This window comes from Caretta caretta, chromosome 4 (assembly GCF_965140235.1).
Source record: "Caretta caretta isolate rCarCar2 chromosome 4, rCarCar1.hap1, whole genome shotgun sequence".
Taxonomy (NCBI): Eukaryota; Metazoa; Chordata; order Testudines; family Cheloniidae; genus Caretta; species Caretta caretta.
Window position 1 is genome coordinate 90,494,756 of NC_134209.1, and position 114,696 is coordinate 90,609,451.

General features: G+C 42.6%; 1 protein-coding gene across 2 annotated transcripts; it reads right to left on the minus strand.

Annotated features, from left to right (window-relative positions):
* Nucleotides 1-2,395: 2,395 nt before the first annotated feature.
* Nucleotides 2,396-76,416, minus strand: ENPP6 (ectonucleotide pyrophosphatase/phosphodiesterase 6). 2 transcript variants are annotated; one of them, XM_048847913.2, is made up of 8 exons: nt 76,284-76,416; nt 42,118-42,297; nt 29,688-29,799; nt 20,064-20,205; nt 18,163-18,342; nt 14,056-14,193; nt 8,656-8,779; nt 2,396-7,313 (listed from the first exon to the last, which is right to left on the minus strand). In XM_048847913.2, exons 2-8 carry the CDS (start codon nt 42,272-42,274, stop codon nt 7,108-7,110), a joined length of 1,059 nt encoding a protein of 352 aa, XP_048703870.1. In that variant the 5' UTR covers nt 42,275-42,297; nt 76,284-76,416; the 3' UTR covers nt 2,396-7,107. The 2 variants fall into 2 exon arrangements, with proteins under 2 accessions (XP_048703870.1, XP_048703869.1); XM_048847912.2 differs by lacking the exon at nt 76,284-76,416 and adding an exon at nt 60,675-61,019.
* Between the last annotated feature and the right edge of the window lie 38,280 nt (nt 76,417-114,696).

Here is a 114,696-nt window from a genome sequence, read left to right on the forward strand (position 1 = left end):
CTGCCTCCCCCAAGCTTGGCAGTGGTTTCTACTCATTCACCTGCACATCTACCAATGTGATATATGCCATCATGTGCCAGCAATGCCCCTCTGCCATGCACATTGGCCAAACCGGACAGTCCCTACGTAAAAGAATAAATGGACACAAATCAGATGTCAAGAATTATAACGTTCAAAAACCAGTCGGAGAACACTTCAATCTCTTTGGTCACTTGATTACAGACCTAAAAGTGGCAATTCTTCAACAAAAAAAACTTCAGAAACAGACTCCAACAAGAGACTGCTGACTTGGAATTAATTTGCAAACTGGATACAATTAACTTAGGCTTGAATAAAGACTGGGAGTGGATGGGTCATTACACAAAGTAAAACTATTTCCCCATGTTTATTCCCGCCCACCACTGTTCCTCAGACGTTCTTGTCAACTGCTGGAAATGGCCCACGTTGATTATCACTACAAAAGGTTTCCCCCCCCGCCACCCCCCCCCGCCACCCCCGCTCTCCTGCTGGTAATAACTCACCTTACCTGATCACTCTCGTTACAGTGTGTATGGTAACACCCATTGTTTCATGTTCTCTATGTATATAAATCTCCCCACTGTATTTTCCACTGAATGCATCCGATGAAGTGAGCTGTAGCTCATGAAAGCTTATGCTCAAATAAATTTGTTAGTCTCTAAGGTGCCACAAGTACTCCTTTTCTTTTTACAGGCACAATATAACCCTGCATCTCAGTCATTAATTTGCTGACTTTTAGTTTCTATGTTCACTGCTTCAGTGCCTTGAAAAGCAATGTGTGAAAAGAGGACCGCACCCTCTTTCCCCAATTACTCCTGTCACCCTGGAAAGAGCACATGGTGCTAGGAGCATTCTGTGCTACAGTTCTTGGACAGGTAGAGGAGTTCTGACTGAAGTGAGAGTGGTAGTGTTTCATTTCCTTCTGTTTCTGTGGGGTTTAAAAATCACTTTATTTATTTTAACAATCTTTGTGTGAATTTACTGCTCATGAGAGGCACCAGGCTAGTATCCCTAGAGGTGGCAGCTCTGTATTTATCTACAGATCAGAGGCAACATTGCAGACTGCCCTACTTTCTCCATTAGGCCTCAATTTTGCTCTGCTCTGACCATTTCTAGGGTTGAAAGGGTCATTCTGCCTTTTCTAAAGGGTGCTAATAAATACAGTGCCAGTTGTGATGGTGTATGTGATGTGTGCATCTGTCCACTGGTAAATGAACCCTAACATCTTACTTTATATGGGCCGCATAAGAGTGGTAATAAATTCTGGTCTCTACTACAGATGCTTTCATCTGGGTTGACAGAATTGCTCCATGTCAACTTTCAGCCTGCAGCAGAATTGTTTGCAAGGTAGTTAGTGGGACTACTCATGGTAGTCAGCACTACATCCATTATTATTATTATTTATTATTTGTCTCACTGTAGGAGCTAGGTGCCCCAGTCAAGGACCAGGGCCCCATATGATGGGTGTTTACCTCACACTAGCCCTGAAGGTGTTAAGGTAGTCTAGATGGGCCAATTAACGAGAGAGGCTGCATCTGGAAGGGAGCCAGGGATCAATAACTCTTAATTAAGGATGATGCTAACCTGGACAGGAACAGGCAGGGTTTCTATAAGGCTAAGAAGCTGAGACCAGAAGGGAACTGCAGGGGGAAGTCGTCTGCAATCACTCCCTTACAGGAGGGAGGTGTGTTGGAGATTACCGGGTCTGGCGAGAAGCCATAGGGGGAAGTAGCTCTGGGAAGTGGAGGAAGCTTGGATAGTTGGTAAACCCAGAGGATAGAAGGAAGGAGTAGAACAGAGCCCAGAGAAGTAGCAAACAGGTCTGGGAGTAAGTAGCCCATAGTTGCGGCACACAGGGTCCTTGGGTTGGAACCCTGGAGTAGAGGCTGGGCCCAGGTTTCCTACCAGCCACTGGGGAAGTGGCACATTCCTGGACAGACAATGGAGGACTTCCTGGAACAGCAGAGGTGCACCTTGTCCAGAGAGACTTTGAGAGACTCCAAAAGGGGAGGACTATAGTGATTGGCCAGAGGGCCAAGTCACAAAGAAGATTACTCAGAGTTCTGGAAGGTGAGATTGAGATGACGGGTTGAACGGCCACAGGAAGGGGGATCCAACCAGTGGCGAGCTAATCCCCAGATGAGCCACAAGGAGGCATACCAGTGGTGAGTAGCAAAATCTGTTGCACCTCATTGTGCTAGGTGCTGTACAGATACAAAACAAAAAGACATTCCTGCCCCACAGGGAATTTACAAATTGAATTAGAAATGTTTACAGATATGTCCCTAGTTGATGTAGAGATACCAATGCTGTTGGACAGTGCTGTTGTTTAATATTGCTATGTTTATACATGCAGTTAGAAGGGAAAAAAACCAAACAGATTCAAAAGGTTAACTTTATTATAATACCCCTGGAAAAATTATCCAACATGCAAGCCACATTATCTTGTGCAATTTATTTAATATCTAATTTACATGCATATTTTGAGGACTTTACCATTTTTAAACAATGTTATCATTCATCCCACTGGTGATTAGTCAGTATAAGCTTCAAACACTGTTTACACTGCAGTATCTCTATTTTTGTAAGTGAGAAGTGGACCAACGTGACTACACTTTGATATAACAATCAACCAGGAAAGACAAGGTGTTCTAGGATTTTTTTTTAAATCTTACATTATTTACAAAAATGTATACCATTTTTAACAGAAATCATGCAGTGTTCTTATAATTATTCACCCATTCACAATCAATCATTGTTGGAAAGCATCACTTAGAACCATGGTTTTAAAAATACATTCACCTCAGTTATTTGTTACACAGATAAGGACGCTACAGGCAAAATGCTCTGATTTTTGAACCAGAGCATGAATCAATATAGTGGTACAAAAATACCAAAAAAGCAAGATGCACTTCTAAAACATACCCGATTCTCAGTTCTCTTGGAGATGACCAACTTGATATTAATCTATTACAGAATTTTCCTTTCACAGATTGAACACATTTTGAAGTGCTTTATCATAGGATGTTTTCATTAAACCCCATGAGATTCTCATACATTTTGAAAATGTACTTTGCAATATTTGCAAACACTCAGAATTTCTGAATATGGACACTTACTTTTCTAACTGTTCCTCACATGCAGTAGTGGGGCAATGTTGATCTCATTTACTGATCTAAATGTGGAATAACTCAATTGAACAGTTATTCCTGATTTACACTAGTGTAATTGAAATCAGAATCTGGCCCTGTGCTGCCTTTGAGCTCTTTTTTTCTCTGTAAGAGAATATTGAAACCTTTTTATTATAGGATTTAAGACTCCAGAATGTCAAGGGATTAGTGTGTGTTTTATATATCCTGTTGGTTTTCAAACAAAACTGTGTAATTTAGTCATTTGGTTATCTTTTATACTGATAATTCTCTCACTTTTAAAAAAAATGTGCTCCAATGAATTCATTGAGCCTGGTCCATTAAAGAGCAACGGGGAACTTTGAACAATAGATGCTTGTTTCACAGCCACTGCAAATGCTTAGAAAGCCCTAAATTGCCTTTTATACTCAACAGCCTGATAACAAAGGCTGATTTTCTTTTTTTCCCCCCCAATTGATTTGATGGTTCACTTGACCTTTAAAAAGACATTACATAAATCTTTACCGCTATTACAGAAGTCTTTTGTCAAGTTTAATTTGATTTTTTTCATGCTGTAATCATTTATCCTTAAATTAACTGTACCAAACCAACCCAAAATGTGCTTTACTCTGGGTTTGTATGCTCATTAATTTTTAGAGGTTTATTTTATCTAGGAAGGACCCTAATCTTTCCACAGGAGTTCATACTGAGAATGTGCTGAGCCTCTCCTTTGAGGTAAAGCTGAGTGCCCTGTACTCCCATCAGCATTGCGAGGAGTTAAGTGTTCTTGGGGTCCTTGCAGGACCAAACCCTAAATGTCTCTTTTCTAGATATGGTGGGTTTTTTTTACAGTGAAAACATTTAAAAAATAAAATTATGTAAAGATGTGTAAATCTCTTATTACTAACATTTTAAAATGCATGTAGATCCCCCATATTTAACATCAAGCAGTATAGCAGCAAAATGTTTTAACAACTAAGCAAAATTAATCTTCTGAAATAAATAAAATAGCTATTGGTTGAGGGCCAGATTCTACCATTTTATGTTGACTAGAACCTCAATCTAGAGATATAGTTTCAATGTAAAATTGGCATAATCAGGTTCTTAGTTGGGATTTGCTATCTCTGCCTCCCTGTTTTTGTTCTGGTTTACCTTAATCTTGGGACTTTAACCTCCGAGATGGATTACCATCCAGGGTATGTCTGCACTCTAGCTGAAGGTGTAATTTCCATCTGGGGTTGTCACACCCTGCTGGCTCTGATCAACCTAGAGTGCTAAAACTAGCCGCATACTGCGACTACAGGGGCAGGAGGATGGGCTATCTGTTCTGAATTCAATCCTATCTGAGACCCTAAGTATGCACTCAGCTAGCCCATCCCACTGTCCATGTAGCCACGACTATTTTTGGCATGCTGTATCGAGCATTTCCAACCTGGAAATTACGCCTTTCAGCTCCAGTGTAGATATGAAACCGCAAGAGTCTATCCCTATCTAACTTTACCAATACAATTTAGGACTGGGTTTGAGGTCCCTGTGATGAAATATTCATTCAGTATAATTTTTTGTCCTCATCCTGTCATCCTTCTGTGAGAAATGGCTTTGAATATCAAACCTGGATATCTCCTGTGAGCTCCTCCTCTCACTACTATAGCACTGGTTAAAGGATAAAAAGTCTTTTGAAAGTCCACCAGTATAAACATGTCTCCCTGCTGCAGAAATCACCTTCTGAAGGGAAAAGAGCCACGTGTATTGCACGCTCCATTGCTTGAACTGGAATCACTTAAAACCATGCTCTTCACTGATGCTGCTGGTAGAAAAGCAATAGATGCTGAAAACTCTCAAGAGTTCAGCTGATGTATTGGACCACCGAGACCATATGGTGTTATGTTTCGCTACTTCATCCGGAAAGGCACAGAGAAGAGGCCAGTTGTGTTCCAAACTGTTTTATTATACTTGTCACTGGCATATTTTGAGTTATGGCTAAGGCCCTCTGCAGCATGGTTACACCTCATTTCTTCACTTGTGCACTTTGAATTTATTGTGTTTCTATCTTTCTCTTTCGCCTTCTTTGTTGAGTGCATGTGATTGAGTAGTACAAATGCCATTCCATGGAGTTAGAAGGGCCAGGCCTTCCTGTTAGTCATACAAGTATTCAGATACCCCACTGCTGGGTGCAGAATAAGATTTTAGACTTCTGACAGTGACACGTCATCAGAGCTAATTGCCATTAAAATCATTTCAGATTTTGAGTGCCTCAGCATGGGAGGGATGGCCTAGCTGACCTCTTGAGGTCCCTTCCAGCCTTACATTTCTATGATAGACAGAAACCTGGTAGAATTTTGGCATATGGAAATGAGTTTTCTCCTTGAAGATTTATAGACAAGACCTCCATAAGCTGGGCCTCAATTAGAAAGGCCCTGTATTCTGCGGCAGACTGGAAATGTGGTGGCCAGTTCATTTAGATGTAACTGGGAGGTTTTTAATGAATTAAGCAGAAAATGAAGATTGCAATTACCAGAATAGTCCCTGTGTTGTTTATTCTGATATGAAATGCAGTTTATTTTCTGTCATCCCTCTGCTTTCAGTTGTCAACATCCATGGAAGTTTTTGCATTGACAGTGCGTGCTGGCATCACGGAACTTGTGGGAAGGCTGGAAGTTTTGGCAGCTGGGACAATTGGGGCTCTTGCCACAGTGTGGCCTTTTGGGGCTAAAACATATTTGGCTGGATTTTTCTCCTAAAATGATAAGCAGTGAAATAGTTCATATTTAAACTGTCATCTTTTGGTTTCAGAGTCAATGTCCTAGTAAGAAGAACAAGACAGTTCATATCTCCCAGGGCTACTGTATCAGTAGACGCTTGATTCACATTTTCAAGGTTTTATTCTCAAGCTTAAAGGCTAAAAATGTTCTGTTTTTGTTTTTTTTTTTCCTAATGAATCTTAGATTCTGAGGTAAAAATATGGGTAGCAAATTTGGTGGCCTTAGAATTGTGAAATAAATGGTGCCCTCTGTATAGGCAGGTGGGACGTTAAATTTAAAAATCACCAATGGGCTGTTCTAATAAACTGCCACATGGATGACCTGAGTTCAGGTTTGGCCTCATTGTGGAACTCTCACTCTCCGCTTGCTCTCAAACTCATTCAAGTCCATGGTAAAACTCTTCTGACTTGAATGGGTGCAGGAATGGCCTCTATATTCGATGGTTGAGAAACAAATAATCCTGCCTCTTGGCAGAGGATTAGACTTATATGACCCTTGTGGTCCCTTCTAACCCTAGGTTTCTATGGTTCTATGAGCTAATGGAGTACTGAGGGGGCTGATGCTCTTAAGGGAGAAGGAAAGACAAAGTATGGGGAAAGAAGGATGCTATGGTTCTTGAATGCTCCCATGCCTACTTTTTCTTAGGGTTGTGTTTATTGTAGCTTAGTGGAGAGAGGCTGTTTTTTCCTGTTTACAGCAATGGGGCAGTGCATACCATGCATGTAACTGCTTTGTGAGGAGAGGGCAGGGCTGTAGCAGAGAGAAAGAAATAATCCAGAACAAAACAATCCGGTAAAATTACAAAGGACTATATCCAGTCTTGAGCCCCTAACTAAGCAGAGGTGAAAGCATCTCTTTAGTTAGATATGGTAGTATGAGGGGGAATTCATTCTCTATCTCCTGGAGTAACTAACTCACTCACTCTCACAATGAGCCACATTCTGCTCTCATTGACACTGCTGTATAGATTTACAACAGTGTAAATGAAAGCAATATTTGGCTTTGCATTTGTTATAACCACAGTGATTTATCCCCTGTGTAACTCGAGGGATGAATTTGGGTGAATAGGTGCAATTTACCCAGACAGTATTCTGTTACTGAAGCCATTATTCAGATAAAGAATTCTACCCAAACAAACAAAAATCAAGTTACTGGTCACAGTGATCAATATTGTTTTGGGGCCAGAGTAACGAGATCTGTTATGCAAACAATAAAAGTAGAATTAATGCCAGCACACAGCTGCTCCACTGGAATAACTGTGCCAAACTGGCATTATTTTTTAGCATACACTCCACTCTGGACCAGGATCCATTGTTCGATAGTGGCTTTATTCCTGCAATATTGCACATGATGTTGTAAACATCGACCGATCTGATTGGAGGCGCCCTGAAGTTAGATTTGAAATCTGAAACAAAGAAATGCAAAGATATGTTTTGGTGTCTGAATGGCAAGGAGGATTTAACGTTGGATAATTTCTTTTGCTTGAGGCTTTGAATTGCAGGAGCATCCAATAAACAAGGAATCAGGTGGGATGGGGACCTTATGTCTTTCCAGAGACTAATAGAAAGTCTTGTGAGTAGGATACAAAATTATCTGTTAAAATTAATGGGGCAAATAAGAAAAGAGAATGGAACTATTAAACACAGGAGCTATTTAAATGTTTAAGTGTTTGTGCATTTAAACATTGCTCTGCTGCCTTTTCAGCAGACAGTTTTGCTTTGCAATGACTGTGTGAAAGATTTTGATTCTATTTTTTCCCCCCTCATCTGTGAAGAGCATGCACTATTCAATATTTAAAGGGTCTGACAAACTGGGACACAGAAATTCTCTATGTAATGATGCAGCAGTTGTACGATATAAGTAATAACCACATGGATGCTATCAAAGGGGCTACTCTGCCTTCATGAGCCCTTTGCCAAGACTAAAAAAAGGATACCTATATTTCATATAGAGTTAAGAGCTCAAGCCTAGCTGAGAACAGCAATGTTCAATGGATTGGAAACTGTTTTGAGAATTAGGAGATTTCCTGTGTAGCCCTGGGCAAATCACTTGATGTCTCTGTGCTTAGTTTCCCCATCTGTAAAATGGGGATAATGGTACACACCTCCAGAGTGTGTTCAGATCTGCAGATGAAGTCCTGTGCACCCTGTATATTTGTAGTAGTATAGAAATAGCATAATATACATCACACAGAGATCAGGGTCTGAGACTCCATTTCACCCCAGATAATTACAGGTTGGTTGGGAAGTCCATGATAGTGTGCATGTCATGGAAGTGTACATAGCAATACATCATGAGAGGCCAATGTGCCAAAGAACACTGAAGGATTTAAACAACTGAGGATCCCAAACAATACAGGACCTATTGATGTGCCCATGTGTGAGCCTTGGAGTACATTAACAGGAAGGGGTACTCAATGCTGATCCAAGGCTTGGGCGATCATAGTGGTAGGTTCCTGCACACCTACATTAGGCAGCCATACAAAGTGCATGATGTCTGAACGGCAAAGCAAATGTAATCATTGTTTCTTCCCCAGTTTCACATAAGATCTAGAGGCTAAAAGGAGAGCAAGCTTGCTCTACTTTCATATGGGCTGTGATGGACAGGCTCCATGTCCAGAATTAACTTCTACATCAACGCTCCACCCAAAACAGTGCAGCACTGTGGATCTGCCTTCTCTCTGAAGCTATTGTAGAGGCGGGGTGGGGCAGGGAGTTTGTGGTTATCTGATCATTCATTTGGCCTACCTGGCCCATATGCGAGGAAGAATCCCCTCATGTTCATGAGCTCATTGTCATATCCATGCCACCCATTTTGCCAGGCCTCCTTTTTCCCTGTGCCATTCTCCCAAAATGGAAGTTTCTCTTTGCTCTGGGGAAGAAAAACAAAACACAAGTTAACATATAAATGCCATAAGAGGGAGCCTTTAAATAATGAAAGAACTGGGTAATTAATAATGTATCGTAACCTTTATTTTATAATGGAGTTTATGTTCTGCCGCCATAGTCATAGGATCATAGTAGTCAGAGAGGGAAAAGACTTATTAGATCATCAAGTCCAGCCCCTGAAAGGGCAGGATATAGTCACCAATAGGGGACATAGCAAGTATACTGAAATGGCACTTGATTTATTACAATAGAATACAGATGTAAAACGAAGGCACATAAGAATATTCTTATATTTTTATTACCTTCAGTTGTATACAATGCCACAACTTCAGGCCCTGAGCCTGAGGGTAGCTAACAGGGAAGATAACCTTTCCAGTTTCTATTCCCTTCTTCTCTGAATGTTTCTGGTAGGTGAATATAGATACAGAGCTAGTCCATAACACTGAGTTCTTCTATGGCTGCTTCCTAGCAATGCCACTTTCTGACCAATTTCTGTTGTTCAATTCAGTGGAATAATTTACATGTAATTTTGTCCTTTGCCCTCATTACCAATGTCATAAAAGCCAGAAAAGGAAAAGATCTATTAAATAAGTTGGTCCATTTCATCCAGTCAATCCAATCAACACAGGACTCTTCCCTACAACAAATTCTCAAATATTTTGTCTTGTTTGCTTGTTTTATTATTGAAGCAATGAGGCTTCCTTTAGGAGACTATTCCATAGACCTGATTTAGGAAGTTTTTGCTGGGGACATTCTTCAGACGCTTGTACACAGTCATCGTATCTCCAGTTTGTTTTCACTTAACCATGTTACACAGAAATAGTACTTTTAAACATTTCTCTGGAATCAGTCTCTCCAGCTCCACAGTAACTAATACTTAGGAAAAATTCATAGTAGTATTTGTAATCTAGGAGGCTCCTAGAGGTCTTAACAAACTGACATACAAACAATATTGGAGGGTTATTTCCTCCATCACTGGATTGCATCCTCCCTGGAATGAAATGTTGCAGCTGTTGAACACCACACAAATATTTTAGGGCATGAAATAAAGAAGACAACATAGTTGTGTCTGAAACTGCAGAGGGAATTTATGAAGGCCATAATGTAATTATCAGAGTTGGAATTTTGCCAGAACCCTGGAGTTAACACACCTACTGTTTGTAAAAGGACCATGAGTCCTGAATGAACACAAGTGGTCAGGAATCAGGATCTCACTTTTACATCCAAAAATGGCATGTTTAGCAGTGCCTACTAACACCAGACCCGGGCATTGGATCAGGACTAGAGCTGGGTGATCAGTGAGAAATAATTGTAATCTCTTCAGTGACTTCTAAATAGTATTTCACTTCATCAACTAATATGTTAAAATTCTCCTGACTGATGAGTGACAGTGGCACTGAGTGGCCAGGCCAAAGACTAGAGAGACAGCGTGTGCACTTTGTATCCATAGCTCCTGTAAACTCAGATCAGTGATGAGACAGACTGAGTTAAGATCCATTTCCATGTTGTTTATATTTATTATCTGATTTTATTCTCTCTTCTTCCCTCCCCCTCCCCCAAACAATTGACCATGGATAGAAACTGTATATAAAATTTTATTATAAAGAGTAGATCTTTAGACTGCTAACTGCAGGAAGCCCTTGGGTATCCGTGCATTTCTTTGTATATAACAGTCAGCAGATGTACAAGATAATTGAACAGTTCTAGTTGACAAATTAAATCTGTTGCCTTGTCTCCATCGATTTCACTGACAGCACTCAGAGCAAGCAGAAGAGAAAATGGAGTCAGTCTGCTTTTTTGTATGGTCTCCCACTATAGTGCCTGCCTACACCGCTATTCTGCTTTATGGAGTTCTAGGAAACTAATGGGCTGCTCACCATAGAACAAGTTGTACAGCATTTGTAGGCATCCACGCAAGTCATGCCAAGTCTTATCTAAGTTGCAAAGTTTCTTTGGAGATATCATGATGACGTGGCTGAAGTTAATCCCCTTAAAAACACTGCCAGATGTTATGGACTCAGCTGTTTCCCGAGTAATGCCATACTCACGAAACAGAATGCCCTTCGATCACCAGCCCAAGAGTACAAAGAGAATAGTACCTTACTGCTGCTGTGAAATGAAGTCAGAAACATAGCAACTTTTAGCTCATTTGCTGGTATTTGGGTCAGAAAACCTGTTACTTTCTTTTACATTGGCAAATAGTTGCATAGGGTCATTAATAGCACTGGCTTCAGGCAAGCAGAGTATGGGCACGTGCTATGCCAGCTTCCCAACATAGTGTTCCCAGGACACCACACTCCTAACTCACAACCCAGTCCTGGGCTTCTGCTGAGAAGAGAGTACCAGTCACTCAGAACTGTGCCAGCATGTGCGGTGATTTTGTGATATGCACAAATGGGAGGAAGGATGAGATTTGACAAACCTGTTTCTCATGTCTAACTTAAACCAAGACTGAACATTGATCTCGAATGGTGAACCACTAATGTACAAGACCACGCAATTCCCTAACCCTCTTGACATTCTAAAGTTCTCCTACATACTTCTGTTTGCCTGTAACTACAAATTCAGCTTGTTTAAACTGCAGAAAGTACAGCAGTAGAGGTACATAACATATATACAGGCCAGCAAGCAAAGCATTAAGTATAGAGGTACTGAAGCACAAATATTTTATATGGAAAATTAAATTGAGGTAAAGAATGAGTAAAGGTTCAGGAGGAACAAAATAATATCAACACCCAAACCAACAGAACTAAAAAAAAAAGGTGGGGAGGGGGAGTATTGAGCTTTGGATACTGAAATGCAAAAGTGAAATCTGGAACATATGGAGAGGGTAGAAAATTCCAGAGACATTCCCCCTTTCTGCTCAAAAATAGTGCCAGTAGTGCTCAGAGAATACTACTAACAATGGAAAGTATTTAAAAAAAAATGTAAAAGGTGAACACAATAGGAAAGAGCTTGGCAAACTCTTTTCAGTGGTTTGGGCAGAAAAATAATTGAAATCTCAATTATTACTTCAAAAATATGACACAGCTTCTTTTTCAAATCTGAGTCTCTGGTAATGAAAATACACCCGGGCTGTGGAAGAATTGAGTGAATGCATGAGAGGGCATTCTTGAAAATCAGAAACAATAGGGAGGAATGGGCAAAAAGGCAGAAATAATTTTGTAGTAAGCAATGTTTGCTCGACTGTTATGAAGGGATTGTCAAATTTCCATTATTTAAATTTTTTTCAGTATACATAAGTGTTCTGAATGTTAAGCTGGTACTGTACAAAGGGTTTTAGTTACAACCTTTTTTCTAAAATCAATTAAAGAAAATGGTTTCAGATACTTTTTTATATACTCTTGAAACTCAACAGTGGCATTTAGATTTTTAAACTGAAAATGTGCAGCTCGCCATCCGTATTCAAGAATGATTTTTTTAAAGGAGGCATTGAAACTCCCCATCACAAACTAGAGGTGTTATGTTGGAAATGTGGCAGTCAGATAACGATATGACAAGCATAAAAGGAGCTGTTCTGTTTAGCTATGTTAATTTGTGAGGCAAGTGTGGTATAATTATTAGAAAGACTGGGAGCCAGTACTCCTAGGTTCTATTTCCAACTCTGTTACTGACTTATGTCACTACTAAGTGACTTTGGACAAATCACTTACCATAGTGGTGTCTTCATTTACCCCTCTATAAAATGTGTACAACCATAGTTACCTAGCCTCAGCATTGTGAGGCTTAAATAACATTTGTTGTTAAAGCTGCTCAAGAATTTTTTGAGGAAAATTTTTTCGCCAAAAAGTTATTTGTGGGAAGAGTTTTGATGAATTTCCCAACTTAAAAAAAAAGTTGGAAAAGAAGTTTTGAAAAATGTTGAAATGTCACCTTTTGACATTTTTGAAACCAAAAAGTTTTGGATTTTTGGTTCAAAACTCTTTTAGTTTCAAATTTTTTTTCAGGATTTTGATTTTTTTTGTCCCAATTTGAGATGGGAAAACTTTTCAAAATCTTGAAAATTATCACGGGATGGGAAAACTATTTCCTGACCAACCCTATATGCAATGCACTTTGAAAGACTTGAATGAAATATAAATACTAAATACTAGGAGTAATATTTTATAATAATGAAGAACTTGTATGAAAATATAACAAATTCCACTATTTTTAAAAAAAAGCTTCGATGTTAAACGCTGTATACTAACTGAGTTCTGTAATATTTAATTAACAGTTTGCCTACTAAAATTCATCCTTGCAGTTTCAATTAGATAAGGTATTCTTCATTTCCTGTCTTCAGACTGTGGTTGCGTCTGTATGCACTGCAAGATGAGTGCCTCCCATGGGCATTTAACACCTTTGTGGAAGGCACTCTGAAATAGCAGTTGTATTCCACCCCAGAAGTGATTGCATTTCAGTGGTGGTTTAACTGAGTCCTATGCATAGAAATCAGTGCTCTTGATTATGCATGCATGCATAATCCATGCATATACACACACATGCTTCATTAACATAGTTGTGCTTATGGCAGATAACAAAATGCTCATCTTCAACCACTTGTAATCATTCACTTACATACACCTAAAACAGTTACTTTCTTGAGTAAATGCTGTATTTTGTATCACCTTTGGGCATGGGTTCCTTATGAATAAGTTTTTTTTTTCTATAACAAAAAAGCCCACCCCCTTTGAATTAAATAGAGGGTGGGGAAATTACCAGAAGCAAAGGAATTATTGAAAATTGTAGTAATGTAGAGCTTAGTGGTGGGGAGATGGTAGTAAATAATTGGAAATGAGGGGAAGTCAAGAGAGCAGATAGTATTTTTAAGGGACAATATGATGTCAGAAAAGTACCCGGGGAACCAAGTTGAGGGTACTGTGGTGGAGGAAATATTGTCATACATTAGGATAATCTTAGTTTGCAAAAGAAAGTAATCCCTGAACCTAACCAGAGGAAGGCTGAAAGGAAAGGGTAAACTGGATGAAGAGGAAAAATAATTATATGCAAAAGGGAATAAGTTTCAACTCTTATTATTCCACAACAGGACAAAGGACTAATCTTAACTTAGATTCAATGTAGTTGTCACACCATTAGTTTCATTTAAACGTACATTTCTAGTATTTAAATGTGAGGCAGTAGTATTTATCCCAGCTAAACTCTGAGTCAATAGTATAACTCACCATTAATCTTATAGTTTTCCATCTTTTTTCTTATTCATTTTATATATTATATTTTTTAACCAGACTGGTAAATCAATAATTTGTTCATATGGTTTACCTCTGCTATGAACCATCCTTCCTCAGCCACAAGAGTTAAAGGAGACACAAATTTCCCTTTTTTGTAATAGAATCTGTCTGGAATTTCCTCTGTGCTATAAACATTCATGTGTTGCACAGCTTTCAGTTTATTATGCACCTGTAAAAGAAACAAACATTATAAAACCATCTGCCTGTAAAAATTGCATAGAATCATAGAATCATAGAATCATAGAATATCAGGGTTGGAAGGGACCCCAGAAGGTCATCTAGTCCAACCCCCTGCTTGAAGCAGGACCAATTCCCAGTTAAATCATCCCAGCCAGGGCTTTGTCAAGCCTGACCTTAAAAACCTCTAAGGAAGGAGATTCTACCACCTCCCTAGGTAACGCATTCCAGTGTTTCACAGCATCTGCATCTGTTGGTGAGGAGAAACTTCTGCATTTTTAAACCAGATAGCTTATCTTTATAAGTGTCCAGTTGTGTGCACAAATATTCATTAATGCATGCAAATATGAGACTCTGCAGGTGCAAATGGGTGTTTATGCAAATTTGGTAGGTGTATTTTAGGAGGCTCCTTTGAAAATTTGCCACACACGCAAACACAATTTGTGTGTATACACACATGTGCACAGATGCACACTGAGCTACAGCACTGGAAACAATTATGGAGACACTGAATTAAACAGTGAAAACAAGTGTGCTCTAGTAGGCAGAGCAACCTGGGCCTGGGGTGGGGAGGGAGAGGATTTGAGGGGCAGTTGCCTTGGGCCCCTGTTTGAGGTAATAGCACTCATCGGTCTCATAACGATGCTGTGATATTAATTCATCAGTGTTTTATTGGAGCTTTGAAGACGCTCAGCACTATGTAAGTTCAATTAGCTTATTAATATTATCCTATTGTCTAGAATTTCTGCATAAAAATGTAACCCAAATTATTCAGCAGAAATACTTAGAGAACATATTGTTGAGAAGGGTCATTTTTAAACTTAAGGGTATAAATCTCTCTTCCCCAACAGTTTTCATTGTTATAACCTACATGGAAGGATAGATGCATTAATTGTGTGGTAATGTTCCCAGCCTTTAAGTGAAGTGAGGCCAATGGCCTGAATATTTAAGTGATAGTTTCAGATGCGTGCAGGATGGATTTGCTTTTTTTAACTTCTTCCCCGGCCAAATATACACCTCACATGGAAACGCTCCACAATTACAGCCACCATCAAGAAACAATGCACCAGAGTCTAATAACTGGACTCACTGGGTCAAATCCTGCCACTCTTATGTTGAGTTGAACCTTAATTCATAAATAGTCCTGTTGTTTTAAAATTGAATTGGACTACTCAAAAGTATCGTGCTGGGAATACTTCACATGAGTTAAGAGTGGGAGAGTCTGGCTTGCAGGAAAAAGGCTGAACTTCCTGGAGTCTGTCCACACTGATAGCTTTGAGATGGTTACTGCTGGTGCTGTTACAGTAACTGCCTCCTAGGGCTGTCTACACTTAAAATGCTACAGTGGCAGAGCTACAGTACTGCAGCTGCACCTCTGTAGGGCTTCAGTGTGTATGCTCACTACAGTGACAGGAAGAGTTGGCCCATCACTCTAGATAATCCTACAGGTGGTAGCTAGGTTGATGGAAGACTACTTCCATTTACCTAACACTGTCTACACTGGGGGTTAGGTCAGCTTAACTAAGTCTCGGGGGGGGGCATGGGGGATTTCCACACCCCCTGAGAGACGTGGCTATTCTGATGTAACTTTTCAGTATAGACTAGCCCTAAATGATCAGCTGCAAACTCAAATGCACTCTTGAGGACTTGGCCACACTTGCTGATGTAGAGAGCCGGGAGTTAAACCGCCTTTGGAGACAGCAGCAGGGAAAGCGCTGTTGTGTGTTCACACTGTCAGCTGCAAGCGCAGTGGTGTGGCCACATTAGCAGCTCTTGCAAGGCCACAGAGAGCAGTGCATTGTGGTAGCTATCCCAGTGTGCAAGTGGCTGCAGCTGCTTTTCAAATGGGAGGGGAGTGTGACAGGGAGTGTGTTGTGTGTATGTGGGGGAGAGACAGTGTGTTTTGGGGACAGAGTGTGTGTCAGCATGCTGTCTTGTAAGTTCAGGCAGCAGCAGACCCCCCTCCCCACTGCCTGTCCCTCTCACACACTCACCGCATTCCACAGAGCAGATAAGCAGCCGGCTGTCAGAAACGGAGCTTTGAAAGGGGATATCCGCATACCTGCAGCTGAGTTCAAAACAATGACCAGAGTGGCCACTTGACGTCAGGGGATTATGGGATGTTTCCAGAGACCAATCACAGCGCAGTAATGCAACACGTCGTCCACACTGACACCCGCGCGTTTCAGCCAGAGCGCAGCAAGCTTTATGCTTCTCATGGAGGTGGATCACCAGGAGCGCTCCAGCTTCAGAGTCCAGGCGCTCTAAGTCCCTTGCCAGTGTGGACACCTCAAGAGTTAGGCGCCTGGGGCTGATTTAATGAGCTCCAACTTGCAAGTGTACCCAAGCCCTTAGATAATGGGAAGGTTAGGGAGGACAGCCCACTCTGGGCAGTAGCATTCCTAGGGAAAGATGATAAATTTCATTTCCTTAAAAAAAGCCCCAAAAACTCCCATTAGGGAAGTGAAATGGGTACTACTGATTACTCTGTGCTCTGGAGTCCTGAAGAAAAATCCATCAGAAAAACGTCCCCATGCTGCAACACCCTGCATTCCATCACTATCCAGGGATATAGAGCCATTTAATGGAAGTTAAGCAGGTGCTTTGTTGAATGGGGGCATGAGCTCTGTCAATGTGAGCAGCAAGCATTACAGGTGGCTGGTGGTTTCCAGATCCAGCCAAAAAATATAGAGGCCTCTGATATGAGACTGAGGCAGGTCAGCCTCCAGAAAGAGGGCATTATGAGTATTTTAATAACTGTGCGAGCCCTATATGAAAGCTCTGGCATTCCTTTGAGACCACTTTAAACCCTGGCACTGGCTTCAAATGGTCAGACCATCAAGTCAGTACAATACCAGCTCTGTTTCCTAAACTGGCTGTTTTTGTGCAGAAATCTACAGACTTTGCCCTCTCCTATAATCATTTAATCTACAATGTACAAGTGAGTTATGAAACTGCAACCAACAGAAAATGAACTGTAGGAAACAATTTTGCACTGGCAGGTACCTGGACTGTAGATCACTTAATATGTCTACTTTCTCTGATTCTATGGAAAACAGTAATAGTTTTTCAAGAGTGTGTTTTTTGGTTAACTGTCAATGGGGCATTCTTATTTGTTAACCATATTGCACTTTAAGAAAATTAGTCTAGAACTTCACTTGGTTTCCATAATTTTATTTCCAACAGTCTCAAAACCAGCAGTTTTCGGCTTTTATCATTTATTGAATCAAAAATGCTAATGCTTCAAAATTGTTGTAAAGAGATTGCCATTGTTGTGTAAAAAAAAAAATGCCAGAATTTTCAAATGAGCCTAATTAAGTTAGATGCCCAAATGCTATTGAAATTCAGTGGAATTAGGGCACTTAACTCCCTTAAACTTCTTTGAAAATCCCAGCCTGGATGCTGAAAGTTAGGGTTCTATATAGGTGCCTAAAAATGGATGTAGAACTGACTTGATTTTGAGACATGCTGTGCTCCTCTTGATCTCAGTGGAAGCTGGGGGTGCTTAGGTCCCCTTGAACATTTATTTATGGATTAATGTTAGCCTAATTAAGTCTAGTGTCAGGCACCAGGTTAGAAAATGTTGGCATAGTGTTTTATAGTATTAAAAAAAGTAGAAAACAAGTCTACCTCTCTGCCTAAAGCAAATAGATGTTGCTAATATGGGACGTGTGTGTGTGTGTGTGTATTTGCATAAAGAATATAATGCAGAGAAAAATTATAGTTTTTGATTTGCATGATTTGACTTTTACTCAAAAATGTTTTGCACTTTATCATCCATCATTAGGTGAAACTGGAATCACAGGACCAAATTCTGCCTTCTGATATGCAACTCCTGTTGACTTCAGTAGGACCTGTACATGCATATCTGAGGGCAGAATTGGACTCCTGGGATTCAGACTAAAGCTGAGAAATGATTGGTATAAAACAGAAGAAATAACAAGGTGATTCTTTTGCTTGCCTCAGTCTGCTTCTCCTTAGTTGGCCACAGGCTCACAACAGGGCCTCGGTCCTTTACTTGGATAATATCAGTCATATTGATATAGTTCTTCAACTCAATCACTTTGTCCAACCAGGAAATGTCAGTCATCCCATGATCCGAGAAAAAAATGACATTCAGGTCATTCTGAAGGCCCTTGTCCTGTCAAATTAGTGAAGACAGCAATTACAGTTTGAAAAGAATACAGTGTGTTCCTGAGTCAAAGTTCTGTGCTAGGCGGCTGAATTCATTCTTGCCTAAGTTCTGCTGCAATCAGTGGAATTACAGTGGGGATGGGTTTTGCCTGGGATACTTTACAGTAAATAACAACAACAAAAAGTTTGGTCTTGGTCTGTTCAGACAGATCTCATGAGATTTTCCATTATTTTGGCCTGAGATTTTTCAAATGCTGGTCACAAGAATTTGGCACTATCTCATTTGAATCCAAATCTTACTATTGATTCAAATTTAAACCTGACCATCAAACCCTATCTCGGTCCTAATCCTCCTCTGGATAAGTGCCATCAAACTTCCTGGCACTGTCTCTAGTTATAGGTAGTATTTCAGTTCTATGCATTTGTTGTTAATGAACATTTCATACAAACGGCTATGCACCAAATCCCCATCTCATCTAAGTGAATGGGAGTTCACTGAGACCAGGATCTGACCTAATCTCTTTTTCTGTTTAGTCCAAATAGACTGAGAAAAACTTTCCCATTTCCATCTGTGTGGGTCAGTCATTTCCCTCAAATATAAAACTGATGCTCTTACAGTTTATTGAGATATTTTTCACTCCCTTCCTCATATTACTCATTGCTGAGGAAATTAATACCTAAAGGTGTATTTACCATTGTGGACAGTTACCAATAGCACTTCATGCTTCCTGGTAGCAGAGAAATTCACAGAACTGGCTTTTACACAGCAGCCTGATGTGCTCATTCCCTGCTATAAAATCAGCTGGATAATTTTTAAAGCAAAGTTGCAAGATACAGAGACACCATAAATCTGCCATAAAAGGTAATTGTCTGATTCTACAGCCCTTATAAAAATGAGTAGTCTTTACTCATCTCCCTAGTGTAAATTCCAGTTGACAACTCTGTTTCTGAAAAGAGCAATGTCCCTGCTGGTTTACAGCTTCCTGGGGCTAGTGATATTGCCATGCAAACCACCGGAGACCAATACAGGGTGTCTACTGAAATTAAATGAAGGGCAGCAGTATCATGCCTTAAGTTCCCAGCAAAATCAATAAGCTCTGTTATTGCAGAAATGCAACCTTAACTGCCATTGTATGGGTATGAACAGGACTTAAATTCTCAAAGAGTAATTCCCAGAGGCCCCCTTGGAAGCACTGGGGTTTGGGGCATCAGCCCTGTGGATTTAAAAATATTTACCGGAACTCCGCTCTGGACAACTCCGGCGCAATTTAACCCCTGAGTATGAATATGCATAACATCCTCCATAATGTCTTGCAGAGCCATTTTTTAACCTCCTCAAACAACATTGTTTTATGGTCTCAGTTAAATGCTGTTTCAGAAATCTCTCTTTAGCAACATTTGTTGCAACAGTGGAGTTATTTTAAGGTGGAAGGGGTAACTCATTATAACATTGAACTGACTCATTCAGCTAAGTACTATGTTCAAGAAAGTAGGCAGATCATAACTATAAACACCAGGTATAAAAAGGAACCTTTCACTACCAAGCAGTTGTCCAATGCAGGAAGGAAACTTTACAAAGGGAGAGGTACTAATAGCTTGGAGCCTTTGAAATGCCACATGCATATTAACCAGTGAATTGTTGCAAAGGAGCTTTAATGGTAACAAGGATCAGGGTAGAAAGAAAAATGAAGAATACCAAAGCACTCAATCTTTTGTCACATCACTGACCTTGATTAGTTTGGTCATGTTGTTCAATACTTTGTCCAGTGCCTTCAAAGCGTTCTTCCTCTGAACAGATGAAGGACCAAAATGGTGGCCTTCCACATCAATGCGTTCATAATACACTGCTGCCATTTCTGCACTGCCATTTCTGGGGTTGCAACATAGCAAAAAAGACAGGTTCCAACATGTACCTTGTTTTACTTTTTCAGGGGCCAATACTACTCATTCTTATTCATGTGAACATTGAATTAAACCTTAACTTGCCTCGTATATATCAAGGATATGTTATCAACAGTATATACCATCATCTGCATTAGGATCACAGCAACAAGATTTTGTGTGTGTTTCTTAGACCTGGCTTCCTTTATTAAAATAGTATTCTACAGTAATGGTCCAAAACACTGCAGTTTACATTAATGCTAATACAATGTTTTGACCCATTAATGTAGAATACTGTATTTATTTTAATTAGTTTTCCTTTTTACTCATGGACTTCAGCCAGTTTTGGAGACAGATCCCAAGATAATCTGAAATTCACATCTTTTGTTGGGCACACCAGTCAAAATAAAGGGGGTGGTGTGGGGGAAATCATGGAAGTTAGAGATTGGAAGAATGTGTTAGGTCAGGGATTCTCAACCTGTGAGTTGCGAACAGGGGTTGGGGTTGTGACCACCTAGTCCTTCCAAAATTGCTAAATGGAAAAGACTGTTTTAGCTGGATGGGAGGGAGATCCCAGTGCAGAAAATGAGGTCCTGACATGGAAAAGGTTGAGAACCGCTGTGTTAGCCCTGGTCGACACCAGGAGTCGAGGTCAAATTTAGCAGCGTTAAATCGATTTAACCCTGCACCCATCCACATGGCAAAGCCCTTTTTTTTTTACTTAAAGGGCTCTTAAAATCAATTTCCTTACTCCACCCCTGCCAAGGGGATTAGCGCTGAAATCGGCCTTGCTGGGTTGAATTTGGGGTACTGTGGATGCAATTAGATGGTATTGGCCTCCAGGAGCTATCCCAGAGTGCTCCATTGTGACTGCTCTGGACAGCACTCTCAACTCAGATGCACTGGCCAGGTAGACAAGAAAAGGCCCGCGTACTTTTGAATTTCAATTTCCTGTTTGGCCAGCATGGCAAGCTGCAGGTGAGTGCAGAGCTCATCAGCCGAGGTGACCATGATGGAGTCCCAGAATCGCAAAAGAGCTCCAGCATGGACCGAACGGGACGTACGGGATCTGATCGCTGTATGGGGAGAGGAATCCATGCTATCAGAACTCCGTTCCAGTTTTTGAAATGCCAAAACCTTTGTCAAAATCTCCCAGGGCATGAAGGACAGAGGCCATAACAGGGATCCGAAGCAGTGCCGCATGAAACTTAAGCCTACCAGAAAACCAGAGAGGTAAACAGCTGCTCTGGGTCAGAGCCCCAAACTTGCCGCTTCTATGATGAGCTGCATGCCATTTTAGGGGGTTCAGCCACCACTATTTGTTATTTGACTCCTTCAATGGAGATGGAGGCAACATAGAAGCAGGTTTTGGGGACGAGGAAGATGATAGCTCACAGCAAGCAAGCAGAGAAACCAGTTTTCCTGACAGCCAGGAACTGTTTCTCACCCTGGACCCACCCAAGGCTGCCTTCTGGACCCGCCAGGTGGAGAAGGGACCTCTGGTGAGTGTACCTTTCAAAATACTATACATGTTTTAAAAGCAAGCATGTTTAATGATTAATTTGCCCTGGCATTTGCGGCTCTCCTGGATGTACTCCCAAAGCCTTTGCAAAAGGTTTCTGGGGAGGCAGCATTATTCCATCCACCATGGTAGGACACTTTACCACACCAGGCCAGTAGCACGTACTCGGGAATCATTGTACAACAAAGCATTGTAGTGTATGTTTGCTGGCTTTGAAACAACATCCGTTCTTTATCTCTCTGTGTTATCCTCAGGAGAGTGATATCATTCATGGTCACCTGGTTGAAATAGGGTGCTTTTCTTAAGGGGACATTCAGAGGTGCCCATTCCTGCTGGGCTGTTTGCCTGTGGCTGAACAGAAATGTTCCCCGCTGTTAGCCACGGGGAGGGGGGAGGGACTAGCCATGTGGTGCGGGGAGGCAAAATGCAACTTTGGACAGAAAGCACATGTGCTATGTATGTAATGTTAACAGCAAGGTTTACCGTGAAAGAGTGTACCCATTGTTCTATAAAATGTGTCTTTTTAAATACCACTGTCCCTTTTTTTCCCCCACCAGCTGCATGTGTTTCAAGGATCACAGGATCTTCTCCTTCCCAGAGGCTAGTGAAGATTAGAAGCGAAAAAAACGCACTCGTGATGAAATGTTCTCTGAGCTCATACTGTCCTCCCACACTGACAGAGCACAGACGAATGCGTGGAGGCAGACAATGTCAGAGTGCAGGAAAGCACAAAATGACCAGGAGGAGAGGTGGAAGGCTGATGAGAGTAAGTGGCGGGCTGAAGAGAGAGCTGAAGCTGAAAGGTGGCAGCAGCATGATGAGAGGAGGCAGGATTCAGTGCTGAGGCTGCTGGAGGATCAAACTAATATGCACCAGCATATGCTTGAGCTGCAGGAAAGGCAGCTGGAGCACAGACCGCCGCTACAGCCCCTGTGTAACCAACCGCCCTCCTCCCCAAGTTCCATAGCCTCCTCACCCAGACACCCAAGAACGCAGTGGGGGGGCCTCCGGCCATCCAGCCACTCCACCCCAGAGGATTGCCCAAGCAACAGAAGGCTGGCATTCAATAAGTTTTAAACTTTTAAAGTGCTGAGTGGCCTTGTCCATCCCTCCTCCACCACCCTTCCTAGTGCTTCTCTCCTCCACCACCCCTCCCGGGGTACCTTGGCAGTTATCCCCCTATTTGGGTGATGAATTAATAAAGAATGCATGAATGTGAAGCAACAATGACTTTATTGCCTCTGCAAGCGGTGATCGAAGGGAGGATGGGAGGGTGGTTAGCTTACAGGGAAGTAAAGTGAACCAAGGGGCAGGGGGTTTCATCAAGTAGAAACAAACAGAACTTTCACACCGTAGCCTGGCCAGTCATGAAACTGGTTTTCAAAGCTTCTCTGATGCGCACCGCGCCCTCCTGTGCTCTTCTAAACGCCCTGGTGTCTGGCTGCGCGTAACCAGCAGCCAGGCAATTTGCCTCAACCTCCCACCCCACCATAAACGTCTCCCCCTTACTCTCACAGATATTGTGGAGCACACAGCAAGCAGTAATAACCAGTGGGAATATTGGTTTCACTGAGGTCTAACCGAGTCAGTAAACTGCGCCAGCGTGCTTTTAAATGTCCAAATGCACATTCTACCACCATTCTGCACTTGCTCAGCCTGTAGTTGAACAGCTCTTGACTTCTGTCCAGGCTGCCTGTGTACAGCTTCATGAGCCATGGCATTAAGGGGTAGGCTGGGTCCCCAAGGATAACTATAGGCATTTCAACATCCCCAACGGTTATTTTCTGGTCTGGGAATAAAGTCCCTTCCTGCAGCTTTTGAAACAGTCCAGAGTTCCTGAAGATGCGAGCATCATGTACCTTTCCTGGCCATCCCACGTTGATGTTGGTGAAACATCCCTTGTGATCCACCAGTGCTTGCAGCACTATTGAAAAGTACCCCTTGCGGTTTGTGTACTTGCTGGCTTGGTGCTCTGGTGCCAAGATAGGGGTATGGGTTCCATAGAATATCAGGGTTGGAAGGGACCTCAGGAGGTCATTTAGTCCAACCCCCTGCTCAAAGGAGGACCAATCCCCAACTAAATCATCCCAGCCAGGGCTTTGTCAAGCTTGACCTTAAAAACTTCTAAGGAAGGAGATTCCACCACCTCCCTAGGTAACGCATTCCAGTGCTTTACCATCCTCCTAGTGCAAAAGTTTTTCCTAATATCCAACCTAAACATCCCCCACTGCAACTTGAGACCATTACTCCTTGTTCTGTCATCAGCTACCACTGAGAACAGTCTAGATCCATCCTCTTTGGAACCCCCTTTCAGGTAGTTGAAAGCAGCTATCAAATCCCCCCCTCATTCTTCTCTTCCGCAGACTAAACAATCCCAGTTCCCTCAGCCTCTCCTCATAAGTCATGTCTTCCAGTCCCCTAATCATTTTTATTGCCCTCTGCTGGACTCTTTCCAATTTTTCCACATCCTTCTTGCAGTGTGGGGCCCAAAACTGGACACAGTACTCCAGATGAGGCCTCACTCAATGTTGAATAGAGAGGAACGATCACGTCCCTCGATCTGCTGGCAATGCCCCTACATATACATCCCAAAATGCCATTGACCTTCTTGGCAACAAGGGCACACTGTTGACTCATATCCAGCTTCTTGTTCACTGTAACCCGTAGGTCCTTTTCTTCAGAACTGCTGCCGAGCCATTCGGTCTCGAGTCTGTAGCGGTGCACGGGATTCTTCCATCCTAAGTGCAGGACTCTGCACTTGTTGAACCTCATCAGATTTCTTTTGGCCTAATCCTCTAATTTGTCTAGGGCCCCCTGTATCCTATCCCTTCCCTCCAGCGTATCTACCTCTCCTCCCAGTTTAGTGTCATCTCCAAACTTGCTGAGAGTGCAGTCCACACCACTCTCCAGATCATTTATGAAGATATTGAACAAAACCGGCCCCAGGACTGACCGTTGGGGCACTCCACTTGATACCGGCTGCCAACTAGACATGGAGCCATTGATCACTACCCATTGAGCCCGACAATCTAGCCAACTTTCTATCCACCTTATTGTCCATTCATCCAGCCCATACTACTTTAACTTGCTGGCAAGAATACTGTGGGAGACTGTGTCAAAAGCTTTGCTAAAGTCAAGGAACAACACGTCCACCGCTTTCCCCTCATCCACAGAGCCAGTTATCTCATCATAGAAGGCAATTAGATTAGTCAGGCATGACTTGCCCTTGGTGAATCCATGCTGACTGTTCCTGATCACTTTCCTCTCCTCCATCTATCGCCCCACCACAGTTAGGGAATCCCATTGCAGCAAAGCCATCCACTATGACCTGCACATTTCCCAGGGTCACTACCCTTGATATCAGCAGATCTTTGATTGCGTTGGCTACTTAAATCACAGCAGCCCCCACAGTAGATCTGCCAGCACCCAGGAGACATAAGGTGACAGTGAGCTGAGTGGGCTCCATGCTTGCTGTGGTATGGCGTCTGCACAGGTAACTCAGGAAAAAAGGTGCGAAATGATTGTCTGCCGTTGCTTTCAAAGAGGGAGGGAAGGAGGAAGGGCCTGATGACATGTACCCAGAACCACTCCCGACAATGTTTTTTGCCCCATCAGGCATTGGGATCTCTACTCAGAATTCCAGTGGGCAGCAGAGACTGCGGGAACTGTGGGATAGCTATCCACAGTGCAACACTCCGGAAGTCAACGCTTGCCTCGGTGCTGTGGAAGCACTCCGCTGAGTTAGTGCACTTAATGCTCTTAGAGCATTTTGTGTGGGGACAGACAGAATCGACTATCTAAAAATGATTTCTAAAAAAAGACTTCTATAAATTCAACCTAATTTCATAGTGTAGACATACCCTTAGGCAATCCAGCCTATCTCTGTTACTTATTCAGTACAAAACATTTTCTCATTCTTTGTCTACTCTAATTTAAAATATTTGAAGTGAAGGTGCCTTTATTTCATCCCTCTGGAGACAATCACAGTTTAACAGATCTCATTGTTAACAATATTTCCCCACTATTCAGTTTAAATTAATTTTTCTTAAATTCATCTGATTACTTCTACTACAGATGTACCTTTTGAACCTCTCTCTGAATAGTTCTCTTCTTTTTTGATGTTTACAGCCTTCAAATACTTTTATCTGAGGTGTGTTTTCTCTCCTCACCCATTCCCAAATCATCATTTAGTTCAATATAAAAGCCGTATAGAATCTAAGTATTACTTATTCTTCATCGTATGAGATGAATGGACTTATTTAGACTGAGGTATGAAATTTCTTAGTAAAGGCTCAATCCTGTAGGATAAATGCTTAACTTCAAGCATGTGATTTTTATGGGACAAATCACATGCCTAAAGTTAAGCACATACATAAGAGGTTTGCAGGATCCAAGCGGGAGTGGCCAGAACCTTACAAGACTGAGCTCTTGTAAGCGATCATTTTTTCCATAAAGAATGCTGAAAACAGCAGAGTATATGGTATAACCAAGAAATATTTTACATTTTCAAAGTACTGCACAAACATGACCTTATCTTCATGACACCATTTTACAGGAAAATGAGACACAGATTTTGGCCTACACAGATTTTCAAATGTGTATATGTAAAATTTGGCTTCTAAATATGGACACGGGAGCTTAACGTTGGGCATGTAGTTTTGAAAATGTTGGCTAAAGTGACTTTCTCAAGGGGCTTGATTCAAAGAAATGGGAAATCTTCCTGAAACAATCTTTCCTTTGACATCAACAGGAGTTGGACTGGGCCCAAAGCAAGTCAGTGGACACTCCAGATGTGAAATCTTGTTCCCATTGAAGTCAGTGACAAAACTCCCTTCAATGGATCCAGGATTTCACTACAAGATTAGACTCAGGAGTTCCTGTTTCCAGACCCAAGACTTATCCCTACACCATGCCGGCACTCATAAAAGGCCCTATCCTGCTTTCACTGACATCAGTTCAGGTTTTGCTATTGACTTTAGTGAGAGCAGGTGTGGACCCAATACATTAACTTCTAATGACTGCCTCACAGCTAAAATGCACATTTGGGGGATTTTAATTTCAGGCTTTTCTAACTGCAGCTTCAAATATTAACCAACTGACTGACAACCTGGTGTGTAACACTTGGCATTCTTGTCTTTATGTGGGAGGATGACCTTGCCACGGGCCGTTTTCCCACATGTAGTTCATTTCAGCCATAGGTTAGCTGGTTTAAAATGTATTTAGTGTGTGGAAAGGAGGCATTTTACAATTAGGAATGGATCTATTTATCTGCCTTTTACAGCGCCAAGAACCAGAAGCTCTCCTGGCCATGTGTAATAATAATGGAAATGACTAATGGCAGTGTCTTTTACCCTGAGATTGAGGGCACAAATTTACACATCTAAAATAACTATATTTCAAGCTTTACATCTAGCACAACAGTACAGTAAAACAATCCATTGTTTCTTAAAGTAGTGAAAATGGATGACGGGGATAGAAAAAAGAAATGAGAGAGAAAATGAGGAATAAGGGGAAGATATTTTATAAATCTTAATCCCCTCTTCTCTCCTTGCTTTCCCCTTCCTTCCCTATCCCCCTTTTCTGTAAGTAACTGTCATATTAATACTTAAGACTAATTTTATTTTCTATCACTCCCACTCTCCATCAATCTTCCCTTGCTGTGTGTATGCAGATAGGTAGCAGCTACATGGATGCAGGTTTAAAGAAATGGAACTCAGTCCCTCCGGCTGAAGTTAAAGAGGGACTCGGAGAGGAACTTCTTGAAATGGAAATAGGAAATTAGAGGTGGTTGTAGCTCTCCAGGTCCAACTGCATCGGCAGTGTTTTGGCTCCTCACATGGCTGCAGGTGGTGTTTACTGTAGATATTACAGTACCACCAGCTTGCTCTGTTAATTGAAATCACCAGCTCTCTCCCCTGGTGAGCTGTGAAACTGACTCTCTCATATTCTTGCCCTTTTTTTTTTTTTAACTGAAGGCACCAGCTAGCAGCCTTGTGTGTCTGAGGGAATGAGCAATGGAGATCTTTCCAGTGGGCTTCAGCTTTCCAAAAGAACAGCTTGAGGGACTAGATCTTTCACGGCTCAGTCATTACTTCATCAAACTTTAATAATGTTCAAAATCCACCAAGTCCAAGACTAGACTCTCTCCAAACCCTCTTATGCCCCTTGCCTCACAGAAACCAACCAGGAAGCAGCAAACATGCCTGCTCCCAGCCTGATACGCTATCCCTACAATGAGGATTTCAATGACCATTTTCAGTTCTTTCTCATCACTCAATAAGCTGAATGCTGATGTTTAAGGAATTCTTAACAAATAAAGTCTACCAGGTGAATTGCCTCACATCTGTCCGTCCATCCATCTATCCATCCCTCCATCCACCCAAAAATCACACAAACAGGGAAACCATTTAATGTCAGGTTTCCAGTCACCTCATAAACCGCATGAGTAAGAAGAACCCTGCACTGAATTATTGGATTGATTCCTCAGCTGTGTGGCAGCAGTGCTCAGGATACCTGAAAGCCACAAAGGTGGTGCTCAGCTGCTTGTCTTATCTGAATGTGAAGGACACCTTTCACACCAGGCAAGACATTTTTCAGATACTTTATTTGCATATGTTCCACTCAAAGCAGGTTAAGTTTAAAATTTTGAATGTGGATTTAAGATTGACTTTCAGTGAAACTTAGGCTCCTATATCACTTAAGAACTTTTGAAAATTTAACCCTGTCCTACAACACTTTACTCAAGCAAATAATGTTTACACATGCAAATAATCCCATTGATTTCAAAGGGCCTGTTTAGGTGAGTAAGTACTATTAATGGTTTGCATGACTGGATTTTCAATCCTCACTGAAGACTTGTACATTTGACAAGTTTAAAGGAATTTGGTTTAGATACAACAAAGTTTTATATAGCTTGAAAATTGCAATTGTGTAATGGAAGAAGTTTGTTTTCCTTAACTTTCAAAATGCACTCTGAAGTATGAGACTCCAGATTCTGCCTAAAAGGTAATTTTCATGATATACTTATGCAAGACTAAGGGGTGGTTTGAACCTGAGGTTCCTTTAGTTTTATATACAAGAGCAAGTTTATACACACTCTTAAGATTTGGAAACTTATATTCAAGTTGAACACTGTTCCACACCCATTTTTTTGCAATGATAATCTTTCTAGACTTATACAGCACTTATACAGTCTACAACATTTGAAAGGTAATGATACAACAATTCAAATGATATAATAGATTAAGTATTTAATAGAGTAAGTGTATCCTGGAAATGACTACATTATAGTTAAAAGAGAAAGTTACTAATGAAGAGGTTTGGTCCATGGGGCCTCGAGAATGGGGCCATGTTGGTCTTGAATACCCCAGATCTTACCTGGTTTTAAAAGCTAAGCAGGACTCTCCCTGATTAACATTTGATTGTGAAATGGCTGAACCAAAAGCTTGGATCTGAACAAACTTCCACTTGAGGTTGCTCAAATCCAGATCTGAATTGTATAGGTTGGGCCCATCTGTGTATGGAAAGTTTGTATATGGAATCTAGCATTCAGCTTCTAAATAGGTGGCCTGACTTAAATCTCAAAAGAGCTGAACATTCAATAACTCCAGTTGCCTTTCAATGATTAAAGTCTTTTTGTGGCTAAATGAGTTGATTCTATCAGTCTGATATATAAATGGATTGAGCCTCATTTCTCTACTAATAGCCAGGATATGGAAAATAATTAATCATTATGGCACATGCGTGCCATATCATAAGCAAGAAGAAAGTTATTGAAAATACATATTTTTCTGTGTCCATGGTATAACAGCAGAACCAAACTTGGCTTCATCAGGTCCTTCAAGATGGTCACTAATCCTCAAGAAAGTGCCTTAAGACAAAGCTATTGCTGCTCAAATACTAATGTTTGAGAAAATAAATACTGTGATGAAGAATTTTGGGTGACTTACCTCAATGACTCCAGAGCATCACTGACAGCATCAGAGAAATTGGAGTCTGTTGGGACACTGAAATATGGTCGACAAAAACTAGGTCTGACACCAAGGATTTCAACCTCGCAGCCTAAAAAGACAAGACAAATATTGTATGTTTTGTTTTCGATTATAAGTGACAAGCACTGGGGAGCATGGGAAGGTGAACGTTTCTTGTATTTCTGGCCATATCTGCTGGAGATTTTGAAGACTGTCAGAGCCAAAATGACATCTGTCATTCATTTCACATTCTTAATTAATGAAAGATGGCACAGCATTTGTATGTATGGAGAGTATTTGATGGAGGTCCTCTGTAATCCATTAATTTTATCCTTTTCCTCTTCTAAAAGGGCCATGTTGGTATGACCTTCCCTGATTCCTGTGTGGCATGTCTTCGCCATTTAGACCACCAAGTTGGCTCCTTTTGTAACAGTTTTCAAGAATACAATCACTTTCCTTCATTCCCAAGTATCCAGTGTAACAGAGGTCTAGATTATTATTCCTAAAGTAGATTTTCCAATTAAACACAACACCTACCATAAAAATACCCTCCATAAAATACATTTTAACATATGAGACTGGAACTGAACTGTTAGATCTCATTCTTAGCGGTTCTTAGTAAAACTGTTTAAGTCAATTAATTCTCTTAGTAACCTGCAGCCTTTCCTAGCAAAATACAATGTGTTTTGTGGCACAGCAACTTCTGGCAACATATCCTGCAGGAGAACATGGGCTTTTAATGCAGGAGAACAAGTTTTTTTATGTCTGATTACTGCACTACTGGGTGACATTAATATTTATAACTGTATAGCTCAGCAACACAAAATTCATGCAATTTAGCTTTAAACACCCAGGAACCCTCAAATCACAGTAATATACACTTCCTGGGATATTCCCAGGACACAGAGAGAGAGAGAGAGAGCTTTTACAAAATGGCTTCATGGCATAGAATCATAGGACTGGAAGGAACCTTGAGAGGTCATCTAGTCCAGTCCCCTGCACTCAGGCAGGACTAAGTATTATCTAGCCCATCCCTAACAGGTATTTGTCGAACCTGCTCTTAAAAATCTCCAATGATGGTGATTCCACAACCTCCCTAGGCAATTTATTCCAGTGCTTAACCACCCCGACAGTTTTTCCTAATGTCCAATCTAAACCTCCCTTGCTGGAATTTAAACCGATTGCTTCTTGTCCTAGCCTCAGAGGTTAAGAACAATTCTTCTCCCTCCTCCTTGTAACAACCGTTTCTGTACTTGAAAACAGTTACCATGTCCCCTCTCAGTCTTCTCTTCTCCAGACTAATATGTAGTAAAATATTTTGAGGTGTTGCTAGGTCAACAAGAGAGATTTTTTTTTCTACCCTAAAGTGGTGTTATCAGCTCTCTGAAACTGTCACAATTTGGGCCACTTTGCTAAACCTTTGGGATTAAAGAACTATGCTTTAAGCAATGCTGGGAGCTAGATTCTGTTGGAGGAGGAAATAAGGTTACACAACACCATAGATGCTGAGTTTTTAATCTGCCGGGGGGGGCTCCAACCAGGGCCCGCCCCCACTCCATCCCTTCCCCCAAGGCCCCACCCCACCCTGCCTTTTTTCCACTCCTGCTCCGCCCCCTCCCTGCCTCTTCTCTGCCCCGCCCTTTCCACACCCAGTCCTCCCCTGAGCAGACTGCGCCCTCCCTCCTCCCCTCCAGCACCTCTTGATACCATGAAACAGCTGATCCGTAGCAGGCAGTAGGTGCTGGGAGGAAGAGGGAGGCACTGATTGGTGGGGCCTGCTGGTGGCCAGGAGGCACTGGGCAGATGGGGAGGCTCTGGTAGAGTGGCTGCTGGTGGGTGCTCAGCACTCACCATTTTTTCCCCGGGGGTGCTCCAGCCCCAGTGCACCCATGGAGTCAACACCTATGCACAGCGCTGTTTTATGTTGCTGTGATGCTGAGCCAGCGAGGGTTGTGTAACCAGCAGGCTATGTGACCTGAAAACAACCCTTAAGGATCCTTAATATTAGAAGAATATTGAAATGGTAAAAAGGCCCATTCCTTATCGATAGATAGTAAAACCATATTAAATAGGTGAGAATCCTTGAAATGTAGGCCTGTACTGTTAGAGAATTAAGAATAGACACTATTTGTATTTGTCTGTGTTTATCTGTATCTTGTAGGTAAACTTGTAGGTGCTAATTATCTTATAAATACTAAACTTCTGTTCCTGTCTATACTATTTCATTACTGTGTTCTATTGCTTCAAAAATCGAAATGGGATATTATTATTTAGATGGGACTTGAGGTGTAATAATATTATTGTCTTCATTCCTCTTTGAAATTTTTAGTAGACTACATGTGAATTGTTTTGTTAATTGCTTTATGCTAATGAATACAACAATACACATTACCTATTCTTCAGCCAAGGAAGCCCTGCTGTGACCACAGCTTGTTTCAGCTGTAAAGGAAGTCAGGCCTGATCCTGTTTTATCTCAGATCCACTTAACTTTATCAGGGAAAATCTAAGTCGCAAGACTAAGGTTTCCAGATCTACTCTGGATTATCCCTGCAGATTGGTGAAATCTAATTATAGAATAAACCACCAGTTTTGGGGATCATCTGCCCTATTCTTTTCAGTTTGCCCTGGTTAAGCAATCTGAGTGTGGCCTCTCCAGCGACCACAGTCACAATTGCTTAATAGGACTCTCAAAAAAAGCCATTTGTCAGTTTTCTGCATCTCAACCTTGTTGAGCTCATATTGCCAACTCACAATGCAAGGAAAAATAAAAAATACCCAAATAAAGCAGGCTATACTGACACATTGATGCTTCTCCATAGCTGCAGATATGAATCCTTTGGCACTGCGGCCCGCATACAAGTACATACAAGGTTGTTACAAGGAAGAGAGAGAAAAATTGTTCTCCTTTATCTCTGAGGATAGGACAAGAAGCAATGGCCTTAAATTGCAGCAAGGGAGGTTTAGGTTGGACATTAGGAAAAACCTTCTAACTGTCAGGGTGGTTAAGCACTGGAATACCTTGCTTAGGGAGGTTGTGGAATCTCCACCACTGGAGATTTTTAAGAACAGGTTAGACAAACACCTGTCAGGGATGGTCTAGATAATACTTAGTCCTGCCACGAGTGCAGGGGACTGGACTAGATGACCTCTTGAGGGCCCTTTCAGACCTATAATTCTATGATATCACTTCAAGATCAGTATACTGAATTTAATACTTTGACATATTGTGATCTATCTACTCAGACCAAGATTTCCAAAAGTGGTTGCCTAAAGTTAGTCTCCTAAATTCTTATTTAAGTGCATATGTAAAGAAGCTGAAAAGTGCTCAGCCCCTAGCAGCTCCCACTGAACTCAAATGATATTGGTTAGTGCTCACATTTTGAAAATCAAGCAACTCATTTACATGCTTCAGTATGGATTTAAAAGCCTAGTTTTAAACAACCACTCTTGAAAAAATTGGCCTTAATCTAAGGCATTTCTGATGCACTCCTCACTGTAGTGTATTTATCACATGGAATTATGAACATTTCACTGACCCATATGAGTTGAATGCATGGCCATCAACCAAGTAAATGTGCTGTGTGGCCACCATATGCCTCATTGTACACTTATTTAGAATTGATGAGTGGCAAAATCCATACAACTGGCTGTAGATTCAATCTCTGTTTTAAATAGCCTTCCATAGCAGTAGCACAGAGATGTGCTGCAGGAAGTCTGGGTAGTCAATAAAGCTGGACAAAATTTTTTGACTGAAACATTTTTTCAGCAAAAAAATGCAGATCAGTGACCCCAAAATCTTTTTCAAGTTCATGTTAGTTTTGCCAAATTAATCCTCTTGAACCTCCCCCACTCCCTCCCCCGCCCCCAAAAAACACAAACATTTTAGTTAGACATTATGTAAATGAAACACTTTGATTTTTTTTCTGTTTAAAACTACTTTTTTGGTTCACAATTTCCTAGAATTTAATGTAAATCATTCAAGATGGCTACAAAGGCTCAAAATCTAAGTAGAACTTTGTTCTTTCCCCAGTTCTTTGAAATTGCCAAGCAAGCAAAAAAATCAGTATTTGCCCGGCCGTCATAGTAAGTCCCTGCTGCTGTTTGGCCCTGTGTTACTTAGGTGGTTTTAAGGCTGCTGGCCTATAGTAAATAGAGTAATTAAAAGTTTGGCTTAGCAGTCTACACACTTCCAAGACGAGGGCTGAATCCCTTTACTCTTTATTAGCAAGAGCTTTTTTCTCCATTTTTGTCTATTCTACCTGTAACTGGATTTAATGTATACATAAATATTGGGCCCATAATACAGCCACTAAGCATATTCACATAGCAATTAAAATACTGAATGCTACATGTAACTGAGATTAACAGTGAACAGCCCCCATTATTATCCATGCCAAAACATTAATAGAAGACACCCAATTCCTATCTAACCCAACCTCAAGCAAATGCTTGAGCAAACAAGGGAGTCTCACCTCATGCACTGAAGGCTGACAAACTTGAACTCTGGCTCACCAAGGGACAGAATGAATTCTAGAGCTCACAGTGCTTCACTGAAAGCTTCTTGCCTCCAGTAGATACTGGCGGAAGAGCACTGGGCTGCAGCTGATCTCAAATATCATGATGGAGCATAGCATCTCTCTATGTTTGGGCATGTGTTATTAGTGTTATACAGAGACAGGCCTGAACTGGAACTTTTGATCCAACTTCTCCTCTGCACCTTGCATTTAGGAGAAGTCTGGATCCAAAACCAGACCAGAATTTTGTGGTTTGGCCCTATCTCTGTAATGAGCCTGATCTAGAACTACAGATCCAAACAGGCTCAAATTTGGATCAGATATACTTCTGAGTGTTTTAAGTAGGATGACTAATTATGCATAAAAATATAATCAATTTGATTAATTTAGCCTCTTTTTCTGTTCACATATTGTCTTCAGGCAGGTTGCAGTTTTCTCAAATGTAGTTTTTCAGAGTTATTTTCTAAACTTTTGTTTATAGTATTAACCTCCTTGGGCTGAGGGTAACTTAGTTGCTCAGATATCTCTCTCTCTTAGCTGTTTCTAGACTGCCAAGTGATCAGCATGATATGGTAGTTACAGATAGAAATAATTTCTGGTACTACTTCTTGGTCTGTATGTGGGCAGTTCATTGAGAGTATTAAATATTTGAAATTCAGGCTTCTTCGATGAGATACCAAAGTCACATGATATGTATTTATTCCCTCTTTCTTGAACATAATTTAAAATCAGGCTGCTTCTTACAAAATCATAATTTTCTTGCTATGAACATTCAGTAATAATTACTTAAAATTCACTGTGTCAGCGATCATAACTCCTGGTAAATTTGTTCACTATATCATCAATGAAAAGCAAACATAAGACGTGTGCAAAACTAGGTAAAGTGACTGTGTTTTAAAATTCAACTGATTGTGAAAAAATGTTTTTGCATTGTATGCACAGCTCTAATATCAGATATTTTTGTTGCACCATTTTGCACAGCACTGACCTATTTTATTGTTTTAAAATACTAAACTTCTGGGATTGGGGCAGGAATGAGGACCCCTTTCACAATGATATAGATTCCGTTCTGCATCTTTCTTTATTTGACACAGAGACTTGAACCTCTGTCATTTCTAACTTGAATTTCTAAATATTTATTTAACAGTTGGGCTTTAAGTGTCATAACACAAAGTTCTGAAAACATTCCAGGCCTGCACAAAGGTCTGGAACATATCTTATTTAAATGAAAAATGGTGTTTTTTGTTTTGTTTTTTCTCTTTTTCACATTTAAAATAGAGGCCTCTATACTTAAAGGAAACCTGGCTATATAGTTGAAAAATTGGGCAGCTACAGGGTTATTGGTTAAAGTCCACCTTATAACTCACTGAGAAAAGAAGAAAGAGAACTTTAATCCTTTTACTGCCGTGCTTCTGTTACAGCTAAAATGCAATAGCAATCCTCCGAACCCCATGGTCCACTGGAACATCAGTGCTTCAAAGTGAATTAGTGAGTACATAGGGCCATACATTTCACTTCAGATACAGTACAATTTGCTGTACATTACTTAGCAGCAAATCGTTTAAAGGATAACTGATATTTCACCCATGGATAAAGACTGTGAGAACGGAAACTGCTTCATAAATTATGTTTGCTCATCCCTGAAACAGGCCTCTTTGTGCAGTGATTAGGAAGGAGCAAATGTTCCATAAAACCAAATGCTTAGAACACTGATGTTTTAACACAGACAGCACTTAGGAACTATTGGTGGGGATACTTTTGCTTTTATGTTTCCACTCAGATAAACTCTGCCTGCATTTTAGCTTTGTTATGTTTTGCATCTCACAGATAAAGTGATAGATAATTATTCACAACAGAGGCCTTTCCTGCTTTCTATGTTCTTAATTACTAACTTTTTAGATTAGCTTCTCTTGAACACCGAACTTCATACATAACTTCAGCATCCTCCCTTTCATATTTCCATATGTTTTAGACCCCAAATTCATGTCTCAAAACCGTCTGATTCTTATGAGGAAAGTGTAGTCCCACTTGTTAGCTAGATGGCACTTGTTTTGTGTATGAATGTCTGTTTGGATTAATCTTTATTATTGATCAGAAGGCAAATTGTACCTCCCAGCACCAAGCACAATGAATCTGGCCTACCTCTCTGTGACTGTTAGAGCATCCCAAATTCTTCCTGATGAGAACCTGCAACAAATTTCCAAGTTGCCCCATATTATACGCAAACAAAAATCAAATGTTGGGAGGTCACACAATCCTGAGTGTAAAAACTGTATGGAACGTGCACCCTTAGTAGTTTTATACCATCACTTCTGGTTTGCCGCCTTTCTGTATCTGTCTGTCCCGACCCTTCTTTCTTCTTTCTGGATAATTCACCTTACGGAAAAATCTTGTAGAAATTAATAGAGAATTATACCTTTTTAATAGGGCTGTCTATTAATCTCAGTTAACTCATACAATTAACTCAACAAAGTTAATTGCAATTAAAAAAACTAATCATGCTGTTAAACAATAAAATACTAATTGAAATTTATTAAATAGTTTTGAATGTTTTTCTACATTTTCAAATATATTGATTTCATTTACAACACAGAACACAGTGTCCAGTGCTCACTTTATATTATTTTTTATTACAAATATTTGCACTGTAAAAATGATAGACAAAAGAAATAGTATTTTTCAATTCCCCTCATACAAGTACAGTAGTGCAATCTCTTTATTGTGATAGCGTAATTTACAAATGTAGATTTTTTTCTGTTGTTTAACTGCACTCAAAAGCAAAACAATGTCAAACTTTAGAGCCTACAAGTCCACTCAGTCCCACTTCTTGTTCAGCCAATCGCTAAGACAAACAAGTTTGTTTACATTTGTTGGGGACACTGGGCACTACACTAGGTAACTCGGGAGGGTGGAAGAACACAAGTGTCGAGGAAGCCCTCCTGCTCTAGGCCTGGATAAACCAAGGCCCCTTTGCTCCTTGAACCCTCTGTGATCCTGCATAACTCTGAGGAAGCTAGCACACAAACAGACAGGTTTGCACACGGCTCGCCAGCTAAGGCCAGCTTCGGCCTGGAAAACCGATAGATAAGGCAGAAATGTTTAGCAAAAACCAGTAACAAATAGGACCATATAAGGCAAGGCTCGGGCAATGCTACTGAGGAAGAACACAACTGGCTGCTTTAGCTGATTGGCTACGGTATTGTACGGGGCAACAGGTAATTGGTTGCATAAGCTTGTGTAATGAAGTAGGCAAAGGTATAAAATGTATACTGGAATCTGCTGCACTGCTGCAGGATTTGAGACAGCTCAGTCTCCCTGTGCCCTATTTGGAGCTCCAAATAAATCTCTCTGCTTCTCCACCCCGTTGTGGTCATTGGCGCGACGCACACCGGGCAATGAACCCAGCTGTTGCTTGCCTCGGGCAGTCTGTGCCGGCAACACATTTACGGGAGATACTGCTGCCTCCTTCTTATTTACAATGTCACCTGAAAGTGAGAACAGGCGTTCACATGGCACTTTTGTAGCCAGCATTGTAAGGTATTTACCTGCCAGATATGCTAAATATTTGTATGCCCCTTCCATGCTTCGGCCACCGTTCCAGAGAACATGCTTCCATGCTGATGATGCTTGTTTAAAAAAAAAATGTGTTAATTAAATTTGTGACTGAACTCCTGGAGGGAGAACTGTATGTCTCCTGTTCTGTTTTACCCTCCTTCTGCCATATATTTCATGTTATAGCAATCTTGGATGATGACCCAGCACATGTTCGTTTTAAGAACACTTTCACAGCAGATTTGACAAAATGAAAAGAAGGTACCAACGTGAGGTTTCTAAAAATAGCTATAGCACTCGACCCAAGGTTTAAGAATCTGAAGTGCCTTCCAAAATCTGAGAGGGACAAGGTTTGGAGCATGCTTTCAGAAGTCTTAAAAGAACAACACTCAGATGCGGAAACTATAGAACCTGAACCAACAAGAAAGAAAATCAACTTTCTGCTGGTGGCATCTGACTTAGATGATCAAGGGTGCAAGTAGGGTGGTACCCTCCAATACGCAGTACCGGCAAGAGATTTTTAGCGGGTATGGGGTACCAGAAAGACTTGGGGCTAGCCACCCCCTCTGGAAGGGGGGAGGGGTCTGCACTCTGCTCCTTAAAGGAGCAGAACACGGCTAGGGAGAACATTCATTCTTTATATGGCTTTATCCACACAATACATATGCTAATAAGCTTAAACAAAGGCTTTGTTTAAGTTTGTTAGCATATGTATTGTGCTGTTACATTGGTCAGGAGTCCTCAAGTGGTGGGGACAAAAGGTGTTTAAACAGTGTTTTTGATTCTGTTTCTCCCCATTGGTCTGAATTATCCATGACATCCATACTGCATCACATCAAGTCCAAATCATTATTGGAATGTCTCTGCTTGCACTGACCAGACGATGTTTGGATTCTGTCAGCCCAGTTCTGATGGGAATCAGCTGTTGTCCCCAGTCTACACAGAATTCTTCTTTGCAGTCAAACTAGTCTAACATGCATTTTATTAACTGGAAGTGGAGCAGCAAAAAAAGAAAACAAATGCCTCATTTTCCAGCTTTGTGTGTGAGAGAACTATAAGTGAAGATTATAATACCGGACACTGACAACCTTAAACCAGCCAGCTGCCTCAGGAATCTGCCAAGAACTTTGCTGAAAATATGTTCCTCATCTTAGCAGTGGAGCTAAGGCTTATCACACATCTGCCCACTTTTATTCAAATGAAGCTCCTTCTGATCTGACAGCTCAGGCATTGTCAGTTTCATCCAGAACAATTTACAAACTTGGAACCTAATCCTGTAAACCCTTAATCATTTGATCAGTCCCATTGAAGACAATGGGACTGTCTGCATGACTATGGACCACTTTTGTGGGCTGGTAAAAGTTTCAAGAGTCTGTTCCTATAAAGGAAGTTGAATCCGCCATTGAAATGCAATGTTTGGGTGCAATATTATAAAGTAGTTTAGGATACAGTTCTATTTAAAATTTGTCTTTTAATAATTCATAAGTATGCTGAAATGGCTCCTCATCCAACTCCCATATTCCATATAAACAGACTGAATACTACATATTTTGGGGGAAAGTGAATAGACAAGCATGTTGATGTTTATATATACAAAGGGGGGTATCAGAGGGGATGGGGAGAGTGTGGGGGCCCTGGGCTGGGGGTGGGGATGGGAGGAGTCACATGGAGGGTCACATGGGGAGGTCATGTGCCCCGCCGTATGTCCCTCCCATGCGTGCAGTACTGGCAAGAAATGATTTTTACTTGCACCACTGCAGATGATGAAAATGAACATGTGTTGGTCCACAGTGCTTTGGATCATTATTGAGCAGAAACTGTGCTAGGCATCATGTCCTCTGGAATGGTAGTTGAAGCATGAAGGGACATATGAATCTTTAGCGCAACTGGCACCTAAATATCTTGCGACGCCGGCTACAACAATGCCATGTGAACGCCTGTTCTCACTTTCAGGTGACCTTGTAAACAAGAAGCAGGCAGCATTATCTCCTGTCAATGTAACCAAACTTGTCTGTCTGAGCGATTGGCTGAAGTAGGACTGAGTGGACTTGTAGGCTCTAAAGTTTGACATTGTTTTATTTTTGAGTGCAATTATTTTTTGTACATAATTCTACATTTGTAGTTTATCTTTCATGATAAAGAAGCACTACAGTACCTGTATTAGGTGAATTGAAAAATACTATTTCTTTTGTTTTTTACAGTGCAAATATTTGTAAAGAAAAATAATAATATAAAGTGAGCACTGTACACTTTGTATTCTTTGTTGTAGTTGAAATCAATATATTAGAAAATGTAGAAAACATCCAAAAATCTTTAAAGAAATGGTATTCTATTATTGTTTAACAATGCGATTAATCATGATTAATTTTTTAATCGCATGATTAATTGTGATTAATTTTTAATTGCTTGGCAGCCCTAATTTTTAATGTTAACAGCTCCATAGAATTTAAAAGCGCATTCTATACCCTGCTAAGGAATTCTATAAAATGGTTCAAAAAATCTCATTCTTTATTATATTCTATTGTATTTGGAGTGAATTCTATAGAACCCTATTACTTTTCTATAGAATCCTATTAGCTGAAGGGTCACCTTGTCCCCTCCATTAAAGCAGATGTTTCCATTGGGACTATTCACATGCTTACAATTAAGCATCTGCTTAAGTGCTTTGCCATAATAACTCCAGCTAAGATGCCTGCTGTAAGGGCTATAGATAATGGAAATCTGGCAATCCTAATCTGAGAGTGAAATCCTGGCACTACTGAAGTCAATACAAAACTCCCCATGATTTCAATGGGGACAGGATTTCATTCACAGTACCTAGCAGCAGGTGCCACAGGTAATACACATCAGTAGATGCACTAACAACTCTCCAGCAGGCAGCACGATCAATGGAAAAAAGTAGGTATATGCCAAAATCCATTAGTTTTCTGCTGGGCACACTATATATGTCCCCCATACTCATCTCTTCCTCAGAGAACTTTACTCAAAAACAACCACGCGCTCACCATAGAGTGAAAGAGATGGTAGAGGTCTCCCTTAGGGAAAAGTCCTGTGGCATGCAATAGCAAACAATAGGATTTCTATAGGGTTTTTTAACCTTCCTATAGAATTTAAGAGAATTATATCCATGCTATAAAATTCTATAGGAGGTTTAAAAAAATAAAAGCCTTTAAAAATTATTAAATTCTATAGGTTTTAGAGCAATTTCTATCGATGACTATTACATTTCTACAGAAGCTTATTGGTTTCATATCTGTTAAATTCCACAGTGCATTTCCATAAAAATAGGCTTTGGTTTTGGGTGCTCAGAAAGTAGGCATGCTGCTGGTAGCAAGTATTTGTGTAATTGGGCCCATGGAGCAATGTTTCAATACAAAGTCTCCTGCTTTATTCAGTAACATAGCAATGATTTGGCTAATTTCTCTGACTGTAAGCGTGTGGAACATAAACCATCTTGTGTTGCCATTTCTGTCTGTTCCTGTGAGCTGTTGTCCTTTCTCTTGAATGTTGTTATGCAGCATTGTGCTAGGAGGACGTGACTGGGCACATGTGTGGTGTAAGGGGATGAGATGAAGTGGCAGGGAGCCTGAACAATTGGGTCAGCTTCTTCTGCTGTGCCCACCGATCCTGGAGATTTCCAACTCTGTGATTCTGATATGTGACCCTCTAGTCAATTATATGTATATAAAAGTATGTTAATGCAATGCTTGGACTACAGTGTTAAAATGACAAAAAGTCAAGAAGTGAAAAGCTAAGTGCCTTGCATATGTGTATTTGTAACTTGTCCATGGTGCATATATGTAACATTTCCATCTGATAGAGATGATGTTTGCAGTGGTGTTGTAGCTGTGTAGGTCCCAGGATATGAGACACACAATGTGGGGGAGGTAATATCTTTTATTAGACCAACTTCCGTTGGGGGAAGAGACAAGCTTTTGAGCTTCACAGCGCTCTTCTTCAGGTCTGGAAAAGATAACCTGAGTGTCAATGCTGGGAGACCATGAAAAGTGCTTGTTCTTACTCTATACACCACATGTGTTTCTTAGCCAGACTGAGCATTTCCTATTAAAAGTAAAGGTTCAGTTATTGCCTGTCATTTTTGTAAGCTAAAGCTTTAATAAATAGTTATTTTAATATAATCTATAGCATGTGCATATTTCAATCAAAATTCTTAAAAAATTAAATAGAATTGCCATGTGTGAGTGTTAAAAAACATACTTGCAATTGTTGTTTCTATTTCATACCTGCAAGATATTCGAGAATCATCCTACATAGCTGTCCATAATTTTTAAACATGCAACATTAGATGGTGGTTTTGAGGAACTGCATTTAGAGATACTAACCAGGCCAGTAATACATATTAACTTTCTTCTTTGCTTTCGTCATGGTGACCCACAAAGGCTCCGATCCATTCCACCAAAGAGGTAACAGGCTCTCTCTATTCACACCAATGTCAAAAGATGTATTTGTACTTGGGTCCCACATGTAGTTTCCAGTCATCTGATGGACTTCACAGTGGCGACCTAAAAAGGAAAAGAGTGTGTTTAGCTTCCACTCTTATCACTTATCTGTCACTTTCTATTTCCAAAGTACTGGAAAAACAATAGCTAATGAATCCTCACAATGCCCTGGTGAATTAGGCAAGATAATAATTATTCTTCCCATTTTACAGATGGGTAAATCGAGGCAGAGAGGTTAAAACTCTTGAAAATGATGGCTTCTAATGCTGGGTGCCTCAGTTTTTGGGTCCCTAACATTTATACACATAGGGCCTGGGCTTTCAGAGATACTGTGAACCAGCAGCTCCCTTTGACCTTATTTGGAGCTATGGATATTCAACCTTTCTGAAAATCTAATCCTAGTGATCAGGGACACTGAGGCTTCTTTACATTGAGGGCCTTTTACATTTACCCATTTTAAGGCTCCCTTACACTGCCAGAACGGAGTAAAGGGGCCTAAGTATAAATGAGAATGAGGTTCTACAGTTGGGCACATAAAGTCGAGGCATCCACAATTAGAAGCCAGTTTAAAAATATCTGGCCCCACGACTTACCTAAGGCAACGTGGTCAGTCAGCAGCGGAGCCAGGATTAAAACTCAAGAGCTTTCTTCCAGTTGGGATTGATTCCAATCCCAAACTCAGTCCTCTAAACCATGGTACCCCGTTCCTGGATCATCTCTGTCCTCATGTCTATAATGTACCCCCTGCACTACTTAGCCCAGACAAACCACTCACTGTGGCTTTAGCAAACATGGATGCCAGATTTTGACTAGTTTGAGTCCTTCTGAAGTTGAGACCTCTGCCAAGTCTGAGACCTTTTTAAAGACACACGCAGTCCAAATTCCCCAGAATGCAAGGTGAAGGCAGTGAAGCGGTTTGAGAACCGCAGATCATTAAAGTATTATTTAAAAAATAAAAATAAACAAAGGGCAGTTTGTGGAAAATTATATTTTCCCTGTGTTTGCTCTTGTGTGCAGAATCAGTGACATTCTCTCCAGTACAATATTTAAAGCATCATGGTTTGTTCAACTGTTTAGAATAAGGTCTACAGCTGGAAAAACAAAAAAGACAACCTCAGGCCTGGTCTATGCTGCGGGGGGAGAATCGATCTAAGATACTCAACTTCAGCTATGAGAATAGCGTAGCTGAAGTCAACGTATCTTAGATCGACTTAGAATCACTTACTTCGCGTCCTCGCAGCGCGGGATCGATGGCCACCGCTCCCCCGTCGACTCTGATTCCGCCTCTCGCCCTGGTGGAGTTCCAGAGTCGACAGCAGAGCGATCGGGGATCAATTTATTGCGTCTACACTAGACACGATAAATCGATCTCCGATAGATTGATCACTACCCGCCAATCCAGCGGGTAGTGTAAATGTGGCCTCAGTGACAGTAAGAAGAAAGGCTTCAAGTTTGGTATTTATTCTCCAATACAGGGCTGCATTCTGCCACCCTTACTCAGCCTGAGTAGTGCCTTGCTATATAAACAGCTCTGATAAGCTCACTGGGACTACTCTGGTAGCAAGGTACTACTCAGCGTGCACAAAGATAGCAGAATCAGAACCATTATTATATATTCCATAAGAGTAAACAGTGCTTTACCAACATAGGGGAAGAATGGGTCCCTGCCTTGGCTCAAAAGCCCTTGCAATCTAATTGAGAGAGAGAGAGAGAGAGAGAGATAATATGATACAGACCATAGGTGCTGGAACTATGAGTGCTGGGGGAGCTGCTGCACCCTCTGGCTTGAAGTGGTTTCCATCATATTCAGGGTTTACAGTTTGGTTCAATGGCTTTTAGCACCCCCACTATACAAATTGCTCCAGCACCCTAATATAGACATACGAATAGGCACGGTGAGCCCTGAAAAGGGGAAAGAGTGGGAGCCACATTTTTACAGGGGTCTCAGTCCAGCTTTCTGTCTTCCTAGCCACAATCTTAGAGGTCATTTTGAAAAATTTGGCACCTGAAGACTAACTGGAAGAAGTGAGTTTTAAGAGAGAATTTGAGGGAGGTTGCTTGGTGTGTGATTGGCCAGAAGCTGTTTTGATGTTAAGAATAGTTTTTTGGTTCCTGGGAGATTTTTCAATGTCCATGTTTATCTACAGATAATGGTTGAGTTTACACTTCTCTTGTGTCTTGCAAAGTTACCCTTTGCAGCAATACTGAATGAGACTCTTAACACCTATTGACAGTAATATGTAATTTTTCCATTATTAATTATATTGACACCTCAGTTGATGCCAGCACTGATATTAAAAATCATGTTTACTGCATATATAATTCTCTGCTTAGACCTAAATTGTAGCCACACCAAGGTCAAAGGAGCATATGAAATACTGGTGTTAAATCTGTACAGAGCGATACAGTTACATAGGGCCCTTATGAATGTGGCTTGCACTTCAGTGGAATGATGTCATGGAGCCTGCACTTCTGTTTGTCCTACACATCTCTCCTGTATTTGCTGGGTGTTTGTAATATTTGCACACGGAGGAGACTCACAGATATTAAAGTCAGAAGGGACCATTATGATCATCTAGTCTGACCTCCTGCACAATGCAGGCCACAGAATCTCACCCACCCACTCCTGCAATAAACCTTTCACCTATGTCTGAGCTATTGAAGTCCTCAAATCATGGTTTAAAGACTTCAAGGAGCAGAGAATCCTCCAGCAAGTGACCCGTGCCCCATGCTACAGAGGAAGGTGAAAACCCCCCAGCGCCTCTTCCAATCTGCCCTGGAGGAAAATTCCTTCCCGACAATGGGGCCCACGTCCTTATTACACATGCATATCCACCGGAAGCTTTGTGCACCTTTAAGACAAACTGCCTTGTACGAAGACTGCCAGTTACAGCCTCAGTTCCATGGAAGTCAGGAGATGAAGTTGGCTTTCAGTTGATTTCTAACATATAAGATGCAGTGAGATGTTCAGAACCCTTTAACACAGAAAATACATTCCTTGCACATGATTAACAAGACACATGTTTCGACAAAATCCCTCCCAATGGGGAAGTGTTGCTTGATGGATGGTGCAAAAGCAAAGCAAAAATAATGGGATTTAACAGTCACAGAGATGTTCAAATCAGCATCCCTTCACCTGAAGTCTTTATGACACAGTTTGACGAGCATCCACTGGAGAGCAGTTTACAGTGTTTTGCCAGACAAGCTCAGTATCGGTTTTGACAGAAGTTTGTTGTAAATTTAACATACAACAAAAGAAACTAGTTTCATCTATTTCTTGATGGGGTCTGTAATTTCCATGCATTACCAGAAGATAGCATCGTGTACTTTAAGAGTTAATCATGAGCTTGGCTTTTTTAAAAGGCAATGTTCAAGATTAAGTTGCTCTGAAAGTTCATGATTTACGCAGCTTAAAAAAACAACTGATGTACGTGTGAGACACTTTCATCATTAGCCTGTGAGTCAGAGAGATGGCGAGGACCAAGATAACAGGTTTTGATTATTGTGAGAACAAGTGTAGCAGTTTCAACTAAAATAACCTCAACATTATTTTTAAAATGAGATCTTTTTTGAGTGGAGGACTTCATTTTATTTGAGTATATATGGTCTTGAGAAGGGTTTTTTAATCACTTTCTCGGCTATACATTGATTGAATTAATGACACAAGCTATTTCTCCCCCAACCTGAACCCTGCACTTCTCCCCCACCCCTACCCCGCCCCAAGTGGAAAAGTAGCATGTGGTTTATTTTTAATTTTAAGAATTTTTTAATTTCAAAAAATTCCTCTTTTGAAGAAATACCTGCTGGAACTCCCAAACGGTTGCACACCCAGCGTGATACAGAATAGTTGCACTGCAGTGTCTTGTCTCTGGAAGAGTTATTCTGGGACTAGCAACACAGGCACAGCCATGGAATGGGCTTAGTCCGGTGAGCTGCTGCATGAAGTGGCAATATTTCAATAGCATTTCAATATTTCAATAGCATTTCAAAGTGTCATAGCTGTGACATGAGGCACCCCTGGATGAATGCTTTGTTCCACATACATCCAGTAGTGTGCAACTGGTTAAATGATTTATGGCATCCTTCCATTCTATCCCCTTTTAATGCACCTTTTGCCCGACCTCTGACCTCTCCTGCTGTGCATAGAGCCAAAGTACTGTTGCCTTTCTTATGGCCTGAGTGGTCAGCCCATCTTTAGAGCTCGATGGGTTGTTTCCGTTAGGAACTGAAATTGATTATAGTCATTTCTTGGGTGTAATCCTGTTTATAAAGAATTTACACAAAGTCCTGTTTCTTAAATGTGGTAGGAACAGACAGGAGCTATTTTCTTTGCTCCTAATTCAAATTCAGCCCAAAAGAAGCTCTCTCTCTTGGCTTCCTCTCAGGGATCATCAGTGCTTCTATGGTGGTCTCCTGGCTGCTTTTCTGTTTTGAGCTTTCTCCTTCTGCCACACACACAGACATGCAGCTGCAATCCAATCTGTTCCCAGTCTCTGCATTTGCCTTCAGTTCTAGCCACTGGCCTTAAGGCTCAGCTTCTACTTCAACCATACCATGCTGATCTGTGACTTGGGCAGTGGATTCTATTGTTTCAGCGATCACTAAACCAGGTGGCATTTAATTGCTCCATTTAGGCTGAATGAAAGGCAGCTAACATGCCCATCAGCTTCACTGAGGTCTGTGATTGCCCATAGGTCAAAGACACACTTACTGCTATCTACAAACACCCTTCATTATAACAGTAGAAACGGCCTTTGTATGGGGAAACTATGCATAGGGTTGGGGGAAGAAATCCATCCCCTTCCCTGGTCTGTCTTCAACTCCCTTGTGGGACAGTGCAGAGTCTGCATGAAGTCCATCCCTGGTGCATACCAACCTCACTCTTTGTAGTAGAATAGTGTGGCAATTCTGACTCCTGAAGTTTGTGCCGCTGGGTGCTCATCCCCCTAAGTAAATTTTGTGCTTGTGAATGGTGCCAGCCTGAAAGCTCTAGAGTGTTAACACTTCTGTTTATCCACAGAACAGTCATAATACCGACAGCAGCAGCACAAGCTTCCTGATATCATTCCACCTCTGTGCTACCCTGCATAGGAGCAACCACTTCCGGGACTAGGAAGAGTAGTTCAGTCTCCAGGTCCATTCAGGCCTGGCCTGCAGTAGAAGCTTGTAGCCAGATTGTCTATTTGTGCCATTTGCAATCACTTTTTGTGTAATATAATCTCTTCACTGGGAACAGGACTGAGGCTACCAAAGAGACTTCATATAACAATGACCTTCAGCCTCCATGTATTTGGGTTGGATTTGAACCCATGACTTAGGGGTTTAAGGTTCAATATACTATTGCTGTCAGTTTATCCACCTGTCTAGTAGGTAGAATAATACTGTCCTAACGGTTGCTGTGAGGTTTAATTAATTGTTTGTTAAAGAGAGAACAGAGAATTATTCAGATCAGTGTGAAGCTCATATTGCTGTAGATTCAATTTATTTTCTTTTAATTGCAAGCTCAACAAGGCCATGGGACATCAGTTTTCATTCTCAAGGCTCCCATCACATTTTGCAAAGGAACTTTGTATTCTGAAAAATCTGCAGAATGAGCTGGACTCTGCAGAGTTTCCACATATAATCATAGGACTGGAAGGGACCTCGAGAGGTCATCTAATCCAGTCCCCTGCACTCATGACAGGACTAAGTATTGTCTAGCCCATCCCCGACAGGTGTTTGTCTAACCTGCTCTTAAAAGTCTCCTGTGATGGCGATTCCACAACCTCACTAGGCAAGTTTTTCCTAATGTCCAACCTAAACCCCCTTTGCTGCAATTTAAAAACATGCAGATGTTCATGCTCTTACAATAACAAACTATTACAATACACCCATAATGGGTGATCATGGGGGAGCTAAAGTTTCAAACTTGCAATAGATTTTATTATAAGGAGTAAGCACAAAAGATCATTTAAAATATTTTTCAGATTCATAGATTTTAAGGCCCAAAGTGACCCTTAGATCAGCTAGTGTTCCCTCCTGCTTAAAACAAGCCTTAAGTAGAGCCCTGCAGATCTCCAGATATCCGCTTTATATCTGCAGACCATGGTTGTGGATCGCTGCTCAGATGTGGATACAAATTTTCTATCTGTGCAGGGCTCTAGCCATAAGATTTCACCTGTTGCCCTGAATAGAGTTCAATAACTTGTTTGACTAATGTACTTTTTCCAAAAGGCATCCAGTCGTGAGCTAAAGACATCAAGAGATGGAGAATACTTCATCTCCCTTGGTAGTTTGTGCCAGTGGTTAACCACCATTAGCACTGTAAAAATGTATGCCTTATTTCTAATTTGATTTTTGTGTGGCTTTAACCTCCAGCCATTGATTCTTGTTATGTCTTTCTCACTAGATTAAAGAGCCATTTAGCTCCTGGTACTTTCTCCTTGTGAAGGTAAACGGTAATCAAGTCCCCTCTTATATTTAATTTTGAAAAGCTAAACAGATTAAGCTCTTTAAGTCTTCTACGGTAAGGCATTTTCTCAAGCCAAAGAAAATAAATTGTTGTGATCTTTTTAACAACTGGTACCTGGCAAAATTACATCACATGCTTTTAGATGGCTACCAAAACAAAATGCTATATTCTTACTATCACTGTTGTTGCATCCGTATATAATTAAACATTAACTGGACAATCTCAAGAGGAGCAACAGGGCAAAAGGCAGATGCCATATACAAATGTCAGTAAGATAAAGTGACTGTAATGGCAGTAAAAAAACATCCCTTTGCCAAGTAACAGAAAAAACAGAGGAGATAATTCCTAAGAATATAGTGGCTACCATACACTTTGAGAAGGTTGTCAGCAAAAGCATTTGCATGTTTACATGCTACAGCTAATTTAGGATGCTACATTTATTTTCTGTATTCAGCTCTCCTCCAAGCACCTTTCCCCCACTGGCTCTAGGCGCTTTTGCCAACAGCAAAATATACTGACCCCAAGGATGAAATTTAAAAAAATATGCAATCAACTGCCCCAAACAGCACCCACTCCAAAATCACTACGCTTGCTCATTCAATAGCCACCTGGATTAATGGGTAATACCCAAGATCAATACATAGTTCAAGTTGTTCCAATAATGAGGCTACTGACGCAAGACCTGATCTGGCTCCCATTAAAATCTATTTCATTGACTTCAATGTGTGTTGGGTCAGGTCATTACTAAGTAGCACTTCCCATAGAAAACATGGGCTTCCAGTTTGTTTCTGGGTGGAGTTTAAGATGTTGGCTTTGACCTGTAAAGCCCTCAATTACCTCATTAAAATGCCTCTCTCCTGTATGATGCCACTGTCATTGCAGTTGTAGGAGAGACATGAGCTAACAGCCTCCTATTTCTTTTTGGGGGCTTTGACTGTGTAAGTCACTGCCCCCACTTGTCTAACAAAGTGCTGATTAGTGTATGTTTAGGATATGCTTCAAGCCTAATTTAATTTCTCAGGATTCTCTTGAGGGGTGTAATATGGTTAGATGGGGGAGGGAAGGCCATGAGTCTGAGTTTCACCTCTTGTGATGGTCCTCGCTCAGTGGTTTGTTAGTAGGGTGGCATTACCTAATGGTCAGGGCTTAGGCCCATGACTTGCAGGGGGGTTGTTGGTAAGGGCTCTGGGCCCTTTGAAGGCTGTCAGTGCTCTGAAAGCCAGGGGATGCATAAGGCTGCCCTCCCTGAGCCACCTGCTATTACACCCGGTGATTGTCTCAAAATCGCCGTCTGGGTTAAGATGGTGTGAAGGATGTCCAAGCACGCACAAGGCAGCCTCTGGCAGCTGTGTGTAGTGCGGTACCTCTCTTGGGCAGCAACTGTCTCCTCCTGTGGTATGGCCCAACCTCCTAGGCCACATCAGTCCTAGGGCTTTCCCCTGCTGGGGTAGCCCAAACAAAATAAAGAGGATTAACAAAGACTGGAGTTTGTATGAGAGAGGGGAATGCTTCCATCTCAGGCTGTCTCTGTAGGAGGTCCTCCCTTCCCTCAGAGGGGGACCTATGTGCAGTTGTCTTTGGGAGAGATTCTGCCTTTCCCTCAGCTCTTCTCCATTGGAGCTGATGGAGCTGATCCTCTCTTCCCTGGTCTGCCCCCAAATGAGCTGCTCCCCTTCCTTTTAACTCCTCCAGTTGGTGCACTTCCTACAGGTGTGGAAGAGTGGGGCTGGCTGAGTCCAGAGCAGTTCCTTAATCTCTGGTTGACCAGTGTGGGATTTGTATACCCATCACACTTCTATTTGATGATAAAAGTACCATTTCTCCATCTGAAAGGAATGATACATTTCTCTCCAAGCCCAGATGAAACTTAGAGCTGGTCTACACTTAGAAAATTAGATCGACCCACCTATGTTGCTCAGGGTTGTGAAAAATTGCCCCCCATCCCCGCCGAGTGATGTGCTTAACTGACCTAAGTCCCCATGTAGACAGCATGAAATTCTTGCTTCAACCTAGATAGTGCCTTTTGGAGAGGTGGATTTATTACAGTGTTGGGAGAACGATGCTGCAGCTGTACCACTGTAGAGTTTTAAGTGTAAACAGACCCTGTTTTTGCCAGAGGTGATAATAGATACCCGTTTGCAGTATTGTAGCCATGTCAGTCCCAGGATATTAGAGGGATAAGGTGGTGAGGTAATATCTTTTATTGGACCAACTTCTGTTGGTGAACAGGACAAGCTTTTGAGCTTATACAGAGCTCTTCTTCAGGTCAGATACCTGAGCAGCAATGGATCTATGAACACTCCCAAATTGCTAACCTAAGAGACAAATCAGAGTTGCACCCTGTCATTAGGGGATGCTGATATAATCTCTGCCATCTCTTTCTGTTGCGTTTCCCAAACTACCAGTATTTCCTTGGTCTTGTTTAGACTGAGTCTCAGCCAGCTGGTCCGCATCCAATCTCCAGTTTCAGTCAGGCACTGGGTAAGCCACCCCATTGCATCAGGCAGGTCAGATGAAATGGAGCCAGAGCTGGGTATAGTAATCAATGTATTGAAGACACCATAGTATATCGATGCAGTGTCCTAATCAGGCACACAGGCGATACAGAAATATAAAAAAGAAGAAACCTAGGGTTCCTCATATGAGAAGGCAGAAAAGCAGTTGCCCAAAGCTAGCCTCTGGATTTCTCTCAAACAAAGGAACGAGTCACTCAAGCAATCCTTTGTGGCTTTCTTTTAGATTTGCATAAAGGTTTCCCTGCAGCTGGGGTGAAGTCGGTACAGTATATGCTTTCTTCTGAGTCCCTTACCATGCAGATAGAATAAAAGGAAACACCAGGGAATAATACAGTCACAGTGTAATGGAGGGCATAGATCCCATCCTGTGCGAGGCAGGGAAAGAGTTAAAGCTCTCTGTCTGAACAGCTGCTAACCCTTAATGCAGGGTTTTCCAGGGAGCTAAGCCAGGAGGGACATGTGGTGGGGTTCAACCTAAGGAAGTTTCTAAATTCCAAAGTGGACTATCAGAGGAATGTGCTTTGGAGAGTATGGCAGTCTGATCTAGACCTCTTTAAGACCCAGAGGCGAAATCCTGGCCCTATTGAAGTAATTGGCAAAACTCCTGTCTTCAGTGGTCACAGGATTTCGCTCCAGACCTTCCCCATATGAAGGAGAGAACAGGCTAAAGTAAGTCTCGTTTTTTAGAAAGGGTTTGCACTTTGGCTGCACATGGCTGATTTTTTATTTAGAAAACTGGGCTGATATAAGTTCTGTCACCGCTATTTACTTGCTTGTTTTGTTTTGTGCTTTGGTCTCTCTGACCTGCAAAAGTTAAGCCTAATCCAACAGGTCTGTCATTTCTACAGCAACAAAAGATAAATGTCATCTGTTTAGCAATAGGAGTGGGTAGAGTGGTTCAGATGAAGCTTAGGCTGGTGCTTATTCCTCAGTCTGAAATTAACTTGATTTTTTTACAATTTCATTATAAAAAGTTCAGTAAAATGTATGTATAAAAGAAGCCCTGCATGTACCTCTGCACTTTCTAGTTTCCTGTGGTATTTCTGCTTTCTGACATAGCTGACTCTGAGACCCACTGGAATTTCTTTATTGTTACTTATCACTTGTATTATAATAGTGCCTAGAGTCCCGCCCCCCCAAGTAAAACTGGGGGTGATTGTGCTAGGCATTGTACACATGCATAGTGAGACATATCTCCTGTCTTACTGCAGTCTAAATAGGCAAAACTAACAAAGGTTGGGAGGGGAAACAAAGACACAGAGAACAGGAGTACTTGTGGCACCTTAGAGACTAACCAATTTATTTGAGCATGAGCTTTCATGGGCTACAGCCCACTTCATCAGATGCATAGAATGGAACATATAGTAAGAAGATATATATACATACAGAGATCATGAAAAGGTGGAAGTTGCCAGACCAACTCTAAGAAGCTAATTAATTAAGATGAGCTATTATCAGCAGGAGAAAAAAACCTTTTATAGTGATAATCCAGATGGCCCATTTCAGACAGTTGACAAGCAGGTGTGAGGATACTTAACATGCAGAAATAGATACCATTAACTTGGGCTTGAATAGAGACTGGGATTGGCTGGGTCATTACACAAATTGAATCTATTTCCCCATGCTAAGTATCCTCACACCTTCTTGTCAACTCTCTGAAATGGGCCATCTTGATTATCACTACAAAAGGTTTTTTTCTCCTGCTGATAATAGCTCATCTTAATTAATTAGCCTCTTAGAGTTGGTCTGGCAACTTCCACCTTTTCATGTTCTCTGTATGTGTATATATCTCTTACTGTATGTTCCATTCTATGCATCCGATGAAGTGGGCTGTAGCCCACAAAAGCTTATGCTCAAATAAATTGGTTAGTCTCTAAGGTGCCACAAGTACTCCTGTTCTTTTTGCAGATACAGACTAACACGGCTGCTACTCTGAAAGACAGAGAGAATCCACTTACCAAGTTCACACACCAAGCTGGGAATCAAAAGCAGTTCTTGTGACTCCCAGTCCAATATCCTAACCACTAGAGTACACTGCCTCTCCGGTTCTTGCTAGAGAACCTTTTCTCTCACTGTTTCTAGGTCCTGGAGAACTTGGTCAGTAGCACTGGAATTCCTAGATATTTAGGAAACAAACCTAAAAACTTGAGATGGACCCAGAACTGGGCCTTGCCATCCCCAATTGATGGGAAGTTCAGATCTGGATACAAATGGTGCTGGTCTGATTTTGACATGCATTCCCAATGGGCAAGTGCAAATCAGGGATTTGCTTAAGTGCATCTAACAGTGCATGTGCAAAGTGAGCAGACATTTGTGTTGCCTACAATGTTATAAAAATGAGCACTGGGCCTCAGGTCTCTCTAACAGAACAAACCAATTTGAAATACTGAATCTGAAAACAAACTCACCTCTCCCAGCCTGGGGATGTTTGGGTTCAGAGCTCGATTACACAAGCCAATCCCTATGCTGCACCCTTTGGAGGTTTGCCTAGAACCAGTTGGACTAGCAAGTACCTATTTTTATAAACTGTGCTTGACATATCTCCCAATATCCCATGATCTTCGCCAGAGAAGGGAAATATTCAGTCTGGCATCACTACTTCATTCAAAATGACAGAATAAAGGGAATAATGCCGGGTAATCTGACATCATCATATTATTATTTATTACTACTACTATATTCTTTCATTTGCATAGCACCAACAGAGTGCTAGGATCTTCACAGTCAGGTGTACAAATATGATTACAGTTTCACTCAATCAAAAAGTAAAAAAAGAAAATTGATTCAATTGTACTATGTAAATGGGTTTAGGAAAATTCTACAGCTCTTTGCTCCAACCTCTCTCCTCAGTGGAGATCAGTGTGAATCACGTTGGGCACTGTCATGCTCCTATTGCCATTGATTAGAGAGGTGAGGGTGTAGGCCTGTAAAATCGGAGCCATCATATTCGCTGGTCTAAAGCAATTCTCATGGTGTTGCTGCTTTATACAACGTCAATCTTATTGGGCTGGAGGCATGTCAAAGTGAATGGTGTCTCCTGAAGGCCCCATGTTCTGCCTGTCAGTTACAGCACCTGCTGCTTTACTTTATCGCCAGATGCCATTGGGCCTGCATCTTGCTGAAGTCCAGAAGGACCTCAAAGGTGATGCTCGTGTTAATTCTTTCATTACTTGTCTGAAACTACTGAGAACATTCAGTAGGGTGCCAAAGGAAGCACAAAGAGAGAGCTGCTATGGATGATGTGTCCTGCCATCTGTGGGGCCCCAGGCAAAAATGACACCTGCAAGATGTGAACAGACAATGTGTGGCCCCAGAAGAGCTTATTAATGAAGATTTTACAATACTGTTATGATCCTCCAAAATCAAGCTGAGCTACAGGAGAGATTTCACTGGCCTAGGATATACATAAATGTGCAGTACTGGTGGAAATCTTATGTCAAATGGATGAGAAAGAAAGCTCAGTAACATGCTTTTGATTTCTAAGGCGGATCCATTTGACCATGTAGCAGGGGATGTCATGAACCCTTACACTAGTATATTAATGATTATAGTGCCTCTTGGTCTAAGGTCTATATTTTAAGAGGATCTAATGGATGCCTCTACTAAATGGTGTGTAGACCATTGAACTGATGACTAGAAAGTATATGAACTTTTTACAGTCTTCCAGTGGTGAATGGTTACTATACCTTTAGCTCTGGATATATAAATACCTAGAGATATTGGTGTCCAGCTACTGCTAGTGCTACTATTAGTTGGTAACAGGCACAGTCTTAGAAGTACCATAAATAGACAGATGTGCAATACAAGGTTTTAGTTACCGGATGAGCAAAAAGCTCTGTGCTTCAATTTGTGGCATATGAACTTATCTCTAGAGTTGTACAAACATTTTCTGTTTTCCATTCTGGGGACATTTTTTCAGTAAAAACAAACCCAAAGGTTCACAACGTTTTTGAGATCCAAAGGGAAATATTTGGCACTCAGAACCATACCCTGTCTCAGATTGGTGGATGTACACCACGAGGCGTGTACTTTATAGAATGCCTGGGTCAACAAAATTAAGACCTCCCAAGACTTGGGAAGCCTCTCTAACTCCCATGGATAGCATTCCACCACCTCCTCAGGCCTTGCCTTGATAATGTTGTAAGGCTATGGGTATGTTGACACTACAATCAGGAAGAATGAGTGACGCTGGTTTAGACACACTTGAGCAGTGTAGTCTCAGCAGCATGGGAAGCGCCACAAGTTAGCTGCTTGCATATGTACCTAAGGTTCTGGGCAGGGTTGTATTTGGGCCGGGGGAGGGGTAGCTTGTGCCACTGCCTTACTGCCACTAGGTCAAAACTAGCTGACTGTGGTGTAATCATACCCATAGATTCTCCGGTGGGGTAACCAGCCCATATGTAGTGGTGCTGCAAAGCCAGCTACAGTATGTGATTCACAGTATGCCATTTGAAATTTAACAGTACATCACTCAAGAAGGGGGGACACTGTCAACTTTAAAATCATACGTCATAAACAAACATGTTAATGCTGTTGCTAATAATGCCTTTGATTGTCAAAAGAGAAGGAAAAAACTTTAACATTCAAACTATTTGTCACTATGCTCTTTTTTCACTTTTGCCATGGCTCTCAGCGTGGACAAAGTAAATTAGTGCAGTGCATTTCATTTTGGTTTATAATTGATTTCACTCAGCTTCTAAGTGCTCCAGTGTTTGTGTTTCAGGCACTGCATGGGTAATGTTTATATGTTTAAAAACATGTTTTCTTTAACATTTCATTTGAGTTTTAAAATATGAAACATTCTCTTGGTCTTGTCTCTTACAGAAGCTTACTTTGGAACTAAATTTAGTCTCTTCTTTGACTAAGTTGTAGCCCAGATAATTTTAGTTATGTAACAAAAACCAGGCACATGCTTCATCATATGAGAAATATGATAGTCAGTATCCTGCAAGCATTCATTATTCTCCATTAACATGAGGTTGTTAATAATGCTGTTAGTAGGGCATTGAACCATGCAAGTATGAGCTTGAGTTAATACTTGCCTCTTCATCAGACTTTGTGCTAACTACTTCCCCCAGCATCTAGGAATTGGGTTGGTTAACCCAGTAAGCAGATGCTCATATCACAAAAAGCACCATTACATTTGGCAGAAATTGCCAACTTTCTTGTCCTTAGAAGGGTCTGGTGATTGAGCGACAATGCTACCCTTGGAAATGAGCACTCCAGCTCAGAGCAAGATGGTATAAGGAAACGTGTGCTGCAGCTGCTAGGCCTGGACCTGGATAAATATTAGAATTCCCAATGGCCTCTATATGCCACTTTCCCATAGCCCTACCATTCATTTCCATGTTTTAAATAAATCCATGTACTCTACTTGCAAAGATCTATCCTTCTCAGCTGTACTTCTACACCTGCAATTGTAATGCTTTGAGATCCTTGGATGACATGTGACATTGAAATGTAATTACAATGGGACTCTGACAAGATTTTTGCTTTGCAAATTATACTGTAGCTTCGAGCCAGGGTGTGAGAACTGTGGTAATGTAAAAGAACTAATATTCCTGTTTCATCATCTAAATTCCTTTATAAATTCTATGGAACCTCAAGAGCACATGTGAGATTTCTGTATGTAGGATCTTTGAAGTAGCACATGTTTCAAGCTCTTGTTGCCTGACCCTTTTAATAGTTAATAATCATTGTTTTGATGGCTAGTTGATCAAAAGGTCATAAGGTTCTTGTCCCAAATCAGGCTACACAGAATTAAAACCAATATCTTGTTGGAAGCCTCAGGGTGGATGGCAAGGAGGCTCACACTGAGGGCAAAGTAAAGCCTTAGAGATTGTTATTAAAATGAGTAAAGCCAGAAGAGCTTCAAGCCCCATGAAAAAAGATAAGAATAGTACAGTACTGGGGATATCTGTGGTATCATTCTTTGCATAAGTTCTTAGATTTTCATACTCCCACCCTTCCTTGAGTACCTAGTGGTGAGAGACAAAGGACCAGCCCTGTCTCTGGCATGGCATGGCAATGATTCCAATGTTGGGGGTGTGAGTTTTGTGCTGTTTAAAGTTTATACACATGTTAAAGGGGACCTTGCTGACTTTGTAACTATTGAGGAGTATGAAGAATATGTTGCAAACACAATTACTGCTGCATTGTAATTTGTAGAAGTGGGAAAGGTCCCAGACCTAATCAAAGATGAACAATTGTTAAATTGGTACTGTATTGTCCAAAATGTTTCCAAAGGCATGCGAAGGAGCGATCCACGGGTTGGGACTTGTGCCAACACTTATCATTAGGAGCAATGTGACAGATGGGATCTGTGACACCACACATGTTTTGCTAAAGATTATGCAGTAGCATGGTTGTCATAAATATAAAGGGAAGGTTAACCACCTCCTGGCCAGAGGAAAAAATGCTTTCACCTGTAAAGGGTTAAGAAGCTAAAGATAACCTCGCTGGCACCTGACCAAAATGACCAATGAGGAGACAAGATACTTTCAAAGCTGGAGGGGGGGAAGGGGGAAACAAAGGGTTCTCTCTGTCTGTGTGTTGCTTTTGCCGGGACCAGAGCAGGAATGCAGGTCAGAGCTCCTGTAAAGGGCTAATAAGCAATCTAGTTAGATATGCGTTAGATTCTGTTTTGTTTAAATGGCTGATAAAATAAGTTGTGCTGAATGGAAAGTATATTCCTGTTTTTGTGTCTTTCTGTAACTTAAGGTTTTGCCTAGAGGGATTCTCTATGTTTTGAATCTGATTACCCTGTAAGGTATTTACCATCCTGATTTTACAGAGGTGATTCTTTTACTTTTTCTTCAATTAAAATTCTTCTTTTAAGAGCCTGATTGCTTTTTCCTTGTTCTTAAGATCTAAGGGTTTCGGTCTGTGTTCACCTATGCAAGTTGGTGAGGATTTTTATCAAGCCTTCCCCAGGAAAGAGGGGGTAGGGCTTGGGAGGATTTTGGGGGGAAAGACTTTTCCAAGCGGGCTCTTTCCCTGTTATATATTTGTTAGACGTTTGGTGGTGGCAGCGATAAAGTACAAGGGCAAAAGGTAAAATAGTTTGTACCTTGGGGAAGTTTTAACCTAAGCTGGTAAAAATAAGCTTAGGGGGTTTCTCATGCAGGTTCCCACATCTGTACCCTAGAGTTCAGAGTGGAGAAGGAACCTTGTTGGTCTTGTATGTCTCATTCACAGTCTTCTGGCATGAGTCCAAACACTCACTCCCCCCTTAGATTTTGGGGAACTAAGGATATCTTGCTCAATGCAGGAGCTGGAATTTAACAGTAAAAGGTCACCGCAAGGAACATGGAAGTGATCACCACAAGATCTGTTTGAGCAAGGGGTGACAGGTGTACTTAGTGCCCCAAAATCTAAGGGGTGACTGTCACACTATTTATCTGCCAAAGGTCACAGGCCTACTATACTTATGCTAATTTATACTAATTTGCTTAAACTAATGTCTTACAGGATATGGGCCTGTAGGTTTCTTGTGTTACAGCTGGATATAATGCAGGCTAAGCCAGCCCTATGGGCTTCAGGGCTACACTCTCAAAGAGATGAACAGATTGTGGATTTCACTCCACCTGTATATAAAACCGAACGGGATTCTTTGGGAGATGAGGGCAAAATCTGAAACTGAGGCCCCCAACCCTTCAAAAAACAAATTACCTCTAAGGGGAGGTCCAGGGATCTGTTATGATGGAGGGGTGGCTGGGCCAAATTTGAGTAGTGGTGTGACCCTGTGCACCAGTCGCAACACCACTTGGTTTAGGGCCCTCTTGAACAGACATCGGGGCAAACTGCCCCTTCTGTCCCCACTAGGAGGCTCTGCCTATATAAACCTAATGGTTGTGATGGTCAAGCTTGACGGTGAGGGAAAGCAATCACTTCTTCTGCACTTTTTGTGCTTGGGCCAATTTCGGGCAAAGTCTTTTTACAAATATGAAGTGCTGACGTGATTTGTTTATATAGCAAGAAAGTGATCCATGGTGCAGTTGCACTTTTATTCTTTATAAGGGCGTTTACTTTGCAAAACAGCGTTTTTCATGGGCTTGCCCTGGGCGGTGATGAAAAGATGTGCATTTTCTAAGAAATGAGCATTGAAAAGGGGCATTTTCTTCCAAGCTGGGGAAGGAAGGGTTAAGTAATTTTGAAACAAACCAGGCAAAACTGATGTCAGCTTTTTGATTTATAGTGGCATCTATTTATTTCTAAACAAGCAGTACATGAACTGCTAGGCATTGTATTGTTCTATGGACAGACAAAGCCACTGCCTGGCTAGAAAAGAACTGACTTTTTTCTAGTTAATCTGAAGGTCTTGTTTATTGAATAATTGGGGAGACATTCAAGTTTGAGAGAGTCTATTCCCTGCTTACAGTAATTCTTCATTTCTGATTGTTTAGCTGACGTTTATTCTCTAAAGTAACTTTCCTAATGTACTTAGCTATTCTGTTACTGCATAGCTGTCTAGCATCATGCTGAGTTACAAAGAAACTAATTTTAAAATATACTATGAAAACAGATCGAATGGGCATTTGTAATATCTTGATCACATTGCCTGCTTTGTAAGAACCCTTTCTTGGCATTCAGAAAATGGCAAGATGTAATGGGAATAAGCAAAAGCAAGAATCTTTACACTCTTTCATTTCTAATTGGATGCTTCATAGTCTTTTGCAAATACGGGGTCTTAGGGGAGAGTTAAAACAGAATTCAATAAATCCCCATAATCTAATGGCCAAAGCAGGATGTCAGTTTTATTTAAAGACCAGTTTAATGCAGAACTGTCTAGAGCAGCTCTGCTTTCTGAAAACAAGACATACTTTGGTCATCCTCACTTTATATTAGTCCTTGTTAAATGCATAAATTGAGTCTCCAGACATACTTTGTATGTTTACATTCCAAATGTTTCCCATCCATTTCTACTTTCTAACTCAGAAAGAAAAAGACACTTAGTTATACAGTATTCAAGCATTATAGATATTCCAGACAACCATGAAAAATGGCATATTACTCAGATCTGAGGAATTTTGTGTGTACTGTATCTCAGAGAAAATGAAATCAACAGGAGAAGCAACTAGAGATCACCTATGCCTACAGGTTAGGTATACAGCAATTACAATAATTTTCAAGAAACTTTATTATGAAAACTACATAGCTGGTGAGCTAGTGAAAAAGCAAACTTGTGAAAACAAATCCTAACTTCTTAGCAAGATTATATTTACACAGCATGTGTCCAACTTTACTTTAGATTGGAGAGACTTGATAGATTTATTTGTCTTGCTGTCTTCATTGAAATTCAGAGTCAGTACTGTAATACTTTTTAGACCTCACTAAGGATAACAGTACAGCTGAAACCCTAACCTAGAGTATATTCATCCCTCTGTGTAGCAAAATCCAATGACCTTAACTTAATCTAAGAAGCTAGCTGACAGCTCTTAAGAGCATCACAACACATAAAAGAAAGTACTCACCAGTCATCAGCGTGTAATAATTTGGATAGGAAAGGCTGGGAAAGTCTGGGGTCATGTAATCCACTTTCACTCCCCTGTCCACAATCTCTTTAAAGCCAGGCAGGGACTCCAGTTCATTGTCATTGATGTAATCATAACGAAAGCCATCGATCAGAAACACTAAAAGCTTTCGACGGGCAAAGGATGAGCTTGCCATAGTGAGAACGAGGAGGAAAGAGAGGGTCATGTGCTTTGCCATGTTGATAGAACTCTCACCAGAGCACTGTCAGGGCTGCCTGTCCCTTTGCAATGACGCTGGGTGAGGTGTCTGAAGCTGCTTTCAGGGGCTGGACCTTACACTGCTCTCCTCACTTGGCTGGTTTAACTTGCAGGGTTTAAAGGTACAGCACCATTTATTAAAACTGCTAGGCTTGCAAGGTTACAGGTTAAGTGCTAAAGTATGATTAACTTTGCTTCTAAGTGTCTAGTGTGTGTGGAAGAGAGAGCTTGTTCCACTTGGGTTCAAAAAATGTACTTAGCAACGGAAAAACACGCTGTACGAGGAATTGGAGACGAAGAGGAAATTCTAGGGATCAGTCAGCGTGTGCTTGTTAACATTACCTTTTGGCCTAACAAAAGAAAACAGTAGGAATAATGTAGCATTTGGTTTCCAGTTTCTACGTGTCTATTTCAGTGTAAAACTCCATGTTCCACTTGGTTAGCTGTGTCTGTAAAAACCACTGGAATAATGCAAACAACTTAAAAAAAAGTAACCAAGTTTTTAAGTAGAAGAACTCTAATGGAGGTTAACAACCTCTTTTTGAGTGTTTTAAAAGGATCTCCAGGGACATAGAGGTGTACTTTATTTTCTTGCTATGGCTTTTGGTAGAAGAGTGGCCTAAGATTATCATAAAACCCCCCATCTCATTATTTATTTGTATTAGCATAGAATCTAGGTGCCCCAGTCGTGGACCAGGACCCCATAGCGCTAGGTGCTGTCCAAGCAGAAAAAAATGACAATCCCTGCTCCAAGGGGTTTACGGTCTAAGTACCCACTCGTGCTGTGGTATTGTCAAATTAGACAATATATTATTAATACAGCCCTTTTGTAAACGAGTGACTTTTCTGTGTTCTATAACATTGTAAAATATCGATTAGGAATTGAGTGATTCATAAATTCACACATGAAAAAACCAGGTTAAAATTTTACCCATGAACAACCTAGCTTCCTCCTTGCCTGAAAATCTATAATCTTCCACAAGAGGATCGATCTCCTTTGAACCCCTCCTGCTACGTCTCTCCCAATTCTCACCTTTTGTGCAGGGGCACCTAACTCTAGCAGTCTCCTGGTTTGCCTAGTGCATACCTGCCTGACCAGAGATCCACACCCATTTCTGTGGCATATGAGTGCAGAACAAATTTAAATACAGCAAAGAGTCAGATTGTGGAACTTCATTATCCTGTATTCTCTACCTTTTCCCCTTTTAACCTCATGAGTGTGTGCTTAGGTGTAACTTGTTTTGTTCACCAGCTATGTGTAGTTATTGGGGGGAGCAGAGAGGAACTAGCAGAGAGCGGTGTATCCTACCTATAGTTGTGTTAGCCCAGAGTTCAAAGGCTTAGGCATGGTCTACACTACAAAGTTAGTTTGACGCAAGGCAACTTATGTCAACCTAGTTGTGCAAGTGTTGTGACAAAGTTCCTCCTCTGCCTTGGTGGGTCCTGCGCTTATTGGTGAATATTCTCGCCTCAGAGGTTCACGGCAGCCCTCGGTTTGGCCACTTTTGTGGCTCAGATCTGCCGTTCACTCAGTTAGCCTCATCACTGGCCAGCATGGGGAAAGGAAGAACAACAATCCCTTCAGTCTCTGCTGATCCACCTAGTGGATCGGGGAACAGGCCAGAGACTTTCCCCCCTGGTGGAACCCACAGTCCAGTTCAACTCCTCCAGTATCAAGTAGGGAGTTGGGGGGATGGAGGGAACCCGGGCCCGCCCTCTACTCCGGGTTCCAGCCCAGGGCCCTGTGGAATGCAGCTGTCTACAGTGGCTCCTGTAACAGCTGCGTGACAGCTACAACTCCCTGGACTACTTCCCCGTGGCCTCCTCCCAACATCTTCTTTATTCTCACCACAGAACCTTGCTCCTGATGTCTGATAATGCTTGTACTTCTCAGTCTTCCAGTAATATACCTTCTCACTCTCGGCTCCTTGCGCCTCTTGCTCCCAGCTCCTCGCATGCGCACCACAAACTGAAGTGAGCTCCTTTTTAAACCCAGATGCTCTGATTTGCCTGCCTTAATTGATTCTAGCAGCTTCTTGATTGGCTGCAGGTGTTCTAATCAGCCTGTCTGCCTTAATTGTTTCCAGAAAGTTCCTGATTGTTCTGGAAACTTCCCTGTTACCTTACCCAGGGAAAAGGGACCTACTTAACCTGGGGCTAATATATCTGCCTTCTATCACTTTCCTGTAGCCATCTGGCCCTGTCACAGTATAGACCCTGTCACAGTGTCTATACTTAAATTTGTCTCCCACTGAGGTAAATGCCCTGTTACACTGACATAGTAATACCACCTCCCTGAGAGGCACAGAGTCATGGTCAATATACTTAGGTTGATGCAGTGCGAGTGTAGACACTGTGATAGTTTTGTTGACTCTAATTGTCCTCCAACAGCTGTCCCATAATGCCCCACACTAATGACTCTGGTCACCATTGTGAACTCCACTGCCCAGGGGTCACAAAGACTGGAAGCCCCGCTCCCCTTTAAAGCCCTGCAAATTTTTGAAATTCCTTTTCCTGATTGCCTGGCTTAGCGAGCACACCTAGCAGCTCTCCATTGTTGAGTGCGACTGGCCAGCTGATCGTAACGGCTCCAGGCTCCAGATGCGCTCCTGCCTGGAGTAGACAGGAGATATTGGCTCTCCCGAGTCCTGGGCCTGTGGGGAGAAAAGGCTGTGCAGGTACAGCTCCAAAACAGCCACAGAAACATCAATGTCTGTGAGCAGATAGCTCGAAGGATACAGGAGAAGGGCTACAACCGGAACCAGCAGTAGTGTCGTGTGAAAGCCAAGCAGTTGCGGCAGGCATACCAGAAGGCCAGGGAGGCCAACAATTGATCCAGTGCTCAGCCTCAGACCTGCTGCTTTTACAAAGGGCTGTGTGCCATACTCAGCAAAGACCCTACCACCACACCGCCATGGATACATCCAAGGAGCCTGAGTCACAAGTTCCTGCTGTGACCAGCAAGGAGGAGAAGGAGTATGGGGGACAGGTGACCAGGGGAATCCACTGCACAGTGAGCCAGGACCTGTTTTTGACTCCCCCGCAATCCAGCCAGTCCAGCAAAGACAAGCCCAGTGCAGGTGAAGGAACCTCAGTGTGTACATACATTTTCAATTATAGGGAAGGCCCCTCCAGAGTAGGTTTCTAGGGAGGGCTGCATTATTTCTTCCTCCACAGTAGGACACTTTCCCACACCATTCAGCAATAACTTCAGCAGGCACCTTTGCAATATGCAGGCAAGCAGCATACACGCCCGGGCAGCTTCGGGAGACCAACAGCAGCTGTTCTCTCTCTGCCTTTGTTACACTCAGGAGTGAGATGCCAGCTAAAATAATCACCGCCTGTGGAAAATAGTGCCAGTATTCAGTGCCATTGCCCTATACTGCTAGAATTGTGCAACCCCAACCTCCAGCAGGCCATACTCACCGTGGCGAGTGCTGTGACTGGTGCCGTGCACAAGCAATCCCAAGAAGAAGTGAGAATCTAGCGCTTAAAACTTTAGGGGAGCGAGGGAAGTGAGTTCAGCATCTTAGGTTTCGCTTTACATAGTGAATATGCTGACAATGGTACCACTGTGTGTTTTATCTTCAGCTGCTGCCATTGTGGCCTTGAGGGTCTCCCCCTCCATGCCTGCAGAAGCCTGAGCCAGATAAGGAGGAGAAAGAAGAGGACTTAAGATAAGATGTTCAATGAGATCCTGTGAGCTAGTGCTGCATCAGACTGAGAGCACAGGGCCAGGAGAATGAACGTTGTGGACAGCCTGGAGAGTGAAAGAGCAGAGAGGAGAAAGGCCCAAGAGTCCCAGCAGGAAAAGGAGAGGGAGATGCACCAGGACAAAATGAGGCTTCTTAGGTAGCAAACACAGATACTGCAGACAGTAGTAGACCTCTGGTTCAACAATCCAGGGCTCCCCTACCTTTGCAGCCTATTGAGAACTCAGTATCAAGATCTCCCTATACCCCCCACCCTCAACATTCCACATGGCCTCAGGGGTTGCTGCACTTCCCTGACCATTCCATCCTGGGGGACATTAAAGACAATCACAGCTTCACTTGCACTCTCTGTGGCTTTCACAGGACAGTGTATGAGTAGCTTAAATAGACATGAATGTTTTTTCCCCTTCCTAAATTCTATTCTCACAATAAAACATAGTAAATTAAGTTTTTAATGGATTTGTTGTAAAATTGCAGGGTGGGGGGTTGCACTGATTTTGTTACAGAATAAAATTCTATTATTTGGAACATAATTCATCCTTATTAGTTCACAACATATCCTGTCGAGTGCTCAGCAGTTCTGAAAGCAGCCAATTACCTTTTACTGCACAGTGTCACACAACTCATAGGATCATTCACAAACAAAATTAATAGGTGCGTTGACAGTGTTCTATCCCTACATGAACAGCAATCAGCCCCCAGCCACAAAAGAACAAGCCAGGTAGGGCACACTACAACAAGAGGACACTATTCTGGCTCACTGTTAAAATGGTCTTTCAAAGCCTCCCTGAACTGTAAAGCTCCACACTGAATTCTTTTAATAGCCTTTGTATCTGGCTCTTCAAATTCTTTAGGTTTTAGGGTAAGATCTGGGAACGCTATGAGGTAATTACCAGCTCCCAGGCGCTCTCGGATGGCCCCTAAATGGCCATAAATGGCCCCTCCCACAATGCTTCCATCTTATTGGCCTAGAGTACTTTCAGGACCATGACTTGGTCACCTCCTCTGAAAGAACGCTCTCTGGCATGTTTATTATACCAGGCCTTTTGCTCTTGTTGAGCATCCTGTAGGTTTTTTCGAACAAGGGCGAGTGAGTCTTCGAGGGTGTTTTGCAGGTTGGTTACAAAGTTCAAAATGTTAGTTTCTGGAGAAGATGTAACCCCCTCCCATTGCTGCTTTACCTACTATAATGGCCCCTTAACTTTGTGGCCATAAATGAGTTCAAAGTGTGAAAATCCCAAATGGGATGTGGTACAGCCCTGTAGGCAAAGAGCAACTGCTGCAACTCCCAATCATTGGAGCGCTTATTCACGAATTAGTGTGTCATGGCCCCCAAAGTCCCATTAAACTTCTCCACTAGGCCATTTGTTTGATGGTGGTAAGGGGTTCACCCCATGAGCTTCCCAAAGACATTTCATGGTCCCTGCCAGGAAGTTAGTTCCCAAATCCATAAGGATGTCAGAGGGCCAACCTACCCTGGCAAAAATGTCTGTTAATGCCTGGCACACATTTTTAGCCCTGGTGTTGCCTAGAGCTACTGCTTCTGGCCATCGGATGGCAAAATCCATTAAAGTCAGTATGTACAGTTTTCCTCTCGGTGTATTTTAGGGAAAGGATGCAGAATATCCACAGCTACTTGCTGAAATGGAACCTCAATGATGGGGAGTGGCTGGAGCGGGGCTGTCAAGGCTGAATCCCAACTCTGTCACTCCGAGTGCAGAAGTGGGTGCCGCAAGGATTTAAAAAATGAATACTTGCCAGTTCAGGCTTGTATTACACTCCCAAGGTTACAGCTTTTCTCTGACCTTGGTTTGGTAAACGCTGCCACCGCCCAAATGCAACAAAACCCCCTTTGAACCCAGGAAGGAGCACTTGGGAATTCCTCCCTGTGGGATACCCTCAAGCCCTTTCACCCCCTCTCCGGGGAAGAGCTGAGAAAGGAAACAAAGGAAATTAGCTGTGGCTACCAGCTAATCAAACAACATGCACAAACCTCCTAGGACACCAAAAATCCAATCCTGTTCTTAAAAAAGGTAAATTTTATTAAAAAGAAAAAAAATACATCTGGAACTTAGGCTTTTGTTAGATTTTAAAAGAGCAATTCCAAAAAATCAAGCACCAAAAATAGCTGTCTTGGGGGTTCATCTTAAAGGTTACAAGCAAACAAAAGCATCTGGGGTTAGCACAGAGGAGTCCACAAGCCAATAAGAAATAAAAGAAGGCTGTCATGGGACGCTGTATTTCACGGATCACAGACTCCCAAAGAGAAGAACCACAAGGTACCAAACCCAGTTGGACCTGCTGGGTAAGCACACTTGATACACAGGGTACTGTAGCCCAGGGACCTGTCTCAAGAATGGGAGAATCTGAGATTCCACTGCAGTAGAGAAGTCAATGGTACAGCTGGCCCTGTAGCTGTGACACTATACAATATTAAATTGTATTTCTGCAGACAATTCCCCAGAAGAGTGGGACTGGCGCCAAGCAGTCTAGCTTGGCAGAGACAGCATTTGGCACTAGATTTCATCCCCACCAAGCAATGCTGAGTTGTTTGGGTCACATTCATTGGTAAACACACTGTCTGCGTGAAGACCCCAGATGGCATGGGAAACTCTAGCATTACAATAGTATGATACAAACTCTATTATTGCTACCAGAGCCTGGAGTTGGAGTCTGTTGTCAGAAATTCTTTTAGTCTGGAAGTGAAATTTTTTTTAAGAAACCACAGGCAGGAATAGAAAATAATCATGAAATCCCTCACCTCAATATTCTACACCATCAGGTACCCCACAGATGACAGAAGTTCTAAAATTTCTCTTGGATCTGACTTCCAAGATTTACATTGCCCCAAGAAATCATAGAATTGTAGGACTGGAAGGTACCTTAAGAGGTCATTTAGTCCAGTCCCCTGCACTCATGGCAGGACTAAGTATTATCTAGACCATCCCTGACAGGTGTTTGGAGATTTTTAAGAGCAGGTTTGACAATGGTGGAGATTCCACAACCTCCCTAATGTCTAACCTAAACTGCCCTTGCCGCAATTTAAGCACATTTCTTCTTGTCCTATCCTGAGGTTAAGGAGAACAATTTTTCTCTTTCTTCCTTGTAACAACCTTTTATGTACTTGAAAACTATCATCATGTCCCCCTTCAGTCTTCTCCAGACTAAACAAATCCAATTTTTTCAGTCTTCCCTCATAGGGTCATGTTTTCTAGACCTTTAATCATTTGTGTTGCTCTTCGCTGGACTTTCTCCAATTTATCCACATCTTTTCTGAAACGTGGAGCCCAGAACTAGACACAATACTCCAGCTGAGGCTTAATGAGTGTGGAGTAGAGCGAAAGAATTACTTCTAATGTCTTGCTAACAGCACTCCTGCTAATACATCCCAGAATGATGTGTGGGTTGTTGTTTTTTAGCAACAGTGTTACACTGTTGACTCTCATTTAGCCTTTTAATCAAAAACTGTTCCCAAAAGAAACTTTGTCTCATGGTTTCCATCCAGAGCCATGCTCACCACAGCTTCTATTGCTGTCTGCTGGCTTTCTGGGCACTTTCTGCCTCTCTCAGACTCAGAGACACACAGCTGCAGCCAGTCCATGCTCCAACCCAAGTGCTTGCAATCTGTCCCCAGGGAAAACTCTTTGCCCACATGGTTTAGCATCTGTTTAGGCCTTGCCATGCTGGCCAGTGCCTTGGGTGGAAGCTTTTCATTGTTTCAGCTCTCACTATATAAAGAGTAATTTAATTGTTCCTTCAACTTACCCTGAATGAAGGGTGCATAGTACATCCACTGACTTTAATCCAACCCTAACCCTTACCTTGACTGATCTATAGATCAAGGCATGCTTGATTAATGGTTTCCAGCATAGCAATATTTTCAGTTTTAAATATTAGTTAAATGCTGTTGTGTGTGACTACCTGACTGTGTAACTAACTTCATTTAAGGCTGCTGTGGAGGTGAAGTATGGATTTTAGGAGGGGGAGTGGATCATTTGAAAATGGAACCATAACTAGAATGCTCACCTTAACCTTTTGAAAAGTAAATATTTAAAGAAAATGCTTCAGATTGCTTCAGACAATTGAATATCTATAGGGCAATTTTTAGATCTAAAAGACAATAAGTGAACTGACATTAAAGCTGAAGGCCTGGAGGATATTCATGCACTGCAAATTCTTAATGCCCTTCTAGGATCTGATCTAAAACCCACTGAAGTCAATGGGAATCTTTCCATTGACTTGGATGGATCTTGGATCAGGTCTGTAGCCAGTAAAGTACAACACCATCTTCCTCCAAAAGAGGCAAGGATAGAAGAGCCTAGCACGGCTCTATACTTGCACTGTTGAATACCAGGTCAGCTAACAGGGCACTGTACGGTAATTGTAGGTCTCACTTGTAAGCATACAGTCTTAATTGTAAAATCATGCTCATTAGCTTTGAGAAGTCATGTGTTTAAGAATGTGGGCATATTGCTCTTAACCAAGCAGGATGGTTCAATCTATAACATTCTTTGAGCTTGGCCCATCCCACCCACCTTTGCCTGTGAAGGGGTGTGGGTAATTGCCTTGATTGAATTCGTAGTGTTCTTCAGGACTGAGGATTTTGTCCTTATTAGACTGACACTCATAGACTTTAAGGTCAGAAAGGACCCTCATGATCATCTAGTCTGACCTCCTGCACATTGCAGCCAGAGAACCTCACCCACCCACTCCTGTAATTGACCCCTAACCTCTGGCTGAGTTACTGAAGTCCTCAGATCATGATTTAAAGACTTAAAATTACAGAGAATCCATCATTTACACTAGTTTAAACCTACAAGTGACCCGTGTGCCCAGTGCTGCAGAGGAAGGCAAAAAGTCCCCAGGGTCTCTGCCAATCTGACCAGGGGGGAAATTTCTTCCCAATCCCAAATATGGTGACAAGTTAGACCCTGAGCATGTGGGCAAGACCAACCAGCCAGACACCTGAGAGAGAATTCTCTGTAGTAATTCAGAGCCCTCCCCATCCAGTGTCCCATCACCAGCCAGGAGTTATTTGCTGCCAGCAGTCGCAGATCGGCTACATGCCATTATATGCAGTCTCGTTATACCATCCCCTCCATAAACATATCAAGCTCAGTCTTTTCCCAAAATATTAATTAATTAGCAGGGGGGGAAAGCTAACAAATGGATTTGGCTATGGCCACTCAGAAATATTTATTTATTTCATTTACTGTGCATTTGTGACTCTCCTAAACTTTATGGGTATTAGTTGTTAAAAAAATAATATTTTTCCTCTTCTTTCAAAATTGAAAACTATGAAGAACAGCAACAATGACAATACAAAATCATAAACCGCATAGTATTAACAATAGACATACATTAAAAACATACTGTTCTCCCTCTACCCCTCCCCCATTCCTTGTCATGCACCTGACAGGTTTAGGTTGGATATCAGGAAAAACTTTTTCACTAGGAGGGTGGTGAAGCACTGGAATGTGTTACCTAGGGAGGTGGTGGAATCTCCTTCCCTAGATATTTTTAAGGTCAGGCTTGACAAAGCCCTGGCTGGGATGATTTAGTTGGGGATTGGTCCTGCTTTGAGCAGAGGGTTGGACTAGATGACCTCCTGAGGTCCCTTCCAACCCTGATATTCTATGATTCTATGAAGGTGAGGACAGCCAAGATCAAGCACCCGAATAATTAAAATCCCTAAGACTTTCATATTTTCCTGAACAATAATTTTTAACACTAAAACAATCAAACCTAAAAAGCAAACCTTGAGGACAATCTGCTTGAACCTGAAACACATTCAATTCCATTCACCTTCACTAGACCCCAAAAAACTGTTCCCCAGGAAAGTCCTGGTAAAATGATGGTTATTCTGTAATTATTATTCTGCAATCTTTGCTATCTGAATGATCAAATATGTAACCGAATACCAGCCCAACTGTGAACCCAAGCACTACCCTTTAGCACTTCTCCTACTCTCTGATCCAAAGATTTATAGCCCAGGGCCTTGACTGTGCAGAAAGGTTCATGCGTTGCTGAATTCATTCTCACCTTGTTTCTAGGGAAACATGAGCTACAGATGTGAATTTTTTAAATTGCTGCTACCCTCACTGACTACATAACTTCAGAAAGTTAATTTTCACCTACCTTGGGTTCTCACAGTTGACTCCAAGTTGTGGAAGAGTGAGTATGTTGTAAAAGAAACGCCCCACCCCCATATCCTGAATGTACAGAGATTAACAAAATGAGTTGTGAATATTAGTAGGAAATACTAAGCTCTTAAGAATTATGCCACATTTAACCTATCCCTTCTCAGGTTTTTGAAGATGCTCCTCTACTACCAAAGATCTGAGCTCCAGACTTCTTGTGGTTATTATTTATTTGTATTATTGTAGTGCCTAGGCGCCCCAGTCCTGGACCAGAACCCCATTGTGCACTGCATAGAAATACAACAAAAAGATGGTCCCTGCCTCAAAGAGCTTGCAGTCTAAATATAACACAAGAGACAATAGATGGGGGAGCACAAGCATATAGCACTAATTTAAAGGGTACTTGGCCGGTGGGAACTGGTCTGAGGCCACTAGCTATTTTGGAGGTTGCTAATTAGCCTTCACATGGGAACAACTGTTTGTCGGTCACTTCTGATCCCAGCTGGATATGAATCAGTGCTTGAAAAGTCAAAAGCATGGGACATTATCCCATTACCAGTTTCCTGAACCATTCAGATGCCTATGAAGTTGTCTGTTTAAACTATTTAATTGCAATAACAAGCTATTCTGAATATTTTGTCACTTTCCCTGCTAATACAACTCATCCGCTGATCCTTTCCTCAGCAGTCTTCTTGTCTCGGTGTGTCATCAGTTGCCAGAAATGGACACGCTGCCAAAACCTCCAAGGCCAATGGCCTCCTGCCCTGTTGTTAGTAAGAAACCACTTTTCTTGGCTTCTCTGGCATGTCTATTGCCCTGTTCTGATATTTTTTAAATGGAGGTGGGATTCTTCTCTCTTTTCAGAAAATTTTACTTTTTCATGCCCCCTAGTGATGCAAAGCAAACTCACACCATGTGGCGCTCTGGGTGGTGGCTGCCCTGCTGTCTGCAAAAACGGCAATAAATCATTTGCTGCATAGCTTATCACAGCCACCACCCCCATAAAGAAGCTATTTCTTCTACATCCTGACTCTGTGGCTACTGCATTTAGCAGGTGTCAAAATAAAAAATTGAAAACTGGACTCTTTTTCTGGGAAATATGGTTAATCAGGGAACCTGATTTCTCTGGTTTTATTTTCCTAACTTGCTAGTGACCACTGCACTCAACTCAGAGAATCAGGAACTAAGGACAAACAAGACCATTCAGTCCACTGTATGTATGGCGAGGGCGGGGCAGGGCAGAAGTAGGTGGAACAGGCAACTCAGGTGCCTGAGCCTGCATTCCTTACTCGAGGAAGGTGAGTTTTTAATGAGAAAGGAATGCAGAATTTGGCCCCAGCTAGGTCATCCTTGGCAAAAAATAAACACTATTGTTTGCTCCAATAGCGACCCAAAGTATTGTCAAAAAGAAAAGGAGGACTTGTGACACCTTAGAGACTAACCAATTTATTTGAGCATAAGCTTTCGTGAGCTACAGCTCACTTAGAATCATAGAATCATAGAATATCAGGGTGCACTTCATCGGATGCATCATGAAAGCTTATGCTCAAATAAATTGGTTAGTCTCTAAGGTGCCACAAGTCCTCCTTTTCTTTTTGTGTATACAGACTAACACGGCTGCTACTCTGAAACCTGTCCAAAGTAACAACACTATTACAAGGTTTGGACCATTAATAAGGATGCAGCATGGTCTTCAAGGGGATAAGATAATGGTCTGGAGACCTGGGTTTATTTAATCGGTCATGTGGTTTCACCATCCTGTTTCCCCCCTCACCCTGTGCCTGTCCTGTATATTTAGATTGTAAGATCTTTGGGGCAGGGAGCAAGTCTTACTTTGTTTTTACAGTGCCTATCACGAAGGGGCCATGAGCTAGGTTGGAGCCCACAGGTGCTAATATAAATAATAGGTGATAATAGTCTATATTCTTCAGTACAAGGAAGTAGAGCACTGAGGTTATTTACACACAATTCTAGGTCTTCTGAGAACTTCTACCTGACTCCAAACCAGCTCAACCTATATCTGGCTTTGTATTCTTTAATTGCTCTCTTTAGGTCTTAAAACCTCTTCCAGTCTTGATCACAATTTAAACAAGGGAGGAAAATATATAAGAGGGATTGACTGGCCATAGCTTAAACTCGTCATTTTTGCTCTTTACGTGAAACAGCAGTTCATTTATTACCAGAACTATTAATGTTTTTCTGTCAGTTTGCACAATATATCAGACAAGCTTTCAGCAGTGTGTGGGTGTAACATGATAGCATTTCAAATACAGTATGTAACCAGAAGGAAAATGCCCACTAGATGCTGCTATATTGTTATTCCTGGCATAGTAAGCTGTTTTCCAAGCTCCTGTGCAAGGCTCTTGTAGTTAAAAGTTTTTCTCTCTCTTTTTTTTTTTCCAGCTGAAAAAATCAAAGTGCATTATGTACTATCTCAAGTCTTCTTGAAACAGTTTCCGTTAGTTTCATAGTCGTCAAACTACAGTTGCCATTGCAAGCATTAGGCCTGCAGCTACTAGAGCCAGCCTAAGATCAGCCTTGAGATTGTAAACCTCATTGAAGTTTTTCTCTAATTCCATCACAATCATAGTCATTGTCAGGACAATGAATTAACCTTTTCTGTCCCCTTTGCCCTGTCCAGTCATCACGGAGCATGATTATGTGCAGTATTTTCAAGGCTTCATATTTGATGTTTCTTACTATTCTACCAGTGCCCACAAGTCAGTGGCTATAGGAGAGGAATAGGAAGGTGATCCAAGTGAGTTAAAGAATATTAATAACCTCACTGAACTATATAGCATAGGAACTTTGTTTCTCATAGTGTGGTGGTGGTAACTGATGGTTCATCTCGTCTGGTATCCTGTCTCTGACCCTGACCAATACAGGATGCTTTGGAAGATGATATAAACTCCCATAATGCTCTTAATTATGTAACTCTATATAAGGGAGGTTGGATGGAGATTCCTTCTTGATCCCAACTGGTATTCAGGTTATGCTCTGAAACACAAAAATGAATAGCCTGCAGCAGCTACCCTTAGACCTCGCCCCACAAACTCCCCACTTCCTTTGGTTACTCCCCTCCCCCACTCACGTGGGAACAAGAACTTCTAAAGGATTCTAGAAGCAGCAAGGATTTCAAAGGAAAGTGCATGGCCCTTTCCCACATGACAACATGTATATATAGGTCTTGGATCATGTGAGTGGTAGAGAGAGGTTTGAGCCATTTGCAGGATTAGTGCTGTCATCCAGTCATATGTCCCATATGTTCTGCGGCTGAGCAAAACCAGGAATTGTCTCAGTTTAGCCAACCTGACTGGGAGTCCCAAACCAGGCCACAAAATGGGGTGAATTGCCAAACACTAGGAGCTATGGTCAGTTTAGAAATTGCCTTTCCTTCCCCGGGACAGCTGCTACAATGTATGATTCAGGCCCCTCAGGAGCCCAAAGGGGTCATCTCATCCCACTCCTAGCAGAATGAAGCAGCATCTTGTCAGGATGATGCAAGTTCACACCCAAAGGAGTCCCTTTTTAGTTTAGGAAGTGAAAGAAGGACAGTAGCATCCAATTATCAATGAAGAGGAGGGGTGGCGTGAGGGAAACTACTGATTTGGTTTGTTGAAGTGGCTGAACTTACTCCTTAAGCCCTTCTTCTGTGTGGGTACGTTTGTTTATTTACCATTTTGAACTATGAGTAAGCAGCTCAGAGACACTGGGAGCCCTCAGTGCCAGAACTTGGGTTTGTTTTGTTGACTTGAACAAATAAACAAGGTCTTTTTGTGACAAAGGGTTTTTTTTCTCCTTTTACATCAAAAGAACCTCTGTTTTTTTGTGCTGAGGAGGCTGGAACAGGGGCCTGGCTACAGCCATTAAATTCATGGAATAGGAAGGGGGATCTCACAAGCTTGAAAGCTTCCCAGAATCACGCTGGGCACTCTGTATTGCAATACTAGGTAAAACTCTGGTGCACCCTGCCCACCTCATCTTATAAGGCAGAGTAGAAAGGAAGGGGAAAGATCTTAGGTAACTCCAAAATATGGAGTGAATGTGGCTGGGTGAGTGTTGAGATTTTTTCATTTTGCCAGTACCAATCTGTGTATTCCTGACAGCTGACAAGGATGGTGTGCCAACACTCAGCAACATAGGGTTACAGAGCTGATGTGGGCACAGGTGGCCCTGCCCTACCGTACCTATAAGAGATGTTAGACCCGGAAGGAGGAGCTTAAAGCAAGAAGCCTAGCATATTTGGTTGTAGAGCAAGTCTTCAGCTCTCTGGAGAGAGGTTTGGCTGAAGGCAGGAACTCCTCCCTGGAGCAAGGGAGGGCCCAGTGCTATTCCTCTTCATTTGTCTGACCTTAGCTGGAAGCACAGCTCAACCAGGGCTTTCTGGAGGAAGAGAGCTTTATGCTCAAATAAATTGGTTAGTCTCTAAGGTGCCACAAGTACTCCTTTTCTTTTTGCGAATACAGACTAACACGGCTGTTACTCTGAAGCTTTACCACAGTGGTAGTATAATTCATGTGTGTTAATTCCCCCTTTTCTGTTCACTGACAACCCTGGGAGGGGTGGACTATCTGGGGCTCAGCTGGAGGGCTTGAGCCTCTTATGACTGGAAGTGGCATGGGAAACCACCTGAATATCCCAGAGCAGTGCTGGGGACTGGCTTAGGGGTTGCCCTGGGGCAGGAACCCCAGAAGCAGATGGAAAAACTATTTGTAACTTTTCAAAACCTACAGAGTATTTAGTTTCTTATGCCCCTCTTAAAGCTTGATCCAAAGCCCATTGTAATTAATGGAAAGACTCCCAATGGCTTCAGTCTGTTTAAGGATCAGGTCCAGAGCCTGGTTAGCGGGGTTACTCAGAACAAGCAACTTGGTTAGCTCAGGACAAGGAATTTTCACTTTTGATGTGCAGGTCACCTTTAACATGATGCAAGAAATGAACCATCTGACTTTTTTGCATCATTCAGATTGAGGATCCAGACACTAGATGTCAGCGTTGTTCAAACAGGCTTTCAGTTGCTTTGCACAAACCCCATTAACAGCTTTATGCAAAGCCATTAACAAATTGTTTGGGCACCTTTTCAACTATGCTTGCAGTCCTGACCCCAAAAGGAAGGTGAGTTGTTATGCAAATCTTTAATGTTGCTGAACTAGTTTTCCTGGATTTTACACAAGGCTTTGATGTTCCAGTCTTTGAAATACAAACACTTAAAAAAAAAAAAAAAAAGCAAACTCTCGTCTCTTCTCATCCGATGAAGTGAGCTGTAGCTCACGAAAGTTTATGCTCAAATAAATTTGTTAGTCTCTAAGGTGCCACAAATCCTCCTTTTCTCTTCTTTCAGTTGTTGCAACTAAATGGCAGCTCTGCAGTCTGCATTGTAATGCCAAAGTGCTGGTTATTACAGAATGGAGGTTAAGAGCTCATATTTTTACATAAAGTCTTTATGCAGTTTTATGAATTTTGCATAAGGCAAAAGAAATGGAATTTCATACACTTACCTCCTGAAGTTCCATTCGTGTGATGTTAGCTGGAGCTGTAAGGTGACCACCATGCACAGGGGTGAATTTCAACAGTCCTTTTCCTTCCTGAATATCACTGTGAGGACGGGTAAGACCATGCCACCAAGCCTGAGGCTGCAGGCGGCACAACCTCACCAGAGACAGAATAGTACTTGTTCCTGCTACTTGTGCTGTGGAGTCTGAGCTGCCTTATACTGATCAAGAGCTCTGTGGGGATAAAAGGAGCTATCTGGGGAATTAGAATTTTTCCTACTACTTTTGACCCTGAAGCCTAATGCATTTTCCTCTCTTCTTGTTTAGGAGAAAATTCCCATGCACTGTCCCCGCCAACTCTCCACAAACTCTCACCAGTTCTCTATACAATACAGATGTCCCATGCCCCCACCTAATTTGGCTGGCAAGACAAAGAAATTTAGGGTGGGGAAGACAAGATTATAGAATCATAGGGCTGGAAGGCACCTTGAGAGGTCTTCTAGTGCAGTCCTCTGCATGCATGGCAGAACTAAGTATTATCTAGACCATCCCTGACAGGTGTTTGTCGAACCTGATCTTAAAAATCTCCAGTGGTGGAGATTCCACAAGCTCCCTAGGCAATTTATTCCAGTGTTTAACCACCCTGACAGTTAGGAAGTTTTTCCTAATGTCCAACCTAAACTGCCCTTGCTGCAATTTAAGCCCATTGTTTCTTGTCCTATCCTCAGAATTTAAGGAGAACAATTTTTCTTCTTCCTCCTCCTTTTAACATCCTTTTATGTACTTGAAAACTGTTATCATGTCCCCCTTCCGTCTTCTCCAGACTAAACAAATCCAATTTTTTCAACCTTCCCTTATAGGGTCATGTTTTCTAGACCTTTAATCATTTGTGTTGCTCTTCGCTGGACTTTCTCCAATTTGTCCACATCTTTTCTGAAACGTGGAGCCCAGAACTGGACACAATACTCCAGCTGAGGCCTAATGAGCGTGGAGTAGAGCGAAAGAATTACTTCTCGTGTCTTGCTTACAGCACTCCTGCTAATACATCCCAGAATGATGTTTGGGTTTTTTTGGGGGTTTTGATTTTTTATTTTTTTTTGCAGTGTTCCACAGTTGAGTCATATTTAGCTTATAATCCACTATCCCCAGAATCTTTTCCGCAGAACTGCTTCCTAGGCAGTCATTTCCTAGGAAGGTGGAGTCGTTTCTCCACCCTCTTTCCTCCATTTTCTATGTACGCAGCTGATTGTGTATTCAGTTTTGGGCACTGAAGCCAGGGACTTAGGGAGTCCCAGATTTGCTTGAACCAGCGCTGTTCACACTCCACTCTCTTTCCTGCATTCCAAACTTTTGATTTCTAATTTTTTTTCACTTGTCTCAATTTATTATTCAACTTTCCCAGGCCCAATCCTACAAAAGCTGCCGCTGAAGACAGTGGCAGTTTCACACACAGAGCACTTTTAGGATCAGACCTTCAAATTTACCTTTCAAAGAGCTACACGTGCAGAAGACAGGTAGAAGTTTGATGTTTGATCACCTGGATGTTAGTCACTTAAAAATTATGGGCCAAATTCTGCTTTCATTTACATCTGTGTAAATCCACGGTAACTGAGTGGAAGTTAGTGGCTTTATCCTAAATTTTAGGCCACCGCAATCAAGTACAGAATACTTCTCTTGTTTGTCATATTAAGATATAAGTAGCATTGGTGATTTCAGAACATACACATTTGTGGCTTAGGCAGTTTTAAAAATATCTCCCATTCACAGTGGAGGATTTTTCTGTGTTTTAATGAGACTTTTCAAAATATTGTTTGTTTTAAATATGTATAGGCTCATAGATCTGTTCTGTTTTGTTGGCATAGTTGTTTAGTTATCCTTACTTCATTCTTTGGATAACTTCCATATAAACCGGTTCAGTGAATTATTAATACCATTTTTGCTCTTGCATATCATCAAAAAAATTATTAAAAAGAACAGCACAAACAATACACGCTCTATGGTTAATGAGATTCTAAAGGGCAATGAGTGACCCTTTAATTATGTGGGGGAAGGTGCGGGGTTACTATTGGGGTCTGGTTATCAGAGACAGGATGCAACAGAAGATTTCTTTTCCAGGAGCTAACATGAAGTAGGTCAGTATTTAAAAAGGGCGGGGGGGAGGGGGAACACTTGGATTTTGATGATATGACATCATAGCTTTTGCGGGGAGAGTCTTGCTCCTGGCTGGGATCCTACCAACAGTTCATTACCCAACAACTGTTGTCATGGCTACAAAGGGTGGGCAGCAAACAAACCTCAGGGCAGTGTTTAGTGAGGAAAGCACTGTAGTGAAGGTTCACTCTTGACCTTGCAGGAAGCCCATCTTGCCAGCAAGCAGCTCTTCTGCTTTTAGATCCAGGACAGGAATGTTACAGGAAATGCAGCATCTAGTAGGGAGCCACATGCAGACTCCCAGCCACACAAGAGTCTCTGTTAAAAAAGTTGTAAATATTTGAAATTGCTTGGATGTATTTAAACCTTCAACATTATGCCCTTTTTCAGCAAGGCTAATTAGCCTTAGACACAGAGACTAATGTTAGAAACTGAGAAATTACAAATGCAAAAGGCCTATTAGATAATCTAGTCCCCTCATTGAGGAAGCTGGTAGGATTACAAAATACAGGCTGTTCTTTAGTGCATTGTCCAGTTTTAAATGATTCAGAACAGAGGGTGCCCACTGCTTACCTGGGGGTGAGGGAGGGAGTATTCTACAGTGGAATAAATCTTGCAGTTAGGAGAAGAGCTAGGTTAACAGTGCAAAAATTTATTTGCAAACACTGATCTGAACAAAACCATCCAATTTCTTTGATATTTGTGAGCTCGCTTTTTGCAAGCATTTGTGAGTAAAATTTGTTGGCTGAAAAGGAAAGTGTCAGAAACATGCATTCATATTAGGGCTGTCGATTAATTTAAGTCACGCAATTACTCAAAAAAATTAATCATGATTAAAATTAATTGCAATTAATCACAGTTTTAATCGCACTGTTAAACAATAGAATACCAATTGAAATTTATTAAATATTTTTGGATGTTTTTCCTATATTTTCAAATATATTGATTTCACTTACAACACAGAATACAAAGTGTAGAGTGCTCACTTTATTTTATTATTTTTTATTACAAATATTTGAACTGTAAAAATGATAAACAAAAGAAATAGTATTTTTCAATTCACCTCATACAAGTACTGTCGTGCAATCTCTTTATTGTGAAAGTGTAATTTACAAATATAGATTTATTTATTTTTGTTAAAGAATAACTGCTCTCCAAAACAAAACAATGGAAAACTTTAGAGCCCACAAGTCCACTCAGTCCTACTTCCTGTTCAGCCAATCACTCAGACAAACAAATTTGTTTACATTTACAGCAGATCCTGTTTCTTATTTACAGTATCACCTGAAAGTGAGAACAGGCATTCGCATGGCAATTTTGTAGCCAGCATTACAAGGTATTTATGTGCCAGATATGCTAAACATTCGTATGCTCCTTCATGCTTCAGCCACCATTCCAGAGGACATGCTTCCATGCTGATGATGCTCGTTAAAAAAAAAAAAGCATTAATTAAATTTGTGACTGAACTTCTTGGGGGAGAATTTTATGTCTCCTGTTCTGTTTTACCTGCATTCTGCCATATATTTCACGTTACAGCAGTCTCAGATGATGACCCAGCACATTTTGTTCATTTTAAGAACACCTTCACCGCAGATTTGACAAAACTCAAAGAAGGTACCAAAGTGAGATTTCTAAAGATAGCTACAGCACTCAACCCAAGGTTTAAAAATCTGAAGTGCCGTCCAAAATCTGAGAGGGACGAGGTGTGGAGCATGTTTTCAGAAGTCTTAAAACAGCAACATTCCAATGCGGAAACTACAGAACCTGAACCACCAAAAAAGAAAATCAACCTTCCGTTGGTGGCATCTGACTCAGATGAAGACAATGAACATGTGTTGGTCCGCACTGCTTTGGATTGTTATTGAACAAAACCCGCCATCAGCATGGAAGCAGATGGTTGAGTTCAGGATCAAGAAAGGAGAGCAGCAGAATATGGACTTCAGAAAAGCAGACTTTGACTCCCTCAGGGAACTGATGGGCAGGATCCCCTGGGAGAATAACATGAAGGGGAAAGGAGTCCAGGAGAACTGGCTGTTTTTTAAAGAATCCTTATTGAGGTTACAGGAACAAACTATCCCGATGTATAGAAAGAATAGTAAATATGGCAGGTGACCAGCTTGGCTTAACAGTGAAATCCTTGCTGATCTTAAACACAAAAAAGAAGCTTACAAGAAGTGGAAGACTGGACAAATGACCAGGGAGGAGTATAAAAATATTGCTCAGGCATGCAGGAGTGAAATCAGGAAGGCCAAATCACGACTGGAGTTGCAGTTAGCAAGAGATGTTAAGAGTAACTAAGAAGGGTTTCTTCAGGTATGTTAGCAACAAGAAGAAGGTCAAGGAAAGTGTGGGCCCCTTACTGAATATGGGAGGCAACCTAGTGACAGAGGATGTGGAAAAAGCTAATGTACTCAATGCTTTTTTTTGCCTCTGTCTTCACGAGCAAGGTCAGCTCCCAGACTACTGCACTGGCCAGCACAATATGGGGAGGAGGTGACCAGCCCTCTGTGGAGAAAGAAGTGTTTCAGGACTATTTAGAAAAGCTGGATGAGCACAAGTCCATGGGCCTGATGCACTGCATCCGAGGGTGCTAAGGGAGTTGGCGGGTGTGATTGCAGAGCAATTGGCCATTATCTTTGAAAACTCATGGTGATCGGGGGAGGTCCTGGATGACTGGAAAAAGGCTAATGTAGTGCCCATCCTTAAAAAAGGGAAGGAGGAGGATCTGGGGAACTACAGGCCAGTCAGCCTCACCTCAGTCCCTGGAAAAATCATGGAGCAGGTCCTCAAGGAGTCAATTCTGAAGCACTTAGAGGAGAGGAAAGTGATCAGGAACAGTCAGCATGGATTCACCAAGGGCAAGTCATGCCTGACTAACCTAATTGCCTTCTATGATGAGATAACTGGCACTGTGGATGAGGGGAAAGCAGTAGATGTGTTATTCCTTGACTTTAGAAAAGCTTTTGATCCGGTCTCCCACAATATTCTTGCCAGCAAGTTAAAGAAGTATGAGCTGGATGAATGGACTATAAGGTGGATAGAAAGCTGGCTAGAACATCGGGCTTAACGGGTAGAGATCAATGGCTCCATATCTAGTTGGCAGCTGGTATCAAGCAGAATACCCCAAGGGTCAGTCCGGGGGCCAGTTTTGTTCAATATCTTCATTAATGATCTGGAGGATGGCATGGACTGCACCCTCAGCAAGTTTGAAGATGACACTAAACTGGGAGGCATGGTAGATACGCTGGAGGGTAGGGATAGGATACAGAGGGACCTAGAGAAATTAGAGGATTGGGCCAAAATAAATCTGATGAGGTTCAACAAGGACAAATGCAGAGTCCTGCACTTAGAACGGAAGAATCCCATGCATGGCTACAGAGTAGGGACCAAGTGGCTAGGCAGTAGTTCTGCAGAAAAGGACCTAGGGATTACAGTGGATGAGAAGCTGGATATGAGTCAACAGTGTGCCCTTGTTGCCAAGAAGGCTAACAGCATTTTGGACTGCATAAGTAGGACCATTGCCAGTAGATTGAGAGACGTGATCATTCCCCTCTATTCGACATTGGTGAGGCCTCATCTAGAGTACTGTGTCTAGTTTTGGGCCCCACATTACAAGAAGGATGTGGAAAAATTGGAAAGAGTCCAGCGGAGGGCAACAAAAATGATTAGGGGGCTGGAGCACATGACTTATGAGGAGAGGCTGAGAGAACTGGGATTGTTTAGTCTGCAGAAGAGAAGAATGAGGGGGGATTTGATAGCTGCTTTCAACTACCTGAAAGGGGGTTCCAAAGAGGATTGATCTAGACTGTTCTGAGTGGTAGCAGATGACAGAACAAGGAGTAATGGTCTCAAGGTGCAATGGGGGAGGTTTAGGTTGGATATTAGGAAAAACTTTTTCACTAGGAGGATGGTAAAGCACTGGAATGGGTTATCTAGGGAAGTGGTGGAATCTCCTTCCTTAGAGGTTTTTAAGGTCAGGCTTGGCAAAGCCCTGGCTGGGATGATTTAGTTGGGGATTGGTCCTGCTTTGAGCAGGGGTTTGGACTAGATGATCTCCTGAGGTCCCTTCCAACCCTGATATTCTATGATTCTAAGATTCATGGACACATGTCCTCTGGAATGGTGGTTGAAGCATGAAGGAACCTATGAATCTTTGTCACATCTGGCATGTAAATATCTTGTGACATTGGCTACAACAGTGCCATGCAAACGCCTGTTCTCACTTTCAGGTGACATTGGAAACAAGAAGCAGGCAGCATTATCTCCTGCAAATGTAAACAAACTTGTTTGTCTGAGTGATTGGCTGAACAAGAAGTAGGAATGGGTGGTCTTGCAGGCTCTAAAATTTTACATTGTTTTATTTTTGAATGCAGTTACTTTTGTACATAATTCTACACTTTGTTCCTGGTATATCAGTGAGGTCTTAGATGGTTTTCCATTTTTTACTAGGCTCCAGAGAGTAGCTCTGATAGAAATCCTAGTCTACCTGAGCTAGGTGTCCTACCCTACCTGAGCTAGGTGCTGTTAAACCAAACCTGAAACTTGTGAATTCACTTTAGCTGACCTATGATAATCACCTTTCATGCTATTCCTGAGCTTTGTGGCATGACCATTTATTCTGCACATTGTTGTGGTGTATTGCAATTCCCTAATGCAAACATTATCTCAACTCCCAGTGAAATCAATAGTCATGGACTTTCATGCCTGTTGGATCCGACACTAAGACTAGGTGAATGGTTCAGGTACAAATTCAGGTCATTCAAAATTACCCTGTTCACATGTGCTGAGCCAAGCCCCACCCACCCTCTTCAACAGACTCTTATGTTGTGAAGGAATCATGTTTGTATCACATCACCAGCCTATGACTCCAATTCCTTCTGTGGTATGGGTGGTAGTAGAAGCCCAATCACATGAGGAAGAAGCAGGTGTCCTAAATTATCTCTGTATTCCAGGGCACTATCCCAAGCCTGGGAGACAAAGATTTGCCACTTTCCCATGTGACCATTCCTCTGTTCCCACCCACACTGTACACTTTCCTGGCTTGGCAACACACAAGCCTTCACACCTTGCTGCGATTCAGATTGGAATTTGCTAGATATTGTGCCCAGTTCCTTCTTGTTTGTAATCTCCTCCCCTTGACCCTTCAAAATCTCAAATCATGACACTGGCCTTTGTCCCACCTTATGGAGACACAAGACAAAACTAGTAGAGGAGATCTTGAAATGGTCCCTTCCTTCCACATATATATAAGATTTACTTTAACCTGAATTTCAAACTTTGACATGTCTAATGTTGGGGGATCTACAACTAAAGGAGGACATCAGGCTGTCATGCTGCTCCCTTCATCAGTACTAAAATCTCATTAAAAAGAACAGAAGTATTTATAAAAAGAATATAAGAAAGGCAAAATGTATGTTAGAGCAGCCAAGAATTATACTGTAACGTCAAGTGAACTTTTGCACTTGCATCATTAATAACTTGAACCTGTGCCCAAGCCTTGTAATCTATTTTTGTTACGTCCTGTTTTTAGCTCTGCAAATGAAAGTGAAGTTGAGGTTAAGTGTAAACATCAAACTTTCTCTTTTGTGTCAGATATAATTTAGCACATGTATGGGGGGAGGAAGGGACTATGGTTCTTCTTTGGTTTCTATAAACAACCTTGCACTGGACCATAATGTTCTGTAAGCCCTTTGCAAAGCCCCTTGTGGTGAATCACAGCGACAAATGGGATAGCCCTGTGCTGGGGATGTGCTCATTGAACATTCTGGGAGCTGATGTCCAATTCAAATAGCAATCTCTCAGCTGACAATTACTTTTGAAATGCATTAATAAGCTATTGGGTAGGTCAAGATCAAACTTAATGATCTCATGACAATTAGTGTTTGAAATGTATTCATTTTTCTTAATAATATACATTGAAATAGTGACTTTAATTTAGATAAAGAAATGTTATCTGTTTTGCAGAGAAATCCTTTGGTAAAATAAAGGCTAAGGAAGCCTGGTCACTCTAGGACAGGGGTTCACAAACTTCATTGCACTGCAACCCCCTTCTGACAATAAAAATTACTACATGACCCAAGCGGGGGGGAGGGAAGGGGAGCGAAGCTGAGCCCTGGCACCCCTGGTAAGAGGAAGGCCAAAGCCAAAACCCCAGCGCCTGGGCAGGAGGGCCAAAGCCTGAGCCTCGCCACCGAGGGCTGAAGCCCTTAGGCTTTGGCTACAGCTCCAGTCAGTCGGACTCAGGGCCCCAGCAAGTTTAATGCCAGCCCTCGTAACCCCATTACAATGGGGTCATGACCCATTTTGAGGTCCTGACCCACAGTTTGAGAACCGCTGCTCTAGAAGATGCCAAACATATGAGATCCTCCTGAATCATTTGGTTTTTCTGTAAAAGTGGCTAATCACACCCACGCAAACTCCATTTCACATGTGTAAACTGCTCCTCCAGTCTCCCTAGTGTACTCCAATGTACTAGAATTAACTCCTTGGCACTGTTTAAGCACTAACAGTGTGATTGATACTATACAGACTAGAGGCCCTCTACTCAGGAAATACATTCTAAGCAGAGCAAACAGCACAGACAGACACTGGACCAAGTAATGACTGGTTAGAAGCATCACAGGAAATATTTTTTTTCTTGCTGTGGATTAGGGTTAGTGACCAATTGTGTGACCCAATTTCTTACACTTGCATAACCCAGCCCATTGTTAGTTATCTGGAAGATTTGCGTTTTCCCTGAAGAATTAGGAAGGTTTGGGTGTGGAGAAAACAGAAAGCCCGACAACATGGCTGCATCTGTTTCCCTTTTTGCAGTCCTTCTCACACCTCACTGTGGACATAAGTCATTTGACGGATTCCAAAAGTTCCTCAACTTTGGCAGTGCTGTCCTGGTCAACAGTTTTTAAAATCAGTTATACGGTGCAGCCTTTAACCTTTAAAACTCAGTTCTTGTTTGTATCATTAGACCAATTTGCTGATACAGTAGTAACTCCTCGCTTAACGTTGTAGTTATGTTCCTGAAAAATGTGACTGTAAGCAAAACGATGTTAAGCGAATCCAATTTCCCCATAAGAATTACTTTAAATGGGGAGGGGGGGTGGGATAGGTTCCAGGGAAATTTTTTTCACCAGACAAAAGACTATATACACAGTATAAGTTTTAAACAAACAATTTAATACTGTACACAGCAATGATGACTGTGAAGCTTGGTTGAAGTCGTAAAGTCAGAGGGTGGAAGAGGGTGGTGCCTGTGGGTACCTCCCCGAAGCTCCCATTAGCCGGGAACAGGGAGCTTCGGGGGAGGTACCCACAGGCAAGAGCAGGGCACGGAGCTCTCTGCCCCCCCTCCCCCAGGGGCCGCAGGGACGTGGTGCTGGCTGCTTCCCGGAGCGGTGCGGGGCCAGGGCCAGGGCCGGGGCAGGCGGGCAGGGAGTCTGCCCTGGCCCTGGTGCACATTGCTGCCACCCTGGAGCCACTCCAGGTAAGCAGTGCTGGGCCGGAGCCCAAACCCCTCCCACAACCCGTACCCCCAACTCCCTGCCTTGAGCCCCCTGCCTGCACCCCAGCCCCCGCCACACCCTGCACCCCTCCTGCACCCCAACCCCTTGCCCTGAGCTCCCTGCTGCACCCCGCACCCCTCCTGCACCCCTCCTGCACCCCAACCCCCTGCCCTGAGCCCCCTCCCGCACTGTGCACCGCCTCCTGCACACCAACCCCCTTCCCGGAGCCCCCTCTTACACCCAGCATCCCTCCTCTGCCCCAAGCCCTTGCCCTGAGCCCCTTCCTGCACACCGCACCCCGTCCCGCACCCCAACCCCCTGCCCCAGCTCTACATTCATGGCCCTGCATGCAATTTCCCCACCCAGATGTGGCCTTTGGGCCAAAAAGTTTGCCCACCGCTGATATACAGGGTTTATAGTTTGGTTCAATGGCTCTCAGCACCCCCACTGTACAAATTGCTCCAGCATTCTTCTCAAAATCCAAGCTAGGTGGCGCAGTTCATGTCACTTCAGCAAGGAAGCAAAATCTTGCATTTCTAGAGAATTCAATCTCCTCTCAGCTATACCTCAGCAAAGGTTTAATAGCAGCTGCTGTACAGAGTCATATTACTAAGACTATTATTTTTACTCAATATATGGGAGTACAGTTAGTTACTGGTATCTTGTGAACTGTCTGTCATCACTAATTAAAACCAATATCCAATTCACATCCTGTCAGGCAATAGCCTTGTTTTTTAGTCTTTGTTTGGTTTGCTGATTCACAAAATCCAGTCACTCGCAGTGGGTTTTCCAGTCATTAGTGCCAATTAGCAGGGCTCTGCTGTTTCTGAATACAGGTTTTAAATAATTTAATATGTGCTTTTCAGGGTCAGATTCTGAGTTAGCTGACACAAGTGTAAATCAAGAGTTAATCCTTTTAAGTTAATAATGGTATTATCCTGGCACCAAGTCAGTGAAGATGAGATCAGAGCTGGTCTCTGAATCAGTTTCCTACAATACCTGGGTGTTGTCTGAACCTGAGCATTGTATTTAGGATCATACAAACAGCTTGGTGGAGCCTCTGCCTACTGTTTCCCTCGCCCCCTCCCGGGAGCATGAGTAGTTTGTACTCCAATGAGGAAAGCTATTTTTAAACTTGCAGTGCTTCCTAATGTAATATGTGACTAAGTTGCATCATGGTTACTGTTTGCGTGCACTGAAAGTTCATGCAGTCTAATGGGGACCAGCCAACGACAGTAGTGGAAGAAAGGTCAGACCGATACCAGCCCCAGCATTGAGAGGAGAATGCTACAGTCTCTATGTTTAGCACAGGGCTGGCCTTTCTGGATTTAGGATTGCACCTGAGTCTATATTATTATGTGTAGTTCAGTCCTGGATGTCAAACAACCAAACTGAAGTTTTCAGGGCCACTGTCTAGAATCAGCTCTTCACTGTCTAATACATGCAGTGACTTTGCAGAATGTTTTACGGCACTGATTTATACTTTCTAAGAAGTGAGCTGAAACCAAGCGCTCCGTTTAATCAGTGAGTGACATCATTACCTGCCCTGGGGATACATGTTATTAGTTATATACACAGAAGGACTGATTTCTATAGACTGCAAAGAGAGATGTGAGAATCCCATCAGACCAATGGGGAGAAGAAAACACATTTTTGCCAAGAACTGTTTGATGGAATCACTTTTAGATGGATTAGAAAGGGATTTTTACTGCTAGAATTATGTAGGTTATGGAGGCTAACTTTCTTCACTAAACTGAAGGAGCTGTTGGAACTTTTGAATGGACTTCTGGATGTAGGATTCCACAGCACATCCTAGTAGACCACATGGGATAGGGAGGGCAAAATAGGATGTGAGCAAGTGATTTCTATGGATGTACCTCAGCCCTGATTCTTGCATAGGTTTTGGCTGGGCTAAAGGGACAGGTTGTCAGTGAAAAATCTGTGGCTAGAAATTGGCAAATTTGCAAAGATATATATTTGGACACACACCCTTACTGAGTTTATTTCTGAGGTGGTGCAGTTAGGTTTGCGGGCACCCTGCTCCCTACCTGGACCCCCATATCCTCCTTACACTTGAAACATGGTTGCAACATTTTATTTCAGCTGTAAAATTACTGAAAAAAGTCTGAAGTGTTCTGTCTGGAGAAGGAGGGTGACTTATTCCTCTTGCATCTGATTTAGATGCTTTCTTAAACAAGAGGTTAAAGGAGAAAGGCCAGGGTTAAAGGAGACAAGCACTTGTCTTGATTTAAATACACTGTAGAATGGAATAAAAAGAAATGCAAGCCAGTGTTCTAGCCCAGCTGCCAACAGCTCTGGTTAATACTGAAGCTCATTCCCCTTTCATACACTACAGCTGTGTGACTGACTGAAGGGTTCAGCTGGAAAGTTCCGCTTTGACATTTCACCCTCTGCTGCTGCCACTGTCACGGACATACACACGCATTGTTGCATACAAGTCCCAGATGTGCCGCTAGATATAAACTAATCTCTGCTCCCCCCATGCCCAACTAAAAATAAAACCCCACAAAGGTTCTCAAACTGCAGGATAAGTTGTTTGTTAACTCCTGCGTTACAGTGTTTAATTTATTTTTTTATTTTCTTTGTAAACTGCTTTAGGAGATAGGCTCATATAATACCTCATGTCAATACTCAACACACAGCAGTGCTTGCTGCAAGAAGATAAGAGTCAGAGTTTCCAGGAACCATTCACAGTAACGTCTCCAGACAGATGGAAAAGTCTCTGCACCTGTGTGCAGCATGATGCCAAATAAAGTGCCAGGCTATACCACAGACAGAGCAGGTTTTTGACACTGTATATGATCTGGATAGATGCTAAGTTTGGTACAGTTAGGTCCAAGCCCATTGCCTCCATAAAGGTGATGGGTGCCCTCATAAACCATTAACTGTTGTAGGAATTGAGAGTGCTCAACACATTACAGGATTGGGACCTTACTTCCAGGACTAGCTGTTCAAGCCTTTCTAGTAGTCTATTCCCAGTTCATCAGTTTTAAGGGGTCATAAGTCCTCACCTAGTTATCAACAATAAAGTCTGTATACCATTAGATGAATGATCCCCCACGAAATTCAAAGCGGTAATTCAGTCAAGAAGGTCTATTGACCTAGTAGGAGAACCAGTGTAATTCAGAGCAGAGCAGCCTAGTGTTTATCCTGCACCAATTGTCTTTCTTTCCTGAAATGTTCAGGGCCCTATCCTGCTGTGGTTCATGCAACACTTAGCTGAGATTATTGGGCAATTTAATTGAGAAAGCTGTTTATAGAATCATAGAAATGGAGGGCTGGAAGGGACCCTAACAGGTCATCTAGTCCGCCCCTTGTGCTGAGGCAGGATTAGGTATATCTAGACTATTCCTGTAACCTGTTCTTAAAAACCTCCCATGATGGGGATTCCAAAGCCTCCCTTGGTAACCTGTGTTACACAGATACCTTCTTGTATTTTAAAAATAATCTCTGTTCTAGCTCTCTAAGCAGATTGGGTGAGATAAGGAGGGAATCTAGAAGAAATGGGAAACTATCCCTGTTTGGTAGATAGGTCATTAAAATAGTTCTAGTCTAGCAGCCTAAGCAAATTCTTATTCCTCTGTCTCAGCTTGTTACTTTTATGGCTCTGACAAGATGCATTATTTATTTGTTAATCTCTCTAGTGTCTGTCACTGTGGCAGCCCAGTACTGCAGTGGCAGAGATTAAAACACAAACAAATACGCACTTCAGAAACTTCTGAGCTCCAAACCAAATAAAAAGCCAGTTGACCTCTAAACAACTCACTGCACCCAGAGCCACCCCCTAAAGAACACAGGGCTCTGACAACTGCCCAGAGGAACCCGTTCCAAAGACAAGGGAATGTTAGTTACAGGAGGAGTTCTCCAGTCAGACGCCTCTGACATCCAGGTCTGTTTCTTTCAGCCTAACAAACAACCATATTAATTGCTGTCTCACCAGACCACACACACAGCCCAACATATGTATAGTTTAAACCAACTATTGTCAAGGCAAGTAATTTTCTTGAGGGGCAAGTAAAATATCGTTAGCTTTCCCTCACCAGCAATTATTGTAGCAAAGGGCCAGTGAGTAGGTGTTTGTGCCTGGACTGATAAATTCTCGACAGCTGTGCAAAGCTGGGTTTAAACATGTCGAAGGGGCTTGGACTCATTCTGCCAGCACAGACCTTGGCACAGTCCCAGGGGAGAAAGTCTGCTTGGAGCCTGGAACAGCAAAAGGCCTAGCTGTGGTACAGGGAATTGTGCCTTTAAGGGCTGAACTTCCCCAACAGAGTGTCCTGGCAGAAGCGCTTGTTCTTATGCACAGCCAGTTGGAACTGGACTTGGCATAAAGCAGCGTTCTTGCACTGAGTGATCACTGAACACCATAATGTCCACACCATAGCCTCCTGCCAGAGAGGTCTGCACCCAACCAGCACAGCCCCAAAAGTTAGTGGAGGCCAGGGAGGGGTGGGCTAGGACAGCCGCAAATGCACTGATTCAGCACATCACCATTTCAGCTCCTAGCACAGCGGGGTTGGCTACAGAAAAAGGGTTTCTTTTTGTAGCAGTGATCCGCGGCTTGTAAATTCTGAAGCTACTCTGATTTATGTCTAGAGCCGTTCTGGTCCCTCAGCAACCCCTGGAATGCATAAAAGTTGGCTTACGATACAGCTCAGTTAGACCAGGACATATATAGCAGGTCCACAAAAGAAAACACCACAGAGATGGGTCAAAAAAGAAAAAGATATATTTTTAACTAACATTTATCAAAAGGAATTGGGCTTAAGAATTCTTGGCCTCTAAAGGAAAACACCAAAATATATCAGAACATTATAAAACATCGTAAGATGCTATTGGTCTTTTGATATTCAGAAAGCTAAATGTACCAGGCATATTAGCATCTGAAGATATTTCTTTACCTTCAGCAAATGGACTCTTTTTCATTTTTATTAGGCAGAGACAATAGGAAGGACTGAGAATCTGACCCTTTCTCTTAATTGAAAAGCACAGTGTTGTGTTTTGAAATGCAGCCCAGTGTGGTATTTTCCCATGTACAACTTAAAGAAATAATGATCATGAGGAGCATGGATCTCAGGCCCCTCCCCCCAGTGTTGTTTGCACTTATTAAAAAAAAAATACAGCAGTATTCTACGCTATACTATAGTATTTGTATTGTGAGATATTGTGTTTTCAGCCTTTCCTCTACAAGGCTCTGCCCCTCTAAGCCTTAATGAGCAGGAGTTACTTTACTTGCCCGAGTCCCATTGAACCAAACTGGACTACTCACATTTGCAAAGTTACTCCCATGCATAAATGTTTGAAGGACAGGGATTTAATACATTAGTGCACTAATACATATACAGACGTGTTGGCTATGGAGCAAGCTAATATTTTTTAGCTAGAGTTATGACTGAGGCCCAAAAAAGTACACTTGAGACATCTACTGTAATTCCCCCATATGACTGCTCAAAATGCTGCCAAGAGACAGATGGTCTGGTCTGACAGATATATATTCATATGAAAGCCAGAGAGGGACTCTCAAAGGGTTTGATCTACCATACTCTATGATTCAACTGGGTGAATTAGGCCTCCTAAATCTGAATTTTCCTGCTTTGTATTATACTGCAATGTTTAATATTTAGTTTGATTTACTACATACTGTTTGTATGATATGTTTCATGTATATCTGATTTATTAGTTTAATGTTTCAGATGTATTCCAGTACGTAATTAGTACATAGTACAGTATGTATTTCTGTTTCAAGTATATGGTTATTGTTAACTGGTGACCATGTGCGTGACATTCTTAAATATATGATGAAAAATTTCCACTAGCAATTGAACTTATAACCATCTTACACAAACCTATACTGGGCCAGATTCTGATCTCAGTTACAAGGATATAAATCCAGAGTTACTCTTGATTTCAGTGGCATCACGCCAGATTAACACCAGTATAACTGAGTTCAGCATCTGATCTATTTTTGTTAATAGATCTGTTCCTATAAGCAAAGGACTTTAAGCTCATGCTTAACTTGAGTAGTCGTACTAAGTAAAGTACATGCTGGAGTAATTTGTGGGCTGGGGCCATAGTTTGGTGTGTGGCACAGTGCATTAATTGAACAGTTCCATTTCTTTCACAGGCAGGTTGTCAATTGTGTGTTATATTTTGGTGCATCTTGCATTTGTTGGGGATCTAATTTAAAAGAGTTCTTGACATTGTGTCACTTAAGTGGACAGAAGATGTGTGTCTTTTAAACCTGTCTTTGTTTCTTTAGCAAGTTGTTCCAGTTGACCTCACTTAATATAGAACCAGTGATAATTAAAGGATTTGCGCAGAAATAGTGTTGTGCCTATGTAATCGCTTTCTCGATTAAGAGAATTACTGGACCATTTTTTAGCCTTGCTGGTCAATGAACGGAGATGACAGTAGATCAGTGTAGAGCTGAGAAAATAATGGAGTTTCTGATTTGCTGGAAATTCCAAAAAAATTAGAAAAAATTTGGTTTTGGGTTGACCCAAAACCAATTTTTTTTTAAATTTTTTTTTTTGAAAAATTTGGCTCTCTGAAAAGTCAAAAGAAAATACGCATCTCAACATCGTCAATGTTCATTTTGTGGTCTGGAAAGAAAGTCCCGAATTGCAGCTTTTTGAACTGACCCGAGTTCCTAAAGATGTGCATGTGATGAACTTTTCCCATGAACCATCCTATCCTAACCGTATGATCCACCAGCGCTTGCAACACCATTGAAAAGTATCCCTTTTGGTTTATGTACTCTTTGGCAAGGTTGTCTGGTGCCAAGAGGGGGATATGCATGCCATCTGTCGCCCCATTGTAATTAGGGAACCCCATTGTGGCAAAACCATCCACTATGTCCTGCACATTTCCCAGACTCACTACCCTTTGTAGCAGAAGTCAATTAATGGCCCTGCACACGTGGAGCACAGCAGCTCCCACAGTTGATTTGCCTATTCCAAATTGATTCCCCACTGACTGGTAACTGTCTGGCATTGCAAGCTTCCAAATAGCAATCGCCACTCACTTCTCCACTGTCAGACCAGCTCTCATTTTTGTGTTGCTGAACTGCAGGGCAGGGGAAAGCTCTGCACAAAGTTCCTGGAAGGTGGTCTTCTGCATTCGCAAGTTCTGCACCCACTACTCGTTATCCCATACCTGCAAAACAATGCAGTCCCACCAGTCAATGCTTGTTTCACAGGACTAGAAACGGCTCTCAACAGAGTGCAGCTGCTCTGTGACTGCCAGCAGCAACTGTGAATTGTTTTTTTCAATGGCTTGCAACAGGGCTGTTTGCAGGACGTTGCTATGTTCCGCACGGTGGACCCTACTTAGGCTCTGGAAATACTGCAGGAGAAGACGCGAGGTGTTTGAGATGCTCACAGCAAGAGTGCACAGCTGAGCAGGCTCCATGCTTCTGGGGTTATGGCGTACGCGCAGCAGTTTTAAGGCACGAAAACCACTGGGTTGTTTGCCATTGATATGAGGAAGGGAGCACAGTGCATCATAGGATGCTGATGCAATGTTCCCATTCTCCCCTGCGACAATGTTTTGGTCCCATGAGGCATTGCACAAACTTCCCAAAACACACGGCGGCAAGTTTCACTTTGGTATAGCTACCCACGATGCACTGCTTTGTGCATCGATGCAGGCACTGCTAGTGAGGACGCATTCCATCAAGACAATGAGCATGGTGTGGCTATGCACAATTGACTTAATTGATTCCGAGGCTCAAGGTTGAATTAGATAAAGTCAACTTAATTTTGTAGCGTAGACAAGCCCTAAGAGGCAATGAAGCAGAAGACTGCTTGAGACTGCTGGAGAGTAGGAAGCTTGTTGTGATACACTCCCCCTGGAAGGGGGAACCACAATAGTTACCTAACCAGGGGGCGGAGTCACAAAGCAGACACTGCACCTCCTGAGGAAAAGAGAGGGGCTACAGAGGAGAAACTGATGGAAGGGATATCAGCCTAATTCTCCAGATGAGCCACAAGGAGGTGCTATCCAGAGGTGAGTAGAGCAACCCATTGCACCCTACCATGAAATATTCAGATTTAAGGTTAAATTTAAAAGAATTCTAATATTCCTGTGTTGTATAGTGCTTGGGTTTTTTTAGATAATTACAACATCCCTGTAATGTCTTTTACTCCGGGTTACTTACATGTATTTTTAAACTTAACTCCATCTTAACATAGCTTTGGTCAAGGAATATAATACTGCCTAGTTCTGAGGGCAATAGATGCAAAATATTACCCAAAGGATGAGAAGGTTACCAAGTCTGTGATATAAGGATCAGCATTACATCCGCCAGTCTATCAAGAGATGATGTATATTCATTTAATTTCTGTGAGGAGACATATTACTCTCTGATATTATGGGGACAGATTAAGATTCTCTCTTATGGAAGTTGTGGGTATATTGTGGCTTTCATATAATTTCCTAAGTAACTTAAATATATAGTTCAAGTTTTCACAGTAGATTCACTCAAGAGATCTTGGAGTCATTGTGGATAGTTCTCTGAAAACATCTGCTCAATGTGCAGCGGCAGTCAAAAAAGCTAACAGCATGTTAGGAGCCAGTAGGAAAGAGAATAAGACAAAAAATATCATAACACCACTATATAAATGCATGGTATGACCACACCTTGAATACCGCATGCAGTTCTGGTCACCCCATCTCAAAAAAGATATATTAGATTTGGAAAAGGTACAGAGAAGGGCAACAAAACTGATTAGAGAGTATGGAACATCTTCCATAGGAGGAGAGATGAAAAAGACTGGAATTGTTCAGCTTTGAAAAGACACAACTAAGGGGGGACATGGTAGAGATCTCTAAAAGCATGAATGGTGTGGAGAAAGTGAATAGGGAAGTGTTTGTCTACCTGTTCACATAACACAAGGATCAGGGATCACCCACTGAAATTAATAGGTAGCAGGTTTAAAAGAAACAAAGAGAAGTACTACTTCACACAATGCACAGTCAATCTGTGGAACTCATTGCCAGGGGATGTTGTGAAGGCCAAAAATATAAATGGGTTAAAAAAAGTAGATAAATTCATGGATCATAAGTCCATTAACCATGATGGTCAGGGATGCAATTGCATGCTCTTGGTGTCCCTAAACCTCTGACTGCCAGAAGCTGGTACTGGAGGATGGGATAGATAACTCAGTAATTGTTCTGTTCATTCCCTGTGATGCATCTGGCACCGGCCACTGTTGGAAGACAGGATACTGGGCTACGTGAACCATTGGTCTGACCCAGTATGGCTGTTCTGATTATCAAGCTGTCCTACATTGGCTCAAGAGCATGAGGTTTAAACAGTACCAACTGTTAAAAAGCAGGGCACAAATCCCAAACTGGGTGTGAGTTCTATACTTAGCTTTCCCCCACCAAGTATCAAGTGAATTCTCCTCAAACAGTATAACAGCCTAACCATGGAGTCACAGACAATCCCCTGGGGTACTCCAATTTATCTTGTCACCAGCTAAGCCTGCCTTTGTGATAAATGGTCCTTTATACCACAAATCACAACAATATTCAGGTTATTCCCAGTCCCAAAGGACCAGCCACTTACCCCAAGTTAATTGCACCTTGCATCTCACACCAAAGACAACACTTGTAGCCAATCCTATAATAAACTATCTAAAGATTTATTAACTAGGAAAAGGAAATAACTCTTCTTCACAAGGTTAAAGCAGGTATATATGCAAACAAGTTACAGTCATAAGTTTCAAAAGGCAATAGAAGCTTCTATAACAAGCAAGCTCTAGATGTCCTTTAGGGCTAACCCAGGCTAAACACGGGCGATTTTTTTGCTTATCTTTTGCTTTTGTCAATAATCCTTTCCCCTCAGACTCCAAGCAACATAAAAGATACAGTTCCTTGTTGTTAGGGCTTTTGATTCCTTTTCCCATTCTGCTTCTAGTTGTAAATTCAGCTGTTGGGCGGAATTCAGGTGCACATCTCTTCTTCACGGAGTGGGGGAGAGGGAGCAATCCACAAAGCCTTTTCTCTTCTGATGTTCCACAATGGTTTGTCTTCTGTAGCTGGACCTTCTTTTGTAAGGCAAAAGATAACACTTCCTATTGGAAATTAATATTTCACACTTGTTAATGCTTCCCCCGGTCTGGTGATTTACAGTTACAGAGCAAACACTGAAATACTACCCCATAACATGGGATACAGGTAGTATGAGTGATATTTACTGCATGCAGCAATTTATAAGCATTTCATAAAGTCTAGATATAAAACTCTAATACCTATCTGAACAATGCTAACACACAGGGTACAGTTATGTATTTGTCAGTGTTCAGCTAAGGCCTAGGGGCCTTGGCATGATCTTCCAGCACACTTACATTCTTATATTATGTTCTTATTTACCTTTTGTAACTCTGGCCCACTGTTACTATGACAGCACATGTGTTTTAGAGAAATTTTAATGCACAGTTTTAATACAGAATAGTGAACTTTGCCATTATTGATTTTTATCTCGGTATTTCTCTCCTGCTGCCTTTACAGATATGCTTGTTTCTGCTTCTGAACTCTCAGGTACACAGAATAATAGTCCATGTGTTATTTTATTCCATGCTGAGACAAGCATCTGACTTATTATGTTTATAATGCAGGCGTTCTAAGGTTGCAGCTGCATTCACGTAATATTTTACTAGTAGCGAGAGCCAGAACACTCAGGCTCTAGCATTCTCAAACCTTTTCATAGTGTGGACTACATTTTAATCAAGACATTCCCTCATTGACTCCAACCCTCTGTATGGAAAAGTAACAGGGAAATATTTAATGTGATTTTTAGATGATGTTCAATGCAGTTTTGCAGCTGGAAACAAGGAGTTGAAACCAGCACAATCAGTCCAGCCAGCTGTCCACTGATCACAGTTTGGGAACTGCTGAGCTACAAGAGTAGCATATTTACAAAGTTTCCTAAAAACAACCATTTTTACCTTAATTTCACTTCTTCTCTCAGTTCTGTGGTGATTTTCTTTCACAAAGAAGTTCCTGTTTCTTTTCCTATTTTCCCCTCTCTGGTGGGGCCCCAATCTCTTGAGTGAGGTATCCGAAGCCCGTTTTTTTTCTTTATCATGTCCAAAGAGCCACTGCAATGAGAACTACCAGAAACTTCTGCAGAAGGAATGCACATGCCTGCTCCAAACAAATAATGGCAGCATCAAAGAGCAAGGACTCCATGAATTATGCCTCTAAAAATAGTGTAGAATTCCTGTGCGGGCTGATCTCTTCCCACGAAATGTACAGATACTTCTATACAGCCTTGCAGAGAAAAATAATGTATGATCTTAAGCAAGCTAAAGATATCTTGTTCTACAGTACAAGCACGGTGCAATGGACTTGGGATGTAAACAAGTGGTCAGCCAGGGCTTCAGAATGTTTAGTAACTACTCAATCACCTCAATGCATGTTGCCTATGGAGACTGCAAGCTCTGTGAGGTGGAAATTATTACCTGGTTTTCAAGCAGCAAAAACTAACAGAGCTGGCACTGCTGTTTATTCATCACAGATATGTGGGCCAGACCTCTATTTCCACAGAGGTGGTTGCAGATCATTAGGCAATATTCTAGTCTACTAAATGCTGCACTATCCAGCTCCACCAAGCAGTGTCACCAGGAGACCTGCAGCTACCATATTGATTACATGTCATGCTCTGACATATTTGAAAGTTATTTCACTGCAGTCAAGCTGCTACAAGAGTTGTAACATCAATTTAGACCTCAGCCTGTCCTCAAATTGGTGAGCTCTGGATTCATATCATGCCAGAATTTAAAAATACAGTAGTAACCCAAGGTATTTTCTGAGGCCTACTTCCACTCCATGACTACTGAGCTCAGTTCTCCCTTGGATCCTTGCTCTGCTCATTGCACCAGAGCAGGTGAGGGAGTCATCTGCTTGGACCAAAGATTCCTAAGGGAACTTATGTCAATGGAGGACTGGCATAAAAGAGTGGATCTTCAGCACACTTCTCCTTCCCCCATTCCTCCTCCTGGCAAGAGCTGGCTGATGCATGAGCTGCCTCCACCAGCTTTATGTCAGTGAAGAATTTCCTCTGCAAGGGGAATCCGGCCTATAGATTTCTTGGAAAATATTCTCACAAACAAGCAAAGTACTAGAGGCCACACTCTCAATCTGCCCAACTTCATAATTCCATCTAATCAAACAGAATATCAACCAAGAACATCAGGGTGTGGTAAAGAAACTGGCAAAACAATGAGATAATGTAAATCTCCAGAAAAATCCTATCACCTGCGCACCCATATTGAAAAGGATAGGAACAATTAAGAAAATGATCAGGACAAATTTCAGTATTTTTCAAACATGTGGTGAATCCCTATGCATATCTGTGCCAGAGGCTACTTGAAATAGGGAAAACTTTTCAATACCACTCAGCATGGCTATTCAGAACCTCTCAGCTCTTTCTTCTACTAGACTGACATGGAGCCTGGACATTAAAGCCCAAATTTTCAAAAAGGATCACTGATCTTGGATACTTTCATTTCTGAGCACCCAATTTGAGACATCTTCAATATCCAAAAAAATGAGGCAGCCAGAATTCATGACCACTTTTCAAACATTGTGTCTGAGTACCATAGCTAATGTTTGCAAGAACATTGGAGGGGGAAAGTGCTATATATGGGCCCTGAGTGTTACTTGTTTTCAGATCAGCTGGGTTGTCACTTCCTGCTTTTTATCTTTACTGTTCATTGAATAGAAAAAATAGAAGAGGGTGTTACTCTTCAGCGTACTACTCCTGAGTTAAATGTCAACAATAAGTTGTGAGAATACACAGCATACATATAGTCACTTCACTGGATAGCTTTTATGTCTGTGTGATCTTCTAATCACCTCCTAGGGAATAACGAGGAGTCCTTGTGGCACCTTAGAGACTAACAAATTTATTTGGGCATAAGCTTTCATGGGTTAGAACCCACTTCATCAGATGCATGGAGTGAAAATACAGGAGCAGGTATAAATACATTAAAGGATGGGGGTTGCTTTATCAAGTGTGAGGTCAGTCTAACAAGATAAATCAATTAACAGAAGGATACAAAGGGAGGAAAAATAACTTTTGAAGTGGTAAAAGAGTGGCCCATTACAGACGGTTGACAAGAAGGTGTGAGTAACAGTAATTTCCTCAATACTAATTTCTCCCTACTGTTACTATAATGAGTTACTGTGGCAAGGCAGCCAAGTAAGTAGTTACTATAGTAACTTGGGAACAGTGTGACTAGCAGAGCAAGTTGTGTAAAGCACACAAATGTCAATCACTTATTAACATCTAAGATTCAATTTTGTAGGCAGGCACCTTTGCACTTGAAATTTTTCTTTTATCGTGTTTTGTACAAACCTGTGTGCATCTAATGCATCATGTTTTAGCTGGCTTCTATTTTTAATCACTCAATACCATTACCACACAGTACTGGTAGTGCAAATATGGTACGAACATGTCTCCATTTAGTAACCCAGTGATCTGTTAGCCCAAATTTTCAAAGGGCCTCAAACTGGCCTCTAAAATTGTGAGTGATTTTTTTTGTGTGTGTGTGTAATTATTCACATGCAAGGCTAATGCAGTTCTTAAGATTTTGCATGCAATTGTTGTTGTGCATGCAAATTATATAAGCACATTTCTGAAAATATGAGCATATATTTCTAATGCCAATAATTTGCACTTACATAGCGCTTTTACAGCCGGGGATCTCAAAGCATGCATTTTTATAGATGGGGAAACTGCAGCACAGAAAGATGAAGTGACAGGTACAGAGCCAAGGTTCCTGACTCACAATCCTGTACTATTACTCTCAGAACAGTGGTCCCAAAACTGTGGGGCACACAGTGAGGCCCAGGCCAGCCCCCATGGGGGCAGAGAGGTGCCCCTTCTAAAAGTGGGAGGGCCACAGTCCCCGCCCCCCACATCACCGCTCCCCCCCACCAGGCATCGCCCGCCTTCTCACTCCTCTCCGCCCCCACTCCCCTGTTACTGACCCTTACAGCCAGTAAAAAGTGCCCTCCCACTTTTAAAAGTGATGAGGCAATGGGCCCTTGGGCCCACCGCCCCTCCCTCATTCCGGCGCCCCTACCACCCGGGCCTGTTCCAGCCCCACCCATAGCCCTGGCTGCAACTCCACTCCTGCTCCCATTCCTGGTCCCCAGCTGTGGCTCGGTTCCCATGCCAGCCCCCTGCTGTGGCTCTGGCCCCAGCTCCCAACCGCAGCTCCCAGGAGGGAGGACAGATTCCATTACAGATAAGGGGGGGCATGACATAAAAAGTTTGGGGACCACTGCATTAGACCATGCTGCCTCCCTAGCAGAGTCTGTCTATCTTCAGTAGTTCTGTGCCCCCACCATTACCATAGTATCTGATTGCCTCACAGTCTTTAATGCAGTTATTCTCCCAACACTCCTGTGAGGGAAGGAAGTGCTATTATCCCCATTTTACAGATATGGAACTGAGACATGGAGAGGCTAAATGATTAATTTATGCAAGGTCACACAGGAAGTCTGGCAGAACAGGAAATTAAGCCACTGTCTCCCAAGTCCTGGGCTAGTGGCCTAACCATTGGACTATGCTTCCTCTTTCTAGTAACTAGACCTTTCAAAGGAAATACTTTAGCATGAAGAATATATCCCTGGTTCTTCCTATGGCATGTGGAGAAAACAACTTTTTGATCAAGCAATTAAGCATCTCATACAATATGGAAAATCTGATATATACAGACTTTGAGTGACTGGTGGATTAGTTTACCACTGGTCTAACGTCACTGACATCAGTGAGTTACACCACAGATGAATTTGGTCCAGCAAATTCAGAAAATCTATGTAACATCATCCAGAGAGTAGAATGTCCAACTCATTTAATGTACTAGACAATAATTTGCTCTTATGCAATCTTAGTAACCGATTCAAGCTCTCTGAATTTACCTCGAGGAAGCATTTAGCCACAAGGTCAGCACCTTCCACTCGAAGCAATTCTAAAATTTCTGAGTGTGAGCAAGGAAAAGGCACATTATGCACATCCAACTCTTCTTCTTCAGAGATTCTTTAAAAAATACACTGGAATTAAGCCTAGAGAAGTTTTCTTCTAGATGGCTGTGGTCCTCACTAATGATTCTAAAGTTAACGGAAAAGTACAGTGGGATAATTGTGTTTAATCCAATACAATATTTCAGATGAGCTTTTGTGGATTCCATGGTTAAGTGGTACACAGTGGTAATTTAAGTTCAAAGTCTGCTGAATGTTTTGCTGTACACAGCCCTCTCTTATCCTTAGTGATCAGTAAAACATCGATTTAATGGGTGATACACGTAAAATAGCTTGTGTGGGTAAGTGAAATTAATGTACAGGACAGGTACAGAAGAATTTTAAGCCTGAGCATTTTGATTTGTTTTCTACACCAGATGGAAACACACCAGTCATCACTGTGTGCATGGCCTACTGAAGGTCCACAAATGTACAGTCAGGATCTGGGCACTTCGACTGGCCCACTTTTTATAAATGAGTGGAAGCACTGTGGAGGCAGCATACTCAGTCTCTGCAGGCAGGGATAGTGACTAGAGTGCTACTACAGTGCAGTAGCCCTGTTGCTATATTGCTACTTCTGGTTCTTAGTTCATTAATGCTGTTTAAGGATTCATTCCTTCTCCCACTGAAGTCAATGGATGATGATTATGGCTAGTACCTATTTGGTTTTGTGCTCTTCTGATCTAAAGGTCTCATGGAGCTCCTGCAGCCTCTTCCTAGAAATGCCACTGACTTGCTATGTACCCTTGGGCAAGTCACTTCACCTCTCTGCCTCAGTTTCTACATGTGTATGGATTTTGTTAAAGGTAAAATGAGGACACAATTACTTTACGTACCTCCCAGGCAGTGGTGCAAGTAGATTTTAACTCTTAGTGGTATGGTACCAACCCCCTCACCCCCCCCCTCACAAAAAATGTGCCAAGGCTAGAGCTCTGCTCAGATACACATTTATACCCTGTGGATGCGGATTTCTGTGGAAATAAATCGGTATCTGTGGAACCACAGGGCTCTCCCAGGAACCGCAATGGTGAAAGGAGCAGAACGTGGGGCTGCTATTCCCAGGCTCCCTGCCCCGATCCCCGCCCCCTCCCCTGTCCTCCGGCGGGGCTGTACAGACTCCAGACAGGAGATGCAGCTGCATGGAGGTGTTGGGGGAGGTACAGCCACGCCGGCGGAGCTGCCAGCACAGGGCGCTGGCTCCTGGGAGTGGCAGCCCCATGTTCTGCTCCTTTCACTGCTTCAGTTTCCGGAGAGCCCTGCGGTTTAGCAGATACCGAATGCTATCTGTGGAGATACACATCCTCAGATATCAATTTTTATCTGCACAGGGCTCAACAATTAATTCTTGAAAATGTGTCTTTCTGGTATAGCGTTCCAGCAATAAATGTCTTAATGGTACAGCGAACCTGACCGTACTGGCTTACTTGCACCACTGCTCCCAGGGATGGTTTGAGAGTCAATCAGTCAGTGCCTTTGAACTGCGAAGCACCACGTAAATGCTAAGCATTATTGTTGTGGAACCCAAAAGATTCCAACATCCCTGAACGTTGGCAAAGTTCCGCCACAGACCAATCTTTGCAACTCCAGCCCATCTCTAGTCATGACACTTGTATCCGCATCATCAGATCATTGCTTCATTCTGGGTGCAGCCCTGGCAGATGCTGAGCCTACACAACTCCCTTTGATGCCAGTGGGAGGGGAAAGCATTCAGCGCTAAGTAGGCTTGAACTCTGGGTCAATATTCTGTTAAGACTGTACCCAAAAAAGGCATTAAAATGATCTTTGAAAACACTCTATTTAATTCTGTTAATTTTCCCAGAGCTCTTTAGTTTGTATTATGTATCGTATTAATTTTGTATTTATTTAAACCTTCTTGATCTTCTGGGCAAGGTGTTGAAATATACCCAGGATCCTGCAAAAGATGAGAAGAAGCTGTGAAGGCACTCAGTGGTGGGAATGGGGAGGCCAGGGAGGAGGAGGCCAGCAGGAGAGACCCACCTGTGACTTATTAAACTTTGGTAACACTTTTGGTCAAAATAAGCACCAGAATTAGGTGGCTCAGGCTCAGGTTACTCTTCAGTCGGTTTCTGTGTGAGCAGTGTTGTGCGCCATTCAATCTGGTCTGCACAACTGAAGTCCCAGTTCAGGCAAGTGCTTTAAATACGTGTGTAACTTTAAGTACATGAATAGTCCCATTTTATGCTTTAAGTTCTTTCTTTAATTGGGGCCTGTGTTTATGGAAACTGTGTTTTAAATCCTCATTTAAAATTGGTTTCCTAATACAGAGGAATAGAGGAGGATGAGTTCATTTTGGAATGAAGGGTAGATTTTTATTTTTTGGCTCAGGCTTATGAATATCATGGTATTTCCTAGTAACATCTCTTAGAGTTAATGTAAACAAGGGAAAAAACAAATAGCAAGTTGTAGTCAAGAAAGCCTATGGTTTCCTTTACAAGTCCTTCTAAGAGTGAAAGAAGCCAATCGAAAGGTCAGACACTTGCATTCAGTTATGTTACATGTCACCTTGTGCTGTGCTGGAGCATAAAAACTGTTCTGTTTACAGCTTACCATGGCTAACACACAATGTGCTTCTGGCAGTGGCTGCAGTTTCCTAGTGAATGGCTAAAGTTGGGTTTGTTGTTGCTTAGGGAAGGGAAATCAATGCCGTAGTTTTTACCTGAAGTGACCCCAGCCTGAATATATATATATTTTTTAAACTGAGCTGACTTCCAGCTCATGATTTTACATATATTGACAGAGAAAAGAATAGGAGTCTCAAGAGAACTACTAAGTATAAAGCAGCCCTTTGATGGGGGGTGGAGGAGGATTAAAATGAAAATCTACAAATAATAAGGGGTTGTCTACACACAGAAATTAACTAAATTGGTTTCTAAAATCATCAGTGCAATTCCCTTGTGTGGGTACTTCTTAAATCGGTTTAAGGCCTTGTCTACACTGGTGGCTGCGTGTAGGGTATGTGTAGCTACACACTTCAGTGAAAAGCAGGCTTCATCTACACTGTGATGTATAGCTACAAGCAGCAGTGAAAGGCTCTGAAAGGGGGAGGGAGCAGGGAAAGGCTATGTCACATGGAGGAAGCGGGACATTACAATGCTAAAAATAGCAGTGTAGATAGGGGATGCACTGCTTGGGCATGGCAAAAGACATGTAGGATACATACCCTGAGGTTCTGGCATGTCTGTATGTGGCTAAGCAATGCATCTACACTGCTATTTATACCCCTGTGGGGGAAGCGGGGCGGGGCGTGCAGTGCATGTATTCTACAAACCACCGTAAGAGAGTGTGCAATGTTGACATACCCTCAGAGTGCCTTACATTGAATTACCTTCACTTGATATTAACAATGCTTAAATCAATTTAATGAGTGTCCACACAAGGGACTGCACTGATTCAGCAAAATTGATTTAGATATCCATTTAGTTAAATCAGTGTGATTCATGTGTATGCCCCAAGCTGGGTTTAAGTATAGCCCTATGCTATCTGTAACATCCTTTTTCTGTCCCAGTCAGTTTGGGGTCTGAAATTATGTAAATCTGTATAAATGATGGCCCACTGGGGTTATAGCAATTACATCCATTCAGGACTGACTCATTGACCACATGAGGCAGTGTTGGTGACATATTACAATCATATCTCATATGTGTACAGTGTGTTATCCAAGGATCTCAGAGAGCTATACTTTTGGTGAATTAATCATCACAAAAATCCTGTGAATTTGGTAACTTCCTTATCTTAAATTTCCAAACTAGTGGTGCAAGTATGGAGTGTCTTGCACCACCCCTGCTGTGCTTTACATCACCGGCCTTCAGGATGAGGATGTCTGGGCAATCTGTTTAGAGTTCTTCCAGTGCCATCCCTTAACTCGCCAGAGGAGGTGCTCTTCAGGAATGTGACATCCACCTTCCCTTGGGGCAGAGCATATTTCCTATTAAATACTCCCAGTCCCTACCAGCATAAATGAGGAAGAGTGAGGCTGGGACTCAAACCTGGGTCTCTAGTGCAGCAGTGCAGAACACTAATCCCTAAAGGATTGACCAGTTCATAATTTACTGGGTTTTCTAAACTCTTTTATAATAGATTTTTCAATCTGTACTCAAACAATGCAGGAATATTTTAATTTTTCTGGAAGTTAAGCTTAACAAATGAGAAAGGAAGCTGTGAAAACTGTATGCCTCTATAAAATTCAAGATGTCTCAAACTGCAGGAGCTGTAGCAGTGGGGACCTTGCAGGAAAACAGAGCTAAAGGGTGAGACGTCTTAAAAATTGGTTTATCCTCCCCCTTGCAAGAATTTACATTAGGAATAGAATACACTATGTTGTGCATATCCAGTAATGTATATATGTAAGTTATAATTATATAAGATACACTATGTTGTGCATATCTAGTAATGTATATATGTAAGTGATAAGAGATTTAAGGAGCCTGTTCTGCATGGTCTCCTAGGAGATCTGAGCATCCTCGACTTCCACTGACTTCTTTGAGCATGGAGGCTGCTCAGGATTGGGCCCCAAATCTAGTTCAGAGCGTTGAGGCCAGGTCCTTCAATCTGGCTGAACTGGAGTCAGATTGTGCAGGCCCTCTCCCTTGGCACAGAGTAGCAGAGTTTCAGGTATGCTAACTTACATTGAATGCTCACTGCCCCCAAGGGGCCATTCTGACAGCTGGGCATGCCCCTTAGGTTGAGGGCCAGCCAGGGTCTAGTGTAGAAGGCTCTACAGTAGTGGCTCTCAAACTTTTTTTTTCCACAGACCGCCTGAAAATTGCAGAGGGTCTCAGCGGACCACTAAATGATCTTTCCAAATGTTGTTTGTACCGTTAGCTAACTATTGTAAAGCGCTTTGGATAAAAGCTCTCTCTATATAAAAAACTTTATAATAATTAAAGTTTTTTTGTTTTATAAATAAAAGCACACAACTCATATTTCAATGTCCGTAGTCTTACCTTTCTAATATGATGGATGTGCCCTCTCTCCCAGGCCACATTAGCCCCCAAGCTGGGGCTGGGAAGTGGCGGGGGGGTGTCTCCCTGGCAGCCACAGCCTTGGAGCTGGAGAAAGTAGCCTCTTTCTCTGGCCGCCACAGCCCTGCACATCCCAAATTCCCCCCATCCCCTCTTTTCACCCCACTGCCCCCTCCCACCTACCCCCTATTCCCGTCAAGGCCACCACCTCACCTTACATGTGTGTCTTCTCCAGGGTCCAAGCACTTAATTAGTGGAGCCACGCCTGCGCGGCTCCACTAATTAAGTGCATGGCCCTGTATTCTTTTGTGTGTGGCTGCCCAGGCATGTACCTTAGAGGGAACTATCCATGGCCCACCTGAATGGAGCTCACGGACCACTGGGGGTCCACGGACCACAGTTTGAGAACCTCTGCTCTACAGCACTACCAGATTCTTTAGTGCAGGGGGAATCCTCAGGCTGCTGGTTAAGCTGGCTTTAGGGCTATTTTGTGCTGCTGAAGTAGCACAAACCAGTAGCTAAGTAATGTAAGTATTCCTATGCTACATTAGTTCCCTGTTCTCTCTCTCCGTGTCTCTCCAAAGAATACCAATGCTTTGCATGTTATTCCTGGTTATTGATGAGATACTATACTAGAATCTAGAAATATATATAGAAATACTAGAATGCTGGACCACAAAATTCTGACAGTTAACAACTGAAGAAAATACAAAGCTTTCTCAGAAACTTCCTATCAGGGAACAGCATGACTATAAAACTTCCGTTCACACACAGCTGGTGGCTTTCTAGTTGTGCTTTGGTAACAGCCAGTGTGGTAAATTATCAACTCCTACTTTTCCGTATGACAAGTAATCTTCATGTGCAAAAGGTTTGGCTTGAGTAGTACATTCCTTGAATACTACATGTTTTAAATGCCAGCAATTTGTATACAGTCACCCACCTGAAAACTGAAACCAGTGGGGCAGAGAATGTTTTGGTAAATGAAAAGTATAAATTTCAGATACAGAAAGGACAGTTGCAATTTGCATAGGCAATGGCCCAAGTAAGGCCCATTCTTCTTCACCTTGAAGATCTGCAGTATAGAACAAATGGCATTAGAATTATATATCTGATTTGTGGATTATATTCTGTGTACTGTGTGGACACTGGACTGTGTCTTGGGGGGCAAAGGGGCTACCCTATTTTGTACCACTGATTTAGGCTCCCTACTCCTCACATACAACATTGTCGGATTAATTTATTTTCCTTGTACCCTCGTAGATCCTTTTAGGCCTCAACTCCCCTCATAAACTCTCCCCCTCACATACTCCTCCTGTACACACCAAACTGAGGCAAAAACACTCACTCATTGCAAAATGTTGGGCCATCTCAGCTTTCATGATTTACTCAGCTCACTAAGTTGTTCCTGCCTTCCTGGTTAGGCCACTGCATTACTACAGGATTTTCCCACATCAAGATGTTAAACTACAGGATGTTAATCTAAAAGGTAAAGACTGAATCTTGTACATCATCCAGCAAATGAGGCCTCGATGCTGACTGAGGCCTCTGGGTATCACCGTAATACAAATTCTACATTGGAATTCTGGAAGTGCCCATGGGCCCAGTTCTTCATGTGGATGAAAGGGTACAAATCTCTGTAGCTTCAGCAGGAAATGCATCGTTGTGGCTGAACACAGGATCGGGCCATTGATTTATGCAGTGGTCTTAAGGCAGCATTAGTGTGACAGTGTGAAAGGTAGAACTGGTTTTAAAAAAAACCCACTTGTTAAAGATGGTTAGTCACAGGAGGAAGCAAAACATGATGGAAACCAAAAAATGAATGTGGAAAAGATTCCTATCTGTGCTAATGATATAGCAACATATGGATCCCTCCGTTCTCAAATCATTCCATACATTAACTGCTTTCTGGTGCAAAGAAGAAAACCCAAGGTACAAATGTCTTCTGGGTGGCGATTTTTTATATGCATACTTCAGAGGCTTGTAATTAAGACAGCTGAGGATGTTGGGGAGGTAATTTACCAGCAGTGCTACTTCCCGTGACTGAAAAAAATAGTGTATTAAAGTTACACAAAAGTCAGTGGAGTTACACCATGGATGAACTTGGTCCAGTACATCCTATGCAAATAGGCTGGCTCCAGCACAGACACGGAAGTAAATATGTTTTAATGCCATTCAAAGGTGTGGTTTACACCAAGAAAGAATTTGGCCCAATATTTATCAGTCCAAAAAGAATCTAACCTTTTCCTGCCCTGGTAGAGAGTCATATTTCCTGGTTGGGAAAGTATTCAAATTGCTGTAGCTGTGTCACAGCCATTCGTGTTGTTTCTGTTGCAGATACATGGCAAGAACAAAATAGTTTATTTTAAAAGTGACTGTGGGATTTTTTTTTCAAGTTTTAAAAAAAACAGTGGGGCATGTGAGCAAAACTACTACTGAAAACTGAAACTAGAAGAACTGACTGAAGGAGATAACATCTTTAAATGAAGCACATGCAAAAGCAGCAAGTGCTAGAGCAACTGTTCTTAGCACCCAACCAGTTTCCTGCTGCTGTGTTAAGTTTCACCTGCAAATACTTATATGGAGTTAATAAAGTTACTGTTGGATAATCCTGGCAAATTCTACCCAGCAATCTTTGTTTGAACATGGCATAAGACAGCTACTGTAAAATTAACCGTACCCCAAAGAACAGTTTCTCCGGAGAAATGTACACAAACATATTTTAAAAACTGTGTGTGTGTGTAAATGATCTAACTCATTGTATAACATAGACAATGACAAATATAAAGCATACATCAGATAAACAGTGGAAATTAGTGTAACACAATGAGAAGTCCTTAGAATGTCTAAAACCATCAATGGGGTGGGAATAACTGTAATATTAAAAAAAAAAAAAGAAAGCAAAAAGCAATGTCCCTAAACCAAGACTATTCTGTATAGAACAGGCGTTCCAAAACTGTATGGAGGGCGGGTAGGGAAGGCTGTGCGTCCCCAAACAGCCTATCTGCCCCCTCCCACTTCCCGCCCCTGACTGTCCCCCCCAGAACACCCAACCCATCCAACCCCCGCCGCTCCTTGTCCCCTGACTAGCCCCTCCCCTAACCTCCCTCTATCCAACCCCCCATGCTCCCTGTCCTCTAATTGCCCCGACCCCTATCCACACCCCCGCCCCCGACAGGCCCCCCTCCCCGGACTCCCACTCACCTATCCAACACCCCATCCCCTGACCACACCCCTCTCCCCCCCCCCGCCCCCAGAACCTCCACCCTATCCAACCGCTCCCTGTCCCCTGACTGCCCCCCCGGGATCCCCTGCCCCTAAGCCAAGCCCCCCCCCACTCCCCACCCCCTTACCATGCCGCTCAGAGCAGCACGTCTGGCAGTCGTGCCACCCAGCCGGAGTCGGCCACACCGCTGTCCGTCAGGAGCTCGCAGCCCGCCACCCAGAGCGCGGGTGGCACGACAAGCTGAGGCTGGGGGGGAATGGGGACAGCAGGGGAGGGGCCGGGGGCTAGCCTCCCCAGCCGGGAGCTCAAGGGCTGGGCAGGACAGTCCCGTGGGCCATAGTTTGCCCACCGCTGGTATAGAAGCACAAAGGACATTTAAAAAAGGAAGATAAAGAGCCAACCGCCACTGATGTCACTGGAGTTCCACCAGTTCCCACCAGGAGAGAATTTGGCCCACAATCAAATGTAGTTAGTGAGCTAAATACTGCACTAACTGCATTTAACTCGATAGCACTCAAACTACAGCTGAATTATTTAGTTTAACTGAGAACAGAATTGGCCCAAAGGGCCTAAGTATCATAAACTACTCATCAAAAAACAACAGATTCAACCTGAAAGAAAGTGCCTCGGAAGCGACTGATTTATTTAAAGCTGCAGCGTATCAGAATGACTGGGATGATGCTCAGTTACATCTTGTCAGGCTGGGTGAAACGCAAATGTTGCACTACTGTGAGCAGCTTAATCTATATACAACAAGCAAGTTCTTGGACAAAATGCTTTCCGTGCTCGAACTAGCTGCTGGCCCCCGCCCTTTCCTTCCTCCCAATAGCTATTTTAAGCATTGTTGACTAAAAAAAAATCTTGCACGTTAATATTATTATAGAAAAGTCAATCCCCTTTACACATTTGCTGAAATGGCCATTGTTGTTTTTTCTCCTGCAAGCACGGCAAGCAATACAAAAAATACTCAGACTACAAGACCCCACATAGTAGTGCTCCAGGGAAACTCCAGCTGGAACACGGAACTGCTTCAGGGGGGCAGCATTTTATCATGCAGCCTAATAATCCAAAAGACACAACGACAATAATTAAGATGTAGCAGCTGGAAAGCAATAACTATTTATTACCTGCGTTATGGACTAGACTGTGAAAATTCTTATCAGGCACTTTATTGATGAATGAAACATTTTTTTTAAAAAAGCACCTCAGTGACTTTGGCATAGAGCCGCAATTGTATTTTGGTATGTAACGCTCGCTGAAGTCAATCGCCTACATACCTTTGAGGAGCTGGGCTTAAGGCTCATTTTCGAAAGTGGAGTGCAACGTCCCACTGCCCATCAGTGAGGCCGAGGCCAGAGCCACACTGTAAAAAGCCTTCTGCCAGACAGCTGGGGTGTGATCTCTGATGACGCTAGCTGTGCTAACAGATGCTCCTTGTTTAGAGGCAGCTATACAGTACACCCGCCACGCACATTTACCAGGCCAGTTTGTTTCACTTGCGGGGTAGGGTAGGGGTAGTTTTACTAAACTGCTACACAGCACAACTTTGCCAGTATAAACAGCATCCGCATGAGGCATGCCTTGCTCACTTGCTGGGACTCCCACACGGGTGAAACACTCCTATTGCAGCCATTACCTTGGACTCCTAAGTGGAGTGAAAAAGGGACTTAGGTGCCTAAGTAATTTACAAAAAGAAAAGGAGGACTTGTGGCACCTTAGAGACTAACAAATTTATTCGAGCATAGGCTTTCGTGGGCTACAGCTCACTTCATCGGCTGCAACAATTTACGTGATTTGAAGATTTTCCGAGACTTTTAGGAATGCAATACCTGAACCTTGCACATTTCTGAAGAGCCCCCAAAATGTAGCCCAGTTACTGTAGTAAGAGGTAGTGAATTATAGACTTTACATGAGCAAGGACATTGCACATGCTGCAAAACAGTAAGAGCCTGATATTGCCAGGGGCACCTCGAGGGACTACCATTGCTTTTAATGGGCCGTGAGTGTGTTCAGCATCTCCCAGGATTAAGTGCTAAAGGAGGAAGTGTGGGCTAGTGCAGAGGTTCCTAACCGATGGGCTGTGAGGCAGTCCTGGGTGATCTGTCATGGGTGGAGTTGGGGTTAGGCACGGTGTTGCCCCCCTCCCAATCCTCTAAAGTGTAGTGGTGGCCAGGGCTGGGGGAGCCCAGCGCCCATAGTAGGTAGTAGAGGACAAAGCAGCACTGCTGAGTGGTGCGCAGCAAGTGAGGAGACATGGCTAGCCCCAACACACAGCAGCTGGAGGGTTCGTGGCCATAAGCGGAGCCACCAAGCCCCTCGCAGCCAGGCCTCCTGCCTCGCTGTGGGGCCCCAGAACTTGGCTGGGAGGGATGACAAGGCCAGGCCCCACGTCCCCACCCTGCCTGGAGGCACTGACTAATGGGCTGGTGCTGCATCCTGGGCCTGTGCTAGCTATCCTGCTACCAGGACAGGGGGCAACATTGCCCACCACCTTGAGAGTGAGGCCTAAAGTCTTCCTCCAGCACCCCTCCAAATACCGCCGCCCAATAGACACACACACACACCTTCCAACACGCCACCTAACTGTAACCCCTTGTCTAGCTGCCCCCTTTCCCTCCAGTAGCGTCCTCTATTTGGGAACTTGAAGTATGGTAACTCTCCAGCTGGTCCTGCACTGAGCTGCCACATCGCTGGAGCATGGGGTTTGGGGCTTGCCCCTCTCTGGTGCTCCAGCTCTGCAGCTGGGGAGCAGGGTTCGGGTGGGGCGGGGGGACACACTCCATGCAGCTCCCAGAAGCCGCAAGATGGCCCTGCTCCAGCTCCTACACACTGCAATGGCCCCTACAGCACTCCAATGGGAGCTGCAGGGGCGGTGGCTGCGGACGAGGCAGCATGCAGAGCTGCCTGGCCATGCTTGTGCATAGGAGCTGGAGAAGGGACATGCTGCTGCTTCCGGGAGCAGTTTAAGCACTGCCCAGAGCCTGCACCCCTGAGCCACTCCTCACGCCCCCAAACCCCTGCCCCAGCCCTGCTCTGCCCTCCGAATCCCTCTGTCCCAGCCCAGAGAACCCTCCTACATCCCAAACCTCTCATCCCCAGAGCCCTCACTCCCCACCCCACCCCCCGCACTCCACTCTTCCGCCCCAACCCGGAGCCCCTTCCCACACCCTGAACTCATTTCTGGCCCCACCCCAGAGCCCTCACCCCAACCCCAATTTTGTGAGCATTCATGGCCCGCCATACAATTTCTATTCCCAGATGTGGCCCTTGGGCCAAAAAGTTTGCCCACCCCTGGCCTAGGGACCAGGCCTCAGTGGTTTTGCTGTTTTTGCCTGTAGTATGGGCAGTGTGTGAAGGGGAGGGTAGCCCCCATCCCTTCTGCCCAAGGCACCGCCCCTCCTGCCATTGCCAGAGCCCTAAGCCAAAGCTGCTGGCCCCCTCACCCCAGCCCCAGGCCCCTCTGGCTGAGCATCCCCAGCCCCGCAGCACCAGGCGGCCCCAGCACCGGGCAGCCCAAGCACTGGCCCCAGCCGCCCCGAGTCCCTGGCCATTGGCTGGCCCACCCTAGCCCCCGCCTGCTTCTGGGAAGAGGAGCAGCCTGGGCTGGGGCCACAGAGGAAAGAGTGGGAAGCAGGAAGGGGCCTCGAGGCAGCACATGAGCTGGGGGCAACACGTGACTTTTCGGGGAGGCTTAGCTTCCCCTGGCCTGCAATACCCACTGCTCATGGCCTGGAGTCTACAACCCTGTGATTGGGACCATCAAGGTAACAGTCAGGCCCAGCCAGAGTGCCTAGCTCTGCCCAGCACTGGTGGCCCTCGAGCCCTTCCCTCATTCTCGGGCAGGTGGGTGCCTGTGAGGCGTGCCAGGGTGGTGGGTGGTTGACTAGGGCAGGGCTACCAGGTGCAAGGCACTCAGTGAGGTGCTGAGATGGAAGATGTACGCAGGGGTTGGCTGTGACACCTACCTGGCCCCTTCACCTGCTCGCTGGCCCTGATCCCTGCTGAGGTGATGGGCTGTGCGTGCCCCATGGGACCCCTCTCCCTGACAGAGGTGTGTTGATAGTGGGCCACGGAGCCTATTGTAGCTGCAGAGGTGGGCCTGAGGGAAAAAAGTTTGGGACCCTCTGGGCTAGTGCTTAGTGCAAAGGCCTGGGACTCAGCAGCATCTGGAGTCTGACCTGAGTGACCCATAGACACACCTGGGCATATTCAGCTCTGTGCAAATTGTTCGATCAGTCGCGTTATGCCAAGGCTGAATCTAGCACCCCTTATGATCACAGGTAAGTCACTTTAACAGCTCAAAACAAACCCTTTTGCCTTCTTTAACCTAGCTGTAAAACTAAGTGACAACCAGGTGGCACTGAGCTTAGCTGCCCTGGGTGAAGGCCTGAAGGTGCCATACAAAACCCAGTTTATTATGCCATCTGTGGACAGTTAGCCTCCTCTTCCTCAGCTGGTTAGTCTGTGCATTAGGTTTCCATACACATTCTGCTTATTAGGAAATGTTATTTAATTTGAGAAATGGTTTTGCTGACTAAAGTCAAGATGTTGCCATCATTTTTTTCCTCCCCTAGTGCTCTGTGTTTGCAACCAGAGCAGCAGGGGAGTAGCATTACTCTAACAAGCAAGATCATAATGGTCCCTTCTGACCTTAAAGACTATATTCTATCACATACCTACCTTTTAAAAACAAAATCTGGTTAACTGTCCCTTTTCCCACTTGCTAAAGAAACAGGGATTTGGTGAGAGGGGGAAACTTGCCTTTGATTCAGGGTGGGGTTTTTTTTGGTTATTCTTAATCTTTTGCAAAAATCAAAGAAACACAGTCTCAGCTGCTTCACTTCAATGGGAATTTCCCCTGAGAAGTGACTGACTAAGGCCCAGAACCACAAAGACATTTGGGCATTACCATGCTCTGGGCATGCCTACTGAATCAGGTTTCTGCAGGTGTCGTGGGCATTGCCAGGCTTGGCACCCCAATTTCAGGATTGTGCTGCAGCTTAGGGAGGAGACAGGCATCTGGATGCCTAGCGAAAGGCAGCAGCGCTCATGTCCACAGACAGAACCGTAGGTACCTAAGGAACTTTTACAGTGAAAATTTAGGCACCTACAGGGTGAGGTAGCAGCTGAACAGAGGTTTTTCTGGAGCACAGTGATGCCTAAACCTGGGATGTAGGGGACTAAACCCGGGATGTAGGGGACTAAACCCAGATGTAAGTGCCTAAGCAGCTTTGTGGCTCTGGGCCTTAGTAACATGGACCCACGTCCATTTTCCTAGATCCATGCATGGAGTAGCCTTTGGGATTTGGATCTCCCCCACTATTTACAGCACCATTGCCCTCTCTTCCTGGGACTCCAAAGAGCTCTTTTTCTGTGCTGCTGAGATCATGCAAGGGGAGGTCCCACAAAGCTATCTCAGAAAAGCCTTGAGCTGCATTATTTTTTCTATAACCCTCCTCATCTGAGTTTACTGAGGCAAAATAAGTTCTTGCCCAAGATCACTCATT

Bases quoted from the DNA above. Each gene is read 5' to 3' on its own strand.
- ENPP6 (XM_048847912.2), bottom strand. From the start codon at position 60,912: ATGGCAAAGCACATGACCCTCTCTTTCCTCCTCGTTCTCACTATGGCA. The intron at 20,206-29,687 runs GTAAGTCACCCA...TTGCAACCCCAG, and splicing joins GATGCTCTGGAGTCATTGAG to AAATGGCAGTGCAGAAATGG. The intron at 14,194-18,162 runs GCAAGCAAAAGA...TTTCTTTTACAG, and splicing joins CTAAGGAGAAGCAGACTGAG to GTGCATAATAAACTGAAAGC.